Source organism: Xenia sp. Carnegie-2017, unplaced genomic scaffold (genome assembly GCF_021976095.1).
Source record: "Xenia sp. Carnegie-2017 unplaced genomic scaffold, XeniaSp_v1 HiC_scaffold_40, whole genome shotgun sequence".
Classification (NCBI taxonomy): domain Eukaryota; kingdom Metazoa; phylum Cnidaria; class Anthozoa; order Malacalcyonacea; family Xeniidae; genus Xenia; species Xenia sp. Carnegie-2017.
Genome location: NW_025813505.1, coordinates 1 through 140,000, shown reverse-complemented (window position 1 = coordinate 140,000; position 140,000 = coordinate 1). Strand labels below are relative to the sequence as shown.

Below are 140,000 nucleotides of genomic sequence, written 5' to 3'. Positions count from 1 at the left end.
TACAACAAAAAAATGGATGAAATCTTATCCGACAACTCAAAGTTCGTGCGCTTAAGTCAAGACCCCGTCAAATTGACCCTACAACGTAAAAACCAGGTAAAGACTCTCCTGAAAAACTTGAAAGCATCTAAATCGATTGATCAAAGAACATATGACGAACTCTACCCAACAGGTTCACGAATAGGTATTGTCTATGGACTACCCAAAGTACATAAAACCGACATACCACTAATGCCTATCCTGTCATGTATAAATCATTACTCGTATAAGATAGCTAAATTTTTCATCCCCATTCTCACCCCAATCTCGTCCAATTCTTTCATGATCAAAGATTCCTTTTCTTTTATCCAGGAAATTTTATCCCAGAAAATCAAAACTGATAATGTTGTATTGGCCAGTTTTGACATCTCTTCACTCATTACTAACATCCCCGTTGATGAAACCATTGAAATAATTACTAACCATTTGTTTGCCCACCATAATTCTTTTCAAAGCCTCAGTCGCCCCAACTTTACTAATCTCTTAAACCTCGCAGTTAAGAATTGTCATTTTTTATTTAGCGGTAATCTATACCACCAAGTTGATGGCGTTGCCATTGGCAGCCCCTTGGTACCCTTGTTCGCTAACATAATCCTGTCATTCCATGAAGTAGCATGACTCAAAAATTGTCCCTCTCACTTTAAGCCCTTGCTTTATGGAAGATACGTTGATGATTGTTTTCTCCTTTTTCGTACTGCTGACCATGTGCAACCATTTCGTACCTATTTAAACCACAAACACCCCAATATTAAGTTTACGAGTGAAATCGAACAAAATGGAAAACTTCCATTTCTTGACATCCGTATTCATCGCTCTAATGGAAAGTTCTTCACGTTCATATACAGAAAACCTACGTTCACTGGTCTTTTTACTAATTCCCACAGCTTCATCCCACTAACATATAAACGCAGTTTAATATTATGTTTAGTTCATCGCTTCTTTAATATTTGCTCCACTTATGAAAACTTCAAAAGTGAAATCGAAAAAGCACGAAAATTATTTATTTCCAATTCATTTTCCTGTCACGTTTTTAATCACTGTGTAAAAATGTTTCTTGACAAAGTCTTTCAACCCAAACCACCTGTTTATACCGTACCCAAGAAAATACTGTATTTCGGCCTTCCATTTACTGGTCTACACTCATCCCAAATCCGCACACAAATCAATCGCCTTTGTCGTGCCGCTTTCCCAAACTGAGAAATAAGATTCTTCTTTCCATCCACCAAACGCCTCTCCAGCCTGTTTCCTTTCAAGGACAAAGTGCCCAAAACTCTGAAATCGAATGTTGTCTATTCTTTTAAGTTTCGATGCTGCTCCGCATCGTACGTGGGTCAAACCACCCGCCACCTACACACTCGAATTTCAGAGCATTTGGGCATCACCCCTTTCACTGCTAAACCTTCTAAACATCTTTGTTATTCCTTCATACTATCACATCTTAAATCCACAGGACACACCCCCACCTTCGAGGGTTTTAAAATACTTTCTTCATGCTCAAACTCACAAGAACTTCTTATTCACGAAAGCCTCTTAATCAACAAAATGAAACCATCTCTTAACGTTCAAGGAAACTCCATTGTCCTTCAGTTGCTTTAATCTAACTTCGTCCGTCCTCATGTCTGTATACTTTGTGATTGTTTGTGTTTTGTTTGTTTTTTTTTGTTTCTTTCGCGTTTCTACTTATCCCACGTCATACCATCTTATCCAATATTTACTAACACGTTTTCATCCCACCATGTAATTTAATATTATGTAAATAGCTATTATATATATCCCTCTATACTTGTAATTCAATATTGTCTGATGATGTCTTGAGAGTCAAGACGAAACGTTACACTTTAAATAAATATTTCTTTCTATGCTTTAAATGGCTCTTTTAAAAGCACTTTGCTGGGTTTTGATATTTATATTTAAAGTTCGCTTTCCGCCCGGTATATCCCTGGTCACAATTCTGATTTAAAAATGAAGAAACTCAAAATTAGTATGTCCCTTTTTGAGATGTATATAATTGAACATTGCATATCGTTTTAGCACTTGAAAATTTAGTGCTCTAAAAATTACTATTTGTTACACACCATGCCTACTTTATAATATGTCAGGTATTCCTTTGAATAATAAATATCAAACAACGGTGCATGTTTTATGTTTGTATAAATTTGCATTGGTAATAACAAGAAATAAAATGTCTACTAGATTGATTTATGTGAAGCTAATGTAAATGCCGTGACAATACCAAGAAAAATTATACCTTCAGATTCTCCATTCGCTTTTACTTTACCTATGGAAACTGCAATGTAAAAAAATATCAATCTGGCTGTAACATATCAGGTGCAAGACTAGAACGTTAAGGGTAGGGGGAGGGGAGGAACTGAATATTCATATATTCCATTAAAAAAATTTCACATTTAATTTCATATATGAAATGGGAATTTCATATATTAAATAGACAGGAGGGTTGTTCCAGGTGGGTATATCCATTTTCTAATGTAAGCCATTGTCAACAGTCTGTCAGTGCTGTACGTAATACATTTTGCCGAGTCCCAGTTAATGTTGTGCGTTGTCTGTCGGTGATGTTCGGCAATGTGATTAGTTTTGTCTTGTTTCTTTGTACCTCGTTTGTGTTCAGTAAGTCTTATGTTTAAGTTCCTGCCAGTTTCCCAATATAGGAGGCGTTGCAGTTCGAGCAGTCTATTTTGTAAACTGCACCTTTTCGTTCGTTGGGTTGTTCTTTGTCCTTGATGTTCGTTAGTACTTGTCGTAACGTTGTGATTGGTTTATGTGCGACACGTATGTTGTATGGTCGTAAAATATGCGAGATAGTCTAAGACGTACATTTGATGTAAGTTATTGTTGCTGGTGTCGTTGAATTGTTGGTTTCGTTCGGTTTATTGTGATTGTAAGTGTTGCGTTTGGTAAAGTCAGAGTTATAGTTGTTTTGATCAAAAACACGTTTGAAATTATTAAGCAATAATAAAAAAGAAACTTCGTCGTTCTTTATAATAGCTTTTTTATACTCGTTAACAAACCAAATCAGTAAAGCCGAGATAAATATATAAATATTCACCACTCCCCCCTACTGAACGTTGTAATTTCGTCCCTAAAACTAATGGATGCATTACTACATCAACTGCGATTTAAGGATCTATATAGTTAGTCATTTAAGGTGCAAGAGGTCCTTTTTCAAAAAAGGTCGATTTTTTGTTTAATACAGTTTCTTTCATCTTGTTTTGAACATAATGCACTAAATCAAATAATTTGCATATACATTATCAGAGAACACGCATGCCGTCTTCAAATTTGATAAAATTAACTAATGTTGGTGGTCATAGCTCCAGCCTCGCATTCAACCTTTTTGTCTTATTTAGCCATCTTTTTTAACACTCGTGAATGAAAGTCCAGCGAGGGCACTTTTTACTCAAGATTTCTTTGAAGGAGAATAAAGTTTTAGAACTACTGAAGTGCAAGAATAAGGATTCAGTCAGTAAGTTCAAGTGGAACTTCAGTGGTTTGTTAAAATTATTAAGCCAAAACGACAACTTAGTAAGTTTTAGTTGAGTCTTTAAAGAGAAACAAACTGCTAGCTGTAGAAACCACCAGGATGGCAGATATTCAATACACGATTGTTCTCTAATTGATAACCAAAATACCTTTTTCGTGAAGGGGATAACGGATTTGATAAAATCATGTGAAAAATATTTTCATACCATTCTTTTTCACAGATAAACTAAGGCAACTTCCTCCTTTATTACTGTTGTAGGACCACAATCGGTGTTTGCCTTCTTCAAAAATTACATACTCAGGTTTTTCAGGTTGAGACATAGCTGAAAAAAACTGAAAATTTTTGTAAACTTTTATTTTTTTATTTATATTTTTGTAAAATGTTTAAGAACAAAGTTTGCATTGTGTGTGGCAGACATATTTGAAATCTTGATTGTTATACCTTGCAAATAATTCAAAGTACAACAATATATCATCGAATATTTGATATATCATCGAAAATTGAACAATAACAAGGTTGTCGTTTCACGCAAGTGTATTATAAACTTTAACCGGGACATGCGTGAAATTATATGCTTGATTTTACAGAAGTAAATTTTTGATATTTTGCGATATAGAACTAGCTTTGTTACTTGAGATGATAGTTTAATACCTTTTTTAGAACGGTCATGAATCAAATCGTAGGGATTTTTATCGTGAACGCGAAAAAATAAGATTTTAAAAATATACGCATCGACACGGTCGCTGATCTTTTGCCTTGGCGCACATAAGCAGTGAAATTTGAAGGGCTATTGCGGACAAAAAAATAAAAATCATGCTCTGAAATTTGGTGACAAACTAAATAACATGTTGATTAAAAACGGACATTTTAAAAATATTAAGTCCCATCGCTGGCAAGATGAATTTGTTTAGAAACTACTTGTCTCAGCTCCATATTCAAGTCGAATGTAAAGCCAGCTCCATATTTGTGAATGTGGAGGCACGAATGTGGAGCTGACTGGCTCGTCGTAGGAGGAATAAGCGTCTAGTTTGCCGTATTTTTTGTCTGTTTCATACTTCATCGTATTGTATGTACAGGAAATGAGTGGGTGTGTGGGTGTAAATTGCGTATTATCATTGTGGTTAGTCTAAATGTTCTTAATTCCCTTTTTTTTTGAGGTTGTGAATAAGTCGTTTGTAAGGTGCCTATAATTGTTGTGATCCAACTTTTGAATGTAAGCCGTTGTCTGCAGTAAGCGCTGTGGTAATGCATTTTGCCGAGTCACCGTCAATGTTGTGTTTTGTCATTCGGTGATGTTCGGTAATGTTATTGGTTTTATCTTGTTTCTCTGTTACTTGTTTGTGTTCTGTAAGTCTTATCATCAAGTTCCTGTCTGTCTCCCTGATGTAGGAGGTGTGATAGTCGGGGCAGATTATCTTGTGTACTGCACCTTGTCAAAAGTTTATTATCGTTCGTTTGGTTGTTCCTTGTCCTTGACGTTTGTTAGTGCTTGTCGCAACGTTGTAATTTGTTTATGAGAGACACGTGAGATAGTCTCAGATGTATCTTTGATATAAGGTATTGCTGTTATTGTCGTTGAGTTGTTTGTTTCGCTGGGATCATTGTCTTTCTAAATATAATTCATATAAAATGATATTTGTAATAGCAAAGCAACGAAAAAAAAGTGTAACAATAAAACAAACGTGCAAACAGTCGTAGAATATTAAAAGAGTCTGTCATTATAATCTTGGCTCGTCTTTGTTTCCATGAAAAGATACAAAAAAATTTCGCTGCTATTGAATCTTTCCTCAATTTTATGTATGAATGTGTCAAATCATCAGCTTAAGTTCATCATTCATAGAATGATTACCATGAGGTTGGAATTTGGTATTCTTGAAAAACATAGGAATCTAATCTTACCTTTCTTACTTTCAACAACAGTGACAGATCTAGAGTACGTCAAAATAAATTACTGAAGCATATTTTGGCATATAATATGAAGCATACCCGAATAAAAGATTCATGTTTTACTCAATACTTGAGAAAGAAACAAGAAATTTTATTTGAAAAGTAATATTTCGAATTTGTTACAAATTCATCATCAGACAATATTTACAAGCTAACAAATGCACATATAAGTAGAGCGTACTCTAAATCTGTCACTGTTGTTGACAGTATGGAAAGATAAGATTAGATTCCTTATGTTATTTTAAGAATATCGAATTCGAACTTCATGGTAATCATTCTATGAATGAATTTTGATGAACTTAAACTGATGATGTGAACACACCCACTCATTTCCTGTACATACAATACGATGAAGTATGAACCAGACCAAAAATACGGCAAACCAGACTCTGAAAATGATCACTGCTAAGGGCTAAGGTTATCAAAACACCAACAGACCTTCTCAGGACTCTACTAATCAGGACTATCTACATCTACGCGCTTGAAATTTTATATAACAATAACTCATGATCAATCGAATATGACTTTTTTCAAATGACATTCGTATTTTTGTGGATATCGGTTAATAACATTTGAAACAGGACTAAAGTTATCAAAATTAACCAACAAATTTCAGTTTTTCTCATTCCTGATTTTCCCATCCCTGCATCCATTTCCACATTCCTTTTTTACAGATAGCCGAAAGAATTTTTGTCAATTTTGATGCTCCGTTGAGCATCGAAACTTTGCATATCACCACCTCAAAAGGCCGTTTGACTTCACATGCAAACACTTTATACTTGCCGAATGTCGTCACAATATTTTCAGCATGTCTTCAAAATGCAACAGTAATTATACTATAATAACAAAAGCATGTACATGTTGAATGTACAAATAACTTGGATAAAACAATGATCATCGTTCAACTTAATTCATTATAAAAACATGAACTTCAATTTATCGAAAATTATTTAGATGATACATGACATGAATATCAAATTAGCTTTGAACTGAAGCATGGTTGAGCCAAAGAGTATTGTTAGGTGCTCGTACATGTAGATCGTTCACGTTAATAAAGTATTGAAAGACGGTTAATTGGTGTTAGGGCCGTCTGACGCAGCAGAGGTCTCGTTCTGAAGATGAGACAGTTCTCGACAATTGACGGCTGACCCTTTCTCTTGTCGATACGTTTTGTGTTCAATCTCAAAGCATGTACACAATACTTGTCATTATTTCGATTGACCAAAGTTTGTTGATAAATTCTTTTGAAATTTCGTAAAACACCCTTCGTAAAATAACCTCTTAATCAGTTACGTAGACAGCCAGCAAATTTCATAGAAGTGCTGTGTAAAATCTTGAGGTCATTTTGCGCAAATTATTTACTACTTAGTTCAAGCAAAAATTTGACAATTCAAATCACGCTTACGTACCTCTAAAAACAAAACGTACCAAAAAGTTCCGTGTTACAATCAGTGATTCCACAGGAAATCGTACTTGCCAGTCTTGCTTACGAATTACAAATAATCACCTACGAAATTGATAACGTGATGCATACACGCATGTCATAAAACACAAATCGTTAAGTTGAACTTCCGCAAGATGATGACATCGATGAAAGACAATGTGTCTTTATAATGGGCTTGGTAGAGGCGTCAAAAAGTCTGTATTATCACTTTTATCGGACGCCGACAAAAATATTTCGTATTGTTTGTTTTATAATATTATACAACAAAAATCTCGTCAGTTGATGAAAAGTATATTTATAATAGTAATGACTTTTATCAAATAACAAAATTTTGCCATTATGTTTTCATTGCATTATATCAAATAATAAACATCACACCACTGGGTAATTTCAAATAACCAAATTTCTCGACGTGATTTCTAATTTGATAATTTCAAATAACCAACATTACTTTTAGACACTTTGTAAGCCAAGTTACATCACAACTGTATGAGCACCGCTACCCCTAAATAGTTGCATGACATTCCAAATAACTTGATAAAACATTGATTATCGAGCAATTTCAACGTCAATCATAAACTACAACTTATCGAAAATTCATTTGATTATACTTAAAAGAATACAAAAATATAAAAAAAGTTTTCTGCTTCATATTGTAGATATATTTTCTAGTTGATAAATCCGGCATGATATATTAGATCATGACAGCGATAATCTTTTTACAAGCTAACAGATGCACATATAAGTAGAGCGTACTCTAAATCTGCCACTGTTGTTGACAGTAAGAAAAGGTAAGATTAGATTCCTTATGTTTTTTTTTTAAAAAACCAAGTTGCAACCTTAATGTAATCATTCTATGAATGAATTTTGATGAACTTAAGCTGATGATGTGAAACATTCGTGCATAAAATTGAGAAAAGATTCAATCGCAGCGAAATTTTGTATTGTTTCATGGAAACAAGGCCAAGCCAAGATTATAATGACAGACTCTTTTATTCTACGACTGTTTGCAAGTTTGTTTTATTGTTACTTATTTTTTTCATTGTTTAGCTATTACAAATATCATTTTATATGAATTATATTTAGAAAGACAATGATCACAGGGAAACGAACAACTCAAAGACAACAACAGCAATAACTTATATCAAAGGTACGTCTGAGACTATCTCGCGTATCTTACGTCCATACAACACACGTGTCTCTCTTAAACCAATTACAACGCTACGACAAGCACTAACAAAATTCAAGGACAAAGAACAACCAAACCAACGATAATAAACTTTTGGCAAGGTGCAGTTTAGCTCCGACTGCCATACCTCCTATATCGGGGAGACAGACAGGAACTTCGTCAAAAGACTTCCTGAACACAAACGACTAACAAAGAAACAAGATAAAAACAATAACATTGCCGAACATCACCGAATGACAAAACACAACATTGACAGTGACTCACGGCAGCAAATGACCACACTACAGACAACGGCCTACATTCAAAAGTTGGATCACAACATTAACAACTTACCTCAATTCAAAAGGAACTATTCGCATTTGTTTCATAGCTAATCACAATAACAATACGCAATCGACACCAACACACAATTTCTCTACACATACAATACGATGAAGTATAAACCAGACCAAAATACGGCAAACCAGACTCTGAAATGGACCATTTCTGAGGGCTAAGGTTGTCAAACACAACAGTCCTTCTTCAGGACTCTACACCAGGCCATTCATCCACGCATTCTTTAAAATAGATAAGCAATAACTGATTAATCGAATATGACTTTTCAAACGACATTCGTATTTCAGGATATTGGTTGATAACATGAAAAGGACTAAAGTTATCAAAACTTCAGTTTTCTCATTCCTGATTTTCATCCCTGCATTCCATTTGCCCATTCTTTACAGATAGCCGAAAGATTTTGTTAATTTTGATGCTCAGTTGAGCATCGAAACTTTGCATATCACCACTCAAAGGGCCGTTTTGACTTCACATGCAAACACTTTATACTTGCCGAATGTCATCACAATATTTTCAGCATGTCTTCAAAATGCAACAGTAATTATAATAATAAAGCATGTACATGTTGAATGTACAAATAACTTGATAAAACAATGATCATTGTTAGATGCCTCGTACATGTAGATCATTCACGTTAAAATATTGAAAGATGGTTAATTGCTGTGAGGGCTGTCTGACGCGGCAGAGGTCTCGTTCTGAAGATGAGACGGATTCGTCAATTGGCTAACCCTTTCGTCGCTAAGTTTTGTGTTCAAATTCAAAGAATGTACACAATACTTGTCATTATTTCGATTGACCAAAGTTCGTTAATAAATTATTTGGAAATTTCGTAAAACACCCTTCGTAAAATAACCTTCATTGTCGATTTCAGTGCCAACTTTCAAATGGCGGATGCCAAGTTACTTCATGTTGCCAACTACATTTTCATTATGGAATAGATATGAACTTGTCAACTTGAGCCGACAAGTTGTGTACTTGAGTACGAAGTTGTGAACTTGAGTACTGAAATTGTGTTCTGAGTACTGAAGTTGTGAATGCGAAGTGCCGGGTGAAACACGAAAAGTCTTTGTCTTTGACATTTGGCAATGATCCGTTCAGTGCAAGCGAAAAGCTTTACCAATAGAAGTAAGAAATGAAATACTTGAAAGGCGGTTAAATAACGAGCGTTTGAGAAACATTTCGAAACAACTATACCTACCGTATAAGACTCATATCAAATATAATAGATCTATGGGTAGACACTGGTTCTATTGCACCGCCAGAGCGAACGGATGTTCGAAACGCGCACAGATGACGTTATTGCATTGACTGAAAAATTAATAAACCATCTATTTAGGCAACACCTAGAAAATAACAAAGTTTGTGCTTCCAGCAAACATACGTAGAAGGTCATCCATTAGTAGAATTTTGAAAATGATCTTGCCATTTTACAAGATAATAAGTCAAATTCTCGACGAATAAGCCGGAACGTTATGAAGAAGTTAGAAGTTACGTAGCAAATATTTCATTGATTGATTGCAACCGTATGCATTTGTTTGATGAGTCGCCGGTAGCTACGAGTGGCAACAGACGTCGAGGGCACATGCAGGGTACCACTGCACAACGATATTTCTTAGTGCCATTTACTGTAAATTTATTACATAATGTAAACGGCGTATCGCATTATAACACTCTTAGAGGGCCGTCAAACGGGTTAGAATTGCAAAGCTTCGCTTACTGAACGATTCATTGCCAAATGTTTAAAGGGCCAAAGATCTTCGCGTTTGCTAGTACTTCGCAACCCTAGTTCACAACTTCAGTACTCAAGCACACAGCTTGTCAACTCAAGTTACTTAGAAAGTAACTCGGCAACCGCCATTTGAAAGTTAACTGAAATCGACAATAATCAGTTAGGTAGACAGCCAGCAAATTTCATAGAATGCTGTGTAAAATTTTGAGGTCAGCAAATTATTTACTACCAGTTCAAGAAAAATTGACAATTAAATCACGCTTACGTACCTTCTAAAACAAACGTACCAAAAGTTCCGCGTTACAATCAGTGATTCCACTGAAATCGTACTTGCCAGTCAGCTTACGAATTACAAATAATCACCTAACATACATTCATGTCATTAAAACACAAATTCGTTGCCTGTAAGATGACAGACATCGATGAAAGACAATGTTCATATTGAGGCTTGGTAGAGGCGTCAAAAGTTTGTATTATCACTTTATTGACGCCGACAAAGATATTTCGTATTGTTTGTTTTATAGTATTATACAACAAAAACTCGTCAGTTATGGAACGTATATTTATATGACTAAAGACTTTATCAAATAACAAAATTTTGCCGACATGCTTTTATTGCATTATAACAAATAATAAACATCATACAACTGGGTAATTTAAATAACCTTTTCGACGTGATTTATTTGATAATTTCAAATAACCAACATTACTTTTAGACACTTTAAGGCCGTCACACAACTGTATGAGCACTGCCACCCTAAATAGTTGCATGACATTCCAAATAACTTGATAAAACATTGATTATCGAACAATTTCAACGTGAAATATAAACTACAACTGATCAAAATTTCATTTGACAATATTTCAAAAGAATACAAAATGTAAACAAAGTTTTCGCTTCATATTATAGATATATTTTCTCTATGATATTATATCATGACAGCGATAATCTTTTAAAGATAACAGATGCACATATAAGTAGAGGGTACTCTAAACTGTAAGAGTTGTAAGGTAAGATTAGATTCCTTATGTTTTGTTTAAAAACCAAATTGCAACCTTATGGTAATCATTCTATGAATGAGTTTTTGATGAACTTAAACTGATCATGAAACATTCGTCCATAAAATTGAGAAAAGATTCAATCGCAGCGAAATCTTTGTATTGTTTCATGGAAACAAGGCAGAGCCAAGATTATAATGACAGACTTTATTCTACGACTGTTTGCACTCCCTTTGCTTGTTACTATTTTTATTGCTTTGTTACAAATATCATTTTATATGAATTATATTTAGAAAGACATGATCCCAGGGGAAACGAACAACTCAAGACAATAACACAATAACTATATCAAAGGCAGTTCGAGACATCTCGCGTATCTACGTCCATAAAAACACAAATCTCTTTCTTAAACCAATTACAACGCTACAAGCACTCAACAGACGTCAGGACAAAACAACCAAACGAACGATAATAAACTTTGGCAAGGTAGTTTAGCCTGACTGCCACACCTCCTATATTGGGGAGACAGACAGAACCGAAGATTCTGAACACAAACGATAACAAGAAACAAGATAAAACCAATAACATTGGCGAACATCACGATGACAAAACACAACATTGAATATGTCAACGCATTACAGACCATCGACTACAGACAACGACTTCACGCTCAAAGATGATCACAGCAAGTACCCACAAACGACTTCTTCAACCAAAATGGGAACTATTCGCTACTAGACTAAAGCTGACCACAATGATACGCAATTGACAACACACCACTAATTTCTCGTACAATACGATAAAGTATGAACCAGACAAACAGCGGCAAACTCGACGTTTACTTCCTGACCACTGCTCAGGGCTAAGAATTACAAACACCAACAGACCTATCAGGACTCTACTAACCGGGGTCATTTACATGTACGCACTTGAAATGTTACATACAATAACATATGACATCAACATTATGACTTTTTTCAAATGACATTCGTACTTTTGTATTGGTTGATAACATTTGAAACAGGACTCAGTTATCAAAATTAACAAAACCGAGTGTCTTTCCGTTTTACACTCAGTTTTCATTCCTGATTTTCCCATCTCTGCATTCCATTTCATTCATTCCTTTTACAGAAAGCCGAGAGTTTTTGTTAATTTTGATGCTATGCTGAAGTATCGATCACCACTCAAAAGTCGTTTGACGTCACATGCAAACACTTTATATACTGCCGAATGTCGTCACAATATTTCAGATGTTCAAAATGCAACATTAATTGCGTTTTTTATAACAAAGCATGTAGATGTTGAATGTACAATAACTTGGATAAACAATGATCATTGTTGATGCTCGTACATGTAGATCATCCACGTTAATAAAATATTGAGAAAGACGGTTAATTGGTGGGCTGCCTGACGCAGAGAGGTCTCGTTTTAAAGATCAGCGGCGTAGGCGGTCCTACCATCGCCCGGCGTGAGTAGAATGCAAACAAATATATTCTATTTGGACATAAGATATACATCACGAACAATTTCTAATATTATGTTTTATTCGTTCATATTTACGCTTTATTAGGTGGTTCGTAATCGTAATACAGCAAAATCTCAACATTTGTTATGTAACCTAAAGCAAATGCCGCACATGTTTCCAGCGCATTCTTCACGCATTCAGCCCATCTTGAGGGCGGAACATACCATATAACTCTATATAAGAAGTTTGAATTTGGTTGGCTGGGCTGATGACGTATACTGATCGCTGTTTTATAGTCGAACTCCGCCATTTTAAATTGGCGGAGGTTGTAATTATTCGACCTTTATCATGAGTACAGCGATTAGTGATTATCAAATTATGTCATTGTCGGTAGCTAATTTTTCCATTGTTTTTACTTCAAATCGTTATTTTGTATTTGTGTATGACACAATGGTTTCAAGTGCGATCGTGATTTGCTCAACTGATGTTGATTTAGTAATTAGTTTATTGTTAAACCGTTTCTTGCCGTCTGTCGAACAGAATGTTATCGTTCATAACGGCCTACCCTGATTTAACTATCTAAGTGGTAAGAGAAAGAGATTGGTGCGAAGGATGGCCGTGCGGCGGCAGTTCTGCAGAGAAAAGCTTTTGCTTGGCCATAATGTTCAACTCCTTCAAAGCATCGCTCGTGACTAAGAATGGCTACAACGATATGCGGAGTATTATTCACGATGCCAAGAAGCTATGAAAAATCTAAATCGCAGACTGCATTTAAGACACGGAAAACGTATGGAGCTGATGAACGAATCGATTGTCTTATGTCCTCGCTAGAAGAAATGAGATTCAGCGTCACAATGAGGAGGTAAGACAAAATCGAGAAATTTTAAAAACTGTTACAGACGCCGTGCTGTATTTGTCAAAGAAGAGCCGTTATTTAGGAGTCAATGAGTCCGAAGGTAGCTTGAAGAAAGGTATTATAGAGAGTTGTCGAATGTTTTGCTGTTTGATTCTGATTTGAGCGTCGACTGCACAGTAGACTAGCAGAATCTGGATATAGTTGTGACAGAAGATTACTGGAGTCTCCCCAGAAATTCAAAATGGTCTTATCACGTCTTGATTCAATTATTGAAAGAACAGAAAGGAAATAAATGATTGCAAATTTATGATATTCGTAGGTTGATGAAGCATGATGTCTCCACCAAAGAGCAGCCAAGCTGTTATTGCTCGGTTTGACAAAGCAAGTGAAATTATGAGTAGATTTGTGGATGTAGCATGGTCGTCACAAAGCCGTCAAAGATGTCCTGGTGAGTATTCTAATATAAAGAAAACTGGTTTTCAATAAGAGCATCCTTTTCGCTCATTTTGTTCATTGTGCAGCTCATAGATTGAACCTGTTCTGCTGTGTCAGCCTCAATCAATTTTCTCCTGTTAAAATCTTTATTAATATAGCTACATTCAGCACATTTACAAGCAATGCCCCAAAAGCTTTTCTCACATCTAACACCTGAGTTTCTTCCCCCGGTGAAACAAGATGATTATCGCTCTCCAGATTAATCAATGTATTGCACAGCAAAAACTTTCAGATATTTTTGAGGGGGTATTGAACAACAGCCGGGTGGGATGACAGTCATTGGCAAAATAAGTGGTTTACTGCACCTGATAGCTTCGTTTTCTAGTGCTGTGTTTTACAGATTTTAGAACAGTCCACAATTTTGTATTGCATTCTTTTAAAATAGGGAAACCCATTTTAACTATGCATATGCAAGATTGACAATTTCAAGAAAGTTTGCCGTCACGCAGATCAAGCTCACCGAGTTGTACAAACTGCACCAGAAAACGTAGGCCCACCAGCAACCAGAGCAGATAGTAGATACAATTACAAACAGCTTTATTTTGAGATTATTGATTCCATTAAAGGCATGTTAAGTGAACGATTCCAAGATATTAATCAGTTCAAGTTTTAGACCTGCAAATCCTAACTATTTACTACATGGAAGCATAGTTCCACAGGAGAAGATCAATCTTCAAAGATAAGTATAGTCGTTCTTGACATCCAAACTGGAGAGTCAACTTCCTTCATTTACAACGCGACTTTCACAAAGAGTGCAGTAATGGGTTCTTAAATACATCTTAAAATTTAATCTCCAGTCGAGTCGGTCGTGGTAAATTTGCCGTATTGAATGGTGCGTTGGCAGTGGCAAGTCAGTAGAGAGGTCGTTTCTTGTTAAAAAGGGTAAAAAGCTATTTAAGAAATAGAATGGTCAGGTCGGCTTAGCTCTGTGTAGAATATCTATTCACAAAGATATCATTGAAAGAGAATCAGGGTGTTGCATAACGAGGTGGTTGAAAATTTGTAGAAAACCCAGGAGGCTGGCCTTCTTTAAAACGATGATATAGTATGTGTTTTGATATGTTCGTATAATGGTATGGTACTTCATTGAAAAATTAGCATAACTTTAGTTAATAAAGCCATCTCGTTCATCGCCCCAATCAAATAAGTTTAAACTCAACAAGTAGAATGCTAAGAAAATCTCTTCATGCACTTTAGAAGTGTCGTATACCATTATTTTTGTGCTAATACAAATTTTCTCGTTTATGCAGGGGCGATGAGTAAATTATGTTTTAGAGGCAATTGTCTCTGCGTAACGTTTTCTGAGCCACTTTGTTAACTAGTTGCAGTTTCAACGATTGCCATTTAAGAATGCAGCTAACAAAAATGGGTTTTATAAATTATTGCACAACAAATACCTCCCTCGAAATCGCAGGAAATGCTGTTTCAAGGCTCTGATTTCATGCTTTGCTGGAGCATGCCCCTGGCCCCTGGGGTGCGCCTGCCGAGATGGATTGGGGGAGTGACTATTTTCCTAGCTACGCCACTGTTAAAGATAAGACGGTTCTCGACGACACTGACGGCCGACCTTTCGTCGAGTATTGGGCTCACCAAAGCATGTTCACAATACTTGTCATTATTTCGATTGACCAAAGTTTGCCGATAAATTTTGAAATTTCGTAAAACACTTCGTAAAATAACCTTAATCAGTTACGTAGACAGCCAGCAAATTCATAGAAGTGTGCGTAAAATCTTTGAGGTCAGCGCAAATTATTTACTACCTAGTTCAAAAAAATTGACACCAATCACGCTTACGTACCTCTAAAAACGTACCAAAGTTTGCAGCCACAGCGATTCCATTAGAAATCGTACTTGCCAGTCTTGCTACGAATTACAATAATACCTACGAAATTGATAACGATGCATACACGCATGTCATAAAACACAAATCGTTAAGTTGAACTTCCGCAAGATGACAGGACATCGATGAAAGACAAATGCTTATAATGGGCTTGGTAGAGGCGTCAAAAGTCGTATTATCATTTTATCGACGCCGACATTTCGTATTGTTTGTTCTAATATTATACAACAAAATCTCGTCAGTTGATGGAACGTATATCTATATGACTAATGACTTTATCAAATATCAAAATTTTGCCATTATGTTTTCATTGCATATCAATAATAAACATCACACCACTGGGTGATTTCAAATAACCAACATAATTTTGCACATTGTGCCAGACAAGTTACATGTTTGTAAATGTAGATCGTCCAGTTTGGTATAGTCCAGAAGCGACTGTTTTTGTTGTTGCTGACCGACGTTTCCGCTGTAGTCATCTTCAGAGTCAAATGCAAACGTCAGGTTAGCCGCATTTGTTATCTGTTCTACGTCCTTGCAGCGGTGGTTGATAGATAGATGATAGATAGATAGATAGAGATGATTTTATTTCTAAAACTGGCAGCCATATTGCTGAAATACGTTTAAGATTACATATATACACATTAAATTAACCAAATTACATCTTCAATGAGTTATCAGTTATAAAACTATTTCTAAAACGTTTGGTATTAAAATTAGTATTAAATGAAGATTGAGTCTAAGTTCCATAGTTGAACGTTCTAAACGAGGAGGCAAAGTCATGAAGCTTTTAGGAATCGCTATCTTCGAAACAACGCTGTTCAGCGTTTATACCAAGAGCATACTCCAAGACAGGTCTAATACGCCTTGTGTAGCAAGCAATTCTCGACTCGATATTCGTGCTGTTCTAGTTGAATAAGAAAATAGTAGGCGTTTACGGCACTCTTAATTATTTCATTTACGGGATGTTCCACTTAAGTTACCATTGGCAACATTCCCAAAAGCGTGTTGGACAATATCCAGTGTAATGTTATTGATAGTAATTGGTTGAAGGTCATTGGTATAGATCCAAAAGAAACGCATCTTCACATTTGGTTTCATTTAACTGGAATTTATCACACGAGATGCTCGTTAATGTGTCCATTTGGTTTTGTAAGTTGTTTGATCTTTCATCAACAACAGTGGTATCGTCCACGAATTTCACATTTCATTATTTGGTAACCTGAGATCATCATTATCAAAATATGAGGTCTCTTTCTATGCCCTGAGGAACACCTGCACGACCCACTCTGAAAAGCAATCGAATTTCAGCTTTACTTTGTTTCCGGAAGAGAGGAATCCATAATCCAGTAGAACCCATTTCGGTATATCGAATGAACGTAGTTTTTCAACCAATAATACACCAATCAGATCAAAATTCAATAACACACACGAAACGCCCCGTTACCATCAGCCGTTTATTCCACGACTGTAACAAGTAAAGTTGCGTTTGAATTTGAATTTCATACTGATTAGAGTCTATCTTTTGCTACAGCTGGTTTGACATAATTTTCACAAAACTCCTCGGCTATTTCGATACAATCGCGTAAGTGATATAGGCCTAAGTGTTTAACATCATCTCAGGTTTCGCTTTGAATCGGTATAATATTTGCTTTTCTATAATTCTGTAATCGGGCTCTTTAAAGGAGCCGTTTATAATAGGTCGTTACATTACAAATCAGCATTCTTTTAGAACCCCAGCGTCTGGCCAGTTGCTTTCTTTAAGAGTTGACAACACATCTCGAAAGCAGTAAACTCACAGGCAACAACCGGAAATCATCAATCTCATTATCAAAGCATATGTTGGAGCAGCCGTAATCTTCATGGGTGTTAGAAAGGATTCGTTGATCATGTTTTCAAGTTGCTCAGGAAAATGATAAGAGGGTGTTAGTGACATCAATATTGCGTGTTGACATCATATCTTCTCCAGTAAGAAACCAACGGTGAAATAATACTACGACTTTCCACCAACTTCAGTAGATGAACACGATTTTAAATGTTCTACTTTGTTTGGCAAAAACGTTTCAGACAAGATTTTCGCGTAACTTGGTTTCTTAATTTCTTGAAAGAGTTAAGGTTTTGTGCAAAAGCTTTTCCCTTCGGCGGATCAGTTGTTTTAGATTTGGTAATCCAACGAGGCTCATTATTGATCATCACCTTCTTTTTGTAGAAATCACAAAGTTAATGATGAATCAACATTTTCATTTTGTCGTCACTATTTTCATTTTGTCGTTACTACTTTCCTACCCACTGTTCGACATTAACTTTTCTAACATTTACCAAAGGCCGAACGTTTCGATGGTCGCAAATCCCTTGACACACTACTTTCGTCCCAGAGTTTTCAGATATTTTTAATGGTTGCATTTACGGTTACATGATCGGAGAGTCCAAAGGGAGGACGTTTAATTGAGAATCGTAAATTTTTCAAATTGGTTAAAATCTGTGGCACATTATTGCCACGAGTAGGAAATTTCATTCGACGCAATTGGAAACTATTCTTTAACAGACGAACGTTCATTTGTTAAAATCGCCCGAGATAATATCCCACAATTTGAAAATTTTGTTTCAAGTGTTAGTAGTGATTCAAAAGATATTGATCATAGACTCATCATCGCCCGCGGGTACAAATTACATAAAATAATATTGACACCTCTGGTAAGCGGTCAGTCTTAGATTAATCATAATGTTCTCGAACTCATTAAAAGGTTGCAGGATGCTAAAGTTAATTGTACTCGAATATAGACGCAAACACCACCATGAACGTTCACGTTCATCACGTCCACCAAATTATATTCGGGTAGTGAAACAATGTTATCATCAATATGACTTTGCAAATAAGTTACACGATATAAAATATCCACAGTTGAATCGGCAATGTACGCATGTAATTCATCGATTTTGGGGCCACGACATTAGACAACATTATGGATGGTACAAATCATCCACGATTTAAAGGATACCTGGAATAATACAATTGCTTTTGTTATGACCAGACGGTCTCGCAACGAAACGTTATAATGATCGCTTGGATTAAGAGACGATCTGCCAGTGTAGGTATTGTTCGAACGAACTCAAGCGATTGTGTGATAGGCAAAAACATTCCACGTACTATCTTCTTTCTTTAAAATGTCTTAACTATAAATTGATCGTGTTGGTGTTGACGTCGCTTTTCACGTAGCACAGGTATTTTCTCCAGATTTTTGTTGTTCCTCCTGAATTCTTCGTCGTACGAATTCCATTGGTAATTCGTTGATGAGACGACGATGGAGATGCCAAGAAGTCAACCGAGATTCTGCAAAGGTTGCTGATGGAAAGCTATTGGTGATAAGGGTTGTCGCCGACGATGCCGAAATGGTTTGTTTATGGCTTCGCGCGAATGTACCGCTTCGTTATCTATCACCGCGTGATTTAAGTCTTTATTCTTCAGAATTGTTGTTCTGACATTCGTTGATGCTCGGTATTCTGAGAGACAAGCTCGTTGCCGTGATTTCATTTTTGCACTTGTTGGTTTTGAGTGTTAATCGTTCGCTGACTTTCAGCTTTGATAATTACTCTACTTACATTGATATTCGTAATTGGGACTCGCTGATTTAAGCATTTATTACTATGGAAATCTTTCGATATTTGCTTTGTTGCTTTCGTCGATACCGAATAAGTTTATCAATTTGAACTTGAGTCGCTTCAGCAGCCTGACTGCTGCAGAGATTTTACTGAGTCCTCACCTACGCTTGTCTCGAGATTAGCAGGTTTTGCATTACAAATTAGTATACATTGTTTTGCGATGCAGTCGTTTCGTCATTTTAAAGGAATTTAGGTTTAATAGTTGGGTATGTGACAAAACAAGCACTTCACTTCCATCTGTTGCGTGACTTTAGATTCAAATTTTCTTTGTCAATTTGCATATATCTTGCTTGTTCTAAGCATGACTGCCTTTGTTCTGAAATTTTGCTCATTTTAAAATTTGAAATTTTGAAATTTTCTGTTGTCAATTTGCATATATCTTGCTTGTTTCTAAGTATGACTGCCTTGTTCTGAAATTTTCGCCATTTTAAACACTAATTCAATTTGATTTTAAACTCATCAAAATTTTAGAATTTTAAAATTTTGTTATTTTGAAATTTTTCGCAATTTTATATATCTGTTTGTTTCTGGTATGACTGCCTTAGGTTCACCACCATTTTACCGTTACTCACCTGATTTTTAAACTCATCAAACTTGTCCTTCGAGCCCGACAGGAGTTGCGCTGATAAGAGTTTCCGTTAAATCGTCCTTATTTGTTCGTGACGAAAGTTTTGAAAGGAACTATCAAAGTCCCGTAACTCCTCGATTGTCGACTGGTCAAAAGCCGATACAGGTGTTTCATGCTCAGATTTAGAAAGTTCGTGTTTCACAGCCACGTAGCGTTTGCTCAGAAGATTCATGCTTATTTTCAATATCGGTGTTCTTATCTGTACTCTCAGACAAGTTAGCACTGAGACTGCAGACGCTTATCAACAAATTCCTAAATGATTCTCCGTCCTTTCCATTAAAGACATTGTATTTTAGCTGCCCAAGTACAAGTTATAATCAAATCTAGATCGCTGCTAACAAACGTTTTGATTTACCCGGCTGATTTCCAATGCCCACCAATCCGACGGTGTTTTCGACAAATTTCAAAGATGTCAGGTTGTTCACTTTAATCGTTGACCATCAAACATCAGGCTTCTTCTTTAATTCAATCGCATGTATAGTTATATCTCGTGCGATCCGGCCATTTCGAGAGATTCCATTTGAACTTTACCACGCCATATTGAGATAGACTTCGACTCTGAAGATGACTATCGTTAAGGTTGTCGAAACGTCAGTCAACAATAACAAAACAGTCCTTCAGGACTATACCAACCTGACGATCTACATTTACAAACACGTAACGGTCAAACCATTTTCATTTCATTACGATCATTTGGCGACAGGAACAACTTGCTAATGACTACATACGTTTTGAAGCAACGTCAGAGACGCGTCAACAACTCTGGTTCAACCATCGCCGCGATGTAAGAACCAGATAACAAATACGGCTAACCTGACGTTTACCATTTGACTGCAAGATCAGCGCTTGTCGAAACGTCAGTCAACAACAACAAAACAGTCCTTCTCAGGACTATACCATTCTGACGATCTACATTTACAAACATTTAACGATACCGGGTTCAAACAATTATAATACATAGAATTGAAAATACGAATTACTTCATCGAAATTTATTCTCACAGAACTGTTTCAGTATGGCAGTTGTTTAACTTGCCACACTCGTCAGCAGAATAAATATAGCACTATAGCATAACGGAACTTATACACAAAGATGAATACCGCGTTTAGTGATATAGTATTACATTAATGACGTTAGTAAGCGTTTATTACGATGGCGGCATGCGGAAATGAGTTTGTTTCGTGTTTGAGCGAGCTGAGTTCTCGTGGAAGATGATGAAGAATTTCTCCGAGAGGCATAAATTAGCGTTTGTTTTGTTTGAGTAAGGTTGTGATTTCTTTACAATTTTCCAGTTGATGGTATATGGTGTGTTAGAGTCTTTAGTTTCATATGTGTTTGCTGAGTTCTGTGGAGTGTTGTTTTGATTTATTTCGAATGCTGGCGTGGTTCAAGTAGCGTGTTTTGCAAGCGTTCTCCGTTGTGACCGATGTAGGTTTCGTGTTTGGTTAATGTGTTGTGACCGTGGCTTGGTAGACTACCTTTGGTTGGCATTCTTTAGCGGGCATTCCTTTTCTTCCGGCAGCTGTATTTTCGTCTGTGGTGGCGTTTTCATCGCTTCTTGTTAAAACGGTCTTGCTGTGCAGAAATATTGTCTCGATGTTTGGCATGCAACTGTAACTTAGCTTAAGCGCGCTGAAGATTTTGGTGAGTGGATGGTTTTTGAAAGGACCTGAACTTTGTCTTCCGCCGATGTCGGGACATTGAGTATGGTTGGTTGTACCAGGTGATGTTTCTATTTCTGTTTCTGTTTTGTGACTTTCGTGGCTTGTGGGTTGTATTGCACCTGTAAGTGCCGCTTTCGTTAGTTTGGTGTTTGAGTCGATGATTGCCTGTTGGATGAGAGCCGCTGGTTGATGGTTTCCGGGATTCGCGTAGATAGATGGGGGTGGTTGAAGTGAATGTTTGGCGTATTGAGAATGCTTCCAGGTTTGTTGGCTGGCTTAAAGGAGGCGATCGTAATCAAAGGTGATGCCAAGGAAGTTCACGGATTTCTTATTTGCTTCAATGTTTAATTTCAGATGGTTTCACTGAATATTCGGCACAGCATTTCTTGATTTTTCAATCGTCTTGAGGGGAGCATTGAATGCGTCGAGACCATCGTCGCGATATAAGCCATGTTGTTTCTGTAGTCGTAGGAAGTTGTGCGAGTAGAAATGAGCCCACGAATTGGCATGTTTGCTCCGTCAAAGCTACCATTGTTACGTCGAAATTTGAGCTGCTGCCTTTCTTTGCGCCATGCTTCAGATCTGTTGAATATAAGGGAATTCTTAGCTTGTATGATTATGCGCTTGTCTCTTCTGACTTTTCAATTATACCGCTCTGCCGTATATTGAGCACTCTATCCGCGTGATTTGTTTGCGATAATTCTATCACAAAACCTACTATATAACATATATATATATATATATGCTACCTATATAGGTTTGAGCGCTCTGGGTGACTCTACTAATACAATCCATACAATGTAAACTGTATGTCCTGTGTCCTAAGCAGAGTCACCATTGCACTTTGGGTGATAGCCGGAGGCACATTGTTTATACACACTTGTATATTACGCGCTGCACTTTGCGCAGTTTGAGCGCTTTCGGATTGCGTAGAGAGTCTCAAAGAGACGTTCACCGCATTCGCTTTATGCATTGTCACTATGTTTGAGCGTCTGCGACTCTCAATACAATCCATACAATGTAAATGCAGCTGTCCCATGCAGGAGTCACCATTGCACTTTGTAATAGCCAGGGCACATTGTTTATACACTTTGTATATTGCTCGCTGCACTTGCGCAGTTGGAGCGCTCGGATTGCAGAGAGTCTCACAAGAGACGTTCACCGCATTCGCTTTATGCATTGCTCACCCATAGGCTTGAGCGCCTGGTGACTCTACAATACAATCCATGCAATGTAAAACCGTAATGTCCCAGTCCCAAGCAGGAGCCACTCTGCACTTTGGTGATAGCCGGGAGGCACATTGTTTATACACTTTGTATATATATATATATATATATATATATGTATACACATATTAATACATTGTAGGAAAGACTTAGGCACGATGATAATATTTTATTTTCGACTATTATCGACTGCGCATGTTGAACATGACAGCATATCGGAACGTTTATTTAAAATGTTCTTTTTACGTTCCTTTCAGATAAGTGCCTTCAGCAGCATTTGTTCTTTGTTTTGTCGAGGATGAAGCGTCCCATTTAGTCCAAGCGTTTGTTCTTTCGTTCACGTATTTAGCCCTGCCGCTGCGGTATTAATGTTCGTATTTAATGTGGTTTCGATATCGCACGCAGTAACAACCACGTAACATTTGTCAGTTAAACAAGTTTCAGAATACGTTGATTCGGTTGTCGCTAAATGTTTTCGCAGTCACATTCTCTGGCGGGTTGCTTCCGGTTGCGCTGTGCTAAAATAGTTCAGCTGCGTTCGGACGCAAAGCCGCCGCAGCCATTACGCGTATTGTCGTTCTCGGGAGAATCTGGTTGCGGATGCCTGTCGATTGCCGGGAAGTCAATGGCGATGAGTTTACGTTTTGCCGCGGCGGTGTATCGCGACGTTGATGCTTTCGCAGCGTGAGCCTGATGTTCGATGGAAGCGAGTGCATGCGTTTGTAGCGTTTACGTGATGGCAGTTGTCAGACGAGGATTGGTGCCGCCGACGTGTAATATGCAGTGATGGTATGGTGGAGTCTGTGAATGATCCTGTTGCATAACGTTGAGTGAAGTTTGTGTTCATGGTTTGTTGCCGTGATTTTTGCCTAAGCTTCAAACAGGTGAGAGGGTTTTCATCGTTCTGAGTCTTCAGATTTATGATCGTAGCAGCCATCGCACGGCATAGCCGACGTTAGCTCGTATGCTGCTGTTGGTCGAGTAAGAATAGGTAAAAGTCAGAACTTCCATCATGCTGCCATGGTTACATAAAAATTGCGTTTGGACATGATTTGTTTTTGAAAGAAGTGATTTTCTGCGCCTTATAATGGCGGTCTTTCGCCATTATAAAACACACCAATATAAAACACGCAAGAAAACCACTCTTTCCACCAAACAAATCATGGTCCAAACGCAACGCTACCAACACGTTTGATGCAACCATGGGCAGCCATGATGGAGCGGAAGTCTGCGAGCTTGTACGGCTATTCTTACTGACCAACTACAGCAGCGGTAACGGAAGCAACGTCGGCTTATACCGTGACGATGGCCTTGCAGTCATAAATACGAAATCTGGAAGACTCTGCGACAAAGAAAGAAAACCCTCTACACCTATTTGACGAGCTTGACTAAAATCACAGCGATGACAAACCATGAACGCACAAACTTCCTTGACGTAACATTTGACCTTAGCAACGACACCTACAAACCTTATAGAAAACCCAACGACGAGCCCCTCTACATTCACAGATCTTCCAACCACCCACCATCAGTATTACGCCAATTACCCACATCCATCAACAACCGAATTAACACACTCTCATCTGACAAAGACACCTTCGAAAATGCTGCACCAATTTACAACCAAGCTCTTAAACAAAGCAACTTCACCACCCAACTCACCTTTAATCCATCAAACATCAATGTAAACACCACGCACAACAGAAAACGTAACGTCACTTGGTTTAACCCACCATACAGCAAAAACGTAAAAACTCACATCGCCCATGACTTCCTACAACTTATCGACAAACATTTCCCACCAAATACATATATACTTCCAAGATATTCAACCGACAATAATAATACGCGTAAGCTACAGCTGCGGCGAAAACATGAAAACTTTCATAACCAGACACAACAAGACTATTTTAAAAAGACTTAACCCAGACACAACCCAGAACAAGAACAACCCACCAAAGAAATGTAACTGCAGACAGAAACATCTATGCCCGACAAATGGCAATTGCCTGAAACCCAACGTAATTTACAAAGCCGACGTGACAACGACTGACAACAACGAAACAAAAACTTACATAGGTGTTACTGCATGCGCTTTTAAGACACGATATCGAAACCACATTAAATCAATTACGAACATTAAATACCGCAACGAGACAGAACTTTCTAAATACACGTGGACACTGAAAGAAAACAAACGTAACTACAACATTAAATGGGACTTCATCAAACAACTTCCACCTCCGAACAAAAACCAAAGAACCTGCCGTATTTGCCTTGAAGAAAGGCTACTTATCCTGAAAGGACGTAAAAAGAACATTTTAAATAAACGTTTCGATATGTTTAGTGCATGCCGTCATGTAACTTAACACCTTTTAGTCGATGTATATAGTCAGCAAATAAAATATTATCTGTCAGTTGCCTGAAGATCGCCCTACGGCGTGAAACTCTGAGTAGCGACAGCAAACAATTGTCCATTTTATTTTAGTTCATTCTATATATATATATATATATATTATATTCATATTTATCCTGACAAACCTGTTTCTGTGATATATTATCCCCGAAGAGTGAGAAACAATGAAACAGGTTTGTCGGGATGAAATTGTAGTTTTTGTGTATTTTCTCTAATCAATATTTACGCCTGCTCTTGCTGATCGAGGACTGTACTTACGGAGATTCAAATAAACAAAACTTCCATATATATATATATATATATATATTATTATGGATAATATTCCCGATAAAAGAGCGCCCATATTCTATATATAGAAGAGCGTAGATAAATGAACTAAATAATAAAATGGATAATTGAGTTACACGTTACCAGAGTTGCCGTGGTGAACTTCAGGCAACTGATGATAATATTTTATTTGCCGACTATATACATCGATAAAAGCGTGTTAAGTCAGGCATGACGGATGCACTAAACATATCGAAACGTTTATTTTAAAATGTTTTACGTTCTTTCAGGAAGCAGCTTCAAGCAGCTGGCAGGTTTTTCGTTTCGGAGGCGGAAGTTGTTTGTGAACCATTTCATCGTTGTGTACGTTTGTTCAGTGCACGTGTATTTAGTGTTGCGCGCATTTAATCGCAATTTACGTGGTTTCGATATCGCGCTTAGCGCATGCAGTAACACCATGTAAGTTTTGCTCGTTGTTGTCGTCGTTGCCAGTCGGCTTGTAAATTACGTTGTTTTTCAGGTACTGTTGTCGGGCATAGATGCTGTTCGCAGTTACATTTTCGGTTGTTTTGCCTGGGTTGCGTTGTCTCTAAAAATAAATTGGTGTTCGCATGAAAGTTTCATGTTTTGGCAGCCGCAGCTACGCGTATGCCGCCCGGAGAGCAGATTTGCGGAATGCCGTCGATAAGTTGCAGGAGTCACGGGCGATGAGTTTCATTTTGCCGCGCGGGCTGACGTTACGCCTCTGTTGCGCGGCGTTTACTGATGCCGATGGATTAAAGGTGAAGCTGGCGGTTTCAAAGCCGTTGTTGGTGCAGCATTTTCGAAGCGTGTTCGTGACGAAAGCAGCGCCACCGGTTGCCGATGGAGTAGCGTAATACGATGGTGGCGTACGGGATTCGCATGTTGGTCGCCGTTTTCTAAGGTACGCCATAATGCCGCGTTCGATGGTTTGTCCAGCGATTTAGTCCGCCGTCAAATAGAGGTTTCTTCGCAGAGTCTTCCAGATCGTACATGACGCAGCATCGTCGGTATCGATGCGCAGTTGCTGTTGTTGGTCGAGAAGAATAGCCAGAAGTTCAACTTCCGCTTCATGGTGATATCAACGTAGTTGAAGGTTGCGTTTGGGACAGACTCTGGTGAAAAGAAGCGATTTTCTGCGTGTTTTATATGGTGTGTTTTATAAATGGCAGAAAAAGACCACACCATTACAAACACGCAAGAAAACTACTCATGTCCAAACGCAACCACCAACACGTTTGATGTAACCATGGGCAGCTATGATGGAGCGGAAGTTTGCGAGTTTGTACGGCTATTCTACTCGACCAACTACAGCAGCGGTAATGGAAGCAACGTCGGTTTATACCGTGACGATGGCCTTGCAGTCATAAATACGAAATCTGGAAGACTCTGCGACAAAGAAAGAAAACCCTCTCACCCCATTTGACGAGCTTGGACTAAAATCACAGCGATGACAAACCATGAACGCACAAACTTCCTTTGACGTAACATTTGACCTTAGCAACGACACCTACAAACCTTATAGAAAACCCAACGACGAGCCCTCTACATTCACAGATCTTCCAACCACCCACCATCAGTATTACGCCAATTACCTACATCCATCAACAACCGAATTCAACACACTCTCATCTGACAAAGACACCTCTGAAAATGCCGCACCAATTTACAACCAAGCTCTTAAACAAAGCAACTTCACCACCCAACCTCACCTTTAATCCATCAAACATCAATGTAAACACCACGTACAACAGAAAACGTAACGTCACTTGATTTAACCCACCATACAGCAAAAACGTAAAACACACATCGCCCATGACTTCCCTAACAACTTATCGACAAACATTTCCCACCAAATACTATACTTCCAAGATATTCAACTGACACACAATACGCGTAAGCTAGCAGCTGCGGCGAAACATGAAAACTTTCTAACCAGACACAACAAGACTATTTTAAAAAGACTTAACCCAGACACAACCCAGAACAAGAACAACCCACCAAAGAAATGTAACTGCAGACAGAAACATCTATGCCCGACAAATGGCAATTGCCTGAAATCCAACGTAATTTACAAAGCCGACGTGACAACGACTGACAACAACGAAACAAAAACTTACATAGGTGTTACTTGCGCTTTAAGACACGATATCGAAACCACATTAAATCAATTACGAACATTAAATACCGCAACGAGACAGAACCTTCTAAATACACGTGGACACTGAAAGAAAACAAACGTAACTACAACATTAAATGGGACTTCATCAAACAACTTCCACCTCCGAACAAAACCAAAGAACCTGCTGTCTTTGCCTTGAAGAAAGGCTACTTATCCTGAAAGGACGTAAAAAACATTTTAAATAAACGTTCCGATATGTTTAGTGCATGCCGTCATGTAACTCTAACACCTTTAGTCGATGTATATAGTCAGCAAATAAAATATTATCTGTCAGTTGCCTGAAGATCGCCCCTACGGCGTGAAACTCTGAGTAGCGACAGCAAACAATTGTCCATTTTATTTTATTTTAGTTCTATTATTATATATATATATATATATATATATATATATATATATACAGTGTATAAACAATGTGCCCTCCTGGAATACCAACAGCAATGGTGACTCACCGTAATAATGGTGGACGTATGGTTACACATTGCATGGATTGCAGTAGAGTCACCAGAACCTATATAGGTGAGCAATGCATAAAGCGAATGCGGTGAACGTCTTTTGTGAGACTCTACGCATCCGAGAGCGCTCAAACTGCGCGCGCAGCGAGCGTATATACAAAGTGTATAAACAATGTGCCCTCCTGGCTATCACCAAAGTGCAATGGTGACTCCTGCACTTGGGATGGGGACGTACGGTTACACATTGTATGGATTGTATTGTAGAGTCACCAGAGCGCTCAAACCTATATAGGTGAGCAATGCATATATATATATATATATATTATATAATGGGATTTTGTGATAGAAACTATCGCAAACAAAATCGCACGGATAGAGTGCTCAATGCCACGGCAGAGCGGTATAATTGAAAAAGTCACAGAGAAAGACAAGCGCATAATCATACAAGCTAAGAATTCCCTTATATTCAACAGATCTGAAGCATGGCGCAAGAAAGGCAGCAGCTCAAATTTCGACGTAACAATGAGTAGCTTTGACGGAGCGAAAACATGCCAATTCGTAGGCTCATTTCTACTCGCACAACTTCCTACAGACTACAGAAACAACATTGGCTTATATCGCGACGATGGTCTCGACGCATTCAATGCTCCCCTCAAGACGATTGAAAAAATCAAGAAAGTACTGTGCCGAATATTCAATGAAACCATCTGAAATTAAACATTGAAGCAAATAAGAAATCCGTGAACTTCCTTGGCATCACCTTTGATTTACGATCCGCCTCCTTTAAGCCATACAACAAACCTGGAAACATTCCTCAATACATAAACATTCACTTCAACCACCCCCCATCTATCCTACGCAGAATCCCGGAAACCATCAACCAGCGGCTCTCATCCAACAAACAATCATTCGACTCAAGCATACACCCATACCTAGAACACTAACAAAAGCGGCTTTAACTACAAATTGCAATACAACCCACAAGCCACACGAAAGTCACAAAACAGAAACAGAAATAGAAACATCACCTGGTACAACCAACTATACAACTCAATGTCCACACCGACATCGGAGACAAGTTCCTTAGTATAATCAACAGGTCCTTTCCAAAACCATCCACTCACCAAAATCTTCAACACGCTTAAGCTAAGTTACAGCATGCCAAACATCGAGACAATAATTTCTACACACAACAAGACCGTTTTAACCAAAGAAGAAACGATGAAAAACGCCACCACAGACAGAAAATGCAACTGCCGGAAGAAAGAGGAATGCCCACTAAAAGGAGAATGCCAAACCAAAGGGGTAGTCTACCAAGCCACAGTCACCAACACATTAACCAAACACAGAGAAACCTACATCGGTCTAACGGAGAACACTTTTAAAACACGCTACTTGAACCACCCAGCTCATTCCGAAATAAATCAAAACAACACTCCACAGAACTCAGCAAACACATATGGAAACTAAAAGACTTAACACACCATATACCATCAACTGGAAAATTGTAAAGAAATCACAACCTTACTCAAACAAAACAAACGCTGTAATTTATGCCTCTCGGAGAAATTCTTCATCATCTTCCACCCAGAACTCAGCTCGCTCAATAAACGAAACAAACTCATTTCCGCATGCCGCCATCGTAATAAACACTTACTAACGTCATTAATGTAATACTATATCACCTAAACACTTAATTATTCATCTTTGTGTATAAGTTCCGTTGTGCTATAGTGCTATATTTATTCTGCTGACGAGTGTGGCAAGTTAAACAACTGCCATACGAAACAGTTCTGTAGGGAATAAATTTCGATGAAGTAATTCGTGGTTTATTTTATTTTCAATTCTATGTATTATAAATTGTTTGAACCCGGAGTATCGTTAAATGTTTGTAAATGTAGATCGTCCAGAATGGTATAGTCCTGAGAAGGACTGTTTTTGTTGTTGTTGACTGACGTTTCGACAACCTTAGCGGTAGTCATCTTTAGAGTCAAATGAGGAGTAAACGTCAGGTTAGCCGTATTTGTTATCTGGTTCTTACATCCTTGCAGCGGTGGTTGAACCAGAGTTGTTGGCGTACGCGTCTGACGTTGCTTGCAAAACGTATGTAGTCATTAGCAAGTTGTTCCCTCTGTCGCCCAAATGATCGTAATGAAGTAAATGGTTTGAACCCGGGAGTACCGTTACATGTTTGTAAATGTAGATCGTCCAGGTTGGTATAGTCCTGAGAAGGACTGTTTTTGTTATTGTTGACTGACGTTTCGACAACCTTAACGATAGTCATCTTCAGAGTCAGAAGTCTAATCTCAATATGGCGGCGGTAGAAGTTCAAATGGAATCTCTCGAAATAAGCCGGATCGCACGAGATATAACAGATATACATGCGATTGAATTAATAAAAGAAGAAGCCCTTTTGATGTTTGATGGTCAACGATTAAAGTGAACAGGTGACCTGACATCTTTGCGAAATTTTGTCGAAAACACCGTCGGATTGGTGGGCATTTGGAAATCAGCCGGAGGTAAATCAAAAACGTTTGTTAGCAGCGATCTAGATTTGATTATAACTTGGTACTTGGGCAAGCTAAGTACAATGTCTTTTAATGGAAAGGACGGAGAATCATTTAGAATTTGTTGATAAGCGTCTTGCAGTCCTCAAGTGCTAACTTGTCTGAAGTACAAGATAAGATTAACACCGATATTGAAAATAAGCATGAATCTTCTGAGCAAACTATACGTGAAAGCTGTGAAACACGGGGCGAACTTTCTAAATCTGAAACGCAAAATTTGCCTGTATCGGCTTTTGACCAGTCGACAATCGAGGAGTTACAGGACTTTATTGATAGTTCCTTTCAAAAACTTTCGTCACGAACAAATAAGGACGATTTAACGGAAACTCTTATCAGCGCAACTCCTTGTCGAACCGGAGACGCTGTAACATCCTCAGAGGACAAGTTTGATGAGTTTAAAAATCAAATTGAATTAACGGTGTTTAAAATGGTGGCAAAATTTCAGAACAAAGGCAGTCATACTTAGAAACAAGCAAGATATATACAAATTGCAAAAGAAAAATTTCAAAATGTAAAAATTTTAAAATTCTAAAATTTTGATGAGTTTAAAAATCAAATTGAATTAACGGTGTTTAAAATGGCGGCAAAATTTCAGAACAAAGGCAGTCATACTTAGAAACAAGCAAGATATATGCAAATTGACAACAGAAAAATTTCAAAATTTCAAAATTTTAAAATGGTGGCAAAATTTCAGAACAAAGGCAGTCATACTTAGAAACAAGCAAGATATATGCAAATTGACAAAAGAAAATTTGAATCTAAAGTCACGCTTAACAAAGATGGAAGTGAAGTGCTTGTTTTGTCACATGCCACGCCAACTATTAAACCTAAAATTCCTTTAAATGACGAAACGACTGCATCGCAAAACAATGTGCCCTTAATTTGTAATGCAAAACCTGCTAATCTCGAGACAAGCGTAGGTGTGCAGGACTCAGTAAAATCCTCTGCAGCAGGTCAAGGCTGCAAGAGTAGAAGAACGACTCAAGTTCAAATTGATAAACAGCTTATTCAGTATCGACGAAAGCAACAAAGCAAATATCAGAAAGATTTCCATAGTAATAAATGCTTAAATCAACTTGAGTCCCAATTACATGAATATCAATGTAAGTAGCGGAGTAATTATCAAAGCTGTAAAGTCAGCGAAACGATTAACACTCAAAACCAACAAGTGCAAAGAAATGAAATTCCTAGCAACGAGCTTGTCTCTCAGAATACCGAGCATCAACGAAAATGTCAGAGCAACTTTAATTCTGAAGTAGATAAAGACTTAAAAATCACACGAAGTGATAGAGTAACGAAGCGAGTACATTCCACCGCAACAGGCCATAAACAAACCCATTTTCGGCATCGTCAGTCGTTCCAACGACGCCCTTATCACCAATACTTCCATCAACAAGCTCCTTTGCAGAATCCTCAGTTGACTTCTTGGCATCTCCAGCATCGTCATTCTCATCAACAGAAATTACCAATGGAATTCAGCCTGACGAAAGAATTCAGAGAGGAACAACAAAAGTCTTGGAGAAAATACCTGTGCACGTAGAAAAGCGACAGCCAACAACACCAACACGATCAATTTATAGTTAAAGACATTTTTAAAGAAAAGAAGATAGTACATTAGAGTGTTTTTTGCCTATCACACAATCGCTTGAGTTCGTTCGAACAATACCTACACTAGTAAGATCGTCTCTTAATCCAAGCGATCATTATAACTTACGTTCCCGTTGCAGACCGTCTGGTCATAACAAAAGCAATTGTATTATTATTCCAAGAGTATCCTTTAAACGTCGTGGATGACCAAATGTATTTGTACCATCCATAATGTTGTCTAATATCATGTCGCTGGCCCCCAAAATCGATGAATTACATGCGTACATTGCCAGTTCAACTGTGGATATTTTATGCATCGTGGTAACTTGGTTGCAAAGTCATATTGATGATAACATTGTTTCACTACCCAGATATAATTTAATTAGACGTGATAGACGTGAACGAATTCATGGTGGTGTTTGCGTCTATATTCGAAATACAATTAACTTTAGCATCCTGCAAGACCTTTTAACAAATGAGTTCGAAGCATTATGATTAGATCTAAGACTGACCCGCTTACCAAGAGGTGTGTCCAATATTATTTTATGTAATTTGTACCACCCACCGGGCGCGAATGATGAGTCTATGATCAATTATCTTTTTGAATCACTACTAACACTTGAAACAAAATTTTCAAATTGTGGGATAATTATCTCGGGCGATTTTAACAAATTGAACGTTCGTCTGTTAAAGAATAGTTTCCAATTGCGTCAGATCGTAAATTTCCCTACTCGTGGCAATAGTAACCTGGATTTGATTTTAACCAATTTGAAAAAATTTTACGATTCTCCAATTAAACGTCCTCTCTTTGGACTCTCCGATCATGTAGCCGTAAAAGTGCAACCATTAAAAATATCTGAAAACTCTGGGACGAAAGTAGTGGTAATGTCAAGGGATTTGCGACCATCCAAACGTTCGGCCTTTGGTAAATATTTAGAAGAGGTTAATGTCGAACAGTGGGTAGGAGGAAATAGTGACAACAAAATGAAAAATAGTGACGACAAAATGAAAATGTTAGAGCTCATCATTAACTTTGGTCTTGATTTCCTACTCCCCACAAAAAAGAAGGTGATGATCAATAATGAGCCTCGTTGGATTACCAAATCGCTAAAACAACTGATCCGCCGAAGGGAAAAAGCTTTTGCACAAAAGACCTTAACTCTTTCAAGAAATTAAGAAACCAAGTTACGCGAGAAAGAAAATCTTGTCTGAAACGTTTTACCAAAACAAAGTAGAACATTTAAAATCGTGTTCATCTGCAAGTTGGTGGAAGGAAATCAAAAAGTTATGTGGTATTTCACCGTTGGTTTCTTACTAGGAAGATATGATGTCAACCTTGCAAAATATTGATAATGCACTAACACCCTCTTATCATTTTCCTGAGCAACTTGAAAACATGATCAACGAATCCTTTCTAACACCCATGAAAGATTTTAACCCACTGCTCCAACACTTATGCTTTGATAATGAGATTGATGATTTCCCGAGGTTGTTGCCTGTAACTGAGTTTACTGCTTTCAAGATGTTGTCAACTCTTAACGCAAGGAAAGCAACTGGCCCAGACGGTATTCCCTTCTGGGTTCTAAAAGAGAATGCTGATTTATTGGCCGCTCCCGTGGCAGATATTATAAACAGCTCCTTTAAAGAGGCCCGATTACAAGAATTATAGAAAAAAGCAAATATTATACCGATTCCAAAGCAGAAACCTGTAAGAGATGTTAATAAACACTTAAGGCCTATATCACTTACTGCGATTGTATCAAAAGTAGCCGAGGAGTTTTTTGTGGAAAATTATGTCAAACCAGCTGTACTTAAAAAGATAGACTCTAATCAGTATGGGGAAATTCCAAATTCAAGCACAACTATAGCTTTACTTAGTATGTTACAGTCGTGGAATAAAGCAGCTGATGGTAACGGGGCGGCCGTTCGTGTGCTGTTATTGGATTTTGATCTGATTGGTCATAACTTATTGGTTGAAAAACTACGTTCATTCGATATACCGAAATGGGTTCTACACTGGATTATGGATTTCCTCTCTTCCAGGAAACAAAAAGTAAAGCTGAAATTCGATTGCTTTTCAGAGTGGGAACTCGTGCCTGCAGGTGTTCCTCAGGGCACAAAATTGGGGCCTCGGCTATTTTTGATAATGATTAACGATCTCAGGTTACCAAATAATGAAATGTGGAAATTCGTGGACGATACCACTGTTAGTGAAGTAATTGAGAAAGATCAAACAAGTAACTTACAAAACCAAATGGACACATTAGCGAACAGCATCTCGTGTGATAAATTCCAGTTAAATGAAACCAAATGTAAAGAGATGCGAATTTCTTTTGGATCTAATACCAATGACCTTCAACCAATTACTATCAATAACATTACACTGGATATTGTCCAACACGCGAAAGTTTTGGGAATGTTTATAGCCAGTAACCTTAAGTGGAACATCCACGTAAATGAAATAATTAAGAAATGCCGTAAACGCCTCTATTTTCTTATTCAACTAGAACGAGCAAATATCGAAGTCAAGGAATTGCTCCAATTTTACAAAACGTGTATAAGACCTGTCTTGGAGTATGCTCTTGGAGTATGCAACGCTGAACAGCGTTGTTTCAGAAGATGGCAGCAGATTCCTCACATAAGCTTCATGACCTTTTGCCTCCTCGTTTAGAACGTTCAACTATGGAACTTAGGACTCAATCTTCATTTAATACTAATTTTAATACCAAACGTTTTAGAAATAGTTTTATAACTGATAACTCATTGAAGATGTAATTTAGTTAATTTATTTATGTATGTATTATATGTAATCTTAAACGTATTTCAGCAATATGGCTGCCAGTTTTAAGAAATAAATCATCTCTCTATCTATCTATCTATCTATCTATCTATCAACCACCGCTGCAAGGACGTAAGAACTAGATAACAAATACGGCTAACCTGACGTTTACTCCTCATTTGACTCTGAAGATGACTACAGCTAAGGTTGTCAAAACGTCAGTCAACAACAACAAAAACAGTCCTTCTCAGGACTATACCAAACTGGACGATCTACATTTACAAACATGTAACTTGTCTAACAATGTGTGCAAAAGTTATGTTGGTTATTTGAAATCACCCAGTGGTGTGATGTTTATTATTTGATATAATGCAATGAAAACATAATGGCAAAATTTTGATATTTGATAAAAGTCATTAGTCATATAGATATACGTTCCATCAACTGACGAGATTTTTGTTGTATAATATTATAGAACAAACAATACGAAATATTTTTGTCGGCGTCCGATAAAAGTGATAATACAGACTTTTTGACGCCTCTACCAAGCCCATTATAAAGACACATTGTCTTTCATCGATGTCCTGTCATCTTGCGGAAGTTCAACTTAACGATTTGTGTTTTTATGACATGCGTGTATGCATCACGTTATCAATTTCGTAGGTGATTATTTGTAATTCGTAAGCAAGACTGGCAAGTACGATTTCCTGTGGAATCACTGATTGTAACACGAAACTTTTTGGTACGTTTTGTTTTTAGAGGTACGTAAGCGTGATTTGAATTGTCCAATTTTTGCTTGAACTAGGTAGTAAATAATTTGCGCAAAATGACCTCAAGATTTTACACAGCACTTCTATGAAATTTGCTGGCTGTCTACGTAACTGATTAAGAGGTTATTTTACGAAGGGTGTTTTACGAAATTTCAAAAGAATTTATCAACAAACTTTGGTCAATCGAAATAATGACAAGTATTGTGAACATGCTTTGAATTTGAGCCCAATACTTATCGACAAGAGAAAGGGTCAGCCGTCAATTGTCGAGAACCGTCTTATCTTTAACAGTGGCGTAGCTAGGAAAAATAGTCACTCCCACCAATCCATCTCGAGCCGGAGGCGCGACCCCACTAGGGGGGTAGGGGGGCATGCTCCCCCGTAAAATTTTGAAATCCAGAGCCTTGGAAACAGCATTTCCTGCGATTTCGAGGGCGAATTATTTGTTGTACAATAATTTATAAAAACCCATTTTTGTTAGCTGCATTCTTAATGTGGCAATCGTTGAAACTGCAACTAGTTAAAAAGGTACTAAAGGTGGCTCAGAGAAACGTTACGCAGGAGACAATTGCCTCCTAAAACATAATTTACTCATCACTGCCCCTGCATAAACAGAAGAAATTTGTATTAGCACAAAAAATAATATAGTATACGACACTTCTAAAGTGCATAGAGAGAGATTTTTCTTAGCATTCTACTTGTTAGTTTAAACTTATTTAGATTGGGGCAAGTAGACAGGGATGGCTTTATTCTTTAAAGTTATGCTTAATTTTCTCAATGAAGTACCATGTATTATACGAACAAATATCAAAACACATACTATACTCATCATTTATAAAGAAAGGCCAGCCTCCTGGGTTTTCTACAAATTTTCAACCACCTCGTTATGCAACACCCTGATTCCTCTTTCTTTTCAATGATATCTTTGTGAATAGATATTCTACACAAAGAGCTAAGCCGACCTTGACCCATTCTATTTCTTAAATAGCTTTTACCCTTTTAAGCAAGAAAACGACCTCTCTACTGAAGCACTTGCCACTGCCAACACACCATTCAATTTTAACAAATTTACCACTTGACCTAAACTCGACTGGAGATTAAATTTTAAGATGTATTTAAGAACCTCATTACTGCACTCTTTGTGAAAGTCCTTGTCGTTGTAAATGAAGGAAAGTTGACTCTCCAAAGTTTGGATGTCAAAAAGACGACTATACTTATCTTTGAGAAGATTGATCTTCTCCTGTGGAACTATGCCCTTCCATGTAGTAAATAGTTTAGGATTTACAAGGTCTAAAAACTTGAACTGATTAATATCTTGGAATCGTTCACTTAACATGCCTTTAATGGAATCAATAATCTCAAAATAAAGCTGTTTGTAATTGTATCTACTATCTGCTCTGGTTGCTGGTGGGCCTACGTTTTCTAGTGCAGTTTGGTACAACTCGGTGAAAGCTTGATCTGTGCGAAGTGACACAATAAACTGCTTGAAATTGTCAATCTTGCTTATGCCATAGTTAAAATGGGTTTCCCTATTTTAAAGAATGCAATACAAAATTGTGGACTGTTCTAAAATCCTGTAAAAAACACACACTAGAAAACAAAAGAGAAAGCTATCAAGATAATGCAGTAAGCCACTTATTTTACTTAATGACTCATCATCCCACCCAGCTGGTTGTTCAAGTACCCCCTCAAAAATATCTAAAAGTTTTTCATAGTTTTTGTGCAATACATTGATTAATCTAGAGCGATAATACCATCTTGTTTCACCAGGGGCAAGAAACTCAAGGTTGTTAGATGTGAGAAAAGCTTTTCTTTTTGGGGCATTGCTTGTAAATGTGCTGAATGTAGCTATATTAATAAAAAAAGATTTTAACAGGAGAAATTGATGAGGCTGACTGGCATAGGACCAGGTTCAATCTATGAGCTGCACAATGAACAAAATGAGCAAAAGGATGCTCTTGTTGAAAACCAGTTTTTCTTTTATATTAGAATACTCACCAAGTTTATCTTTGACAACTTGTGATATTGCTGTGGCATTTCTGTTCATACTTACATCCACAAATCCTAATTGCCTCTCCATAATTTCACTTGCTTTGTCAAACCGAGCAATAACACTTAGCTGCTCTTTGGTGGAGACATCAGATGCTTCATCAACCTGAATACTCATAAATTTGCAATCATTTATTTCCTTTCTGATTTCATCTTCAATAATTGAATCAAGACAGCTGATAAGACCATTTTGAATTTCTGGGGAGACTCCAGTAAATCTTCTGTCACCAACTATATCAGATTCTGCTAGTCTACTGTGCAGTCGACGCTCAAATACAGAATCAAACTTAGCAAAACATTCGAGCAACTCTCTATAATTACCTTTCTTCAAGCTACCTTCGGACTCATTGTGACCTCTAAATGGCAACTCTTGCTTTGACAAATACAGCACGGCCTCAGTAACAGTTTTTAAAATTTCTCGATTTTGTCTTACCTCCTCATTGTGACGCTGAATCTCATTTCTTCTAGCGAGGGACATAAGACAATCAATTCGTTCACTAGCTCCATACGTTTTCCATGTCTTAAATGCAGTCAAATGCGATTTAGATTTTTCATGCTTCTTAGCATCAGACATAATACTCCGCATATCGTTGTAGCCATTCTTAGTCCACGATGGCGATGCTTTTGGGGAAAACATTAGACATGGCCAACAAAACACTTTCTGCAAGGTTGTACTGCCACACAGCCAGTCCTTCGCCTCATACCAATCTCTCTGAAATGCTCTTCCCTTATTTTGGATAGTTAAATCAGGAGTAGGCCGTTCATGAACGATAACATTCTGTTCGACAGACGATCGAGCAGAGAACGGTTTAGCTAATAAGCTAATTACTAAATCAACATCAGTTGAGCAAATCGCAGTCGCACTTGAAGCCATTGTGTCATACACAAATACAAAATAGCAATTTGAGAGTAAAAACAATGGAAAATTAATACCGACAATGACACATAATTTGATAATCACTAATCGCTGTACTCGTATTAAAAGGTCGAATAATTACAACCTCCGCCAATTTAAAATAGCGGGAGTTCGACTATAAAAACAGCAGATTTGAGCATGCGTCAAGTCCCTTAGCCAACCAGAATTCAAAACTTCTTATATAGAATTATATTGTATGTTCCGCCCTCTGAAGATGGGCTGAATACGTGGAGAATCGCGCGAGTATGCAATGTGCGAGAAAAGGCGGTTGCTAGGTTACATAACAAATGTTGAGATTTTGCTGTATTACGATTACGAACCACCTAATAAAAGCGTAAATATGAACGAATAAAACATAATATTAGAAATTGTTCGTGAAATAATGTATATCTTATGTCCAAATAGAATATTTATTATTTTTTGGGAAATTTCTACTCCCGCCGGGCGGGAGTAGCGGGACCGCTAGCTACGCCACTGATCTTTAAAACGAGACCTCTGCTGCGTCAGGCAGCCCACACACCAATTAACCGTCTTTCTCAATATTTTATTAACGTGGATGATCTACATGTACGAGCATCTAACAATGATCATTGTTTTATCCAAGTTAATTGTACATTCAACATCTACATGCTTTTGTTATAAAAGTATAATTAATGTTGCATTTTGAGGACATGCTGAAAATATTGTGACGACATTCGGCAAGTATAAAGTGTTTGCATGTGACGTCAAACGGCCTTTTGAGGTGGTGATTTGCAAAGTATCGATGCCCAGCAGAGCATCAAAATTAACAAAAACTCTTTCGGCTTTCTGTAAAAAAGGAATGGGGAATGGGGAAATGGAATGCAGAGATGGGAAAATCAGGAATGAGAAAAACTGAAATTTGTAAAACCGGAAAGACACTCAGGTTTGTTAATTTTGATAACTTTAGTCCTGTTTCAAATGTTATCAACCAATATCCACAAAAGTACGAATGTCATTTGAAAAAAGTCATAATCGATTGATCATGTGTTATTGCTATGTAATATTTCAAGTGCGTACATGTAAATGACATCGGTTAGTAGAGTCCTGATAAGGTCTGTTGGTGTATTGTAATTCTTAGCCCTGAGCAGTGGTCATTTTCAGAGTCAAGTGAGGAGTAAACGTCTGGTTTGCCGTATTTTTGTCTGGTTCATACTTTATCGTATTGTATGTACAGGAAATTAGTGGGTGTGTGGTTGTCAATTGCGTATTGTCATTGTGGTCAGCTTTAGTCTAAATGCGAATAGTTCCCATTTTTTTGAGATTGGGAAGAAGTCGTTTGTAAGGTGCTGGTAATTGTTGTGATCCATCTTTTGAGCGTAAGTCGTTGTCTGTAGTCAGTGGTGTAGTAATGCGTTGACAGTGGTCAATGTTGTGTTTTGTCATTCGGTGATGTTCGGCAATGTTATTATTTTTATCTTGTTTCTTTGTTAGTCGTTTGTGTTCAGGAAGTCTTGTGATCAAATTCCTGTCTGTCTCCCCAATATAGGAGGTGTGGCAGTCGGAGCTAAACTGCACCTTGCCAGAAGTTTATTATCGTTCGTTTGGTTGTTCTTTGTCCTTGACGTTTGTTAGTGCTTGTCGTAACGTTGTAATTGGTTTAAGAGAGACACGTGTGTGTATGGACGTAAGATACGCGAGATAGTCTCAGACGTACCTTTGATATAAGTTATTGCTGTTGTTGTCTTTGAGTTGTTCGTTTCTGGGATCATTGTCTTTCTAAATATAATTCATATAAAATGATATTTGTAGTAGCAAAGCAATAAAAAAAATAAGTAACAATAAAACAAAAGTGCAAACAGTCGTAGAATAAGAGTCTGTCATTATAATCTTGGCTCTGCCTTGTTTCCATGAAACAATACAAAATTTCGCTGCGATTGAATCTTTTCTCAATTTTATGGACGAATGTTTCACATGATCAGTTTAAGTTCATCAAAACTCATTCATAGAATGATTACCATAAGATTGCAATTTGGTTTTTTTTAAAAAAAAACATAAGGAATCTAATCTTACCTTACAACTCTTACGGATTTAGAGTACGCTCTACTTATATGTGCATCTGTTAGCTTGTAAAAAGATTATCGCTGTCATGATATAAAATATCATAGAAAATATATCTATAATATGAAGCAGAAAACTTTGTTTACATTTTGTATTCTTTTAAGTATTGTCAAATGAAATTTTGATCAGTTGTAGTTTATATTTCACGTTGAAATTGTTCGATAATCAATGTTTTATCAAGTTATTTGGAATGTCATGCAACTATTTAGGGGCAGCGGTGCTCATACAGTTGTGACGTAACTTGGCTTACAACGTGTGTAAAAGTTATGTTGGTTATTTGAAATTATCAAATAAGAAATCACGTCGAGAAATTTGGTTATTTGAAATTACCCAGTTGTATGATGTTTATTATTTGTTATAATGCAATAAAAGCATGTCGGCAAAATTTTGTTATTTGATAAAAGTCTTTAGTCATATAAATATACGTTCCATAAACTGACGAGATTTTTGTTGTATAATACTATAAAACAAACAATACGAAATATCTTTGTCGGCGTCCGATAAAAGTGATAATACAGACTTTTTGACGCCTCTACCAAGCCTCAATATAAAGACACATTGTCTTTCATCGATGTCCTGTCATCTTACGGAAGTTGAATGTAAAGATTTGTGTTTTAATGACATGAATGTATGTTAGGTGATTATTTGTAATTCGTAAGCTAGACTGGCAAGTACGATTTCCAGTGGAATCACTGATTGTAACACGGAACTTTTTGGTACGTTTTGTTTTTAGAGGTACGTAAGCGTGATTTGAATTGTCCAATTTTTGCTTGAACTAGGTAGTAAATAATTTGCGCAAAATGACCTCAAAGATTTTACACAGCGATTCTATGAAATTTGCTGGCTGTCTACCTAACTGATTATTGTCGATTTCAGTTAACTTTTCAAATGGCGGTTGCCAAGTTACTTTCTAAGTAACTTGAGTTGACAAGCTGTGTACTTGAGTACTGACGTTGTGAACTAAAGTTGCGAAGTACTATCAAACGCGAAAGGTCTTTGTACCCTTTAAACATTTGGCAATGAATCCGTTCAGTAAGCAAGGAAAAGCTTTAGCAATTCTAATCCGTTTGACGGCCCTCTAAGAGTGTTATAATGCGATACGCCGTTTACATTATGTAATAAATTTACAGTAAATGTGGCACTAGAAGAGTATCGTTGTATTTTAAATGCAGGAGTACCCTGCATACTGTGCCCTCGACGTCTGTTGCCACTCGTAGCAACTACCGGCGACTCATCAAACAAATGCATACGGTTGCAATCAATCAATGAAATATTTGCTACGTAAGCTTCTAACTTCTTCATAACGTCCGGCCGTTCGGTCTCTCGAGGAATTTGACTTATTATCTTGTAAGAGTAACCAAGATCATTTTCAAAATTCTACTAATGGATGACCTTCTACGTATGTTTGCTGGAAGGCAAACTTTGTTATTTTCTAGGTGTTGCCTAAATAGATGGTTTATTAATTTTTATTCAGTGTATGCAATAACGTCATCTGTACGCGCGGTTCGAACATCACGTTCGCTCTGGCGAGGTGCAATAGAACCAGTGTCTACCCATAGATCTATTATATTTGATATAGTCTTATACGGTAGGTATAGTTGTTTCGAAATGTTTCTCAAACGCTCGTTATTTAACCACCTTTCAAGTATTTCATTTCTTACTTCTATTGGTAAAGCTTTTCCTTGCTTACTGAACGGATTCATTGCCAAATGTCTACAGGGTACAAAGACCTTTCGTGTTTTCCTGTACTTCGCAACTTTAGTTCACAACTTCAGTACTCAAGAACACAATTTCAGTACTCAAGTTCACAACTTCAGTACTCAAGTACACAACTTGTCAACTCAAGTTGACAAGTTCATATCGAATATTCCATAATTGAAAATGTAGTTGGCAACATTAGAAAGTAACTTGGCATCCGCCATTTGAAAAGTTAACTGAAATCGACAATAAGAGGTTATTTTACGAAGGGTGTTTTACGAAATTTCCAAATAATTTATTAACAAACTTTGGTCAATCGAAATAATGACAAGTATTGTGTACATTCTTTGAATTTGAACACAAAACTTAGCGACAAAAGAAAGGGTTAGCCGTCAATTGACGAAATCCGTCTCATCTTCAGAACGAGACCTCTGCCGCGTCAGACAGCCCTCACAGCAATTAACCATCTTTCAATATTTTATTAACGTGAATGATCTACATGTACGAGCATCTAACAATGATCATTGTTTTATCCAAGTTATTTGTACATTCAACATGTACATGCTTTTGTTATTATAGTATAATTACTGTTGCATTTTGAAGACATGCTGAAAATATTGTGATGACATTCGGCAAGTATAAAGTGTTTGCATGTGAAGTCAAAACGGCTCTTTGAGGTGGTGATATGCAAAGTTTCGATGCTCAACTGAGCATCAAAATTAACAAAAATTCTTTCGGCTATCTGTAAAAAAGGAATGGGCAAATGGAATGCAGGGATGGGAAAATCAGGAATGAGAAAAACTGAAGTTTTGATAACTTTAGTCCTCTTTCAAATGTTATCAACCAATATCCACAAAAATACGAATGTCGTTTGAAAAAAGTCATATTCGATTAATCATGAGTTATTGCTATCTAAAATTTTAAGTGCGTAGATGTAGATGGCCCTGGTTAGTAGAGTCCTGAGAAGGACTGTTGGTGTTTTGACAACCTTAGCCCTCAGAAGTGGTCAATTTCAGAGTCTGGTTTGCCGTATTTTTGGTCTGGTTTATACTTCATCGTATTGTATGTGTAGGAAATGAGTGAGTGTGTGGGTGTCAATTGCGTATTGTTATTGTGATTAGCTATAGTCCAAATGCGAATAGTTCCTTTTTTTGAGATTGGGAATAAGTCGTTAATTGTTGTGATCCACCTTTCGAATGTAAGCCGTTGTCTGTAGTCAGTGGTGTAGTAATGCATTTTGCCGAGTCACTGTCAATGTTGTGTTTTGTCATTCGGTGATGTTCGGCAATGTTATTATTTTATCTTGTTTCTTTGTTAGTCGTTTGTGTTCAGGAAGTCTTTGACGAAGTTCCTGTCTGTCTCCCCGATATAGGAGGTATGGCAGTCGGAGTTAAACTGCACATTGCCGAAAGTTTATTATCGTTCGTTTGGTTGTTCTTTGTCCTTGAATTTTGTTAGTGCTTGTCGTAACGTTGTAATTGGTTTAAGAGAGACACGTGTGTTGTATGGACGTAAGATACGCGAGATAGTCTCAGACGTACCTTTGATATAAGGTATTGCTGTTGTTGTCTTTAAGTTTTTCGTTTCCCTGGGATCATTGTCTTTCTAAATATAATTCATATAAAATGATATTTGTAATAGCAAAGCAATGAAAAAAAAGTGTAACAATGAAGCAAACATGCAAACAGTCGTAGAATATTAAAAGAGTCTGTCATTATAATCTTGGCTCGTCTTTGTATCCATGAAAAGATACAAAATTTCGCTGCGATTGAATCTTTCCTCCATTTTATGTACGAATGTTTTACATCATCAGTTGAAGTTCATCAAAATTGATTCATTGAATGATTTCCATGAGGTTGGAATTTGGTTGTTTAAAAAAAATAAGGAATCTAACCTTACCTTTACCTTTCCTTACTGTCAACAACATTCCTTACTGGCTACAATATTACACAATATTTAAGCAGTTAAGCCGTATATCCGCTATTGTGACAGTGCTCGTGTGACGAAAATATGATATTGGTGTGGATTTAAGGCGTCAATAACAAAATATTTAAATGTATGGTTCGAATGGTATTGACAAATGTATAAAACGAAAAATATAATTTATGGAAGAACCTAATGCACAGTTTACACAAATTTCCAGTTTTTCAGCTATGGGTGATTCCATAGTTTGTATTTTTGGACAAGGTAAACACCGATTGTGGTCCTACAACAGTAATGAAGGAGGAAGTTGCCTTAGTTTATCTGTGGAAAAGAATGGTATGAAAATATTTTTATCATTATTTTATCAAATCCGTTATCCCCCTCCCGAAAAAGGTATTTTGGTTATCAGGTAGAGGACATTCGTGTATTGAATAACTGCCCTCCTGGTAGTTTCTACCGCTAGCAGTTTGTTTCTTTTAAAATCTTGACGAAAACTTACTAAGTAGTCGTTTTGTCTTAATATTTTTAACAAACCACTGAACTTCCTCTTGAACTTACTGAGTGAATCGTTATTCTTGCACTTCAATAGTTCTAAACTTTATTCTCCTTCAAAGAAATTATGAGTGAAAAGTGCCCCGCTTGACTTTCATTCACGAATGTTAAAAAGATGGCTAAATAAGACTAAAATGTTGAATGCGAGGCTGGAGCTCTGACAACCACCATTGGTTAATTTTATCAAATTTGAAAACAGCATGCGTGCTTTCTGATAATGTATATGCCAAATATAAAACAACTATAACTCTGACTTTATCAAACGCAACATTTACAAGCACAATAAAACGAACGAAACAAACAACTCAAAAACACCAGCAACGGTATCTTATATCAGAGGTACGTCTGAGACTATCTCGCGTAACTTACGACCATACAACATACGTGTCCCACATAAACTAATCACAACGCTACGACAAGTACTTACGAACATCAAGGACGAGAACAACTTAACGAACGACAAGGTGCAGTTTACAAAATAAACTGTTCCGACTGTCATGCCTCCTATATCGGGGAAACTGGCAGGAACTTAAACATACGACTTACTGAACACAAACGAGCAACAACGAAACAAGACAAAACTAATCACATTGCCGAACATCACCAACTGACAACACACAACATTAACTGGGACTCGGCAAAATGCATTACCTACAGCACTGACAAACTATAGACGACGGCTTACATTAGAAAGTTGATATGCCCACTTGGAATAACCCCTGTCTATTTCATATTGAAATTCCTGTTTCATATATGAAATTAAATGTGAAATTTTATACTGGAATATATGAGTATTTACTACCCTCCCCACCCTTAACGTTCTTGTTTTGCACTTGATATGTTTCTGCCTGATTGATATTTTTTGCATTGCAGTTTCCATAGGTAAAGTAAAAGCGAATGGAGAATCTGAAGGTATATTTTTTCTTGGTATTGTCACGGCATTTACATTAATTTCACATAAATCAATCTAGTAGACTTTTTTTTCATGTTATTACCAATGCAAATTTTTACAAACATAAAACATGCCCCGTTGATTGATAATTATTATTCAAAGGAATACCTGACTTATTATAAAATAGGCATGGTGTGTAACAAATAGTAATTTTAAGAGCACCAAATTTTCAAGTGCTAAAAAATTAGGTCATGTTCAATTGTATAAATCTCAAAAAAGGACTAATGAATTTTGAGATTGCCAATTTTTAACTCGTTTTTTCCTTGTTTTATTTTTGTTATTGACGGTACTCGCGGGTTCAAGCGATTTACTTTATTGGAAAGTTTGTGGTGAATTTTCATTTATTTTTGAATCATCAGAGAAACTCAAATTTCCTAGGAAGAAATGGCACCAAAACTTTTTTTAACATGAAAAATTATAGAATTTATAAACTTATTAATGATCTTGTAATAAAAGGTATGCAATGATTTTTCCCAACCAGAAAATGCTGTTAATAAAGCATATACATCTTTGAAGCCTTGGGAAAAGTAATTAGTAAATTGCAAACAGTATAAAAACATTTGCACGATAAATTTACATGTGTTTATTTGCTTAAAAATGCACACGATCCATACAAGCCAATTAGTATTATTATACTCTCTATGTAAACAATGTCGGTTGTGATTGGTCAATTAATTGCAAATCATTCTCGATATCTGTAATTATGACGTCATATCAACAAATAACAGTTTGTACAATTAGTGACGCCAGTAAAAGCCGGTTAAGAAAAAGTCAAATAGTAACGAGGTTTGACACAGTTTCTAAAAACGATATGTTAAAGTATATGGTGCAGTTTGTATGTGGTTCGAATTTCCTGTGTTAAGCTTCAATAATGCTTTGTTGCAATAACGATTTTGTTCGGACTGCATTTATGAATGCGAAAAAAAGATTTCTCATCAGCTTAACTTCAGATGTTGGAAAATTTCATAACTTGGGCTGTTATCATTAACGTGCAATAGTTTATTGCTATGTGATACATGCAATTTGCTATCTTATCATTAAGCTGATACTCTGGATTCGTGCTGTAGCAATTTAATGTACAATCTTTTTTCTTAGCTGAAGCATTGATAACTTTTGCAAAAGCTTAGGATAAGCACGAGGCAGATTTTTACAACCTGCTGTTTGCAAAAAATGAAGAGACGTACTGTTTAGATGAAAAGAATGGCAAAATTTTTGCAGTGAAAAAGGTATAATATTCAATTTTTGCTTTTTATAAATACTTCAAATATTGAAAATTTTTGTTAGAAACTCTGCAAAAATAGGAATGAGAATTAAAATTGCAGTTCTGTAAAGAAAAGTCCTGTGCATAATTAAGCTGTTTGAAATAAAATGCTACCTGTATATTGTACAACGCAGTGATTATTATTTGTGCATGGAGTCATGGACAGACATCATAAACCATAATCCGTTATGCGTAAAAGTACATTTATTGAAAATTAGATTTTGATTCTTCAGTTGTAGATTACTCAATGCATTTTAGCAGAGCTAAATATAAATCATATTTATATAATATAAATAATACAATTTGTATAACTATACACTCTCCTGAGTGCTTAAGTTTTATTTGAGCATTGGGTGGGTTACTAACTAGAAGAATACGTCTTATTAAGACGCTCTTTAAACAATTCCGAGAGTGCTTAAGCTATACGAACGCACTTAGAGCATATTATACATACTTAGAATACAATATGATTATAACACTTCCGTAAACGTGTATTTGATATTATATGATTATATGGTAAACAAGAACTTATAGCATGGTTTGTGTTTTGCATTGAATCTTATATGTGTGGAGGGCTTGTTGCAAGGAGAGCAACAGTCGTCCCTCTAAGTTTTGAACAAAATAGTTGGCAAAATTCATGCAAAGGAATGGGTAGCTTGAAGACTTTAATAGAAGTGTATAAAGAAATTTCAAGTCTTACCAAAAAACCTCTCAAATTTTAAGTCTCTATTCGCATATGAATGAAATGAGATTTTTAAAATACTGAAAGTCCTTCTTAAGACAAATTTATCTCGTCACAGTTATGCAGCTTTGGAAGGTATCTCTTTTGAATGACCCAAATGTTTAAAGTGAAAGAGGAAAATAGACTTTTGTGGTAATGAAAACACTTTTGTTCAGATGATATCAATATCGTAAGAAGTGACTTTCACATTTAAATATTTATATTGTAAATAAAATTGTCTTAAAATTTTCGGATAGTCAGAAGAATAAACGAGATCATTTAGGAAATTAAAGCAGCATTGTTCCAGGATGCGACTGGATGAGGCTGAGTTTTGTTCGAGTTTCTACGTCAAATTGAAATATTTTAGAAAGCTGACATTGAACAAAAATTATGGAATGCTTTCGTTGTTGGTTTGCAAAAAAATTTTTGTTTATTATATGTTTTATATTAAGTCCACTAGAAGCATTTACTCGTACTGACAGCTTGGACAGACTTTGATGGAAAACTCAAATTATGACTCTAATAATTATATCTTGTAGTTTCCAATACAAAGGTATTAACTACGTTTGGTTTATTTGCTCTTGATTAAAGTGGAATCCTTAAATTTCAACTAGTACATGCAGTTAAATACAAAATATTTATTTGTTTCAAATCATTTTCAAAAGAAAGCAGTAGGTCACAACAGAATATATGAATATACACCATCACCCACCCCCACGCCACCCCCTAACGTGTCAGAATCAGGAAACCAAATAAAGTTAATTGAGAAAATTCTTTGGACTTTCAAAGGTGTAGTCGTAAAAGGAAGGAATATAATAGCTATGACTTAAAAAAATTTGATAAAAATGGTAAAAAGAATTGACACTGCTTTTAATTTTTAGAGCTCGAGCTCGTTTTATCTATCTCCGAAAGAATTAAGGACGCCAAATGATGGTTTCTTTGTGCTACAAAAGTATAAAGACCAAAAAGAAGGTGGACCTGATATGCTCTTATACAGTAATGGCAAGGGTAAGTTGTCATTACAACCTTGGAATGTCGAAAGAACTAGTCCTGCAGATGATTTGGTCCTTGGAGCCGATCCTGGTTTTATGTTCCGCTCTGTAAAAGTTTTGGGACAATAAATAAATCATTCATCATTACAATGGAAAAGTATAAATTTTAAGACTTGAATTTTGTATTAAGGTAGCAAGTTTTTATATGGTGTGATTTTACATGACTTCGAAGCAGCATTTGTTCGCTTAATTGAAATATATGAATATCAAAAAATGTTTCCAAATTCGTTACATGACGTTTTTATATGCTGTTAATATATTTTTGTTTCTAGCAGTAGTTTTGTTGCTATAAGCGTATCATAATGTTATCATGACGCAAATTTTAGATGGCTAAAATTAATGAAAGAAATAGAGTTATTGAAAGAGAAGCAGATATTGCAGTTTGTGATGTTTGCGTTTTTTTATGCGAGAAAAAGCGACAAACTTGCTAATTGTACGGTCATAAAATGACCATATTGTGAGATATTGCATTCTTTTGAGCATAGCAATAAAACTGTCGTAGCTAAGTTAGTTTCCGTTTAACATTTCTTTGTTTTAAGTATGTTTTGTAGTTCTTTTTTGTTGCAACGCGTGAGAACTTGAAACGCAATGAACGAGTGAGTACTGCTAATGACATAAAAGGAAAGCCTGACTTATGCTTTGTTGGAATTGCCGTTAGTACTAGGAGCTACTATCGCTAGGTAATTGGTGCCTCTCGCACCGTTTAGTCAGAAAGTGCTATTTGCAATCATTTATCATCTCTTATAAGCGACACATTACCAAATGGACAAAAGCACAGTAATTTTTAAAACATACTATTGATATGATGAGTAACAAACTGCAATATCTAGTATATTTTGTCACTTAATTCAGACAAAGTAATTGTATCAATTTTATTTTCAAATTCTCATATAACTAAGTCAATTTATAAAAGTAACAGCAAGAAATAACACTGTATGTATCTATAATATGCAAATATTAAATTAGGAATAATTGGACGAACACTTTTCCAAAGTTTATTTCACAAAATTTGCATGCTAAAGGCAAGCTGTAGTGAAGCAATTGCTTCATTTAAATTATTGATCTTTACATGTATATGTTGAAGTTGACATGAAAGTTAGAACTCAGCCAATAACCAATTAAATCATGCTAACTGGAGCTTAAAGGATATTTTCTGTATTTTGTTCAATTTGTTGCCAACCAGCACAAGATTAACACACCATTAACAGCAACAATTATATGGTGTCATATATGTATCTCTTAGTCTCCCAGTGTTTGTGTGTAACTATATTATTTGATTTTATCTGGATTCATGTTACTCAGCTGTTTTCAGCAAGGAATCACTTTTATACACATGCAAACTTGATGGGTACATTCCATGTAACGGTCATTATATATGGTACATTGGCATCTATTTACATACATTATACATACAGTGATCATGAGCATGGAATTGATTTGTTGTATAGGACTGACTATACATTACCTTAAACAAAGGAGAATGGGACCTGTTGGTCCATGTCTTTCGCAAACTGTAATGTTGTTCCTTAAAATATGAAAATGTACTGCTATATAAGTGTCGCGCCTACTGAAAGCCGACGGCAAGCTCGAGCGAGCATATATAAAAATGTCCGCTTCCGGTGCTTTACTTGCGACGATTATAGAGACGTCCTCGCACATTTAACATAAAATTCATTGCTATTTTGAATGAAAACCGTTTTTATTAGATAAATACTATATCGTCATTTGTCGTCCAAACGCTTTGTGAAGAGTAAAATCGTCCTTCACGGATAAATCGAACGAAATTTTATTCTGTAAATGAAAAGAGTCAACAGAGTGATGATCAAATGAGTTTATCATGTAAAAGCAAAACTTCGCTGTTAGTTCATTAGTTAAGTTGTCCTGGTAAAATTAACGGATTAGAATCCCTTTCTTGGCCATCACATTACACATACGTACATATTTTGACGAAAATCATTTGAGATGCTCAAATGGGTATACTACATGAAACATTTCTTGCCTGTAAAGTCACTATTGAGAGCTTTTAGTAATTTATTGTCTAAAATTACATGAAGATATGATCTTCAACTTTGCTGGACAATTTAAGCAATTGCCTCATGAACCTGAAAATTCAGGTGACTCAACGGGATTCGAACCCATGACCTCTGCGGTGCCGGTGCTGTGCTCTGACCAGGTCCATGAGACAATTGCTTAAATTGTCCAGCAAAGTGCGAAGATCAATTGTTCATTTAATTTCAAACACCGCAATGCATAAAAACATTCTTCATAATTTATTGTCTACTTGTAATAACACATTAAATGTACTCTTGTCCACCGTGCGGTCAATAAAATATTCGTGTCATTAAAAGTTCTTATAATAACATGAAAGCACAGTGCATTTCTAACCGAGTGAATCGCCTTGATGCAAATCATCAACCGTTGAAAAGCCATATTATTGCTATTATTTTAAAATGTACTTTTGTCTATCATGTGTGATGCAGTCAATGAGTTATTCGTGCCATTAAAACAGCCGATAATAACATGAAAGTATATTGCTTTTCGAACTCAGTTAATCATCTTGAAGCAAATCAGCAGTCGTTAAAAAAACATACAACAGCTAGTGCTGATATTCTTCAAAAATTTTCTTTCTGTTCGTTACAAATGTTTATTAACATAAAAAACATGCTTGCGCAACTTAACATTTTTATTATCCACTCCCCCACATTAAAATAATCTTCTAGTTTGTGGCGTCCCGGGAAAATTTTAACAGGCACACGAGATCAAGATTTCGTGTGTCTGTTAAAATCGAGACTTTAACAATATAAAGGTCGTGTAAAAAGACTGGGTCGAGTGAATTACTGTCAAAATAGTAGCTGCCTCACTGACGCTCGGCAGCAACAAATGCATGTAAATAATTAACACTAACAGATGGCGTAGAAATACTCCAGTGATTTATTGTACTAGTGGATTGTAAAATAAAAGTTTCAAAACGAAGAGTGTTAGTGAACCAGCTGAGGAGCGGATTCCTCGATATATATGGCCTTTCTTCACAATAAATCAAAAATTTGAAATTTTTCACGTGGAAGTTCTTGCAACAAATCAAACGTTTGCCAAAGAAATTAATTTAGTTTTATTTTCACAAATATATGAACTTTTAGTCAATTTGATGCAAGTAAAAAAATAAATTAATGAATAATCTGTCTTGATTTTAAAAAAACAGCTAAATTAAAATGAATTGTGACCAGGGATATACCAGGCGGAAAGCAAACTTTAAATATAAATATCAAAACCCAGCAAACCCAGTGGGCTTTGATATTTATATTTAAATAATAATGAATCCTGCTTTAGGCAAAATAAATTGTAACTGCTAATTTTAAATTCAAAACAACTTTATAGCTGACAAAGTCATTGGTTATAAATTTCTAAAGAATAGATATTAACTAATCGATTCGTTGAAATAATTTATTTTGCTTATAGCTAAATCTGCACTGGTGGTTTGTGCTAATGTTTTTTTATTCACCTTGGATTGTTGACAAACTGCACAAATTATAATCATTTCATTATTATAAATAAATTCATGTCTGATTATCGAGTTTGATTGACAGTAGTTTGACACGCAATATTCATTTTTGATCAAAAAAGATTTTAGTCTATAAGGTCTATATAAAGTAACCGCGTGCTAACCTGAGCGACAGCTGAATTTTAAAATATCTTTGACTATATCTACTAACCTGGTATAAAATTAATGTGGATCGCGAGGACCTAGCAAAGAAGTTAGTTTTATGTATTTACTTTGGTATATTCCGAAAGAGAACACATATATCTGATCCTACACCTATATCATTATTCAGTAGAACAAATAAAAATTATTCATACACAATATATACGATTTAGTTTCTCGCCTAATGATTGGACTGGTAAACTGAGAATTCATACCTTCTGCATTTTACATGATAAGCACTCGACAAAAAACTTAAGTTACTAAGAATAACGTGATTCCTAATTTTGAACAAGCTGCATGTTAGGATATGTATCTTGGCCCAAACCTGATTGCTTAAAATCCAAATATGTCTTGTTCCTTATGAAAAACTGGTGGAATTAAATATTAAAGCAATAAGGGAATAATTTTTACTGGTGAAGTAAATACGTATTTAAAAAACTCTCAAATAAAATGAAATGTGCAAAAGAAAAAGGGAAAGAAAAAATTATTGTATAAGAGGATCAATAAAAATCAAACAAAAGAGTAGTGTATATTTAAAGACAATGATGAATGAAAATAGAAAAATAGATAATTTGTATTTAATTAATTCCATTATTTATCATTACAATTTGAAAAAATAGACTATGTCTATCAAATCCATTTTTTTAAAAAAAATATCATTACAATTTGAACGATGAAAATTAAGGTTTTTATCAAATATTAAACATGAATTTTTGAATGTTAGATGATCACGTGTTATTAAACTACTCGTTTCGCTATTTTTACATTTTAGAACTATTAAAAATATAAAATCATCCAACACTATATTATAATATTTATATTACAACATGTGACGTGCATAATCAATATATATTTCATTTTCTATAAGAAATCTATAAATTACTTCTTCATTTCCATTAATTAAGTTAATTATATTAATTGTATTGAAAAATTCTTTACATGATTTATAAATTGGTAAATCACTAATATATTGTAAAACATCTATATATATTATTACATTCTAAACCTAAATGAAATATATCTTTTTTTACAACATGAAAATCATGCAAATAAATTTTAAAATGATCATATAAAATAACATTCCTTTTTTTGAAAGTAAAATAACTATATCTACAACAAAAATTTTCATTAAATAATAATAACTTTTTATGTTGCATATAAATTTTAACCACCCAATAGTTTGAAATTAAATAACTATGTTCAGTGTTTTCATAATGCCAACAACGTATAAGCCCCAATGTCCCATATAATTTTTCAATAAAATCTAATTTTTTTTATGTTCAACATTTGAGTAAGAATAAAAAAATTGAATGTTCTAAATCTTTGGCAGTTGGCTTAATTTTCATCAATTTCATTTGCATGGAGTTAAAAATTAAAATCATGTCCACCAATATGTCCAACACGACAAAAATATAACCATTTTGTCCTATTACGGAACATGATTTTTGATATAAGGTTTTTCCATCACATAACTTCAAAAAAATTACTAGAAAAAATAAAAAATATATTATTAATTTATTTTTATTCGTTTCATAGGTTTTTATCATTTATTCTTTTTCGTTTCTTGCCTTTCTTTTTATTTAAATCAGTTATGTCATTATCATATTCGTCTTCAGTATCATCATCACCATCGTTTTTAAATGAGTATACAATTTGTCCAGTAATCCATCGGCATTTAATGAAGTACGATCCATTTTTCTAATTTTCAATTTTTTTAAAAGATTTTTGTCTTTAATTCGATAATAATCTTTTCTTTGCGCTCTCAGATTGCGTAGAGAGTCTCATAAAGAGACGTTCACCGCTTTCGCTTTATGCAAAGCTCACCTTTATAGATTTGAGCGCTCTGATGACTCTACAATACAATCCATACAATGTGTAACCGTACGTCCTGTGTCCCAAGTTCAGGAGTCACCATTTTACTATGGTGATAGCCGGGAGGGCACATTGTTATACACTTTGTATATATATATATATATATTTGAAAATTGGTAACCCAGGCATATTATGATAATGATAAGGATTCTCTCGATTTTTATTTTTTTTTTTATCCTTATCATTATATAATATATATATATATATTATATAATGATAAGGATAAAAAGCGCTTTCGCTTTATGCAAAGCTCACCTTTATAGGTTTGAGCGCTCTGGTGACTCTACAATACAATCCATACAATGTGTAACCGTACGTCCTGTGTCCCAAGTGCAGGAGTCACCATTTTACAATGGTGATAGCCGGGAGGGCACATTGTTATACACTTTGTATATATATATATATATATATATATTATTATGGATAATATTCCTGGATAAAAGAGCGCTCAATATTCTATATATTAGAAGAGCGTAAGATAAAATGAACTAAAATAAAATGGACAATTGTTTGCTGTCGCTACTGGAGTTTCACGCCGTAGGGCGATCTTCAGGCAACTGACAGATTATATATTATTTGCTGACTATATACATCGACTAAAAGGTGTTAAGTTACATGACGGCATGCACTAAACATATCGGAACGTTTATTTAAAATGTTCTTTTACGTCCTTTCAGGATAAGTAGCCTTTCTTCAAGGCAAAGACGGCAGGTTCTTTGGTTTTGTTCGGAGGTCGAAGTTGTTTGATGAAGTCCCATTGAACGTTGTAGTTACGTTTGTTTTCTTTCAGTGTCCACGTGTATTTAGAAAGTTCTGTCTCGTTCCGGTATTTAATGTTCGTAATTGATTTAATGTGGTTTCGATATCGTGTCTTAAAAGCGCATGCAGTAACACCTATGTAAGTTTTGTTTCGTTGTTGTCAGTCGTTGTCACGTCGGCTTTGTAAATCACGTTGGGTTTCAGGCAATTGCCATTTGTCGGGCATAGATGTTTCTGTCTGCAGTTACATTTCTTTGGTGGGTTGTTCTTGTTCTGTTGTGTCTGGGTTAAGTCTTTTAAAATAGTCTTGTTGTGTCTGGTTATGAAAGTTTTCATGTTTTCGCCGCAGCTGTAGCTTACGCGTATTGTGTGTCGGTTGAATATCTTGGAGAGTATAGTATTTGGTGGGAAATGTTTGTCGATAAGTTGTAGGAAGTCATGGGCGATGTGTGTTTTTACGTTTTTGCTGTATGGTGGGTTAAACCAAGTGACGTTACGTTTTCTGTTGTGCGTGGTGTTTACATTGATGTTTGATGGATTAAAGGTGAGTTGGGTGGTGAAGTTGCTTTGTTTAAGAGCTTGGTTGTAAATTGGTGCGGCATTTTCGAAGGTGTCTTTGTCAGATGAGAGTGTGTTAATTCGGTTGTTGATGGATGTGGGTAATTGGCGTAATACTGATGGTGGGTGGTTGGAAGATCTGTGAATGTAGAGGGGCTCGTCGTTGGGTTTTCTATAAGGTTTGTAGGTGTCGTTGCTAAGGTCAAATGTTACGTCAAGGAAGTTTGTGCGTTCATGGTTTGTCATCGCTGTGATTTTTAGTCCAAGTTTGCGAGCTTGTAGGGCTATTCTTACTCGACCAACTACAGCAACGGTACGGAAACAACGTCGGCTTATACCGTGACGATGGTCTTGCAGTCATAAATACGAAATCTTGAAGACTCTTCGACAAAGAAAGAAAAACCCTCTCACACCTATTTGACGAGCTTGGACTAAAAATCACAGCGATGACAAACCATGAACGCACAAACTTCCTTGACGTAACATTTGACCTTAGCAACGACACCTACAAACCTTATAGAAAACCCAACGACGAGCCCCTCTACATTCACAGATCTTCCAACCACCCACCATCAGTATTACGCCAATTACCCACATCCATCAACAACCGAATTAACACACTCTCATCTGACAAAGACACCTTCGAAAATGCCGCACCAATTTACAACCAAGCTCTTAAACAAAGCAACTTCACCACCCAACTCACCTTTAATCCATCAAACATCAATGTAAACACCACGCACAACAGAAAACGTAACGTCACTTGGTTTAACCCACCATACAGCAAAAACGTAAAAACACACATCGCCCATGACTTCCTACAACTTATCGACAAACATTTCCCACCAAATACTATACTCTCCAAGATATTCAACCGACACACAATACGCGTAAGCTACAGCTGCGGCGAAAACATGAAAACTTTCATAACCAGACACAACAAGACTATTTTAAAAAGACTTAACCCAGACACAACACAGAACAAGAACAACCCACCAAAGAAATGTAACTGCAGACAGAAACATCTATGCCCGACAAATGGCAATTGCCTGAAACCCAACGTGATTTACAAAGCCGACGTGACAACGACTGACAACAACGAAACAAAAACTTACATAGGTGTTACTGCATGCGCTTTTAAGACACGATATCGAAACCACATTAAATCAATTACGAACATTAAATACCGGAACGAGACAGAACTTTCTAAATACACGTGGACACTGAAAGAAAACAAACGTAACTACAACGTTCAATGGGACTTCATCAAACAACTTCGACCTCCGAACAAAAACCAAAGAACCTGCCGTCTTTGCCTTGAAGAAAGGCTACTTATCCTGAAAGGACGTAAAAAGAACATTTTAAATAAACGTTCCGATATGTTTAGTGCATGCCGTCATGTAACTTAACACCTTTTAGTCGATGTATATAGTCAGCAAATAATATATAATCTGTCAGTTGCCTGAAGATCGCCCTACGGCGTGAAACTCCGAGTAGCGACAGCAAACAATTGTCCATTTTATTTTAGTTCATTTTATATATATATATATATATATAGCATATTTATCCCGACAAACCTGTTTCGTGATAATATATTATCCCCTGAAGAGTGAGAAATCACGAAACAGGCTTGTCGGGATGAAATTGTAGTTTTGTGTATTTTCTCATCAATATTTACGCTCTGCTCTTAAGCATCGAGGACTGTATTTACGGAGATTCAAATAAACAAAACTTCCTATATATATATATATATATATATATATTATATAATGGGATTTTGTGATAGAAACTATCGCAAACAAAATCGCACGGATAGAGTGCTCAATGCCACGGCAGAGCGGTATAATTGAAAAAGTCACAGAGAAAGACAAGCGCATAATCATACAAGCTAAGAATTCCCTTATATTCAACAGATCTGAAGCATGGCGCAAGAAAGGCAGCAGCTCAAATTTCGACGTAACAATGAGTAGCTTTGACGGAGCGAAAACATGCCAATTCGTAGGCTCATTTCTACTCGCACAACTTCCTACAGACTACAGAAACAACATTGGCTTATAACGCGACGATGGTCTCGACGCATTCAATGCTCCCCTCAAGACGATTGAAAAAATCAAGAAAGTACTGTGCCGAATATTCAATGAAAACCATCTGAAATTAAACATTGAAGCAAATAAGAAATCCGTGAACTTCCTTGGCATCACCTTTGATTTACGATCCGCCTCCTTTAAGCCATACAACAAACCTGGAAACATTCCTCAATACATAAACATTCACTTCAACCACCCCCCATCTATCCTACGCAGAATCCCGGAAACCATCAACCAGCGGCTCTCATCTAACAAACAATCATTCGACTCAAGCATACACCCATACCTAGAAGCACTAACAAAAAGTGGCTTTAACTACAAATTGCAATACAACCCACAAGCCACACGAAAGTCACAAAACAGAAACAGAAATAGAAACATCACCTGGTACAACCAACCATACAACTCCAATGTCCACACCGACATCGGAGACAAGTTCCTTAGTATAATCAACAGGTCCTTTCCAAAAAACCATCCACTCACCAAAATCTTCAACACGCTTAAGCTAAGTTACAGTTGCATGCCAAACATCGATACAATAATTTCTACACACAACAAGACCGTTTTAACCAAAGAAGAAACGATGAAAAACGCCACCACAGACAGAAAATGCAACTGCCGGAAGAAAGAGGAATGCCCACTAAAAGGAGAATGCCAAACCAAAGGGGTAGTCTACCAAGCCACAGTCACCAACACATTAACCAAACACAGAGAAACCTACATCGGTCTAACGGAGAACACTTTTAAAACACGCTACTTGAACCACACCAGCTCATTCCGAAATAAATCAAAACAACACTCCACAGAACTCAGCAAACACATATGGAAACTAAAGACTCTAACACACCATACACCATCAACTGGAAAATTGTAAAGAAATCACAACCTTACTCAAACAAAACAAACGCTGTAATTTATGCCTCTCGGAGAAATTCTTCATCATCTTCCACCCAGAACTCAGCTCGCTCAATAAACGAAACAAACTCATTTCCGCATGCCGCCATCGTAATAAACACTTACTAACGTCATTAATGTAATACTATATCACCTAAACACTTAATTATTCATCTTTGTGTATAAGTTCCGTTGTGCTATAGTGCTATATTTATTCTGCTGACGAGTGTGGCAAGTTAAACAACTGCCATACGAAACAGTTCTGTAGGGAATAAATTTCGATGAAGTAATTCGTGGTTTATTTTATTTTCAATTCTATGTATTATAAATTGTTTGAACCCGGGAGTATCGTTAAATGTTTGTAAATGTAGATCGTCCAGAATGGTATAGTCCTGAGAAGGACTGTTTTTGTTGTTGTTGACTGACGTTTCGACAACCTTAGCGGTAGTCATCTTTAGAGTCAAATGAGGAGTAAACGTCAGGTTAGCCGTATTTGTTATCTGGTTCTTACATCCTTGCAGCGGTGGTTGAACCAGAGTTGTTGGCGTACGCGTCTGACGTTGCTTGCAAAACGTATGTAGTCATTAGCAAGTTGTTCCCTCTGTCGCCCAAATGATCGTAATGAAGTAAATGGTTTGAACCCGGGAGTACCGTTACATGTTTGTAAATGTAGATCGTCCAGGTTGGTATAGTCCTGAGAAGGACTGTTTTTGTTATTGTTGACTGACGTTTCGACAACCTTAACGATAGTCATCTTCAGAGTCAGAAGTCTAATCTCAATATGGCGGCGGTAGAAGTTCAAATGGAATCTCTCGAAATAAGCCGGATCGTACGAGATATAACAGATATACATGCGATTGAATTAATAAAAGAAGAAGCCCTTTTGATGTTTGATGGTCAACGATTAAAGTGAACAGGTGACCTGACATCTTTGCGAAATTTTGTCGAAAACACCGTCGGATTGGTGGGCATTTGGAAATCAGCCGGAGGTAAATCAAAAACGTTTGTTAGCAGCGATCTAGATTTGATTATAACTTGGTACTTGGGCAAGCTAAGTACAATGTCTTTTAATGGAAAGGACGGAGAATCATTTAGGAATTTGTTGATAAGCGTCTTGCAGTCCTCAAGTGCTAACTTGTCTGAAGTACAAGATAAGATTAACACCGATATTGAAAATAAGCATGAATCTTCTGAGCAAACTATACGTGAAAGCTGTGAAACACGGGGCGAACTTTCTAAATCTGAAACGCAAAATTTGCCTGTATCGGCTTTTGACCAGTCGACAATCGAGGAGTTACAGGACTTTATTGATAGTTCCTTTCAAAAACTTTCGTCACGAACAAATAAGGACGATTTAACGGAAACTCTTATCAGCGCAACTCCTTGTCGAGCCGGAGACGCTGTAACATCCTCAGAGGACAAGTTTGATGAGTTTAAAAATCAAATTGAATTAACGGTGTTTAAAATGGTGGCAAAATTTCAGAACAAAGGCAGTCATACTTAGAAACAAGCAAGATATATGCAAATTGACAACAGAAAAATTTCAAAATTTCAAAATTTTAAAATGGTGGCAAAATTTCAGAACAAAGGCAGTCATACTTAGAAACAAGCAAGATATATGCAAATTGACAAAAGAAAATTTGAATCTAAAGTCACGCTTAACAAAGATGGAAGTGAAGTGCTTGTTTTGTCACATGCCACGCCAACTATTAAACCTAAAATTCCTTTAAATGACGAAACGACTGCATCGCAAAACAATGTGCCCTTAATTTGTAATGCAAAACCTGCTAATCTCGAGACAAGCGTAGGCGTGCAGGACTCAGTAAAATCCCAGCAGGTCAAGGCTGCAAGAGTAGAAGAACGACTCAAGTTCAAATTGATAAACAGCTTATTCAGTATCGACGAAAGCAACAAAGCAAATATCAGAAAGATTTCCATAGTAATAAATGCTTAAATCAACTTGAGTCCCAATTACATGAATATCAATGTAAGTAGCGGAGTAATTATCAAAGCTGTAAAGTCAGCGAAACGATTAACACTCAAAACCAACAAGTGCAAAGAAATGAAATTCCTAGCAACGAGCTTGTCTCTCAGAATACCGAGCATCAACGAAAATGTCAGAGCAACTTTAATTCTGAAGTAGATAAAGACTTAAAAATCACACGAAGTGATAGAGTAACGAAGCGAGTACATTCCACCGCAACAGGCCATAAACAAACCCATTTTCGGCATCGTCAGTCGTTCCAACGACGCCCTTATCACCAATACTTCCATCAACAAGCTCCTTTGCAGAATCCTCAGTTGACTTCTTGGCATCTCCAGCATCGTCATTCTCATCAACAGAAATTACCAATGGAATTCAGCCTGACGAAAGAATTCAGAGAGGAACAACAAAAGTCTTGGAGAAAATACCTGTGCTACGTAGAAAAAGCGACAGCCAACAACACCAACACGATCAATTTATAGTTAAAGACATTTTTAAAGAAAAAGAAGATAGTACATTAGAGTGTTTTTTGCCTATCACACAATCGCTTGAGTTCGTTCGAACAATACCTACACTAGTAAGATCGTCTCTTAATCCAAGCGATCATTATAACTTACGTTCCCGTTGCAGACCGTCTGGTCATAACAAAAGCAATTGTATTATTATTCCAAGAGTATCCTTTAAACGTCGTGGATGACCAAATGTATTTGTACCATCCATAATGTTGTCTAATATCATGTCGCTGGCCCCCAAAATCGATGAATTACATGCGTACATTGCCAGTTCAACTGTGGATATTTTATGCATCGTGGTAACTTGGTTGCAAAGTCATATTGATGATAACATTGTTTCACTACCCAGATATAATTTAATTAGACGTGATAGACGTGAACGAATTCATGGTGGTGTTTGCGTCTATATTCGAAATACAATTAACTTTAGCATCCTGCAAGACCTTTTAACAAATGAGTTCGAAGCATTATGATTAGATCTAAGACTGACCCGCTTACCAAGAGGTGTGTCCAATATTATTTTATGTAATTTGTACCACCCACCGGGCGCGAATGATGAGTCTATGATCAATTATCTTTTTGAATCACTACTAACACTTGAAACAAAATTTTCAAATTGTGGGATAATTATCTCGGGCGATTTTAACAAATTGAACGTTCGTCTGTTAAAGAATAGTTTCCAATTGCGTCAGATCGTAAATTTCCCTACTCGTGGCAATAGTAACCTGGATTTGATTTTAACCAATTTGAAAAAATTTTACGATTCTCCAATTAAACGTCCTCCCTTTGGACTCTCCGATCATGTAGCCGTAAAAGTGCAACCATTAAAAATATCTGAAAACTCTGGGACTAAAGTAGTGGTAATGTCAAGGGATTTGCGACCATCGAAACGTTCGGCCTTTGGTAAATATTTAGAAGAAGTTAATGTCGAACAGTGGGTAGGAAGAAATAGTAACGACAAAATGAGAAATAGTGACGACAAAATGAAAATGTTAGAGCTCATCATTAACTTTGGTCTTGATTTCCTACTCCCCACAAAAAAGAAGGTGATGATCAATAATGAGCCTCGTTGGATTACCAAATCGCTAAAACAACTGATCCGCCGAAGGGAAAAAGCTTTTGCACAAAAAGACCTTAACTCTTTCAAGAAATTAAGAAACCAAGTTACGCGAGAAAGAAAATCTTGTCTGAAACGTTTTTACCAAAACAAAGTAGAACATTTAAAATCGTGTTCATCTGCAAGTTGGTGGAAGGAAATCAAAAAGTTATGTGGTATTTCACCGTTGGTTTCTTACTAGGAAGATATGATGTCAACCTTGCAAAATATTGATAATGCACTAACACCCTCTTATCATTTTTCTGAGCAACTTGAAAACATGATCAACGAATCCTTTCTAACACCCATGAAAGATTTTAATCCACTGCTCCAACACTTATGCTTTGATAATGAGATTGATGATTTCCCGAGGTTGTTGCCTGTAACTGAGTTTACTGCTTTCAAGATGTTGTCAACTCTTAACGCAAGGAAAGCAACTGGCCCAGACGGTATTCCCTTCTGGGTTCTAAAAGAGAATGCTGATTTATTGGCCGCTCCCGTGGCAGATATTATAAACAGCTCCTTTAAAGAGGCCCAATTACAAGAATTATAGAAAAAAGCAAATATTCTACCGATTCCAAAGCAGAAACCTGTAAGAGATGTTAATAAACACTTAAGGCCTATATCACTTACTGCGATTGTATCAAAAGTAGCCGAGGAGTTTTTTGTGGAAAATTATGTCAAACCAGCTGTACTTAAAAAGATAGACTCTAATCAGTATGGGGAAATTCCAAATTCAAGCACAACTATAGCTTTACTTAGTATGTTACAGTCGTGGAATAAAGCAGCTGATGGTAACGGGGCGGCCGTTCGTGTGCTGTTATTGGATTTCAAGAAAGCTTTTGATCTGATTGGTCATAACTTATTGGTTGAAAAACTACGCTCATTCGATATACCGAAATGGGTTCTACACTGGATTATGGATTTCCTCTCTTCCAGGAAACAAAAAGTAAAGCTGAAATTCGATTGCTTTTCAGAGTGGGAACTCGTGCCTGCAGGTGTTCCTCAGGGCACAAAATTGGGGCCTCGGCTATTTTTGATAATAATTAACGATCTCAGGTTACCAAATAATGAAATGTGGAAATTCGTGAACGATACCACTGTTAGTGAAGTAATTGAGAAAGATCAAACAAGTAACTTACAAAACCAAATGGACACATTAGCGAACAGCATCTCGTGTGATAAATTCCAGTTAAATGAAACCAAATGTAAAGAGATGCGAATTTCTTTTGGATCTAATACCAATGACCTTCAACCAATTACTATCAATAACATTACACTGGATATTGTCCAACACGCGAAAGTTTTGGGAATGTTCATAGCCAGTAACCTTAAGTGGAACATAAATGAAATAATTTAGAAATAATTAAGAAACCCACGTAAATGAAATAATTAAGAAATGCCGTAAACGCCTCTATTATCTTATTCAACTAGAACGAGCAAATATCGAAGTCAAGGAATTGCTCCAATTTTACAAAACGTGTATAAGACCTGTCTTGGAGTATGCTCTTGGAGTATGCAACGCTGAACAGCGTTGTTTCAGAAGATAGCAGCAGATTCCTCCCATAAGCTTCATGACCTTTTGCCTCCTCGTTTAGAACGTTCAACTATGGAACTTAGGACTCAATCTTCATTTAATACTAATTTTAACACCAAACGTTTTAGAAATAGTTTTATAACTGATAACTCATTGAAGATGTAATTTAGTTAATTTATTTATGTATGTATTATATGTAATCTTAAACGTATTTCAGCAATATGGCTGCCAGTTTTAAGAAATAAATCATCTCTCTATCTATCTATCTATCTATCTATCTATCAACCACCGCTGCAAGGACGTAAGAACCAGATAACAAATACGGCTAACCTGACGTTTACTCCTCATTTGACTCTGAAGATGACTACCGCTAAGGTTGTCGAAATGTCAGTCAACAACAACAAAAACAGTCTTTCTCAGGAGTATACCAAACTGGACGATCTACATTTACAAACTTGTAACGATACTCCCGGTTTCAAACCATTTACTTTACTATGATCATTTAAACGACAGAGCGAACAATTGCTAACGACTACATACGTTTTGCAAGCAACGTCAGACGCATACGCCAACAACTCTGGTTCAATCACCGCTGCAAGGACGTAAGAACCAGATAACAAATACGGTAACCTGACGTTCACTCTTCATTTGACTCTGAAGATGACTACCGCTAAGGTTGTCAAAACGTCAGTCAACAACAACAAAAACAGTCCTTCTCAGGACTATACCAAACTGGACGATCTACATTTACAAACATGTAACTTGTCTAACAATGTGTGCAAAAGTTATGTTGGTTATTTGAAATCACCCAGTGGTGTGATGTTTATTATTTGATATAATGCAATGAAAACATAATGGCAAAATTTTGATATTTGATAAAAGTCATTAGTCATATAGATATACATTCCATCAACTGACGAGATTTTTGTTGTATAATATTATAGAATAAACAATACGAAATATTTTTGTCGGCGTCCGATAAAAGTGATAATACAGACTTTTTGACGCCTCTACCAAGCCCATTATAAAGACACATTGTCTTTCATCGATGTCCTGTCATCTTGCGGAAGTTCAACTTAACGATTTGTGTTTTTATAACATGCGTATATGCATACGTTATCAATTTCGTAGGTGATTATTTGTAATTCGTAAGCAAGACTGGCAAGTACGATTTCCTGTGGAATCACTGATTGTAACACGAAACTTTTTGGTACGTTTTGTTTTTAGAGGTACGTAAGCGTGATTTGAATTGTCCAATTTTTGCTTGAACTAGGTAGTAAATAATTTGCGCAAAATGACCTCAAGATTTTACACAGCACTTCTATGAAATTTGCTGGCTGTCAACGTAACTGATTAAGAGGTTATTTTACGAAGGGTGTTTTACGAAATTTCAAAAGAATTTATCAACAAACTTTGGTCAATCGAAATAATGACAAGTATTGTGAACATGCTTTGAATTTGAACCCAATACTTATCGACAAGAGAAAGGGTCAGCCGTCAACTGTCGAGAACCGTCTTATCTTTAACAGTGGCGTAGCTAGGAAAAATAGTCCCTCCCACCAATCCATCTCGCGCCGGAGGCGCGACCCCACTAGGGGGTTCCGGGGGCATGCTCCCCCGTAAAATTTTGAAATCCAGAGCCTTGGAAACAGCATTTCCTGCGATTTCGAGGGCGAATTATTTGTTGTACAATAATTTATAAAAACCCATTTATGTTGGCTGCACTCTTAATGTGGCAATCGTTGAAACTGCAACTAGTTAAAAAGGTACTAAAGGTGGCTCAGAGAAACGTTACGCAGGAGACAATTGTCCCCTAAAACATAATTTACTCATCACTGCCCCTGCATAAACAGAAGAAATTTGTATTAGCACAAAAAATAATATAGTATACGACACTTCTAAAGTGCATAGAGAGAGATTTTTCTTAGCATTCTACTTGTTAGTTTAAACTTGTTTAGATTGGGGCAAGTAGACAGGGATGGCTTTATTCTTTAAAGTTATGCTAAATTTTCTCAATGAAGTACCATGTATTATACGAACAAATATCAAAACACATACTATACTCATCATTTATAAAGAAAGGCCAGCCTCCTGGGTTATTCTACAAATTTTTCAACCACCTCGTTATGCAACACCCCTGATTACTCTTTCTTTTCAATGATATCTTTGTGGATAGATATTCTACACAAAGAGCTAAGCCAACCTTGACCCATTCTATTTCTTAAATAGCTTTTTACCCTTTTTAAGCAAGAAAACGACCTCTCTACTGAAACACTTGCCACTGCCAACACACCATTCAATTTTAACAAATTTACCACTTGACCTAAACTCGACTGGAGATTAAATTTGAAGATGTATTTAAGAACCTCATTACTGCACTCTTTGTGAAAGTCCTTGTCGTTGTAAATGAAGGAAAGTTGACTCTCCAAAGTTTGGATGTCAAAAAGACGACTATACTTATCTTTGAGTTTTGATGAACTTAAACTGATGAACTTAAACTGATAACAGCCCTCACAGCAATTAACCATCTTTCAATATTTTATTAACGTGAATGATCTACACATACGAGCATCTAACAATGATCATTGTTTTATCCAAGTTATTTGTACATTCAACATCTACATGCTTTTGTTATATAAGTATAATTAATGTTGCATTTTGAGGACATGCTGAAAATATTGTGACGACATTCGGCAAGTATAAAGTGTTTGCATGTGACGTCAAACGGCCTTTTGAGGTGGTGATTTGCAAAGTTTCGATGCCCAGCAGAGCATCAAAATTAACAAAAACTCTTTCGGCTTTCTGTAAAAAAGGAATGGGGAATGGGGAAATGGAATGCAGAGATGGGAAAATCAGGAATGAGAAAAACTGAAATTTGTAAAACCGGAAAGACACTCAGGTTTGTTAATTTTGATAACTTTAGTCCTGTTTCAAATGTTATCAACCAATATCCACAAAAGTACGAATGTCATTTGAAAAAAGTCATAATTGATTGATCATGTGTTATTGCTATGTAACATTTCAAGTGCGTACATGTAAATGACCCCGGTTAGTAGAGTCCTGATAAGGTCTGTTGGTGTTTTGTAATTCTTAGCCCTGAGCAGTGGTCATTTTCAGAGTCAAGTGAGGAGTAAACGTCTGGTTTGCCGTATTTTTGTCTGGTTCATACTTTATCGTATTGTATGTACAGGAAATTAGTGGGTGTGTGGTTGTCAATTGCGTATTGTCATTGTGGTCAGCTTTAGTCTAAATGCGAATAGTTCCCATTTTTTTGAGATTGGGAAGAAGTCGTTTGTAAGGTGCTGGTAATTGTTGTGATCCATCTTTTGAGCGTAAGTCGTTGTCTGTAGTCAGTGGTGTAGTAATGCATTGACAGTGGTCAATGTTGTGTTTTGTCATTCGGTGATGTTCGGCAATGTTATTATTTTTATCTTGTTTCTTTGTTAGTCGTTTGTGTTCAGGAAGTCTTGTGATCAAATTCCTGTCTGTCTCCCCAATATAGGAGGTGTGGCAGTCGGAGCTAAACTGCACCTTGCCAGAAGTTTATTATCGTTCGTTTGGTTGTTCTTTGTCCTTGACGTTTGTTAGTGCTTGTCGTAACGTTGTAATTGGTTTAAGAGAGACACGTGTGTTGTATGGACGTAAGATACGCGAGATAGTCTCAGACGTACCTTTGATATAAGTTATTGCTGTTGTTGTCTTTGAGTTGTTCGTTTCCCTGGGATCATTGTCTTTCTAAATATAATTCATATAAAATGATATTTGTAGTAGCAAAGCAATAAAAAAAAATAAGTAACAATAAAACAAAAGTGCAAACAGTCGTAGAATAAGAGTCTGTCATTATAATCTTGGCTCTGCCTTGTTTCCATGAAACAATACAAAATTTCGCTGCGATTGAATCTTTTCTCAATTTTATGGACGAATGTTTCACATGATCAGTTTAAGTTCATCAAAACTCATTCATAGAATGATTACCATAAGGTTGCAATTTGGTTTTTTTTAAAAAAAAACATAAGGAATCTAATCTTACCTTACAACTCTTACGGATTTAGAGTACGCTCTACTTATATGTGCATCTGTTAGCTTGTAAAAAGATTATCGCTGTCATGATATAAAATATCATAGAAAATATATCTATAATATGAAGCAGAAAACTTTGTTTACATTTTGTATTCTTTTAAGTATTGTCAAATGAAATTTTGATCAGTTGTAGTTTATATTTCACGTTGAAATATCAGCGGTGCTCATACAGTTGTGACGTAACTTGGTTTACAACGTGTGTAAAAGTTATGTTGGTTATTTGAAATTATCAAATAAGAAATCACGTCGAGAAATTTGGTTATTTGAAATTACCCAGTTGTATGATGTTCATTATTTGTTATAATGCAATAAAAGCATGTCGGCAAAATTTTGTTATTTGATAAAAGTCTTTAGTCACATAAATATACGTTCCATAAACTGACGAGATTTTTGTTGTATAATACTATAAAACAAACAATACGAAATATCTTTGTCGGCGTCCGATAAAAGTGATAATACAGACTTTTTGACGCCTCTACCAAGCCTCAATATAAAGACACATTGTCTTTCATCGATGTCCTGTCATCTTACGGAAGTTGAATGTAAAGATTTGTGTTTTAATGACATGAATGTATGTTAGGTGATTATTTGTAATTCGTAAGCTAGACTGGCAAGTACGATTTCCAGTGGAATCACTGATTGTAACACGGAACTTTTTTGGTACGTTTTGTTTTTAGAGGTACGTAAGCGTGATTTGAATTGTCCAATTTTTTGCTTGAACTAGGTAGTAAATAATTTGCGCAAAATGACCTCAAAGATTTTACACAGCGATTCTATGAAATTTGCTGGCTGTCTACCTAACTGATTATTGTCGATTTCAGTTAACTTTTCAAATGGCGGTTGCCAAGTTACTTTCTAAGTAACTTGAGTTGACAAGCTGTGTACTTGAGTACTGACGTTGTGAACTAAAGTTGCGAAGTACTATCAAACGCGAAAGGTCTTTGTACCCTTTAAACATTTGGCAATGAATCCGTTCAGTAAGCAAGGAAAAGCTTTAGCAATTCTAATCCGTTTGACGGCCCTCTAAGAGTGTTATAATGCGATACGCCGTTTACATTATGTAATAAATTTACAGTAAATGTGGCACTAGAAGAGTATCGTTGTATTTTAAATGCAGGAGTACCCTGCATACTGTGCCCTCGACGTCTGTTGCCACTCGTAGCAACTACCGGCGACTCATCAAACAAATGCATACGGTTGCAATCAATCAATGAAATATTTGCTACGTAAGCTTCTAACTTCTTCATAACGTCCGGCCGTTCGGTCTCTCGAGGAATTTGACTTATTATCTTGTAAGAGTAACCAAGATCATTTTTCAAAATTCTACTAATGGATGACCTTCTACGTATGTTTGCTGGAAGGCAAACTTTGTTATTTTCTAGGTGTTGCCTAAATAGATGGTTTATTAATTTTTATTCAGTGTATGCAATAACGTCATCTGTACGCGCGTTCGAACATCACGTTCGCTCTGGCGAGGTGCAATAGAACCAGTGTCTACCCATAGATCTATTATATTTGATATAGTCTTATACGGTAGGTATAGTTGTTTCGAAATGTTTCTCAAACGCTCGTTATTTAACCACCTTTCAAGTATTTCATTTCTTACTTCTATTGGTAAAGCTTTTCCTTGCTTACTGAACGGATTCATTGCCAAATGTCTACAGGGTACAAAGACCTTTCGTGTTTTCCTGTACTTCGCAACTTTAGTTCACAACTTCAGTACTCAAGAACACAATTTCAGTACTCAAGTTCACAACTTCAGTACTCATACACAACTTGTCAACTCAAGTTGACAAGTTCATATCGAATATTCCATAATTGAAAATGTAGTTGGCAACATTAGAAAGTAACTTGGCATCCGCCATTTGAAAAGTTAACTGAAATCGACAATAAGAGGTTATTTTACGAAGGGTGTTTTACGAAATTTCCAAATAATTTATTAACAAACTTTGGTCAATCGAAATAATGACAAGTATTGTGTACATTCTTTGAATTTGAACACAAAACTTAGCGACAAAAGAAAGGGTTAGCCGTCAATTGACGAAATCCGTCTCATCTTCAGAACGAGACCTCTGCCGCGTCAGACAGCCCTCACAGCAATTAACCATCTTTCAATATTTTATTAACGTGAATGATCTACATGTACGAGCATCTAACAATGATCATTGTTTTATCCAAGTTATTTGTACATTCAACATGTACATGCTTTTGTTATTATAGTATAATTACTGTTGCATTTTGAAGACATGCTGAAAATATTGTGATGACATTCGGCAAGTATAAAGTGTTTGCATGTGAAGTCAAAACGGCTCTTTGAGGTGGTGATATGCAAAGTTTCGATGCTCAACTGAGCATCAAAATTAACAAAAATTCTTTCGGCTATCTGTAAAAAAGGAATGGGCAAATGGAATGCAGGGATGGGAAAATCAGGAATGAGAAAAACTGAAGTTTTGATAACTTTAGTCCTCTTTCAAATGTTATCAACCAATATCCACAAAAATACGAATGTCGTTTGAAAAAAGTCATATTCGATTAATCATGAGTTATTGCTATCTAAAATTTTAAGTGCGTAGATGTAGATGGCCCTGGTTAGTAGAGTCCTGAGAAGGACTGTTGGTGTTTTGACAACCTTAGCCCTCAGAAGTGGTCAATTTCAGAGTCTGGTTTGCCGTATTTTTGGTCTGGTTTATACTTCATCGTATTGTATGTGTAGGAAATGAGTGAGTGTGTGGGTGTCAATTGCGTATTGTTATTGTGATTAGCTATAGTCCAAATGCGAATAGTTCCTTTTTTTGAGATTGGGAATAAGTCGTTAATTGTTGTGATCCACCTTTCGAATGTAAGCCGTTGTCTGTAGTCAGTGGTGTAGTAATGCATTTTGCCGAGTCACTGTCAATGTTGTGTTTTGTCATTCGGTGATGTTCGGCAATGTTATTATTTTTATCTTGTTTCTTTGTTAGTCGTTTGTGTTCAGGAAGTCTTTTGACGAAGTTCCTGTCTGTCTCCCCGATATAGGAGGTATGGCAGTCGGAGCTAAACTGCACATTGCCGAAAGTTTATTATCGTTCGTTTGGTTGTTCTTTGTCCTTGAATTTTGTTAGTGCTTGTCGTAACGTTGTAATTGGTTTAAGAGAGACACGTGTGTTGTATGGACGTAAGATACGCGAGATAGTCTCAGACGTACCTTTGATATAAGGTATTGCTGTTGTTGTCTTTAAGTTTTTCGTTTCCCTGGGATCATTGTCTTTCTAAATATAATTCATATAAAATGATATTTGTAATAGCAAAGCAATGAAAAAAAAGTGTAACAATGAAGCAAACATGCAAACAGTCGTAGAATATTAAAAGAGTCTGTCATTATAATCTTGGCTCGTCTTTGTATCCATGAAAAGATACAAAATTTCGCTGCGATTGAATCTTTCCTCCATTTTATGTACGAATGTTTTACATCATCAGTTGAAGTTCATCAAAATTGATTCATTGAATGATTTCCATGAGGTTGGAATTTGGTTGTTTAAAAAAAATAAGGAATCTAACCTTACCTTTAACCTTTCCTTACTGTCAACAACATTCCTTACTGGCTACAATATTACACAATATTTAAGCAGTTAAGCCGTATATCCGCTATTGTGACAGTGCTCGTGTGACGAAAATACGATATTGGTGTGGATTTAAGGCGTCAATAACAAAATATTTAAATGTATGGTTCGAATGGTATTGACAAATGTATAAAACGAAAAAATATAATTTATGGAAGAACCTAATGCACAGTTTACACAAATTTCCAGTTTTTTCAGCTATGGGTGATTCCATGCAGGGTGTATTTTTTGGACAAGGTAAACACCGATTGTGGTCCTACAACAGTAATGAAGGAGGAAGTAGCCTTAGTTTATATGTGGAAAAGAATGGTATGAAAATATTTTTATCATTATTTTATCAAATCCGTTATCCCCCTCCCGAAAAAGGTATTTTGGTTATCAGGTAAGTAGTTATCGTGCAGCTTTGTCACACTTTTGTCACAGAGCTCTTATCCGTGCCAGTTAGTTTCCAGTCCCCATGAAGTTGATCGGTGCGCGCGCATGTCAACCGGAAATAGGGTTTAATAAACATGGCATGGCATTGGGTGGCGTGAAAATCGGAAATACGACAAAGCTGGAAGTTGCATGCTATTGACAAAGTAACATTAGATCCGTTTCCTTTTCACAATCGAAGGTAAAAACGGTAGAAAGCGAGGTAATTGCATTTTATAGTTTATACTTTATCGAAAGGTTTACATTCTATCTCTTGAAACAAATGGAATTGAATGTAGACATTGATCTGGCATTAAGAATGAACAAATTGCTTTTGGAGTCGGAAAAGAATGAAATAACTGTACGTCAAAGTTTGTTAGAAAATAAACTTTTAGACTGCTATGCTGAAGAAATTGCTGCAATGATAAACGCTGAAGTAAATAAGAACTGCAATGGATGCATGATCCATCACCCCTCTCAGCGTGAGCATGACTGTCTCATGATGGAGCATGACGAGCGTATGTTGTTGCATTTTGATGATGCCTTGGAAAATGTGTCCGAAGAGATTGTGATCAAAGATTTTATGAAAAGCATTGAAGATGTCAAGCCACCCGTTAATGGACTTGAGATACTAAAATACACTTGTAACGACTGGCGTAAAATATTTGTTTCGGATAAAAAGAACAAACTTGAAACACGAGTCGTTAAGCTTTTGTAAATATATATTTTTATTTATTCTTGTTCAATTTGTAAGGTCAAACCATTACACATAGTTCTAAAAGAAATATAAGAAACATGTATGAATTTACTGCTTACATGTTAGCACTTCTGTATACATATACGTAAGTGATGTAATATTATATAGAAAAAAACATTTTACGACAACTACAAACGAATTAAAACTTACTCGATAAGGTCTTTTATTAGACGATCCGTCTCTGAATCCGTAATTCTATAAGAACAAAAAAAGTTAAATGACTTTAATTGTAATGAATTAATTTTACCTTGAAAAAAATCTTTATAGATGTACATACCCACAAACGAGACATTCAAACTGAATGTTCGTCTTGTTAAACATATTTTCGATCACCGCGGCAAGGTGGCTTACATGCCCACACGAAGGCTTAACAATGTAATCTTCACAGTGATCACATTTTTCTAAAAAAAAAAATCGACGTCTCTGTTAAAGTTAATACAAGCACCCTAAGGAACAGAAAAAAGACAAACGGTACTTACTGAAAGTATAAAACGACGCTTGTGGTGATGCCATTCTGACTTTGCGATTTGTGTGTCTTGATTTTTTGCAGAGTTTTTATCGTCTTAGCACATACAAAACACTTAGTATTTCAAGTGGTTGAAGTACACAGTGCATGCGCTTGAGATGTGACCTTCGTTGCCATCACGCAAGTGTAAATTAAAAATTACCATTGAATAGTATGACCTTGAATAATGAGGCGTGGGTAAGATTTGTGCAGTATCCTACTGAGGGGGAATGATGCAGTAAATGATAAGGACCCCACGAAAGATGCCTGACAATGCGAATAAAGGAGCGGCATGAACATAAGTCAATATTAAGGGAAATGAAAAGAGCTTTTAGTAAATGATAAGGACCCCACGAAAGATGCCTGACAATGTGAATAAAGTATCGTTTTGAACGCGAGTCAATATTGAAGAGAAATTAAAAAGAAAAATCATGTTGTGAAGATAATATCCTACGGTGTGGACATTATCATACATAGGAAAGTTATGCAGTTAATTGATAATGTGACCCTCTGGAAAGAAAGATATCAAACAATGTACCAAAAAGGGTTACCGATTTGAACAAGCGTGAGTCTTACACGTGAATGTGGTTCTATTCAATTCTTCACTCACAGTATGAATGAGACCTATTCTTCTTTAAAGAAAATCATGCGTTGGTAAATGATTATTCATGTGAAGGCCAACACTTTAAAAAAGGTGGAAAATGTTCTTGTTGCACACACAACTTGAACAGTGCTTCATAAACGTGTTAAATCTGTGTTAGGAGAGCAAATAATTTGAACATCATGGTTTCCATTGAGAAATATCCATGTTTCTGTGGTGCAGGCCTCGAGAGAATCGTGTCTAAGACGAATGAACGTGCGTATGTTAAATGTAAAGGTGAAGGATGCACATTGTTCTGCCACGAAGAAAGGTACCATAATATAATGGATGCCTACGAAACGAAAGTCGCGAAAGAATTCAAACCAAACAAGTTCCCCCTGTGCCAATGCGGTTATCCAGGTAGTCTCATGGTCTCCCAATCGAGCAATAATCCTGAAAGGCCCTATTTTCGTTGTCAATCTATCGTCGACGGAGAAAAATGTAGCTTCTTCCATTGGGGCGACCTGACTATGAATAGCAAGATCATTATGAAAAAAAGGAAGGTCGAACTGAATGACCGTAAGAGGAAAGAGCCTAAAGAAAAGGAACCTAAAACGGTCGCCGTTAAGAAACAGAAAAAAAGGACCAACCCATTCCAGGACGATGAATAAACACGAAACGTTAAGCAATAACAACAATGCATGCACGAAAGGTTGATCACTGTATCTAACTATAAAAAATTCACGCAATAAATTTTTTTAATGTATCGCTGTGAGTGTTTGTTCATTACACACACACAATACCTTCCTGAACAGCTGAATATGCTGCCTGTTTGTAAGTATTCAATTACTCTGTAGGAGTTCAATGAACATATACTATAAAATGAAGCATGATTTCACAAATTGCCATTACTGCATGAAAATCATCGCCAGATGATCATGGGAGAAAAAGAGTATCTAGAGCGTTTACGTGTTCGAGCCATCAGAAAAAATGTAAAGACAAAACGTTTGCTGAAAAAAGTTCAGAAAGAAATCTCTAAAGATAAAACAGATATTTCAAAAGTGTTAAAATGGGTAAAAAAATCAACGAAGTTGTTGCAGCAAAGTGTTGAACTTGTGGAAGAAAGAAACAACATAAAAAATCAAACTAAAAATGATGAAAAATCTGTTAACTTTGTGCTTGAAAAAGTTTCGGAACGATATGTTCGTAAATTTGGCGCAAAGTCATGTATATTCCGTGCTAAGTTAGACGATCTATCCGTTCGCGATAAGCAAATAAAAGTCAAAGACATAATGACTGAGCTCGATGGCTTGTTTGACGACGCCATTCGTCAGGTAAGAGTGAAAAAAAGCGCTGTGTGACACAAAGCATCTTTTTAATTTTTATGTTAATGTTCCTAGGTAAAAGAACAGTGTGATTTTAGAACACCATTGGAAGATCGGCTTCGTGTAATGATTAGATCGGATGCTTTGAAAACACCAATCAGCACTAAGCTTCTTCCTGCCGCTGAAATTAACTCTAACAAAATTTTGGGTGAAATTACAAAAACTTTGCAGAGTAATGAGCAGATTCCTTTGGACAACTCGTTTATCATCGACCTTATTGGTGTAAAAGCGCCTGTTGGGAGTGGTAAGGCCCTCAAAGTCTTAGATTACTCTAAAGACAGTACTTTAAAAAAATCGATTGTAACTATCAAGAATAATGATAACCTATGCTGCGCTCGGGCTTTAGTTGTAGCCATAGGGATGGCTGACCACCATCCTAAATTAAAACAAATGAAGATGGGTAGACCTATACAAAAAAAATTAGCCTTAAAGCTGCATAAACGTGCCAATATTTTGCCGGGTAAATGCGGATTGAGGGAAATTTCAAAGTTTCAAGGTGTTCTTTCAGACTATCAAATTATTGTAATAGACTTTGATGCACGAAACACTTCAATATATGAGGGGCCTAGAAGAGTAAAAAAGCTAATGCTATACAAACACGGAGATCATTTCAATGTTATCAATCCGGTAAAGCTCCCAGCTTTTTTCGGTAAAAGATTTTACTGTGAACAGTGTTCAAGCTTTGTAAGCAGCTATATTGATCACCCATGTTTTGATGTCTGCAGCACATGTTTACGCAAAGGATGTGCATTAATTGAATCGGAACAGCATGAATGCCCTGACTGTTATAAGACCTGCCGATCAAATGCATGTTACAACCTACATAAAAAACAACGTAGATTAAAAGGACTTGATCTTCCCTCAAAATGTGACAGCACGTATAAATGTCGTACATGCAGTGTCATTGTCAACAGAAATAGACAAGACGAACACAAGTGCGGTGAATTTAAGTGTCATATCTGCAAACAGTTGGTTGTTAGTGGGCATTTATGTTTTATTCAACCCGAACCAGCAAAAAAGCCAAATGTTAAACTCCTTTTCTACGATTTTGAAACAGATTTTACAAGCGGTGAGCACGTTGTGAATTTTGCAGTTTTACAGTATGCTTCAGGTGACGAACGTGTTTTCAAAGGATACAATGCATTAAATGATTTTTGTGAGTTTCTGTTTTCAAGAGGGCATATAGGCTATACAGCAATTGCCCATAATGCCAAAGGATTTGACGCTGTTATCATTCAAAAATGGCTCATACAATATCGACCGACATCTGATATGCATGTCATTCATTCGGGTCAGAAAGTAATGCAACTAATTTTAAAAGATTATCAGATGACGCTAATCGACTCGTTAAACTTCCTGTGTATGCCTCTTTCCGATTTGCCTAAAACGTTTGGGTTAGATCTGTCGATGTATTCGAAAGGCGATTTCCCTTTTAAATTTAACACACGAGAAAATCAGAAATACGTTGGACCTATTCCGGCTCTTGAATATTATAGCCCCGACACAAAGTCAAAACGTAAAAGAGATGAGCTAATTGCATGGCATCAGAATTTAATTGATGAGGGATACGTTTTCGACTTTCAAAAAGAAATGTACAAATACTGTTCTCAAGATGTAACTATTTTGCGTTTGTGTTGTATGGAATTCAGAAAGTTGTTTTTGGTCGAAACACGTGTAGACCCATTTTGTTATTGTACAATTGCGTCTTCGGTCATGGCAGTGTTTCGTTCAAACTATTTAAAAGAAAAAACCATCGGCATTGTACCTAAGAATTTTTATCGTGATAGCAATAAACCGTATTCAAACAGTGCCATTGAGTGGCTGGAGTTTGTTTCCTTTCAAACAAAAAGTAATATCAAACACGCTCTTCATAATGGGGGGGAGAAAGTTATTTATGACTCGTTGTTAAACAAACATTATTATGTCGATGGATTTTGTGAAGACACAAACACCGTGTATGAGTTCTACGGAAAAGTTTATCACGGCTGCCCTTTATGCCTGGATTTGAAGAGTGAAAATCCTTACCGTGCAGGTACAACGCTAAGAGAAGCATATAACCGAACCATTGAGCGTGAAAAAAGATTAACGGAGTTAGGATATAAAGTAAAAACCATATGGGAGCATGATTTCAAGCAACTCAGACAAACTCCTCAAATGCAACATTTTTTAAACACACATGAATTTATAACAGACCTTTACCCTGCCGATAGCTTTTTTGGTGGAAGAGTTGAGGGTTTCAGACTGTTTCGTAAGGCCGAAGAAAATGAGAAAATCTTTTATAACGATTTTACAAGTCTTTATCCATTCGTTATGAAAAATCGCCGTTATCCTATAGGTCACCCTACAATTATTCGCAAAAATTTTGAAGATCTTTCAAATTACTTCGGTTTGATTAAGTGCCGCGTTTTGGCACCGGCAGGCTTGTATCATCCTGTGCTCCCGATGAAAGTTAATGGTAAATTAATGTTTCCATTGTGTAAGCGATGTGCTGTAAATTCCTCGGCGGAATGTCATCATTCCGAAAACCAGCGTTCATTTTGCGGGACGTTTACGACCATTGAAATGAACAAGGCAATCGAAAAAGGCTACAAAATTTTGGAGGTGCATGAAATTTGGCATTTTGAAGAAACATCGGACAGTTTATTTAGTGAATATGTAAATTTCTTTTTGCGGTTGAAACAAGAAGCTTCGGGCTTTCCGGATTGGGTAAACTCAGACGCAGACCGGGCAAAATATATCGACGACTATCTAAAGCACGAGGGAATTCTATTGCGTAAGGAAAAAATTGTGAAAAATCCAGGGTTAAGAGCGCTAGCAAAACTTTGTTTAAACTCGCTTTGGGGTAAATTTGCACAACGTAATGATATGTTAATTACGGAGTTTATTCACGATCCGCTTGTATTTTACAAACGACTAAATAGTGCAGACACTGAAATTCACGACATGCAATTACTGAATGACGATTTAGTCGAAGTTGTATATAAGCGTGATTGGGAGTTTCAGAAAGAAAATAAAACAACAAATATTTTTATAGGTATTTTTACAACTGCATGGGCACGTTTGGAGCTCTACAGTTTGTTAGATTTACTAGGACAAAATTTGCTCTATGCAGACACAGACAGCTGCGTGTATGTTGCAAAGCCTGATTCTCCAAAGCCTCCTTTAGGAGACTATTTAGGAGATTTGACCGATGAAATTGGTGAAGGCGAGCACATTACTGAATTTGTCTGTGGGGGTCCTAAGAATTATGCTTTTACAGTTAGTAATGGTGAACAACACTGTAAAATAAGAGGCTTTACATTGAATTTTAAAAATAGCTTGCTTTTAAACTTCGACACGTTAAAAGATATGATTTATAATTATGTTGAAAAACCGTCAACTGTACAAATAGAAGAAAGTAAAATAGTCAGGGAGAAATGGTCGCATAAACTTGTAAATAAAAATCAAAGTAAGAAATATCAAGTTGTCTTTGACAAACGTATAATAATAGACGGAGGTGCCAACACTATTCCCTACGGCTATAATTGGTTTCAGTCAGCGGAAATTTCCAACAGTTTACCTCAGATCGCACGCGAAGTCATGGCTAATGATATTTTATTCACATCCGTGCATCCAACTGCGCTAGAAAATTACAAAGAATGTATGACAGGTCAAGGTGAATGCAGCGAGTCGATTGATTTAATGGAAACCAACTCTGAAGACGAAGAAAGCTTTTCCGAAAGACAATCCGATGTTGAGTTTCTTGACGACATTGATCACTCCGACAGTGAACTTTCGTTTTACAGACAGATTGATAATCAAGTATAGAGTCGAGACAGGTAAATTAATAAAGTGACATGCATATAATCAAACAGCGTTGAATAGTTAAACAGTTTCGAATCAATGACATGTAAACTAACAAACAAATATACATATTTTTAGACTGAGGTTGTTTGACACATTTCTACACTGGACAAGGCTAACGATGATTGAACACGATACGCAGTCATTTCTATGTGGTCGGTATGTACAGACGGGAAACAGCGACGACAATTGCGAGCCATGCAATACATCAACGTTATACAGACAAATATGGAAACTATCGTAGAAGGAACCAACACATAAAAGTTGACAGTTGTTTCTTTCGCTGGTGGAACTAAATACATGAACGATGAAGGCGATACCATTGATTCTGACAGTGACGGTGATAACGATAAAGACGAAGACGTCAGCTGCGAATGAAACGGTGATGATGCTGATGGTGATAGTGAGGGTAACAGTGGTAATAACGACAACAGAGGCGATGACTTTGAAGTTGAGAATGATATCGTTGAATGTGGAGGTGTTGACGACGTTGACGGCGACAGCAGTAAAGATGTAGACAATAACAACAGCGACGGTGATGAGGTTGAAATGGAGGTTGACATGTTAAAAAAATCCGTGAGTGGCGAACATAAAACTTTTGGCGGGACGACGGAACGTGAGATGAGTTACATGAGGTGGACATAATCAACGACGATGGTAGAAGAGAAAAACTGACTGATGACTGAGGTAGACGATTGCTTGTGGTTGACGTATACGAAGAAAGTTGTGTCACAGGCGAAAATGAGTTCACAGACAACAAATATAAATCTTTCTTTCGGGCTGGACACGGATCAAACAACACATTTAACATTGAGAAATTGGCAGGACATGACAGAGGGTTTTCACGTAAATCAATGTACATAAGTCTTGGGTACGCACGAATAACATCCAGTTCATTCACAACTTTAATGTTGTTTCGTCTCAACGACAAAATCCGTATTCGTACATCTTTTACCGTTCCGACAGGAACATGCTCGAGATCCATGTTAGAACAATCTAACATATGATATCGCTTCACATAACTGCATTTTTCACCATGGTTTGCACACGCAGCCATAAGGAAAAAACATACAGGCAGCAAGGAATTCATTATGGAAAATTAGAAAAGTTACAAACAACTCTTGTGAACTATGAATGTTGCGAACTATGAATGCAGTTACAAAATGAATGAACGATTAAAAGACATGCCTTTGCTTGTGAGGTTTTAAAGTAAACCCTCAAGTGATTTTTAAAATTTTCTGTCATAAATATCTGCTAAAGTATGTTGTGTTCATATGTAATCAAAAGAGATTTTTGTTGTCTGAATGATGTAAATAATTAGAAAAATATTTAATAAAAATTGTTCATTGTCCAATGTATTCTTATTGTGTGCACTTTGTTCACTATTCTACAAATACCTCCCATTCAAGCTAGTCGAATCATACCGTCTTTCTTTGAATATGTCAAAATGCTTACTAGCGCGAGTGGTTATAAAAGTGAAAGCAGAGCATGTTTGCTTTTATTTGCGAGACAATGGACGTACGTTTTAGAACACCTGCCAACTTTTATGTGTGTGGTCAAAGTCAGTCGGGCAAAAGCTATTTGGTTAGGTCGATGCTTTATAATTTAAATGAACTTTTTTATCCCGTTCCGAATAAGATTATTTACTGTTATGGCGAACGGCAAAGTGAATTTGGTGAAATGGAATCGAAAATTCCAAACATTTGCTTCGTCGAAGGATTCCCTGACAACTTATTTGATATTCTGGAAGGTTGTCAAAACTCTTTAGTGGTCGTTGACGATTTGATGTCAGAATGTTCTAGCGATCAACGAATGTCCGATTTATTTACCCGTGGGTCACATCACCGTGGCGTCTCTGTCATGTATCTAACACAAAATTTATTTCCGCCTGGTAAACAATCCCGAACAATCAGCTTAAATCCCCACTACATGATCATTTTTAAAAACCCCAGAGATTCGCTAGGTATCGCAACATTGGCACGCCAAATGTACCCAAAGAAAACGAATTACCTTTTGGAGTCATTTCAAGACGCCACATGCCGCCCTTACGGTTATCTTTTGCTCGATTTGCATCAACTCACATCTGACAATATGCGTGTCAGAACAAATATCTTGCCCGGTGAAAAGCAGATTGTCTATGTACATAAGTGATAAGCATCGACATCAACAGTCATTTAAGCACCATGTCTAAACGAATTAGGAGCAATCTTCCATACCTACAAGTACTTGCAAAATCTAAGCCGAAAATTCGAAAGGTTATCATCGAACATGGACCATCTGATGTCATGTTGTGTATTTGTGAATGCGCAGTTAATGTGTTAAAAGGAACTGTACCGATATCTGCGAGTCAAAAACGACGCTTGTTGAGGTATAAGAAACATCTCAGAGCCTTAGCGAACAAGAGAATTTCAAGAGCTAAAAGAAAAACTTTTAAATCAAAAAGGAGGAAATCTACTGAGCGCCTTCCTACCACCGGTTTTGAACGTTCTAGGGAGTTTGCTGAAATAATGAAGCATGCCAAGCGAATGATTTTAGTACCTGAAGACGTTTATAATAAATATGAACAAAAGCAAAAATTTGAAGTTTCGCCAATTACGATGAACATGATGCAAAAAGATACTCAACTCTCACACATCCTTCACCAAGACGGTTTAAGTGACGATCAAAGGCAAAAACTTTTCAACACAAACTTTGAGCAATTCCTTAATTTGAAGAAACAAAAAGATATTCAGATACCCACAGTACGCGTGATGGATACAACCGACGGGGAAGAAAGAAACACGGTAATAAACAACGAAGTGCGTACATTAGCTGACTCCGTCATTGTACAAAGTGTGCCGAAGACGATGCGTGAACGCGCAACAGCAATACTGCAGCGTCTCAAAACAAAACCAGATATAATAACTTGGGATGATTCAGGACAAGTCAAACTTGACGGTGTTATTATTCCTCAATCAAATATATCAGACCTCATTAGCGACGCCGTAAGAGGGAGAAAGAATTTCAATCCTACAGGTTCTAGAGAATTCTTTCGCGTTTTATCAAAAATAAACATTCCTCGTGATTTGGTTCGGAACGATGTAAGATGGGAAGAAGCTCAAATGGAAACTTCGCCCGATGAAGAAGACGGAATAGCCTACCACAGAGGCTCAAGAACGAAAATGACAACACCTAAAGCCACCCCTACACTAAAGAAAACTCGCTTACGTTGGATAGACTATTAAAATTTGACATGTAAAGATTTGTTTTGTTTAAATAAATAGAGCAGTTGATATCAATTTCCTGACTGTTATCATTAGAATATGCAAATAGAAAACACAGGCAATTAGCTTACACAAAGAAATTTTATTGATAATAAACGGCTCAAGCTTTTACAACAAATTTTATACTTGACTGAATGCTATCGTTTAGGGTTACACTAGTTTCTATATGAAAATGTCTGCTAACGAAACTTGATACCTTGTTATCGTTCTCAACAGTATTACCATCAAACATGTTTACAATCTTATTCATGCTATATCCTCGCACTCTATGGCTGAGGTAAAATATACAATATTGTCCACATACATCCGTCCAGATACTTTGCAATTGACGTTTATTAAACCCCCAATCATAATGTTTCAAATAATCTCTAAAGAACTTATGATATCGCCCTGGTGGTTGTCCATAGCTATCGAAGAATTCGGCTTTTCTTCTGAAGGAAAGTAAAAGGCAACCCAATGGGTCCCCGGTTTTCCGCTTACATCCGTGTTTGCGATAAATCCTTTGGGTAGCTTTCGATTTCTTTAGGCAAACGGTCGGCTGGAAAAACACCGAGAAATTTTTTCCTGTTACCGGATCGGATTTCAAAGCGGTCCATATTTGTGAGGTGTTCATTTATCCAATGTAGTCATAAACGACATTTCTCTCCATCGATTTGTATTATATTTTCAAACTCTCCATAGCACACAAGGCTAACTGCATGAGTTGGCGGTGTCGAGAATTGTAAGTCAATGGCCAGGTTTCCTTTTGCACCGTGTTAAAATGTTCGGATGCACTGCACATATCGGGGTAAAGTCCGCGCCGAACAGGGCAAAACCGTTTGGGAAATCTTCACGCGTAATGCCATTGCCTGTGTCGTAATACATTTTCCCAGTGCCTGAAAACTGCGATAGAAATGCTTCTATAAATCTTGGATTCGCGCCAAAGGACAAATTGATTGGTTTAAATGGTACAGATTCACCATTTATTGAAATGCCTAACGATGAAATGTTGAAATGTTGGAAATTGAATGGGTTCTTTTATAAGCTCCGTTGAATGACGCACTTTCAACAAGACCGAAAACAAACGATTTAGGCACTAAACCATTGAAAAGGTTATCTTTTTGCAGCGAAGGGTTTCCAGAAGGAATAATAAAACTTTTACAGTCCACACGTCTTACGGGTAAATGGCTGGACCTTTTTCAGGGCAACTTCGTGAGCCAGAGATATACTAGGATTCACTTTGACTTTACGAACTTTAAGGTATGCATCTATCAGTTTCACTCTAAAGGCTGCACCGTCCACCGATGACATTAAGACAAATTCGTCACTGGTACGGTTCATGACCACTTTCAAATCAACATAGCTAAGTAAGTAACGTTCACCAAAGAAAACATCGCAAAAGATAGGACCTGCCATATCAACAATTTTACTTCCCATGATAAACTTATTTCTTGTCTTCAAACCCCTGTTTGGACTTGCGTGAGCAGGATCTGCATTATCCATCTGACCTGCAGTATCTTTGTAAAATAACGCAGCGGTGAGCTGGGATTGTTTGGCTGACGGACCATAATTTAAAAGTGTTCCGAGATATGCACGATATGGATATGTTCCTGTTGCTTGTGTAACTAACTTTCCTTTTAGAAACACGTCAACTTGCTTGAACAAACTGTGCAAGAAATTGTTTACAGGTCCAACTTTAGTGTCATCATCGATATCCCCACCATCGGCTTTTGTTACTTTCGCTCTAGCTACCAATATTGTCTTAGACATGTCAACATAATCTTCAGTGCCGGGCGCTAAAATGTAATTGGTCCATTTTCAGATACGCTGGACACAGGTTGATGATCAATCCAATGCCCTTTTCTAAACTGACTTGTGTTGGTGGGACAGAAAATAAATCAAGTTCGGTTTTGTACATTCTGCAGATTTTGGATGAACGAAATCCATATTTAGCCGAAAATGTCCTCTGCTTCTTTAGCTGCTTTACGTCTCTTGGCTGAACTGTGAATGGCAATGGAAGTCGTCGCCTTTCTCTTTTTAGCTGGTTTTCTTGACCGTTTCTTTGAAGACTTTCCTCTTCCTGTTTGAGCAAACTGCTGCATTCTGTTTACAGCCATTTTCCCCACATCTTTAGCAGCCTGATTTACTCGCGATTTTGCAGACTCTTTCACACTTTTCCCGAGATAACATCGCCTAAAACGTTTGCTCCTGTGTTAAGAGCAATTTTACCCAGAGCTTTTGCACCGCTTTTTGCCAGAGGTATTACAGCTCTAGCTAAACTGCGAAATAAGCCACCAAGACCATAACCCACTTGCCCATATCCTCTTTGCCAAGGTGCTCCTTTAAACACTGGTGATGAACCGTATCCTCGTTGTTGGTTGAGATAATATTGAACATAACGATTTGTTAGAGTCATATTTCTTATGTAAAATAAGACGAAGCTTGCTTTCTGAAATGAAGTGTCACTATCGACTTCCCTCGTTCAAATGCGATGGGGTTTCCTAACTCGTCCCTTAAGAGAATTTCGATGTCCTCAAAAGATTTTGTTTGCACAGGTATGTATTGATATTAGTGAATGTTCTTGAAACAATGTCTCCATATTTTCCTTGAATGGTAACTGCCTTTAGTAATTTTACATTGACGTCTCCAACAACTTGCGGTTGTACAATGTTGCAATATACATACATCATGACGGATCCGTGCAAATCAGAAGCATAAGGGCTTTCGGTTGTTTTTAAAATCTCTACGTCTTTTCCGCCAAAACCGAGTAAGACCGACATTCGTTGATTAAATGATATTTTGTAACCCTGTCTTACATGCACTTTAATTTTTTCTGTTCGGGGTCAAAGCTCAATTTGATATTGTCTTTTACTTTGTCAAGAGTCTCATTAACTGATTTTACTAGGTCGAAGGCTTTTCATACAGGCCATAGTCGACAAATACCGGAGTAGGTAGACCTGTTTTGTGAGTTACATATATATGTGTATCCAAACCTTTTTTCAACGTGTACCATGTATGAGGATATGTAATTGAATACAATCCTACTTCCCAATTACCATTTAAATTCACAACGTGAGGTAGTTTTACGCGATAACCTGAAATCTTATTCTCAGGAAATACAGAGAGAGATGCATTACTAGGTAATGTCAGATAGAAGTGTGTCCCGCTCATCTTTAAGGTATAATGTGAAATGAAAAAATCATGAAAACGGTTACGTTTTATATATGTATTTCCGATGCTGGTACCCATGAATTAAATTTGTTAGGGTAGCCAGACCACTTTACAAAATATTGTACATTGCCCCCTCTACCACGTTTCTTAAGTATTTTTTCAATCTCATAAACATCGTCTTTCTTGATGACTTTTTGAAGTTCTTTTTCATAAAATGTTCCTTGAAGTTCGTCCCCTTCATGATCTTTCAGTCTGTATACAGGAGGATTGCGCGGTATTTTTTGACTTACAGTGAAAATTTCTTTTGAAAAATTCGGTAAATACCCCTTCTCAAACCTTCGTTTTATTTTACTTATTCGTACTTGGTCACCTATATCAAACTTATATTTTACATGCGTAGGTTTATTTAATTTGCTATCACCATATAAATTTTGCCGAATTCTATCTTCATTTTCACTTGTAACGTTGATCGGTTTTTCCTTAATGCTGCGATGCATGCTATGATTATAAGAATACAGTAGATCAGGAAGCATGTCAATGTATCTCATTGTTTTGTTTGCTGTGAAGTAGCGCCACATTTTAGTTTTCAGTGTACGTATCAAACGTTCAACGATGGATGCCTTCGTCTCGTTAAATGTATTAAACAAGGTAACGTTTTCTTCTGCCAAAAGTTTCTTAAAGTCTCGATTAAAAAACTCCGAGCCTTGATCCGTTTGAATGTGTGTCGGTTTACGTCCTGATGACAAAATCTTTTAAAAGCTTCTACCAACGACGATCCTGTTTTCTTTTTAATGGAACAGCCCATGCATATTTGGAAAAACATCAATACAGATAAGAAGATAGCGATAACCATCATTATACTTTTGCAAAGATTGCATGTCTGCAAGATCCAATTGCCACTGGTCGTCAATACCACTCACTACGACACGATTTCTTTCAAACTTTCTTCGAATAGGTTTATGCAAAGAGTATGCGTCTTGTTGCATGAGCCATTCTTTAATTCTTTCACGACTAATGTCATATATTCCTTCTGCCTTTACATCGCGGTACAAACGTTCAACACCTCCGTAGCTTCCAGGGCGTTTTGGATTGAAGTATACACCGGCTAAGTACCGGTCAACGTTACTCATGACAATGTTCTCGTGATAATAATTTTGCAATTAGATGTCAATTTCTTTTAACTACTCATTATCGATGGGTTCAATGTTTTCAGTTACAGGCAGTGTTTCTTCTATCGCATTATCTGTTGGAAGTTTAATTGCGGCGGGTCCATATATTTTAACAGTTTTACTTGTGTATCCTGCTTGCAAATGACCCTCAAGATTGAGATCGTTGCGTCCGAAACTTATACCCAAGCGAAACATTTTCTGACGATTATGATTTTTATCCCTTTTTGCATTTCTATTTTCACGTTTGCTGCTACCGATCCCCATTTTCACAATGACATGGTCATAAAACAACTGAAGACAAAATGCAATAACATTGAAATTTATATTTTATTTTTTTGTCAAAGCAATTACACATAGTTGATCTGTATTTCAGTTTACAACTACAATCAGCATAGTCAAAGAGATGTTGATAAAAGGAGGACGTTTTGTCTCCGTGTACATTAACATTAGTTCTACCCAAGTAACACTAAACAGTTTGTCAAAATATGTCTTGTGAGAGTTCGAAGGTCCACTGTACTTTAGAAACTTAAAGGCTTCACATATTCCATTCCAGACATGTTCGCGATTGATTGTTTCGACTGCACGAGCTGCAAAATTGAACCACCGATCTTCCTCAGCCATCATTTCTAAAACGTTTTGATACTCCGTCCAAGGGTCTGCTTTACTTTCATCCTTTTCAGCTCTTCGTAGCTCTTGAATCTTTTTACTTATAAAATCGACGAAAATCAAATTGATAAGATCGCTGTGACTAACTTCTTCAAACTCAACAGTGTCTGCATATATCTGATTAAACATGTGTGCCATATTTTTTGTTTTTTTTCAAAACGTCCAAAAGCAATGCAACAATAAACAACGCAAATAACATTTTTTAAGACGATAGTTCGACTATATAGTTTGAAGAATGAATACACAATGACATAGATCCGGTTTATTAACCAATAAAACATAAGGCGGATCTAATGTTGCTTTGTCAATAGCATGCAACTTCCAGCTTTGTCGTATTTCCGATTTTCACGCCAACCAATGCCATGCCATGTTTATTAAACCCTATTTCCGGTTGACATGCGCGCGCACCGATCAACTTCATGGGGACTGGAAACTAACTGGCACGGATAAGAGCTCTGTGACAAAAGTGTGACAAAGCTGCACGATAACTACTCAGGTAGAGGACATTCGTGTATTGAATAACTGCCATCCTGGTAGTTTCTACCGCTAGCAGTTTGTTTCTTTTAAAATCTTGACGAAAACTTACTAAGTAGTCGTTTTGTCTTAATATTTTTAACAAACCACTGAACTTCCTCTTGAACTTACTGAGTGAATCGTTATTCTTGCACTTCAATAGTTCTAAAACTTTATTCTCCTTCAAAGAAATCATGAGTGAAAAGTGCCCCCGCTTGACTTTCATTCACGAATGTTAAAAAAGATGGCCAAATAAGACTAAAATGTTGAATGCGAGGCTGGAGATCTGACAACCACCATTGGTTAATTTTATCAAATTTGAAAACAGCATGCGTGCTTTCTGATAATGTATATGCCAAATATAAAACAACTATAACTCTGACTTTATCAAACGCAACATTTACAAGCACAATAAAACGAACGAAACAAACAACTCAAAAACACCAGCAACGGTATCTTATATCAGAGGTACGTCTGAGACTATCTCGCGTAATTTACGACCATACAACATACGTGTCTCACATAAACTAATCACAACGCTACGACAAGTACTTACGAACATCAAGGACGAGAACAACTTAACGAACGACAAGGTGCAGTTTACAAAATAAACTGTTCCGACTGTCATGCCTCCTATATCGGGGAAACTGGCAGGAACTTAAACATACGACTTACTGAACACAAACGAGCAACAACGAAACAAGACAAAACTAATCACATTGCCGAACATCACCGACTGACAACACACAACATTAACTGGGACTCGGCAAAATGCATTACCTACAGCACTGACAAACTATAGACGACGGCTTACATTAGAAAGTTGATATGCCCACTTCGAATAACCCCCCTGTCTATTTCATATTGAAATTCCTGTTTCATATATGAAATTAAATGTGAAATTTTTATACTGGAATATATGAGTATTTACTACCCCTCCCCACCCTTAACATTCTTGTTTTGCACTTGATATGTTTCTGCCTGATTGATATTTTTTGCATTGCAGTTTCCATAGGTAAAGTAAAAGCGAATGGAGAATCTGAAGGTATATTTTTTCTTGGTATTGTCACGGCATTTACATTAATTTCACATAAATCAATCTAGTAGACTTTTTTTTCATGTTATTACCAATGCAAATTTTACAAACATAAAACATGCACCGTTGATTGATAATTATTATTCAAAGGAATAGCTGACTTATTATAAAATAGGCATGGTGTGTAACAAATAGTAATTTTAAGAGCACCAAATTTTCAAGTGCTAAAAAATTAGGTCATGTTCAATTGTATAAATCTCAAAAAAGGACTAATGAATTTTGAGATTGCCAATTTTTAGCTCGTTTCTTCCTTGTTTTATTTTTGTTATTGACGGTACTCGCGGGTTCAAGCGATTTACTTTATTGGAAAGTTTGTGGTGAATTTTCATTTATTTTTGAATCATCAGAGAAACTCAAATTTCCTAGGAAGAAATGGCACCAAAACTTTTTTTAACATGAAAACTTATAGAATTTATAAACTTATTAATGATCTTGTAATAAAAGGTATGCAATGATTTTTCCCAACCAGAAAATGCTGTTAATAAAGCATATACATCTTTGAAGCCTTGGGAAAAAGTAATTAGTAAATTGCAAACAGTATAAAAAACATTTGCACGATAAATTTACATGTGTTTATTTGCTTAAAAAATGCACACGGTCCATACAAGCCAATTAGTATTATTATACTCGCTATGTAAACAATGTCGGTTGTGATTGGTCAATTAATTGCAAATCATTCTCGATATCTGTAATTATGACGTCATATCAACAAATAACAGTTTGTACAATTAGTGACGCCAGTAAAAGCCGGTTAAGAAAAAGTCAAATAGTAACGAGGTTTGACATAGTTTCTAAAATCGATATGTTAAAGTATATGGTGCAGCTTGCATGTGGTTCGAATTTCCTGTGTTAAGCTTCAATAATGCTTTGTTGCAATAATGATTTTGTTCGGACTGCATTTATGAATGCTAAAAAAAGATTTCTCATCAGCTTAACTTCAGATGTTGGAAAATTTCATAACTTGGGCTGTTATCATTAACGTGCAATAATTTATTGCTATGTGATACATGCAATTTGCTATCTTATCATTAAGCTGATACTCTGGATTCGTGCTGTAGCAATTTAATGTACAATCTTTTTTCTTAGCTGAAGCATTGATAACTTTTGCAAAAGCTCAGGATAAGCACGAGGCAGATTTTTACAACCTGCTGTTTGCAAAAAATGAAGAGACGTACTGTTTAGATGAAAAGAATGGCAAAATTTTTGCAGTGAAAAAGGTATAATATTCAATTTTTGCTTTTTATAAATACTTCAAATATTGAAAAATTTTTAGTTAGAAACTCTGCAAAAATAGGAATGAGAATTAAAAATTGCAGTTCTGTAAAGAAAAAGTCCTGTGCATTATTAAGCTGTTTGAAATAAAATGTTACCTGTATATTGTACAACGCAGTGATTATTATTTGTGCATGCAGTCATGGACAGACATCATAAACCATAATCCGTTATGCGTAAAAAGTACATTTATTGAAAATTAGATTTTGATTCTTCAGTTGTAGATTACTCAATGCATTTTAGCAGAGCTAAATATAAATCATATTTATATAATATAAATAATACAATTTGTATAACTATACACTCTCCCGAGTGCTTAAGTTTTAAATTTGAGCATTGGGTGGGTTACTAACTAGAAGAGTACGTATTATTAACACTCTCTTTAAACAATTCCGAGAGTGCTTAAGCTATATGAACGCACTTAGAGCATATTATACATACTTAGAATACAATATGATTATAACACTTCCGTAAACGTGTATTTGATATTATATGATTATATGGTAAACAAGAACTTATAGCATGGTTTGTGTTTTGCATTGAATCTTATATGTGTGGAGGGCTTGTTGCAAGGAGAGCAACAGTCGTTCCTCTAAGTTTTGAACAAAATAGTTGGCAAAATTCATGCAAAGGAATGGGTAGCTTGAAGACTTTAATAGAAGTGTATAAAGAAATTTCACGTCTTACCAAAAAAACCTCTCAAATTTTAAGTCTCTCCTTCGCATATGAATGAAATGAGATTTTTTTAAAATACTGAAAGTCCTTCTTAAGACAAATTTATCTCGTCACAGTTATGCAGCTTTGGAAGGTATCTCTTTTTGAATGACCTAAATGTTTAAAGTGAAAGAGGAAAATAGACGTTTTGTGGTAATGAAAACACTTTTTGCTCAGATGATATCAATATCGTAAGAAGTGACTTTTACACTTAAATATTTATATTGTAAATAAAATTGTCTTAAAATTTTGGGATAGTCAGAAGAATAAACGAGATCATTTAGGAAATTAAAGCAGCATTGTTCCAGGATGCGACTGGATGAGGCTGAGTTTTGTTCGAGTTTCTACGTCAAATTGAAATATTTTAGAAAGCTGACATTGAACAAAAATTATGGAATGCTTTCGTTGTTGGTTTGCAAAAAATTTTTTGTTTATTATATGTTTTATATTAAGTCCACTAGAAGCATTTACTCGTACTGACAGCTTGGACAGACTTTGATGGAAAACTCAAATTATGACTCTAATAATTATATCTTGTAGTTTCCAATACAAAGGTATTAACTACGTTTGGTTTATTTGCTCCTGATTAAAGTGGAATCCTTAAATTTCAACTAGTACATGCAGTTAAATACAAAATATTTATTTGTTTCAAATCATTTTCAAAAGAAAGCAGTAGGTCACAACAGAATATATGAATATACACCATCACCCACCCCCACGCCACCCCCTAATGTGTCAGAATCAGGAAACCAAATAAAGTTAATTGAGAAAATTCTTTGGACTTTCAAAGGTGTAGTCGTAAAAGGAAGGAAAATTATAGCTATGACTTAAAAAAATTTGATAAAAATGGTAAAAAGAATTGACACTGCTTTTAATTTTTAGAGCTCAAGCTCGTTTTATCTATCTCCGAAAGAATTAAGGACGCCAAATGATGGTTTCTTTGTGCTACAAAAGTATAAAGATCCAAAAGAAGGTGGACCTGATCTGTACTTATACAGTAATGGCAAGGGGAAGTTGTCATTACAACCTTGGAATGTCAAAGGAACTAGTCCTGCAGATGATTTGGTCCTTGGAGCCGATCCTGGTTTTATGTTCCGCGCTGTAAAAGTTTTGGGACAATAAATAAATCATTCATCATTACAATGGAAAAGTATAAATTTGACTTGAATTTTGTATTAAGGTAGCAAGTTTTTATATGGTGTGATTTTACATGACTTCGAAGCAGCATTTGTTTGCTTAATTTAAATATATGAATAACAAAAAATGTTTCCAAATTCGTCTCATGAGTTAGGCTGTTAATATGTTCTTGATTCTAGCAGTAGTTTTGTTGCTATAAGCTTATCATAATGTTATCATGACGCAAATTTAAGATGGCTAAAATTAATGAAAGAAATACAGTCATTGAAAGAGAAGCAGATATTGCAAATTGTGATGTTTGCATTTTTTTTTGCGAGAAAAAGTGACAAAATTTTAACTATACAATCATCAAAATACTAACTTGGGAATTGTAGTACACAGTTTAAAACAAGAACAACTTAGCCTTTGCTAAAATTGATCAGTTGATTTAAAAAATAAGCACAAAAGTGACAAAACAATTATAAAAGTAGTTCCTATATATATAAATGCTACAAATTGAGACATTACAGAAGCCTCCAACGACTACTTTGAAGCAACAGAATGTGCATGTCATATGGTTAAACATGATAGTTAAACTGATAAAAACACATAATGACATAACTGATGTTATGTATTAAAGTATCAAGTTTAAAGAATTCATGTTGATTTTTACGATTTTGTTTGACCGATAGTCATCTCAGTCACAAATAGTAAACATTGCTTAAAAAAATACCGTTGACATTACATACCACTGTAATACAAAAATCACTTCAGCTTAAAATGATATAAATAACGAATTGCATCGTTCATATGAATCATAACTCTAACTTGAGTACTAATGTGACCATTGTAATCAGTGTTGTGGCACTTCTTAGTTCTTTGCCCAACCACAGAATAGATACATTTCTTATTCTGTGACCCAACTTTCAAACTTTTAATTCCATAAATGTATTTAAAGGAAGGTTTATTAACCATAAAAATAATGTGCTGATGTCTACGACCATACCACAAGGAAAGCACCGGTTCTCGTCTGATCACCGAAGTTAAAGTGGTATTATGACGAAAATTTTGCCTCTCGTTTTTTTTTCATAGATTAATAGCGTATGTAAAAAAATCTCTTCTGGCGAAATTTTAGCGCAATGTATTTCATGCTGCTCGAGTTACGTAGCGATAAATCTTGAACTTTAAGAGCCGCCATTAAAATGCTCCATATTTGAATTTTCAAGAAGGAAGGTGCTTGTGACGTCATAGTCTTAACTCGCGGCTGTTTACAATATAACACTATATACAAATAGAGATTCAAAAGGTTGTATAACTCAATTTTTTTAACATGCCTTCAACACGCTGTGTCGTGCAAGATTGCAGTAATAAGTCTGATAGAAGTACAAGCATTTCATTACAAAAAAGCCCAAACGACGAGTCTTTGAGAAGATTTTGGGTTAAATTTGTTCAGACGAAGCGCGCAAACTTTAATCCGAGTTCGCGCGAAATTCAATTTATGATTTGTTCGAATCACTTCTCGGATGATGGTTTTGAGCGTTTATTCCATTTGGGTGGTATGAATAGACGGCTCAAACCTGGTGCCGTACCTTCTATTTGGAAGAAATCACAAACACCAACAACGTCAAGAGAGCGGCATCAGGTTAGCACAATTTGCAATTATTATATACTTACACATATTTCAGATGATAAATTTTCACAATTTGAGAGAACCAATAATACATCCAGGCAAACTTTCAATATATAATATACATTTATACTAAGGTTTTAAAGGAAATACAAAATGAAGTGTCTGTATCATGCGATGACCATTGGTCTTTAAACCTAACGAAGCTGCTTGAAGAACAAATTCGTTCAGGCAAACTTTGTTAAAGCCAGGGTGATCCAAAATGCATTTCCTTTCATCGATTTCGAACTGATACATTTTACCACGGCATTGCTCTATTTCCAAGCAGCAACAGCACTCTTGAGGGTTGACAACAAGATCCAACGAACAATGGCCACATTCACACTTTTAATATTGGCCCAATTGTATGTTTCCATAAAGTTATCATAGCTAACGGCAGACGATTCAGATCAAAGTAACACACTAAGAATGACATCTTACCATGAAGTAACATCAACACGAGCATCAAAACGATCTTGCAGCATGTCTTCAACCCGCCGTTCTTCTGCAACTGTAGCTTCGTACTCAGCTAGGGCGAAGCAAGCGGTTCAATATTATCGACAAATGGCAAAATTTCCGAATTAGATTCGTTCGAATTTGCCGTCACAAATTCTGATAAAGATATCGATGCGTTTGTCTCGATCGAAGACTCAGAGAGCGAGCTAGATCTCAATGAATTTGACATTTTTTGCTCTATTTATGTATTACTTAGTATACTTTCCAATGTGCGCTTTCTTGCCGTGTTAAGACTATGACGTCACAGACCTTCGCTGATTGCAAATATTAAAAATGGCCGATTTTAATGGCGGACATGAAAATTAGACATTTCAAATGTTCACAACTCCCTCGTTATATTATTATTTTTGCTTACATTTTACGAAAGCAATAATTGACATGTGTTTAAACTATTGAATGCTAAAATCGATTATTTTTTTACGTTAAGTTTTCGTCATAGAACCAGTTTAAGCCTTGTCGGGCGAAGTTAGTACTTGGATGGGTGACCGCTTCGGAATACTTTGTGTCGTAGACTTTTAAATATCGTTTTTATTTTCGGCACGTGACGAACTGTTCAATAGGTCACTAAATAATTACTTTTTCTTTATTATTTACAAATTATAAGGCGCTGAAGCTAGAAAAAATGCTATATTGCATAAATTCTTGCCCAGTGCAAATGTTCATGCTAAGTGCAAACATATGCACAAGATACTCAAGGGAAGATCCAGATTACGTCTAGTACGTCGCATCACATAACTGAAAAATCCAGAAATTTAATAATTGTTTTTCAATGATCATTACAAATTACAGTTTGTTAAGTCAAAATAGTTTATAGAATTTCTCACAAAATCAACATAGATGAAGTATTCAAAACTCTAGTAATGTCATACGATTAGCGAATTCAAAACTCTTACATAGAGCAAGTTCGTAGTTGCTTGCAAGTTTTGACTAAGTTAAAGGCTTGGGTAAGGTTAGGGTTAGAGTTAGGGTTAGGGTTAGGATAAGGTTAGGCTTGGGGTAAGGTTAGGGTTAAGGTTAGGGTTGGGATAAGGGTTACTCTAACGTACGTCTAACCATTTTGGCTAACCATAGTTGACCATACTTAACCACAACTTTGGCTAATCATTGTGGTTAGCCTTACTGCTTCGCTACACTTTGCTACAGTGAAAAAGTTTCTGTCTATCTGTTGTAATCTTAGATGCTAGCTGGATATACGAGCGATGACGAAATATACCGTTTTATCCGTTTGTCGCTTGTTGGAGAATTATTGTAAGTTGTTTAATTTACTTCCATTTTTTTATTTTATTCGACATTCCTTCAATGAAAATGAACAAAGTCACGTGTATAGCATAGATTTAAAATAATTATACTTTTTCTTTGTGTGAGCTGCGATGTGTCTGTCCTTGTACAAAGGTCAACCAGAACTACAGAAGTTATTTGTAATTAGCACAGAGTCTTGGGTGGCATAATCATAAGAAAATGTTGTTATTTTTAGAAATATTAGCCAAAGACATTAATTTTTGAATTGACTTGTATATTTGTCTTTAATTTGCTTTTGAATATTGCACGAAATACAAGTGTGATTTATTTGTGTGGATTGCCAATTTACAATTTTACATCAAGTGAATTATGATATATTTCAATCAATAAGCAGTAAATACGATAGACTTGCGATCACTGAAGTACTATAATTCAAGTTTCATATATGTAATCTTCTCCATCAAATTTTTTATTTGTTTTCTTTGTAAAAACTTTTAAACGTCGCGAGAAATCTAAATAAATAAAATATTGCTTGGACATATAACTAAACAATATTTTCAAATGTTGAACAGGTTTGACATAAATATATAGTTTTATTGGAATCATGATCATTTAATCTCATTCATTTAGTGTTTATTTACTTCACAGGCTACCCACATGTACGCATGCGTACCTATTATTACCAAAATTCAGTGCAGTTTAGTGTGGAAATCCTGCAAAACAAAATCGCTTCATGCGTTTTTTAATTCGAATTACTTTTAAAAAATGATATTATAAAGAGATTATCGCTGTCATGATCTAATATATCATGCCGGATTTATCAACTAGAAAATATATCTATCATATGAAGCAGAAAACTTTGTTTACATTTTTGTAATCTTTTAAGTATAATCAAATGAAATTTTGATTAGTTGTAGTTAATATTTCACGTTGAAATTGTTCGATAATCAATGTTTTATCAAGTTATTTGGAATGTCATGCAACTATTTAGGGGTAGCGGTGCTCATACAGTTGTGAAGTAACTTGGCTTACAAAGTGTCTAAAAGTTATGTTGGTTATTTGAAATTATCAAATAAGAAATCCCGTCGAGAAATTTGGTTATTTGAAATTACCCAGTTGTATGATGTTTATTATTTGATATAATGCAATGAAAACATGTTGGCAAAATTTTGTTATTTGATAAAAGTCATTACTATTATAAATATACTTTTCATAAACTGACGAGATTTTAGTTGTATAATATTATAAAACAAACAATTCGAAACATTCTTGTCGGCGTCCGATAAAAGTGATAAACAGACGTTTTGATGCCTCTACCAAGCCCCATTATAAAGACACATTGTCTTTCATCGATGTCCTGTCATCTTGCGGAAGTTGAACGTAAAGATTTGTGTTTTAATGACATGAATGTATGTTAGGTGATTATTTGTAATCCGTAAGCAAGACTGGCAAGTACGATTTCCAGTGTAATCACTGATTGTAACACGGAACTTTTTGGTACGTTTTGTTTTTAGATGTACGTAAGCATGATTTGAATTGTCCAATTTTTGCTTGAACTAGGTAGTAACTAGTTTGCGCAAAATGATCTCAAAGATTTTACACAGCGATTCTATGAAATTTGCTGGCTGTCTACGTAACTGATTAAGAGGTTATTTTACGAAGGGTGTTTTACGAAATTTCAAAATAGTTGATCAACAAACTTTGGTCAATCGAAATAATGACAAGGTATTGTGTACATGCTTTGAATTTGAACACAAAACTTAGCGACAAGGGAAAGGGTCAGCCGTCAATTGTCGAGAACTGTCTCATCTTCAGAACGAAACCTCTGCTGTGTCAGACAGCCCTAACACCAATTAACCGTCTTTCAATACTTTATTAACGTGGACGATCTTCATGTACGAGCATCTAACAATACTCTGGCTCAACCATGCATTCAGTTCAAAGCTAATTTGATATTCATGTCATGTATCATCTAAATAAATTTTCGATAAATTGAAGTTCATGTTTTTATAATGAATTAAGTTGAACGATGATCATTGTTTTATCCAAGTTATTTGTACATTCAACATGTACACATGCTTTTGTTATTATAGTATAATTACTATTGCATTTTGAAGACATGCTGAAAATATTGTCATGACATTCGGCAAGTATAAAGTTTTTGCATGTGAAGTGAAACGGCCTTTTGAGGTGGTGATATGCAAAGTTTCGATGCTCAACGGAGCATCAAAATTGACAAAAATTCTTTTGGCTATCTGTAAAAAAGGAATGGGGAAATAGAATACAGGATGGGAAATTCAGGATTGAGAAAAACTGAAATTTGTTTGTTAATTTTGATAACTTTAGTCCTGTTTCAAATGTTATCAACCGATATCCACAAAAATACGAATGTCATTTGAAAAAAGTCATATTCGATTGATCATGAGTTATTGCTATCTAAAATTTCAAGTGCGTAGATGTAGATGGCCCTGGTTAGTAGAGTCCTGAGAAGGACTATTGGTGTTTTGATAACCTTAGCCCTTAGCAGTGGTCATTTTCAGAGTCTGGTTTGCCGTATTTTTGGTCTGGTTTATACTTCATCGTATAGTATGTATAGGAAATGATTGAGTGTGTGGGTGTCAATTGCGTATTGTTATTGTGGTTAACTATAGTCCAAATGCGAATAGTTTCCTTTTTTTGAGGTTGGGAATAAGTCGTTTGTAAGGTGCCGGAAATTGTTGTGATCCAACTTTTTAATGTAAGCCGTTGTCTGTAGTCAGGATCGTGACTAAAACACCACACGAGTACATACGAGTACATACGAGTACATACGAGTAACATACGAGTACATACGAGTGACATACGAGTACATACGAGTAACATACGAGTACATACGAGTAACATACGAGTACATACGAGTGACATACGACTATTTTCTGGTCAGCAAATGAGAAACAACACAATTTCTTCAATACATTGCTATTTGCGTTTATTTTTCCTTGTATTTGTGTGGACTTTGGGGCAACCATTTGATAGATTTAAATGCTGAAAAGGTATTTTACTTTCATACTACATTCATTTGTATGTTTTAGTTGAACTTGTTATAGATATTTTGTCGATGCAATTTGCCAGTATTTGAGCGCTTTTTGACACATGTAAACGTTTTACGTAAATGTTGATATTCAAGAAATAGCGTAAGATTTATTGTTTATAGCTATAGTTTTAATTCAGTTTAAATATGGTAATATTTTTTAGAAAACAAAGTTGATTTTCATCGTTGATTTTATTTTAAAAAGTGTAGGAAGTAAAAATTGCAAAACAAATCGGAGTGAGTATTTACAATGGCAAAACAGTTAACTATACTTAGCCATTCGGTGAAATTCGTGCATTTTGGATCCTTATCTATGAAGTAAATGGTTTGAACCCGGGAGTATCGTTACATGTTTGTAAATGTAGATCGTCCAGGTTGGTATAGTCCTGAGAAGGACTGTTTTTGTTGTTGTTGACTGACGTTTCGACAACCTTAGCGGTAGTCATCTTCAGAGTCAAAATGAATGTATAATCGCTTTCATAAATATGTATTTCCTAGGTGAAAGTGTGTCAAAAAGCGCTCAAATACTGGCAAATCGCATCGACAAAATATCTATAACAAATTCAACTAAAACATACAAATGAATGTAGTATGAAAGTAAAATACCTTTTCAGCATTTAAATCCATCAAATGGTTGCCCCAAAGTCCACACAAATACAAGGAAAAATAAACGCAAATAGCAATGTATTGAAGAAATTGTGTTTCTCATTTGTTGACCAGAAAATAGTCGTATGTCACTCGTATGTACTCGTATGTTACTCGTATGTACTTGTATGTTACTCGTATGTATTCGTATGTACTCGTATGTTACTCGTATGTACTCGTATGTACTCGTATGTACTCGTGTGGTGTTTTAGTCACGATCCTGTAGTCAGTGCTGTAGTAATGCATTTTGTCGAGTCACTGTCAATGTTGTGTTTTGTCAGTCGGTGATGTTCGGCAATGTTATTGGTTTTGTCTTGTTTCTTTGTTACTTGTTTGTGTTCATTAAGTCTATTGATCAAGTTCCTGCCTGTCTCCCCGATATAGGAGGTGTGGCAGTCGGAGCAGTTTATCTTGTTAAGCCCGGTTTCCATATGATCGTTTCTGTCGTAAGGATCGTCTTTGTCGCTTGCAATTTGTAGAAGCGACAGAGACGATCATATGGAAACGCTCAACTCAAACGACAAAAGTGATCCTTACGTTATAAACGATCCTTGCGTATCGATCGTTTGAGATAGACTAGAGTTCTATCCTGGCGACAGAAACGACCGGAAACACCTTTTACGCGCTTGCATTTTTTTAATTGAAACCGGTGTAAAACGATCGTTACGCCAGAAGCGACTTGATATATCCCATGATACATCCGTAATTCCATGAGCGAGATTACGTATTCAAAGATGGCGGCAAACAACTTTAATTCTACGTCTTCATTTATGGAAGAAGTACAGAAGTATGATTGTTTATATGACAAATTTTCGAAATATTAAAACCCAAAAACGATGTTTTCTTTTTTGCTTTCGCTCTCTCCTTCTTCTCAGCACACGCAAAAGAAAATAACACGCTACAAGTCTTCAAATTAGATACGATGCATACGATTAATGGAAACCAGTTCATCGCAATAATCGCTTCTGTCGTTTGATCACCGCAGGGGACTTTTTTCAACAGACAGAAACGACTCTAGCAACAGAAACGATCATATGGAAACCAGGCATAAAGTGCACCTTTTTAAATGTTTATTATCGTTCGTTTGGTTGTTCTTTGTCCTTGACGTTTGTTAGTGCTTGTCGTAACGTTGTAGTTTGTTTATGAGAGACACGCGAGATAGTCTCAGCCGTACCTTTGATATAAGGTATTGCTTTATTGTCGTTGAGTTATATGTGCCACGGCGCTCCCCAGCTACGCCTCTGAATATACGTTCCATAAACTGACGAGATTTTTGTTGTACAATATTATAAAAGAAACAATACGAAATATTTTTGTCGGCGTCAGATAAAAGTGATAATACAGACGTTTTGACGCCTCGACCAAACCCTATTATACAGACACACATTGTCTTTCATCGATGTCCTGTCGTCTTCCGGAAGTTGAACGTAAAGATTCGTTTCGTTGTTCTTTGTCCTTGACGTTTTTTAGTTCTTGTCGTAACGTTGTAATTTCGTTATGAGAGACACGTATTTTGTATGGTTGTAAGACATAGTCTCAGACGTACCTTTGATATAAGGTATTGCTGCTGTTGTCGTTGAGTTGTTTGTTTCGCTGTGATCAATGTCTTTCTAGGTATAATTCACTTAAAACGACATTTGTAATAGCAAAGCAATGGAAAAAAGTGAAACAATAAAACAAACATGCAAACAGTCCTAGAATATTAAAAGAGTCTGTCATTATAATCTTGGCTCGTCTTTGTTTCTATGAAAACATACAAAATTCACTGCGATTGAATCTTTCCGCAATTTTATGTACGAATGTTTTACATCATCAGTTTAAGTTCATCAAAATTGATTCATAGAATGATTATCTTAAGGTTGGAGTTTGGTTCTTTAAAAAACACAAGGAATCTAATCTTACCTTTCCTTACTGTCAACAACATTCCTTACTGGCTACAATATTCCACAATATTTAAGCAGTTAAGCCGTATGTCCGCTATTGTGACAGTGCTCGTGTGACGGAAATATGATATTGGTGTGGATTTAAGGCGTCAATAACAAAATATTTAAATGTATGGTTCGAACGGAATTGACAAATGTATAAAACGAAAAAATATAATTTATGGAAGAACCTAATGCACAGTTTACACAAATTTCCAGTTTTTTCAGCTATGTGTGATCCTAGTTTAATAATTTTTGGAGAAGGTAAACACCGATTGTGGTCCTACAACAGTAATGAAGGAGGAAGTTGCCTTATTTTATCCGTGGAAAAGAATGGTATGAAAATATTTTTATCATTATTTTATCAAATCCGTTATCCCCCTCGATATTGGTTACAAGTTAGAGGACATTCGTGTATTGAATAATTGCCATCCTGGCAGTTTCTACAGCTAGCAGTTTGTTTGTCTTTAAAATCTTGACGAAAACTTACTAAGTTGTCGTTTTGGCTTAATATTTTTAACAAACCACTGAATTTCCTCTTGAACTTACTGAGTGAATCGTTATTCTTGCACTTCAGTAGTTCTAAACCTTTATTGTCCTTCAAAGAAATTATGAGTGAAAAGTGCCACCGCTGAACTTTCATTCACGAGTGTTAAAAAAGATGGCTAAATAAGACTAAAACTTTGAATGCGAGGCTGGAGCTCTGACAACCACAATTGGTTAATTTTATCAAATTTGAAAACAGCATGTGTGCTTTCTGATTATGTATATGCAAAATATAAAACAACTATAACTCTGACTTTATCAAACGCAACACTTACAAGCACAATAAAACGAAAGAAACCAACAACACAATAACACCAGCAACGGTAACTTATATCAGAGGTACGTCTGAGACTATCTCGCGTATTTAACGACCATACAACATACCTGTCGCACATAAACCAATCACAACGCTACGACAAGTACTTACGAACATCAAGGACAAAGAACAACTCAACGAACGACAAGGTGCAGTTTACAAAATAAACTGCTCACACTGCCACGCCTCCTATATCGGGGAAACTGGCAGGAACTTAAACATAAGACTTACTGAACACAAACGAGGTACAAAGAAACAAGACAAAACTATTCACATTGCCGAGCATCATCAACTGACAACGCACAACATTAACTGGTACTCGGCAAAATGCATTACTTACAGCACTGACAGACTATAGACAACGGCTTACATTAGAAAGTTGATACACCCACTTGGAACAACCCCCCTGTCTATTTTATATATGAAATTCCTGTTTCATATATGAAATTAAATTTGAAATTATTTTATTGGAATATATGAGTATTCGGTACTCCCACCCTCTCCCTCCCCTTAACGTTTTAGTTTTGAACCTGACATGTTTCAGCCAGATTGACATTTTTTGCATTGCAGTTTCCATAGGTAAAGTAAAAGCGAATGGAAAATCTGAAGGTATAATCTTTACTTGGTATTGTCACGGCATTTACATTAATTTCACATAAATCAATCTAGTAGACACTTTTTCATGTTATTACCAATGCAAATTTGTACAAACAAAAAACATGCACCGTTGATTGATATTTATCATTCAAAAGAATACCTGACATATTATAAAATAGGCATGGTGTGTAACAAATAGTAATTTTAAGAGCACCAAATTTTCAAGTGCTAAAAAATTAGGTCATGTTCAATTGTATAAATCTCAAAAGTGGACTTTTGAGATTGATGAATTTTGATGTTGCTAATTTTTAAGTCGTTTTTGTTGTTTTTTTTTTTTGTTATTGACGGTACTTGCGGGTTCAAGCGATTTACTTTATTGTAAAGTTTGTGGTAAATTTTTATTATATTTTTGAATCATCAGAGAAATTCAAATTTCCTATGAAGAAATGACACCAAAATTTTTTTAACATGAAAAAGTTTAGAATTTACTAACTTATTAATGATCTCGTAATAAGAGGTATGCAATGATTTTTCCCAACCAGAGAATGCTGCTAATAAAGCATATACATCTTTGGAGCCTTGGGAAAAGTAATTATTAAATTGCAAACAGTATGAAAAATATTTGCACGATAAATTTATATGTGTTTATTTGCTTACGAAGTGCACACGATAAATACAAGCCAATTAGTATTATTATACTTACTATGTAAACAATGTCGGTTGTGATTGGTCAACTAACTGCAAATCATTCTCGATATCTGTAGTTATGACGTCATATCTACAAATTACAGTTTGTACAGTTAGTGACGACAGTAAAAGCCGGTTAAGAAAAAGTCAAATAGTAACGAGGTTTGACATAGTTTCTAAAAACGATATGTTAAAGTATATGGTGCATGCAGCTTGCATGTGGTTCGAATTTGTTTCGTTAAGCTTCAATAATGCTATGTTGCAATAATGATTTTCATCGGACAGCATTTATGAATGCGAAGAAAAGATTTCTCATCAGCTTAACTTCAGATTTTGGAAATTTTCATAACTTGGGCTGTTATCATTAACGTGCAATAATTTATTGCTATGTGATACATGCAATTTACTATCTTATCATTAAGCTGATACTCTGGATTCGTGCTGTAGCAATTTAATGTACAATCTTTTTTCTTAGCTGAAGCACGGATAAAGTTTGCAAAATTTCCGGATATACACGAGGCAGATTTTTTCAACCTGCTGTTTGCAAAAAATGAAGAGACGTACTGTTTAGATGAAGAGGGTGGCAAAATTTTTGCAGTGAAAAAGGTATAATATTCAATTTTTGCTTTTTATAAATACTTCAAATATTGCAAAATTTTTGGTTAGAAACTGTGCAAAAATAGGAATGAGAATTTAAAATTGCAGTTCTGTGAAGAGAAAGTCCTGTGCATAATTAAGCTGTTTGAAATAAAATGCTAACTGTATATTGTACAACGCAGTGATTATTAATTTGTGCATGGAGTCATGGACAGACTTCATAATCCGTTATGCGTAAAAAATATAATTAATGAAGCTTAGATTTTGATACTTCAGAGCTAAATATAAATCATATTTATTTAATATAAATAATACAATTTGTATAACTATACACTTCTCCCGAGTGCTTAAGTTTTTACTTGTGAGCATTGGGTGGGTTACTAACTGGAAGAATACGTCTTATTAAGACGCTCTTTAAACATTTCCAAGATTGCTTAAGCTATACGAACTGAGAGCATATTATACATACTTAGAATATAATATTATTATAACACTTCCGTAAACATGTATTTGATATTATATGGTAAAGAAGAACTTATAGCATGGTTTGTGTTTTGCATTGGAATCTTATATGTGTGGAGGGCTCGTTGCAAGGAGAGCAACAGTACGTTCCTGTAAGTTTTGAACAAAATACTTGGCAAAGTTCATGCAAAGGAATGGGTAGTTTGAAGGCCTAAATAGAATTATATAAAGAAATTTCAAGTCTTACTGAAAAAAACCTTTGAAATGTTAAGTCTCTATTTCGCATATGAATGAAATGAGATTTTTTTAAATTACTGAAAGTCTGTTCTTAAGACAAAATTATCTCGTCACAGTTATGCAGCTTTGAAAGGTATCTCTTTTTTTGAATGACCCAAATGTTAAATGTGAAAGAGGAAAATAGACTTACTGTGGTAATGAAAACACTTTTTGTTTAGATTATATCAATATCGTAAGAAGTGACTATCACATTTAAATATTTATATTGTATAAATTTGTCTTAAAATTTTGGGATAGTCAGAAGAATAAACGAGATCATTTAGGAAGTTAAAGCAGCATTTGTTCTAGGATGCAACTGGACGAGCCTGAGTTTTGTACGAGGTTCTACATCAAATTGAAATATTTTAGAACGCTGAAATTGAACAAAAATTATGGAATGCTTGCGTTGTTGGTTTGCAAAAAAATTTTTGTTTATTATATGTTTTATATTAAGTCCACTAGAAGCATTTACTCGTACTGACAGTTTAGACAAACTGGGATGGAAAACATAAATTATGACTTTAATAATTATATCTTGTAGTTTCTAATGCAAAGGTATTTACTACGTTTGGTTGTTTTGCTCATGATTAAAGAGGAATCTTTAAATTTCAACCAGTACATGCAGTTAACTATAAAATATTTATTTGTTAACGAAAAAAGTAAATGCGGAGAAACGCGAAGAAGGAACAATCGGTAAAAAGACACGTTTTACTTCTCAATATCGTATGAAGTTTTGAGGTCTACCGCTTTCTAACCCCTTTGCCCCCTTTGGGGTCATATCCCCCTTTTCTCATATGCATTCATAAGATTAAATTTTTGTTAACTCTTGGTTTGTTTTGCTACATTAAATTGACATAATAAAAAAACATAATTATAGCCGCATTGTGATCAGAGGTGTAACTAGAACTTTAATTGGTGGGGGTGTTTATTCATATATTCAGTTGTCCCTACTGATTTCTTTTGAAATTCAAATCACTTTCAAAAGAAATCAGTAGGGCACAACGGAATATATGAAAATGCACCAACTAACGTTCTAGTTACTCCTCTGATTGTGATGCACATCTTAACTCAAAAAATTATAGAATTTCGCTTTAAATGTTTTGTCCCAACGTGTCTTAAATCGAAAACATATCGAAACCGATCGAAAAAGGTTGGAAGTTGTTTTTAGTTTGCTATTTAATGCACTGTGTGACAAATGTTTCAGAACAAAAAAAACCCAAATAAAGTCAATTTAGAAAAGTCTCCGGACTTTCAAAGGTGTAGTTGTAAAAGGAAGAAAAATTATAGCTATGACTTAAAAAAATCGATAAAAACGGTAAAAAGAATTGACACTGCATTTAATTTTTAGAGCTCAAGCTCGTTTTATCTATCTCCGAAAGAATTAAGGACGCCAAATGATGGTTTCTTTGTGCTACAAAAGTATAAAGATCCAAAAGAAGGTGGACCTGATCTGTACTTATACAGTAATGGCAAGGGGAAGTTGTCATTACAACCTTGGAATGTCAAAGGAACTAGTCCTGCAGATGATTTGGTCCTTGGAGCCGATCCTGGTTTTATGTTCCGCGCTGTAAAAGTTTTGGAATAATAAATAAATCATTCATCATTACAATGGAACAGTATAAATTTTAAGACTTGAATTTTGTATTAAGGTAGCAAGTTTTTATAGGGTGTGATTATACATGACTTCGAAGCAGCATTTGTTTGCTTAATTGAAATATATGAATATCAAAAAATGTTTCCAAATTCGTCTCATGAGTTACGCTGTTAATATGTTCTTGATTCTAGCAGTAGTTTTGTTGCTATAAGCTTATCATAATGCTATCATGACGCAAATTTAAGATGGCTAAAATTAATGAAAGAAACAGAGTTATTGAAAGAGAAGCAGATATTGCAGTTTGTGATGTTTGCGTTTTTTTTTGCGAGAAAAAGCGACAAACTTGCTAATTGTACGGTCATAAAATGACTATATTGTGAGATATTGCATTCTTTTGAGCATAGCAATAAAACTGTCGTAGCTAAGTTAGTTTCCGTTTAACATTTCTTTGTTTTAAGTATGTTTTGTAGTTTTTTTTTGTTGCAACGCGTGAGAACTTGAAACGCAATGAACGAGTGAGTACTGCAAATGACATAAAAGGAAAGCCTGACTTATGCTTTGTTGGAATTGCCGTTAGTACTAGGAGCTACTATCGCTAGGTAATTGGTGCCTCTCGCACCGTTTAGTCAGAAAGTGCTATTTGCAATCATTTATCATCTGTTATAAGCGACACATTACCAAATGGACAAAAGCACAGTAATTTTTAAAACATACTATTGATATGATGAGTAACAAACTGCAATATCTAGTATATTTTGTCACTTAATTCAGACAAAGTAATTGTATCAATTAAATTTTCAAATTCTCATATAACTAAGTCAATTTATAAAAGTAACAGCAAGAAATAACACTGTATGTATCTATAATATGCAAATATTAAATTAGGAATAATTGGACGAACACTTTTCCAAAGTTTATTTCACAAAATTTGCATGCTAAAGGCAAGCTGTAGTGAAGCAATTGCTTCATTTAAATTATTGATCTTTACATGTATATGTTGAAGTTGACATGAAAGTTAGAACTCAGCCAATAACCAATTAAATCATGCTAACTGGAGCTTAAAGGATATTTTCTGTATTTTGTTCAATTTGTTGCCAACCAGCACAAGATTAACACACCATTAACAGCAACAATTATATGGTGTCATATATGTATCTCTTAGTCTCCCAGTGTTTGTGTGTAACTATATTATTTGATTTTATCTGGATTCATGTTACTCAGCTGTTTTCAGCAAGGAATCACTTTTATACACATGCAAACTTGATGGGTACATTCCATGTAACGGTCATTATATATGGTACATTGGCATTTATTTACATACATTATACATACAGTGATCATGAGCATGGAATTGATTTGTTGTATAGGACTGACTATACATTACCTTAAACAAAGGAGAATGGGACCTGTTGGTCCATGTCTTTCGCAAACTGTAATGTTGTTCCTTAAAATATGAAAATGTACTGCTATATAAGTGTCACGCACTCTGAAAGCCGACAGCAAGCTCGAGCGAGCATATATAAAAATGTCCGCTTCCGGTGCTTTACTTGCGACGATTATAGAGACGTCCTCGCACATTTAACATAAAATTCATTGCTATTTTGAATGAAAACCGTTTTTATTAGATAAATACTATATCGTCATTTGTCGTCCAAACGCTTTGTGAAGAGTAAAATCGTCCTTCACGGATAAATCGAACGAAATTTTATTCTGTAAATGAAAAGAGTCAACAGAGTGATGATCAAATGAGTTTATCATGTAAAAGCAAAACTTCGCTGTTAGTTCATTAGTTAAGTTGTCCTGGTAAAATTAACGGATTAGAATCCCTTTCTTGGCCATCACATTACACATACGTACATATTTTGACGAAAATCATTTGAGATGCTCAAATGGGTATACTACATGAAACATTTCTTGCCTGTAAAGTCACTATTGAGAGCTTTTAGTAATTTATTGTCTAAAATTACATGAAGATATGATCTTCAACTTTGCTGGACAATTTAAGCAATTGCCTCATGAACCTGAAAAATTCAGGTGACTCAACGGGATTCGAACCCATGACCTCTGCGGTGCCGGTGCTGTGCTCTGACCAGGTCCATGAGACAATTGCTTAAATTGTCCAGCAAAGTGCGAAGATCAATTGTTCATTTAATTTCAAACACCGCAATGCATAAAAACATTCTTCATAATTTATTGTCTACTTGTAATAACACATTAAATGTACTCTTGTCCACCGTGCGGTCAATAAAATATTCGTGTCATTAAAAGTTCTTATAATAACATGAAAGCACAGTGCATTTCTAACCGAGTGAATCGCCTTGATGCAAATCATCAACCGTTGAAAAAGCCATATTATTGCTATTATTTTAAAATGTACTTTTGTCTATCATGTGTGATGCAGTCAATGAGTTATTCGTGCCATTAAAACAGCCGATAATAACATGAAAGTATATTGCTTTTCGAACTCAGTTAATCATCTTGAAGCAAATCAGCAGTCGTTAAAAAAACATACAACAGCTAGTGCTGATATTCTTCAAAAATTTTCTTTCTGTTCGTTACAAATGTTTATTAACATAAAAAACATGCTTACGCAACTTAACATTTTATTATCCACTCCCCCACATTAAAATAATCTTCTAGTTTGTGGCGTCCCGGGAAAATTTTAACAGGCACACGAGATCAAGATTTCGTGTGTCTGTTAAAATCGAGACTTTAACAATATAAAGGTCGTGTAAAAAGACTGGGTCGAGTGAATTACTGTCAAAAATAGTGTGCTGCCTCACTGACGCTCGGCAGCAACAAATGCATGTAAATAATTAACACTAACAGATGGCGTAGAAATACTCCAGTGATTCATTTTACTTGTGGATTGTAAAATAAAAGTTTCAAAACGAAGAGTGTTAGTGAACCAGCTGAGGAGCGGATTCCTCGATATATATGACCTTTCTTCACAATAAATCAAAAATTTGAAATTTTTCACGTGGAAGTTCTTGCAACAAATCAAACGTTTGCCAAAGAAATTAATTTAGTTTTATTTTCACAAATATATGAACTTTTAGTCAATTTGATGCAAGTAAAAAAATAAATTAATGAATAATCTGTCTTGATTTTAAAAAAACAGCTAAATTAAAATGAATTGTGACCAGGGATATACCCGGCGGAAAGCAAACTTTAAATATAAATATCAAAACCCAGCAAACCCAGTGGGCTTTGATATTTATATTTAAATAATAATGAATCCTGCTTTAGGCAAAATAAATTGTAACTGCTAATTTTAAATTCAAAACAACTTTATAGCTGACAAAGTCATTGGTTATAAATTTCTAAAGAATAGATATTAACTAATCGATTCGTTGAAATAATTTATTTTGCTTATAGCTAAATCTGCACTGGTGGTTTGTGCTAATGTTTTTTTATTCACCTTGGATTGTTGACAAACTGCACAAATTATAATCATTTCATTATTATAAATAAATTCATGTCTGATTATCGAGTTTGATTGACAGTACTTTGACACGCAATATTCATTTTTGATCAAAAAGATTTTAGTCTATAAGGTCTATATAAAGTAACCGCGTGCTAACCTGAGCGACAGCTGAATTTTAAAATATCTTTGACTATATCTACTAACCTGGTATAAAATTAATGTGGATCGCGAGGACCTAGCAAAGTTAGTTTTATGTATTTACTTTGGTATATTCCGAAAGAGAACACATATATCTGATCCTACACCTATATCATTATTCAGTAGAACAAATAAAAATTATTCATACACAATATATACGATTTAGTTTCTCGCCTAATGATTGGACTGGTAAACTGAGAATTCATACCTTCTGCATTTTACATGATAAGCACTCGACAAAAAACTTAAGTTACTAAGAATAACGTGATTCCTAATTTTGAACAAGCTGCATGTTAGGATATGTATCTTGGCCCAAACCTGATTGCTTAAAATCCAAATATGTCTTGTTCCTTATGAAAACTGGTGGAATTAAATATTAAAGCAATAAGGGAATAATTTTTACTGGTGAAGTAAATACGTATTTAAAAAACTCTCAAATAAAATGAAATGTGCAAAAGAAAAAGGGAAAGAAAAAATTATTGTATAAGAGGATCAATAAAAATCAAACAAAAGAGTAGTGTATATTTAAAGACAATGATGAATGAAAATAGAAAAAATAGATAATTTGTATTTAATTAATTCCATTATTTATCATTACAATTTGAAAAAATAGACTGTGTCTATCAAATCCATTTTTAAAAAATATCATTACAATTTGAACGATGAAAATTAAGGTTTTTATCAAATATTAAACATGAATTTTTGAATGTTAGATGATCACGTGTTATTAAACTACTCGTTTCGCTATTTTTACATTTTAGAACTATTAAAAATATAAAATCATCCAACACTATATTATAATATTTATATTACAACATGTGACGTGCATAATCAATATATATTTCATTTTCTATAAGAAATCTATAAATTACTTCTTCATTTCCATTAATTAAGTTAATTATATTAATTGTATTGAAAAATTCTTTACATGATTTATAAATTGGTAAATCACTAATATATTGTAAAACATCTATATATATTATTACATTCTAAACCTAAATGAAATATATCCTTTTTTTACAACATGAGAATCATGCAAATAAATTTTAAAATGATCATATAAAATAATATTCCTTTTTTTGAAAGTAAAATAACTATATCTACAACAAAAATTTTCATTAAATAATAATAACTTTTTATGTTGCATATAAATTTTAACCACCCAATAGTTTGAAATTAAATAACTATGTTCAGTGTTTTCATAATGCCAACAACGTATAAGCCCCAATGTCCCATATAATTTTTCAATAAAATCTAATTTTTTTATGTTCAACATTTGAGTAAGAATAAAAAAATTGAATGTTCTAAATCTTTGGCAGTTGGCTTAATTTTCATCAATTTCATTTGCATGGAGTTAAAAATTAAAATCATGTCCACCAATATGTCCAACACGACAAAAATATAACCATTTTGTCCTATTACGGAACATGATTTTTGATATAAGATTTTCCATCACATAACTTCAAAAATTACTAGAAAAAATAAAAATATATTATTAATTTATTTTTATTCGTTTCATAGGTTTTATCATTTATTCTTTTCGTTTCTTGCCTTTCTTTTATTTAAATCAGTTATGTCATTATCATATTCGTCTTCAGTATCATCATCACCATCGTTTTTAAATGAGTATACAATTTGTCCAGTAATCCATCGGCATTTAATGAAGTACGATCCATTTTTCTAATTTTCAATTTTTTTAAAAGATTTTTGTCTTTAATTCGATAATAATCTTTTCTTTGCGCTCTCAGATTGCGTAGAGAGTCTCATAAAGAGACGTTCACCGCTTTCGCTTTATGCAAAGCTCACCTTTATAGGTTTGAGCGCTCTAGTGACTCTACAATACAATCCATACAATGTGTAACCGTACGTCCTGTGTCCCAAGTTCAGGAGTCACCATTTTACTATGGTGATAGCCGGGAGGGCACATTGTTATACACTTTGTATATATATATATATATATTTGAAAATTGGTAACCCAGGCATATTATGATAATGATAAGGATTCTCTGGATTTTTATTTTTACTTTTTATCCTTATCATTATATAATATATATATATATATATATTATATAATGATAAGGATAAAAGCTTGCTCACTTTATGCAAAGCTCACCTTTATAGGTTTGAGCGCTCTGGTGACTCTATTACAATCCATACAATGTGTAACCGTACGTCCTGTGTCCCAAGTGCAGGAGTCACCATTTTACAATGGTGATAGCCGGGAGGGCACATTGTTATACACTTTGTATATATATATATATATATATATATATATATTATTATGGATAATATTCCTGGATAAAAGAGCGCTCAATATTCTATATATTAGAAGAGCGTAAGATAAAATGAACTAAAATAAAATGGACAATTGTTTGCTGTCGCTACTCGGAGTTTCACGCCGTAGGGCGATCTTCAGGCAACTGACAGATTATATATTATTTGCTGACTATATACATCGACTAAAAGGTGTTAAGTTACATGACGGCATGCACTAAACATATCGGAACGTTTATTTAAAATGTTCTTTTTACGTCCTTTCAGGATAAGTAGCCTTTCTTCAAGGCAAAGACGGCAGGTTCTTTGGTTTTTGTTCGGAGGTCGAAGTTGTTTGATGAAGTCCCATTTAACGTTGTAGTTACGTTTGTTTTCTTTCAGTGTCCACGTGTATTTAGAAAGTTCTGTCTCGTTGCGGTATTTAATGTTCGTAATTGATTTAATGTGGTTTCGATATCGTGTCTTAAAAGCGCATGCAGTAACACCTATGTAAGTTTTGTTTCGTTGTTGTCAGTCGTTGTCACGTCGGCTTTGTAAATCACGTTGGGTTTCAGGCAATTGCCATTTGTCGGGCATAGATGTTTCTGTCTGCAGTTACATTTCTTTGGTGGGTTGTTCTTGTTCTGGGTTGTGTCTGGGTTAAGTCTTTTAAAATAGTCTTGTTGTGTCTGGTTATGAAAGTTTTCATGTTTTCGCCGCAGCTGTAGCTTACGCGTATTGTGTGTCGGTTGAATATCTTGGAGTATAGTATTTGGTGGGAAATGTTTGTCGATAAGTTGTAGGAAGTCATGGGCGATGTGTGTTTTTACGTTTTTGCTGTATGGTGGGTTAAACCAAGTGACGTTACGTTTTCTGTTGCACGTGGTGTTTACATTGATGTTTGATGGATTAAAGGTGAGTTGGGTGGTGAAGTTGCTTTGTTTAAGAGCTTGGTTGTAAATTGGTGCGGCATTTTCGAAGGTGTCTTTGCCAGATGAGAGTGTGTTAATTCGGTTGTTGATGGATGTGGGTAGTTGGCGTAATACTGATGGTGGGTGGTTGGACGATCTGTGAATGTAGAGGGCTCGTCGTTGGGTTTTCTATATGGTTTGTAGGTGTCGTTGCTAAGGTCAAATGTTACGTCAAGGAAGTTTGTGCGTTCATGGTTTGTCATCGCTGTGATTTTTAGTCCAAGCTTGCGAGCTTGTGAGGGGTTATTCTTACTCGACCAACTACAGCAACGGTACGGAAACAACGTCGGCTTATACCGTGACGATGGCCTTGCAGTCATAAATACGAAATCTGGAGACTCTGCACGACAAAGAAACCCTCACACCTATTTGACGAGCTTGGACTAAAATCACAGCGATGACAAACCATGAACGCACAAACTTCCTTGACGTAACATTTGACCTTAGCAACGACACCTACAAACGATATAGAAAACCCAACGACGAGCCCCTCTACATTCACAGATCGTCCAACCACCCACCATCAGTATTACGCCAACTACCCACATCCATCAACAACCGAATTAACACACTCATCTGGCAAAGACACCTTCGAAAATGCCGCACAATTTACAACCAAGCTCTTAAACAAAACAACTTCACCACCCAACTCACCTTTAATCCATCAAACATCAATGTAAACACCACGTACAACAGAAAACGTAACGTCACTTGGTTTAACCCACCATACAGCAAAACGTAAAACACACATCGCCCATGACTTCCACAACTTATCGACAAACATTTCCCACCAAATACTATACTCTCCAAGATATTCAACCGACACACAATACGCGTAAGCTACAGCTGCGGCGAAAACATGAAAACTTTCATAACCAGACACAACAAGACTATTTTAAAAGACTTAACAGACACAACCCAGAACAAGAACAACCCACAAAGAAATGTAACTGCAGACAGAAACATCTATGCCCGACAAATGGCAATTGCCTGAAACCCAACGTGATTTACAAAGCCGACGTGACAACGACTGACAACAACGAAACAAAAACTTACATAGGTGTTACTGCATGCGCTTTTAAGACACGATATCGAAACCACATTAAATCAATTACGAACATTAAATACCGCAACGAGACAGAACTTTCTAAATACACGTGGACACTGAAAGAAAACAAACGTAACTACAACGTTAAATGGGACTTCATCAAACAACTTCGACCTCCGAACAAAAACCAAAGAACCTGCCGTCTTTGCCTTGAAGAAAGGCTACTTATCCTGAAAGGACGTAAAAAGAACATTTTAAATAAACGTTCCGATATGTTTAGTGCATGCCGTCATGTAACTTAACACCTTTTAGTCGATGTATATAGTCAGCAAATAATATATAATCTGTCAGTTGCCTGAAGATCGCCCTACGGCGTGAAACTCCAAGTAGCGACAGCAAACAATTGTCCATTTTATTTTAGTTCATTTTATCTTACGCTCTTCTAATATATAGAATATTGAGCGCTCTTTTATCCAGGAATATTATCCATAATAATATATATATATATATATATATATATATATATATATATATATATATACAAAATGTATAACAATGTGCCCTCCAGCTATCACCATTGTAAAATGGTGACTCCTGCTGGGACACAGGACGTACAGTTACACATTGTATGGATTGTATTGTAGAGTCACCAGAGCGCTCAAACCTATAAAGGTGAGCTTTGCATAAAAGCGAAAGCGCTTTTATCCTTATCATTATATAATATATATATATATATATTATATAATGATAAGAGATAAAAAATAAAATAAAAAATCCAGAATCCTTATCATTATCATAATATGCCTGGGTTACCAATTTTCAAATATATATATATATATACAAAGTGTATAACAATGTGCCCTCCGGCTATCACCATAGTAAAATGGTGACTCCTGAACTTAGGACACAGGACGTACAGTTACACATTGTATGGATTGTATTGTAGAGTCACTAGAGCGCTCAAACCTATAAAGGTGAGCTTTGCATAAAGCGAAAGCGGTGAACGTCTCTTTATGAGACTCTCTACGCAATCTGAGAGCGCAAAGAAAAGATTATTATCGAATTAAAGACAAAAATCTTTTAAAAATTGAAAATTAGAAAAATGGATCGTACTTCATTAAATGCCGATGGATTACTGGACAAATTGTATACTCATTTAAAAACGATGGTGATGATGATACTGAAGACAGAATATGATAATGACATAACTGATTTAAATAAAAAGGCAAAGAAACGAAAAAGAATAAATGATAAAACCTATGGAAACGAATAAAAATAAATTAATAATATATTTTTTATTTTTTTTTCTAGTAATTTTTGAAGATATGTGATGGAAAAACCTTATATCAAAATCATGTTCCGTAATAGGACAAAATGGTTATATTTTTGTCGTGTTGGACATATTGGTGGACATGATTTTAATTTTAACTCCATGCAAATGAAATTGATGAAAATTAAGCCAACTGCCAATTTAGAACATTCAATTTTTTATTCTTACTCAAATGTTGAACATAAAAAATTAGATTTTATTGAAAAATTATATGGGACATTGGGGCTTATACGTTGTTGGCATTATGAAAACACTGAACATAGTTATTTAATTTCAAACTATTGGTGGTTAAAATTTATATGCCATAAAAGTTATTATTATTTAATGAAAATTTTTGTTGTAGATATAGTTATTTTACTTTCAAAAAAGGAATATTATTTTATATGATCATTTTAAAATTTATTTGCATGATTCATGTTGTAAAAAGGATATATTTCATTTAGGTTTAGAATGTAATAATATATATAGATGTTTTACAATATATGATTTACCAATTTATAAATCATGTAAGAAATTTTCAATACAATTAATATAATTAACTTAATTAATGTAAATGAAGAAGTAATTTATAGATTTCTTATAGAAAATGAAATATATATTGATTATGCACGTCACATGTTGTAATATAAATATTATAATATAGTGTTGGATGATTTTATATTTTTAATAGTTCTAAAATGTAAAAATAGCGAAACTAGTTTAATAACACGTGATCATCTAACATTCAAAATTCATGTTTAATAGTAAAACCTTAATTTTCATCGTTCAAATTGTAATGATATTTTTTAAAAAATGGTTTGATAGACATAGTCTATTTTCAAATTGTAATGATTTGGAAAATACAAATTATCTATTTTTTATTTTCATTCATCATTGTCTTTAAATATACACTACTCTTTGTTTGATTTTTGATTGATCCTCTTATACAACTTTTTCTTTTGCTTTTCATTTTATTGAGGAGTTTTTAAATACGTATTTACTTCACCAGTAAAATTATTCCCTATTGCAATATTTAATTCCACCATTTTCATGAACAAGACATATTTGGTTTTAAGCAAGGGGTTTGAACATGTAACTGGTTGATTAGGAATCACGTTATTCTAACTTAAGTTTTTGTCGAGTGCTTATCATGTAAAAATGCAGAAGGTATTCTCAGTTTACCAGTCAATCATTAGGCGAGAAACTAAATCGTATATATGTGTAATTAATTTTATTTGTTCTACTGAATAATGATATGGTGGGATCAGATATATATTCTCTTTCGGAATATACCAAAGTAAATACATAAAACTAACTTCTTTGCTGGTCCTCTGCGATCACATATACCAGGACCAGAATTGTAGTCAAGAGATATTTTAATTCAGCTGTCGCTCAGGTGAGTCGCTTTACTTTATATAGACCTTATAGACTAAAATCTTTTGATCAAAATGAATATTGCGTGTCAAACTACTGTCAATCAAACTCGATAATCAGACATGAATTTATTTATAATAATGAAATGATTATTTGTGCGGTTGTCAACAATCCAAGGTGAATAAAAAACATTAGCACAAACCACCAGTGCAGATTTAGCTATAAGCAAAATAAAATTATTTCAACGAATCGATTAGTTAATATCTATTCTTTAGAAATTTATAACCAAACTTTGTCAGCTATAAAGTTGTTTTGAATTTAAAATTAGCAGTTACAATTTATTTTGCCTAAAGCAGGATTCATTATTATTTAAATATAAATATCAAAGCCCACTGGGTTTGCTGGGTTTTGATATTTATATTTAAAAGCTTTCATATCCCTGGTCACAATTCATTTTAATTTAGCTGTTTTTAAAATCAAGACAGATTATTCATTAATTTATACTTGCATCAAATTGACTAAAAGTTCATATATTTGTGAAAATAAAACTAAATTAATTTCTTTGTAAACGTTTGATTTGTTGCAAGAACTTCCACGTGAAAATTTCAAATTTTGATTTATTGTGAAGAAAGGTCATATATATATCGAGGAATCCGCTCCTTTCACTAACACTCTTCGTTTTGAAACTTTTATTTTACAATCCACAAGTAAAATGAATCACTGGAGTATTTCTACGCCATCTGTTAGTGTTAATTATTTACATGCATTTGTTGCTGCCGAGGCGTCAGTGACTGACACGACAGTATTCACTCGACCCAGTCTTTTACGACCTATATTGTTAAAGTCTCGATTTTAACAGAACACGAAATCTTGATCTCGTGTGCCTGTTAAGATTTCCAGGCATACTGAAGACTATTTTTATTGTGGGAGGTGGATAATAAAATGTTAAGTTGCGTAAGCATGTTTTTATGTTAAAAACATTTGTAACGAACAGAAAGAAATTTTTGAAGAATATCAGCACTAGCTGTTGTATGTTTTTAACTGCTGATTTGCTTCAAGATGATTAACTGAGTTCGAAAAGCAATATACTTTCATTATCGTGTTTAATCACTTTTAACTCATTGACTGCATCACATGATAGACAAAGTACATTTTAAAATAACCAATAATATAACTTTGACGATTGCATCAAGGCGATTCACTCATTAATGCACTGTGCTTTCATGTTGTTATTATAAGAACTTTTAATGACACGAATATTTTATTGACCGCACGTGGACAAAATTACATTTAATGTGTTATTACAAGTAGACAATAAATTATGAAGAATGTTTTATGCATTGCGGTGTTTGAAATTAAATGAACAATTGATCTTCGCACTTTGCTGGACAATTTAAGCAATTGTCTCATGGGGACCTGGTCAGAAACAGCACCGGCACCGCAAGGTCATGGGTTCGAATCCGTTGAGTCACCTGAATTTTCGAGTTCATGAACAACAATTGTCAGCAAAGTGAATCATATCTTCATGTAATTTTGAACAATAAATTACTAAAGCTCTCAATAATGACTTTACAGGCGAAAATGTTTCATGTAGTATACCATTTGAGCATCTCAAATGATTTTCGTCAAAATATGTACGTATGTGTAATGTGATGGCCGAAAGGGATTCTAATCCGTTAATTTTACCGGACAACAACTAATGAACTAACAGCAAGTTTTGCTTTTACATGATAAACTCATTTGATCATCACTCTGTTTCTTTTCATTTACAGAATAAAATTTCGATTTCGATTTAGTGAAGGACGATTTACTCTTCACAAAGCGTTTGGACGACAAATGACGATATAGTATTTATCTAATAAAAACGGTTTTCATTCAAAATAGCAATGAATTTTATGTTAAATGTGCGAGGACGTCTCTATAATCGTCGCAAAAAGCACCGGAAGCGGACATTTTATATTATGCCGAGCTGTCGGCTTTCGAGTGCGTGACTTATATAGCAGTACATTTTCATATTTTAAGGAACAACATTACAGTTTGCGAAAGTGGACCAACAGGTCCCATTCTCCTTTGTTTAGGTAATGTATAGTCAGTCCTATACAACAAATCAATTCCATGCTCATGATCACTGTATGTATATGTATGTAAATAGATGCCAATGTACCTATATAATGACCGTTACATGGAATGTACCCATCAAGTTTGCATGTGTATAAAAGTGATTCCTTGCTGACAGCTGAGGCATGAATCCAGATAAAATCAAATAATATAGTTACACAAACACTGGGAGACTAAGAGATACATATATGACACCATATAATTGTTGCTGTTAATGGTGTGTTAATCTTTGCTGGTTGGCAACAAATTGAACAAAATACAGAAAATATCTTTAAGCTCCAGTTAGCATGATTTAATTGGTTATTGGCTGAGTTCTAACTTTCATGTCAACTCAACTATACATGTAAAGATCAATAATTTAAATGAAACAATTGCTTCACTACAGCAACTTTAGCATGCAAATTTTGTGAAATAAACTTTGGAAAGTGTTCATCCAATTATTCTAATTTAATATTTGCATATTATAGATACATACAGTGTTATTTCTTGCTGTTACTTTTATAAATTGACTTAGTTATATGAGAATTTGAAAATAAAATTGATACAATTACTTTGTCTGAATTAGTGACTATACTAGATATTTGCAGTTTGTTACATCATATCAATAGTATGTTTAAAATTACTGTGCTTTTGTCCATTTGTGTGTGTCGCTTATAACAGATGATAAATGATTGCAAATAGCACTTTCTGACTAAGTGAGGGCACTGTTACCTAGCGATAAGCTCCTAATACTAACGGCAATTCCAACAAAGCATAGTCAGGCTTTCCTTTTTGTCATTTGCAGTACTCACTCGTTCATTGCGTTTCAAGTTCTCACGCGTTAACAACCTGAAACGCTACTTAAAACAAAAAATGTTAAACGAAACTAACTTAGCTACGACAGTTTTATTGCTATGCTCAAAAGAATGTATCTCACAATATAGTCATTTTATGACCGTACAATTAGTTGTGCTTTTCTCGCAAAAAAACGCAAACATCTACAATATCTGCTTCTCTTTCAATAACTCTGTTTCTTTCATTAATTTTAGCCATCTTAAATTTGCGTCATGATAGCATTATGATAAACTTATAGCAACAAAACTACTGCTAGAATCAAGAACATATTAACAGCGTAACTCATGTTGAATTTGGAAACATTTTTGATATTCATATATTTCAATTAAACAAACAAATGCTGCTTCGAAGTCATGTATAATCACACCTATAAACTTGCTACCTTAATACAAAATTCAAGTCTTAAAATTTTTGTTCCATTGTAATGATGAATGATTTATTTATTGTTCCAAAACTTTACAGCGCGGATAAAACCAGGATCTCAGGACCAAATCATCTGCAGGACTAGTTCCTTTGACATTCAAGGTTGTGACAACTTCCCCTTGCCATTACTGTATAAGTACAGATCAGGTCCACCTTTTTTGGATCTTTATACTTTTGTAGCACAAAGAAACCATCATTTGGCGTCCTTAATTCTTTCGGAGATAGCGAGCTGAGCTCTAAAAATTAAATGCAGTGTCATTCTTTTTACCGTTTTATCATTTTTTAAGTCATAGCTAAATTTTTCTTCCTTTTACAACTACACCTTTGAAAGTCGGAGACTTTTCTAAATTGACTTTATTTGGGTTTTGTTTGAAACATTTGTCACGGTGGGTTAAATAACAAACTAGCTTCAACCTTTTCGATCATTCGATATGTTTTCGATTTTGACGTTGGGACAAAACATTTAAAGCGAAATTCTATAATTTTGAGTTAAGATGTTGCATCACAATCAGAGGAGTAACTAGAACGTTAGTTGGGGGTGCATTTTCATATATTCCGTTGTGCCCTACTGATTTCTTTTGAAAGTGATTTGAATTTCAAAGAGAATAGTGTATGAAATAAACATACACATTAAAGTTCTGTTACCTCTGATCTGTCTACTATATAATATGTTTTTATTATGTCAATTTAATGTAAAAACAAACAAGAGTTAACAAAAATTTAATCATGATGCATGCATGAGAAAGGATATGACGAAGAGGCCAAAATGATAGACCTCAAAACTTCATACGATATTGAAGTAAAACGTGTCTTTACCGATTGTTCCTTCTTCGCGTTTCTCCGCATTTACTTTTTCGTTAACAAATAAATATTTATAGTTAACTGCATCTACTGGTTGAAATTTAAAATTCCTCTTTAATCATGGCAAAACAACCAAACGTAGTAAATACCTTTGCATTTACAAGATATAATTATTAAAGTCATAATTATGTTTTCCATCCCAGTTTGTCAAACTGTAAAGTAAGTGCTTCTAGTGGACTTAATATAAAACATATAATAAACAAAAATTTTAAACCAACAACGCAAGCATTCCATAATTTTTGTTCAATTTCAGCGTTCTAAAATATTTCAATTTGATGTAGAACCTCATTGAAACTCAGGCTCGTCAGTTGCATCCTAGAACAAATGCTGCTTTAACTTCCTAAATGATCTCGTTTATTCTTCTGACTATCCCAAAATTTTAAGACAAATTTATACAATATAAATATTTAAATGTGATGACAGATGTTATAATCTAAACAAAAGTGTTTTCATTACCACAGTAAGTCTATTTTCCTCTTTCACATTTAACATTTGGGTCATTCAAAAAGATACCTTTCAGCTGCATAACTGTGACGAGATAATTTTGTGTCTAGAACAGACTTTCAGTAATTTAAAAAGTTTCATTTCATTCATGCGAAATAGAGACTTAACATTTCAAGGTTTTTCAGTAAGACTTGTTTCTTTATATAATTCTATTTAGCCTTCAAACCCATTCCTTTGCATGAATTTGCCAAGTATCGTTCAAACTTACAGAACGTGCTGTTGCTCTCCCGCAGCAAGCCCTCCACACATATGAATTTCAACAAACACAAACCATGCTATAAGTTGCTTACACCATATAATATCAAACATGTTTACGGTAGTCCTGTATTATACTACAAGTATGTTAAGTGCTATACTCAGTCGTATAGCTTAAGCAATCTTGAAGAGCGTCTTAAACTGTATTCTTCCAGTTAGTGCCAACAATGCTCAGTAAAAACTTGGCACTCGAGAGAATGTTGTTAAATTGTATTATTTATATTAAATAAATGATTTATATTTAGCTCTGGTATCGAGCTCTGGCTTCATTAATATGTTTTTGCGCATAACGGATTTAGTTGTCCATGACTCCATACAAATAATAATCGCTGCGTTGTACTACGGTTAGCAACATTATTTCAAACAGCAATTATGCAGGAACTTCTTCTGAACTGCTTTTAAATTCTCATTCCTATTTTAAGTTCTGCAAAATTTTTGCAATATTTGGTATTTATAAAAAGCAAAATGAATATTATACCTTTTCACCGTACGCCTCTTCATCTAATGGTACGTTCTTCATTTTTTGCAAACAGCAGGTTGAAAAATCTGCCTCATCATAATCGAGAAATTTTGCTATCCGTGGCACAAACAGAAAAAGATTGCATTGTTGCAATCGAGTATCGGCTTATGATAAGATAGTAAATTGCATGTATCGCATGGCAATAAATTATTACGCGTTAATGACAGCCCAAGTTATATTTCCAACCTGAAGTTAAGCATGATAAATCTTTCTTCGTTAATAAATGCATCCGATAATCGTTATTGCAACATAGCGTTAGCTTGAGCAGAAATTCGAACCACATGGCTGCATTATATGCAACATATCGTTAGAAACTTTATGTCAAACCTCGTTACTATTTTCTTAACCGGCTTTTACTGTCGTCACTAACTTTGTACAAACTGCTAACGAATATGTTTGATCTACAGATATCGAGAATGATTTGCAGTTGAGCCAATCACAACCGACATTGTTTACATAGTAATGTAATAATACTAATTGGCTTTGTGACATCGTGTGTGCACTAATAAATGAAACAACGCATATAAATTTATCGTTATACAAATTTTTCATACTGTTTACTGAACAATTACCAAAAGGCTCTCAATGTATATGTGCAGCATTCTCAAGCGTGCATACCTCTTATTACGAGATCATTAATGGTAGTAAATTCAAACTTTCATGTTAAAAAATTTTGGTGTCATTTCTCATGGAAATTTGAATTTCTGATTTCAAAAATTTAATAAAAACACACACAATAAAGTAAATCGCTTGAACCCGCAGTACCGATCAATAACAAAAAACAAAAACGACAAAAATTAGCAATATCAAAGTTCATTGTCTCAAAGTCCGCTTTGAAGCTTCTGATACATGACCTAATTTTTGCATGAAGGTGGTGCTCTTAAAATTACTGATTTGTTACACGTACTGATACACTGTATGTCGAGTATTCTTTTGAATGATAAATATCAATCAGCGGTACATGTTTTAGTTTGTACAAATTTGCATTGGTAATAACATGAAAAAGTGTCTACTAGATTGAGTGATGTAAATTAATAAATAAATTATACCTTCAGAATTTTCCATTCGCTTTTACTTTACCTATGGATAGCAACTTTGCAAAAATGTCAATCTGGCAACATGTCGGGTTCAAAACAAAACGTTAAAGGAGAGGGAGTACCGAATACTCATATTCCAATAAAATATTTCAGAATTAATTTCATATATGAAACGAGAATTTCATATATGAAATAGACAGGGGATTGTTCCAGTGGTATCAACAATAAGCCGTTGTCTATAGTCTGTCAGTATGGCTAATGCATTTTGCCGGTACCAGTTAATGTTGACAATGGTTCCATTGTCAGTTGATGATAATTGACAATGAATAGATTGCTCTTGTTCTTTGTACCTCGTTTGTGTTCAGTAAGTCTTATGTTATTCCTGCAGTTTCCCGATAGGAGGCGTGGCATTGGGACAGTTTATTTTGTAAACTTTGCACACTCGTTCGTTGAGTGTTCTTTGTCCTTGATGTTCGTAAGTACTTGTAACGTTGTGATTGGTTTATGTGACAGTATGTTGTATGGTCGTTAAATTCACGCGAATAGTCTCGACGTACCTGATATAAGTTACCGTTGCTGGTGTTATTGTGTTGTTGGTTTCTTTGTTTTTGTAACTTGTAAGTGTTGCGTTTGATAAAGTCAGAGTTATGTTGCATATTCATATACATAGAAAGCACGTGCTGTTTTCAGATTTGATAAAATTAACCAATGATTTGTCAAACTCCAGCCTCGCATTCAAATTTTAGTCTTATTTAGCCATCTTTGCATCGTGAATGGCTCAGCGGTGGCACTTTCACTCATAATTTCTTTGAAGGACAATAAAGGTTTAGAACTACTGAAGGTAACGATTCACTCGGTTGAGGAAATTCAGTGGTTTGTTAAAATTGTTAAGCCAAAACGACAACTTAGTAAGTTTTCGTCAAGATTTTAAAGAAGCAAACTCGCCAGCTGTGAAACTGCCAGGATGGCGTATTCAATACACGAATGTCCTCTAACTGGCAACGTATCGAGAGGATAACGGATTTGATAAAATAATGATAAAATATTTTCATACCATTCTTTCCACAGATAAAATAAGGCAACTTCCTCCTTCATTACTGTTGTGGACCACAATCGTGTTTACCTTCGAAAATTATTAAACTAGGATCACTGAAAAACTGGAATTAACTGTGCATGGGGGCTTCTCCTCCAAATTACATTTTCGTTTTCCATTTGTCAATTCCATTCGACCATACATTAAATATTTTGTTATTGACTTGCCAAATCCACACCAATATCATATTTCGTCCACGGCACTGTCACAATAGCGGACCTGGCTTCTGCGAAATATTGTGAATAATGTAGCCAGTAAGGAATGTTGACAGTGAAAGGAAGAATTTCACCTGTGTTTTTAAAGAACCAAAGTTCAACAGCGGATAATCATTCTATGAATCATTTTGATGAACAAACTGATGATGTAAAACATTCGTACATGAAATTGCGGAAAGATTCAATCGCGAAATTTTGTATGTTTTCATAGAAAAGACAACCAAGATTATATGACAGACTCTTTTAATATTCTAGACTGACTGCACGTTTGTTATTGTTGCACTTTTTTCTTTTGCTATTACAAATATATTTTAATAATTATATTTAGAAGACGTCACGCAGCTGAAACAACTCAACTTGGCAACAACAGCTTACTGCTTATATCAAAGGTACGTCTGAACTATGTCTTACAACCATACAAAATACGTGTCCCTCATAACCAAATACAACGTTACGACAGAACAACAAACGTCAGCAACGAAACGTTAGAAGTCTACGTTCGGCTCCTGAAGACGACTGGGATCGATGAAAGACGGCTATTATTAATAGAGGGTTTTGTTAGGGCGTCAAGACGTCTGTATTATCGCATCGGACGCCAGCAAAATTTCGTATTTTTCTTTTATAATGTTGTGACAAAAATCTCGTCGGTTTATGGAACTGTATTCAGAGGCGTAACTGGGGCTTTCGTAACGTATAACTCAACGACAATAACAAACGGACTTATATCAAGGTACGTATCTCATAAACAAACTACAACGCGACCACGACAACATGGCTGTCGGGAACAAAGGTAACCAAACGAACGATAAACTTGTTGTTTCAGGTGCAGTTTAAAGAAAACTGCTTCGACTGCCACACCTCTATGTCGAGGAGACAGACGGAACGATCATAAAGACTTACTGAGGACGAACAAGTAACAAGAAACAAGACAAAACCAACCAACATTGCGGAACATCACCGACTGACAAAACACAACATTGGCGGTGAGTCGGCAAATTACGTACTACAGCACTGACTACAGACAGCGGCTTTACATTAAAAGTTGGATCACAACAATTTTCGGCACCTTGAAGCGACTTATTCCCAACCTCAAAAGGCTATTGGCATTTGGGACTATAGCTAACCACAATAACAATACGCAATTGTCACCCACACGCATCACTCATTTCCTACACATACAATACGATGAAGTATAAACCAGACCAAAATACGGCAAACCAGACTCTGAAAATGACCACTGCTAAAGGGCTAAGGTTGTCAAAACAACAACAGTCCTTCTCAGGACTCTACTAACCAGGGCCATCTACATCTACGCACTTGAAATTTTAGATAGCAATAACTCTTGATCAATAGAATTCGACTTTCAAATATTATTCCTTCATGTCATTGATATTTATTGCTGGGACAGAGATTGTCAAAATTAACTGAAGCAAATTTCAGTTTTTCTCATTCCTGTTACCACCATCCTACATCCATTTTCCCCGTTCGCTTTACGAATAACCATGCATTTGATAAAACCGTTTTACTGCATGCAAGCACTTTATGCGCGAATCGACATCAACATGTCTTCAAAATATGATATTCAACTGTTCTGCTCATAATAACAATGTGCATGTTGAATAATACAAAATAACTTGATAAAACAATGATCATCGTTCAACAATCATATAAAAATATGTGGTTAATTTATCGGCATTATTTATATCAATATGAATGCTCAGTGGCTTTGAACAATCAAGTTATGTCAGTAGCTTTGGTTGAATGCATGGTTCGAGCCAGGGGTGCTCGACACGTATGAATCGTCCGTTAATTCAAAGTATGAAAGTGGTATGATGGTGGCCGTATGCGACAGGTCTCGTTCTGGTCGAACATTCTCGACATTGACAGACGACTTTCTCTTGTCGATACGTTTGTGTTCATCTCAAAGCGTGGCACAATACGTCGTGGGTATAAATAACACCCTTTAAAATAACCTCTTAATCTGATACGTAGACAGCCGACAATTTCATAAGTCGCTGATAATAAATTTCGAATCATTTTGCTGAAGTAGTTACTACCTATTCAACAAAAATGGATCATTCAAATCGCTTACGACCCTAAAAACAACGTGCAAATTTCCGTGTTCAATCGTGATTCCACTGAAATCGTACTTACCAGTCTAACACAATTACAAATAATCGTCCCATTCATGTCATTAAACACAAATCTCATTCTTCCGTAGAGATGACAGGACATCGATGAACAATATGACTGTATAATGGGGCTTGACAAACGTCAAAAGCGTCTGTATTATCGCACATCGGACGCTCAGAATATTTCGTATTGTTTGCTTTATAATATTATACAACAAAAATCTCGTCAGTTTTGGAACGTATATTCAGAGGCTGGGGGTTACAAATAACTCGGCGACAATAAGCAATACCTTTATATCAAAGGAATACGTCTGAGACTATCTCGCGTCTCTCTCGATAAACAAATTACAACGTTACGACAAGCACTAACAAAGCGGGGACAAAGAACAACCAAACTTGAACGATAATAAACATTTGAAAAGATGCAGTTTACAAGATAAACTGCTCCGACTTCTCCCACACCTCTATATCGGGGAGACAGGCAGGAACTTGATTATAAGACTTACTGAACACAAACAAGTAACAAAGAAGAATAAAACCAATAACATTGCCGAACATCTTACTGACAAACAGTGTTGCCAGATGGGCGGTTTCCCGCCAATGGGCTGGTTTATAAACCTGTTTGCGAAATTTTGGGGTTGCGGGTTTGCGAGTTTTTGGGCTGGGAATAACTTTTTGCGCGATTTTTTGGGCTGGAAAAAATTTTGATGATCTAGCTTCCACGTGTTTTTGTTTTTGTAGTGGTAAACAGCAACTGCGCTAATATTGTAGTGACGTACATAACGTGCGTATATTATTCATCTCGATTATGTATTAGCAATACAGGAAATAGCCAACCTACACCTCAAACGCTACTTAAACTTACGCTACTTGCATTACGTAAAACTACTCAAATTTCAAGTACATTATCCGCCTTGTAATAACTGCACCTTACGATATACGATATACGATATCAATGTGTAGTTTGGTTTAAATTAAATATTTTCAACAGACTTGGTGTAGTTTTTACTTGTTTTGATGCAAATTTGGGCTATTTCTTGCAAAATATAATTGGGCTATTTTTGGGCTACTTTTAAAGGTAGCTTGGGCGGGTTTGCAGGCTACCTATCTCGCAACACTGCTGACAAAACACAATGACGGTGACTCGGCAAAATGCATTACTACAGCACTGACTACAGATAACAGCTTACATTAAAAAGTTGGATCACAACAATTACCGGCACCTTACAAACGACTTATTCCCAATCTCAAAAAAAGGAAACTATTCCCATTACATAGCTAACCACAATAACAATACGCAATTGACACCCACACACTCACTCATTTCCTATACATACAATACGATGAAGTATAAACCAGACCAAAAATACGGCAAACCAGACTCTGAAAATGACCACTGCTAAGGGCTAAGGTTGTCAAAACACCAACAGTCCTTCTCAGGACTCTACTAACCAGGGCCATCTACATCTACGCACTTGAAATTTTAGATAGCAATAACTCATGATCAATAGAATATGACTTTTTTCAAATGACATTCGTATTTTTGTGGATATCGGTTGATAACATTTGAAACAGGACTAAAGTTATCAAAATTAACAAACAAATTTCAGTTTTCTCATTCCTGATTTTCCCATCCTGCATCCATTTCCCATTCCTTTTTACAGATAGCCGAAAAATTTTTGTCAATTTTGATGCTCCGTTGAGCATCGAAACTTTACATATCACCACCTCAAAAGGCCGTTTTACTTCACATGCAAACACTTTATACTTGCCGAATGTCATCACAATATTTTCAGCATGTCTTCAAAATGCAATAGTAATTATACTATAATAACAAAGCATGTACATGTTGAATGTACAAATAACGGATAAAACAATGATCATCGTTCAACTTAATTCATTATAAAAATATGTACTTCAATTTATCGAAAATTTATTTATATCAAATATGAATATCAAATTAGCTTTGAACATCAAATTATATGAATATCAAATTAGCTTTGAACTGAATGCATGGTTGAGCCAAAGAGTATTGTTAGGTGCTCGTACATGTAGATCGTCCACGTTAATAAAGTATTGAAAGACGGTTAATTGGTGTTAGGGCTGTCTGACACAGCAGAGGTCTCGTTCTGAAGATGAGACATTTCTCGACAATTGACGGCTGACCCTTTCTCTTGTCGATACGTTTTGTGTTCAATCTCAAAGCATGTACACAATACTTGTCATTATTTCGATTGACCAAAGTTTGTTGATAAACTATTTTGAAATTTCGTAAAACACCCTTTGTAAAATAACCTCTTAATCTGTTACGTAGACAGCCAGTAAATTTCATAGAATCGCTGTGTAAAATCTTTCAGATCATTTTGCGCAAATTAGTTACTACCTAGTTCAAGCAAAAATGGATCATTCAAATCACGCTTACGTACCTCTAAAACAAAACGTACCAAAAATTTCCGTGTTACAATCAGTGATTCCACTGGAAATCGTACTTGCCAGTCTTGCTTACGAATTACAAATAATCACCTAGCATACATTCATGTCATTAAAACACAAATCTTTACGTTCTTCCGTAGGATAACAGGACATCGATGAAAGACAATGTGGCTGTATAATGGGGCTTGGTAGAGGCGTCAAAACGTCTGTATTATCACTTTTATCGGACGCCGACAAGAATATTTCGTATTGTTTCTTTTATAATATTATACAACAAAAATCTCGTCAGTTTATGGAACGTATATTCAGAACAGCTAGGGGGTTAAATAACTCAACGACAATAAAGCAATACCTTATATCAAAGGTACGTCTGAGACTATCTCGCGTCTCTCTCATAAACAAATACAACGTTACGACAAGCACTAACAAACGTCAGGACAAAGAACAACCAAACGAACGATAATAAACATTTGACAAGATGCGTTTACAAGATAAACTGCTCCGACTACCTCTATCTGGGAGACAGGCAGGAACGATTATAAGACTTACTGAACACAAACAAGTAACAAAGAAACAAGACAAAACCAATAACATTGCCGATCATCACTTACTGACAAACAGTGTTGCCAGATGGTGGTTTTCCCGCGAATGGGCTGGTTTATAAGCCTGTTTGCGGGAAATTTTGGGAGGTTGCGGGTTTGCGAGTTTTTGGGCTGGGAATAACTTTTTGCGCGATTTTTTGGGCTGGAAAAAATTTTGATGATCTAGCTTCCACGTGTTTTTGTTTTTGTAGTGGTAAACAGCAACTGCGCTAATATTGTAGTGACGTACATAACGTGCGTATATTATTCATCTCGATTTATGTATTAGCAATGAAATAATAACCTACACTTACTCAAACGCTGCATAAACTTACACTTTACTTTATAATTACGTAAAACTACTCCAAATTTCAAGGTACATTATCCGCCTTGTAATAACTGCACCTTACGATATACGATATACGATATCAATGTGTAGTTTGGTTTAAATTAAATATTTTCGACTTGGTGTAGTTTTTACTTGTTTTGATGCAAATTTGGGCTATTTCTTGCAAAATATAATGGGCTATTTTGGGCTACTTTAAAGGTAGCTCGGGCGGTTTACAGGCTACCTATCTCGCAACACCACGCTGACAAAACCATTGACGGTGACTCGGCAAAATGCATTACTGCACTGACTACAGATAATATTTACATTAAAAGTTGGATCACAACAATTACCGGCACCTTACAAACGACTTATTCCCAATCTCAAAAGAAACTATTCGCATTATATAGCTAACCACAATAACAATACGCAATTGACACCCACACACTCTCATTTCCTATACATACTATACGATGAAGTATAAACCAGACCAAAATACAGCAAACCAGACTCTAGAAATGACCACTGCTAAGGGCTAAGGTTGTCAAAACACCAACAGTCCTTCTCAGGACTCTACTAACCAGGGCCATCTACATCTACACTTACTTGAAATTTTGAATAGCAACTCTTGATCAATGGAATATGACTTTTTCAAATGACATTCGTATTTTTGTGGATCGGTTGATAACATTTGAAACAGGACGAAAGTTATCAAAATTAACAAACAAATTTCAGTTTTCTGATTTTCATCCTGCATCCATTTCCCCATTCCTTTTTTTACAGATAGCCGAAAGAATTTTTGTCAATTTTGATGCTCCGTTGAGCATCGAAACTTTACATATCACCACCTCAAAAGGCCGTTTGACTTCACATGCAAACACTTTATATACTTGCCGAATGTCATCACAATATTTTCAGCATGTCTTCAAAATGCAATAGTAATTATACTATAATAACAAAAGCATGTACATGTTGAATAACTAAATAACGGATAAAACAATGATCATCGTTCAACTTAATTCATTATAAAAATGAACTTCAATTTATCGAAAATTTATTTATATCAAATATGAATATCAAATTAGCTTTGAACATCAAATTATATGAATATGGTGATTAGTTGGTTTGAGAATCAATGTGAAAAGACAGTTGGTATTTATGGTTCATGGTGGTTTACAAAACAGTTTGACATTACTTTCTGTCGATACGTTTTGTATTCAATCTCCATATTTACAATACTTGTCATTATTCGATTACCAAAGTTTGTTGATAAACTATTTTGAAATTTCGTAAAACACCCTTCGTAAAATAACCTCTTAATCTGTTGTGGAGCAGCCAGTAAATTTCATAGAATCGCTGTAAAATCTTTAAGATCATTTTGCGCAAATTATTTACACCTACTTCAAGCAAAAATTGGACAATTCAAATCACGCTTACATTACCTCTAAAATAAACGTACCAAAAGTTCCGATGTTTACAATCAGTGATTCCACTGGAAATCGTACTTGCAGTCTTGCTTACGAATTACAAATAATCACTTAACATACATTCAATGTCATTAAAACCAAATCGCTCAACTTCCGTAGGATGACAGGACATCGATGAAAAGGCAATGTGGCTGTATAATGGGGCTTGGTAGAAGCGTCAAAACGGATCGTGACTAAAACACCACGTACATACGGTATACGAGTACATACGAGTAACATACGGTACATACTGGTACATGCAGTAACATACAAATTTACATACAGAGCTTATACGAGTACATACAGGTGACATACGACTATTTTCTGGTCAACAAATGAGAAACAACACAATTTCTTCAATACATTGATATTTGCGTTTATTTTCCCTGGACTTTGGGGCAACCATTTGATTGATTTAAATGCTGAAAAGGTATTTTACTTTCATACTACATTCATTTTGTATGTTTTAGTTGAATTTGTTAGATATTTTGTCGATGCGATTTGCCAGTATTTGAGCGCTTTTTTGACACACTTTCACCTAGGAAATACATATTTATGAAAGCGATTATACATTCATTTTGACTCTGAAGATGACTACCGCTAAGGTTTGTCGAAACGTCAGTCAACAACAACAAAACAGTCAATACTCAGGACTATACCAACCTGGACGATCTACATTTACAAACATGTAACGATACTCCCGGGTTCAAACCATTTACTTTATAGATAAGGATCCAAAATGCACGAATTTCACCGAATGGCTAAGTATAGTTAACTGTTTTGCCATTGTAAATACTCACTCCGATTTGTTTTTTGCAATTTTTACTTCCACTTTTAAAATAAAATCAACGATGAAAATCAACTTGTTTTCTAAAAAAATATTACCATATTAAACTTAATTAAAACTATAGCTATAAACAATAAATCTTACGCTATTTCTTGAATATCAACATTTACGTAAAACGTTTACATATATAATGTACATTTATTTCATATAGCACGTTTTGAAAGCATTATTTATACGTTGTTTATTTAATCGCTTTCATAAATATGTATTTCCTAGTTGAAAGTGTGTCAAAAAGCTTTCAAATGCTGGCAGAAATTGCATCGACAAATATCTGTAACAAATTCAACTAAAACATACAAATGAATGTGTGTAGTAAAATACACCAGCATTAAATCCATCAAATGGTTACCCCAAAGTCCATAAATACAAGGAAAAATAAACATAAATATCAATCTATCAGAAGAAATTGTGTTGTTTCTCATTTTGTTGACCAAATAGTCACTATGTCACTCGTATCTACTCATTATGTTACTCTGTACTCGTATGTACTCGTATGTACTCGTATGTACTCGTATGTACTCGTGTGGTGTTTTAGTCACGATCGTCAAAACGTCTGTTTATCACTTTTATCGGACGCCGACAAGAATATTTCGTATTGTTTGTTTTATAATATTATACAACAAAAATCTCGTCAGTTTATGAAAAGTATATTTATAATAGTAATGACTTTTATCAAATAACAAAATTTTGCCAACATGTTTTCATTGCATTATATCAAATAATAAACATCATACAACTGGGTAATTTCAAATAACAAATTTCTCGACGGGATTTCTTATTTGATAATTTCAAATAACCAAAATAACTTTTAGACACTTTGTAAGCCAAGTTACTTCACAACTGTATGAGCACCGCTTCCCCTAAATAGTTGCATGACATTCCAAATAACTTGATAAAACATTGATTATCGAACAATTCAACGTGAAATATTAACTACAACTAATCAAAATTTCATTTGATTATACTTAAAAGATTACAAAAATGTAAACAAAGTTTTCTGCTTCATATTATACATATATTTTTTCTAGTTGATAAATCCGGCATGATATATTAGATCATGGCAGCGATAATCTTTTATAATATCATTTTTAAAGTAATTCAATTAAAAACGCATGAAGCGATTTTGTTTTGCAGGATTCCACACTAAACTGCACTGAATTTTGGTAATAATGATTTGCATGCGTACATGTGGGTAACCTGTGAAGTAAATAAACACTAAATGAATGAGATTAAATGATCATGAATCCAATAAAACTATATATTTATGTCAAACCTGTTCAACATTTGAAAATATTGTTTAGTTATATGTCCAAGCAATATTTTATTTATTTAGATTTCTCACTGACGTTTAAAAGTTTTTCAAAGAAAACAAATAAAAATTGATGGAAATTACATATATGAAACATGAATTATAGTACTTCAGTGATCGCAAGTCTATCGTATTTACTGCTTAGATTGAAATATATCATAATTCACTTGATGTAAAATTGTAAATTGGCAATCCACACAAATAAATCACACTTGTATTTCGTGCAATATTCAAAAGCAAATTAAAGACAAATATACAAGTCAATTCAAAAATTAATGTCTTTGGCTAATATTTCTAAAAATAACAACATTTTCTTATGATTATGCCACCCAAGACTCTGTGCTAATTACAAATAACTTCTGTAGTTCTGGTTGATCTTTGTAAAGGACAGACGCATCGCAGCTCACACAAAGAAAAAGTATAATTATTTTAAATCTATGCTATACACGTGACTTTGTTCATTTTCATTGAAGGAATGTCGAATAAAATAAAAAAATGGAAGTAAATTAAACAACTTACAATAATTCTACAACAAGCAACAAACGGATAAAACGGTATATTTCGTCATCGCTCGTATATCCAGTTAGCATCTAAGACTACAACAGACAGAAATTTTTCACTGTAGCAAAGTGTAGCGAAGAAGTAAGGCTAACCACAATGATTAGCCAAAGTTGTGGTTAAGTATGGTCAACTATGGTTAGCCAAGTGGTTAGACGTACGTTAGAGTAACCCTTATCCCACCTGACCTTAACCTAACCTTACCCCAAGCCTAACCTAGCCTAACCCTAACCTAACCTAACCCTAACCCTAACCTAACCTAGCCTAACCTAACCTAACCCTAACCTAACCTAACCTAACCTAACCCTAACCTAACCTAACCCTAACTCTACCTAACCTTACCAAACTTTAGTCAAAACTTGCAAGCAACTACGAACTTGCTCTATGTAAGAGTTTTGAATTCGCTAATCGTATGACATTACTAGAGTTTTGAATACTTCATCTATGTTGATTTTGTGAGAAATTCTATAAACTATTTTGACTTAACAAACTGTAATTTGTAATGATCATTGAAAAACAATTATTAAATTTCTGGATTTTTTAGTTATGTGATGCGACGTAGTAGACGTAATCTGGATCTTCCCTTGAGTATCTTATGCATATGTTTGCACTTAGCATGAACATTTGCATTGGGCAAGAATTTATGCAATATAGCATTTTTTCTAGCTTCAGCGCCTTATAATTTGTAAATAATAAAGAAAAAGTAATTATTTAGTGACCTATTGAACAGTTCGTCACGTGCCGAAAATAAAAACGATATTTAAAAGTCTACAACACAAAGTATTCCGAAGCGGTCACCCATCCAAGTACTAACTTCGCCCGACAAGGCTTAAACTGGTTCTATGACGAAAACTTAACATTAAAAAATAATCGATTTTAGCATTCAATAGTGTAAACACATGTCAATTATTGCTTTCGTAAAATGTAAGCAAAAATAATAATACAACGAGGGAGTTGTGAACATTTGAAATGTCTAATTTTCATGTCCGCCATTAAAATCGGCCATTTTGAATATTTGCAATCAGCGAAGGTCTGTGACGTCATAGTCTTAACACGGCAAGAAGCGCATTTTGGAAAGTATACTAAGTAGTACATAAATAGAGCAAAAAATGTCAAATTCATTGAGATCTAGCTCGCTCTCTGAGTCTTCGATCGAGACAAACGCATCGATTTCTTTATCGGAATTTGTGACGGCAAATTCGAACGAATCTAATTCGGTAATTTTGCCATTTGTCGATAATATTGAATCGCTTGCTTCGCCCTGGCTGAGTACGAAGCTACAGTCGCAGAAGAACGGCGGGTTGAAGACATGCTGCAAGATCGTTTTGATGCTCGTGTTGATGTTACTTCATGGTAAGATGTCATTCTTAGTGTGTTACTTTGATCTGAATCGTCTGCCGTTAGCTATGATAACTTTATAGAAACATACAATTTGGCCAATATTAAAGGTGTGAATGTGGCCATTGTTCGTTGGATCTTGTTGTCAACCCTCAAGAGTGCTGTTGCTGCTTGGAAATAGAGCAATGCCGTGGTAAAATGTATCAGTTCGAAATCGATGAAAGGAAATGCATTTTGGATCACCCTGGCTTTAACAAAGTTTGCCTGAACGAATTTGTTCTTCAAGCAGCTTCGTTAGGTTTAAAGACCAATGGTCATCGCATGATACAGACACTTCATTTTGTATTTCCTTTAAAACCTTAGTATAAATGTATATTATATATTGAAAGTTTGCCTGGATGTATTATTGGTTCTCTCAAATTGTGAAAATTTATCATCTGAAATATGTGTAAGTATATAATAATTGCAAATTGTGCTAACCTGATGCCGCTCTCTTGACGTTGTTGGTGTTTGTGATTTCTTCCAAATAGAAGGTACGGCACCAGGTTTGAGCCGTCTATCATACCACCCAAATGGAATAAACGCTCAAAACCATCATCCGAGAAGTGATTCGAACAAATCATAAATTGAATTTCGCGCGAACTCGGATTAAAGTTTGCGCTTCGTCTGAACAAATTTAACCCAAAATCTTCTCAAAGACTCGTCGTTTGGGCTTTTTGTAATGAAATGCTTGTACTTCTATCAGACTTATTACTGCAATCTTGCACGACACAGCGTGTTGAAGGCATGTTAAAAATTGAGTTATACAACCTTTTGAATCTCTATTTGTATATAGTGTTATATTGTAAACAGCCGCGAGTTAAGACTATGACGTCACAAGCACCTTCCTTCTTGAAAATTCAAATATGGAGCATTTTAATGGCGGCTCTTAAAGTTCAAGATTTATCGCTACGTAACTCGAGCAGCATGAAATACATTGCGCTAAAATTTCGCCAGAAGAGATTTTTACATACGCTATTAATCTATGAAAAAAAAACGAGAGGCAAAATTTTCGTCATAATACCACTTTAACTGCGGTGATCAGACAAGAACCGGTGCTTTCCTTGTGGTATGGTCGTAGACATCAGCACATTATTTTTATGGTTAATAAACCTTCCTTTAAATACATTTATGGAATTAAAAGTTTGAAAGTTGGGTCACAGAATAAGAAATGTATCTATTCTGTGGTTGGGCAAGAACTAAGAAGTGCCACAACACTGATTACAATGGTCACATTAGTACTCAAGTTAGAGTTATGATTCATATGAACGATGCAATTCATTATTTATATCATTTTAAGCTGAAGTGATTTTTGTATTACAGTGGTATGTAATGTCAACGGTATTTTTTAAGCAATGTTTACTATTTGTGACTGAGATGACTATCGGTCAAACAAAATCGTTAAAATCAACATGAATTGTTTAAACTTGATACTTTAATTTATAACATCAGTTATGTCATTATGTGTTTTTATCAGTTTAACTATCATGTTTACCCATATGACATGCATTCTGTTGCTTCAAAGTAGTCGTTAGAGGCTTCTGTAATGTCTCAATTTGTAGCATTTATTTAGGAGCTACTTTTGTTATTGTTTTGTCACTTTTGTGCTTATTTTTAAATCAACTGATCAATTTTAGCAAAGGCTAAGTTGTTCTTGTTTTTAAACTGTGTACTACAATTCCCAAGTTAGTATTTTGATGACCGTATAGTTAGAAATTTTGTCACTTTTCTCGCAAAAAAACATAAACATCACAATTTGCAATATCTGCTTCTCTTTCAATGACTGTATTTCTTTCATTAATTTTAGCCATCTTAAATTTGCGTCATGATAACATTATGATAAGCTTATAGCAACAAAACTACTGCTAGAATCAAAACATATTAACAGCGTAACTCATGAGACGAATTTGGAAACATTTTTTGTTACTCATATATTTAAATTAAGCGAACAAATGCTGCTTCGAAGTCATGTAAAATCACACCCTATAAAAACTTGATACCTTAATACAAAATTCAAGTCTTAAAATTTATACTGTTCCATTGTAATGATGAATGATTTATTTATTATTCCAAAACTTTTACAGCGCGGAACATAAAACCAGGATCGGCTCCAAGGACCAAATCATCTGCAGGACTAGTTCCTTTGACATTCCAAGGTTGTAATGACAACTTACCCTTGCCATTACTGTATAAGAGCATATCAGGTCCACCTTCTTTTTGATCTTTATACTTTTGTAGCACAAAGAAACCATCATTTGGCGTCCTTAATTCTTTCGGAGATAGATAAAACGAGCTTGAGCTCTAAAAATTAAAAGCAGTGTCAATTCTTTTTACCATTTTATCAAATTTTTTAAGTCATAGCTATAATTTTCCTTCCTTTTACGACTACACCTTTGAAAGTCCAAAGAATTTTCTCAATTAACTTTATTTTGTTTCCTGATTGTGACACATTAGGGGAGGGGGGGTGGGTTAGTGATCGTGTATATTGAAATATTCTGTTGTGACCTACTGCTTTCTTTTGAAAGTGATTTGAAACAAATAAATATTTTATAGTTAACTGCATGTACTAGTTGAAATTTAAGGATTCCACTTTAATCAGGAGCAAATCAACCAAACGTAGTAAATACCTTTGTATTGGAAACTACAAGATATAATGATTAGAGTCATAATTTGTGTTTTCCATCAAAGTCTGTCCAAGCTGTCAGTACGAGTAAATGCTTCTAGTGGACTTAATATAAAACATATAATAAACAAAAATTTTTTTGCAAACCAACAACGAAAGCATTCCATAATTTTTGTTCAATGTCAGCTTTCTAAAATATTTCAATTTGACGTAGAAACTCGAACAAAACTCAGCCTCATCCAGTCGCATCCTGGAACAATGCTGCTTTAATTTCTTAAATGATCTCGTTTATTCTTCTGAAAATACCCAAAATTTTAAGACAATTTTATTTACAATATAAATATTTAAATGTAAAAGTCACTTCTTACGATATTGAGATCATCTGAACAAAAAGTGTTTTCATTACCACAGGAAGTCTATTTTCCTCTTTCACTTAAAACATTTTGGTCATTCAAAAAGAGATAACTTCAAAGCTGCATAACTGTGACGAGATAAATTTGTCTTGAGAAGGACTTTCAGTATTTTAAAAAATCTCATTTCATTCATATGCGAGGAGAGACTTAAAATTTGAGAGGTTTTTGGTAAGACTTGAAATTTCTTTATACACTTCTATTAAAGTCTTCAAGCTACCCATTCCTTTGCATGAATTTTGCCAACTATTTTGTTCAAAACTTAGAGGAACGGACTGTTGCTCTCCTTGCAACAAGCCCTCCACACATATAAGATTGAATGCAAAACACAAACCATGCTATAAGTTCTTGTTTACCATATAATATCAATTACACGTTTACGGAGTGTTATAATCATATTATATTCTAAGTATGTATAATATGCTTTAAGTGCGTTCGTATAGCTTAAACTCTCGGTTGTTTAAAGAGCGTCTTAATAAGACGTATTCTTCTAGTTAGTAACCCACAATGCTCAAAAGTAAAAACTTAAGCACTCGGGAGAAGTGTATAGTTATACAAATTGTATTATTTATATTATATAAATATGATTTATATTTAGCTCTGCTAACATGTATTGAGTAATCTACAACTGAAGTATCAAAATCTAAGCTTCAATAATTATATTTTTTACGCATAACGGATTATGGTTATGAAGTCTGTCCATGACTCCATGCACAAATTAATAATCACTGCGTTGTACAATATACAGGTAGCATTTTATTTCAAACAGCTTAATTATGCACAGGACTTTCTCTTCACAGAACTGCAATTTTAATTCTCATTCCTATTTTCAGAGTTTCTAACCAAAATTTTGCAATATTTGAAGTATTTATAAAAGCAAAAATGGAATATTATACCTTTTCACAGCAAAATTTTGCCATCCTTTTCATCTAAACAGTACGTCTCTTCATTTTTGCAAACAGCAGGTTGTAAAAATCTGCCTCGT

The 140,000-nt window shown here is 35.3% G+C and overlaps 2 protein-coding genes and 3 long non-coding RNA genes across 10 annotated transcripts; 3 read left to right on the top strand and 2 right to left on the bottom strand.

The window, feature by feature from the left end:
* Window positions 1-1,709: 1,709 nt before the first annotated feature.
* Window positions 1,710-7,020, bottom strand: LOC124456005. Its single transcript, XR_006952060.1, has 3 exons — window positions 6,895-7,020; window positions 3,744-3,870; window positions 1,710-2,326 (listed from the first exon to the last, which is right to left on the bottom strand). It is a non-coding gene; the product is annotated as an uncharacterized LOC124456005 (long non-coding RNA).
* A 29,012-nt stretch (window positions 7,021-36,032) lies between these two features.
* LOC124456009 lies at window positions 36,033-106,660 on the top strand. Of its 5 annotated transcripts, XM_047006552.1 has the most exons (8): window positions 36,033-36,048; window positions 41,739-41,836; window positions 65,391-65,488; window positions 68,920-69,018; window positions 72,128-72,247; window positions 89,187-89,225; window positions 90,363-90,493; window positions 92,145-92,536. In XM_047006552.1, exons 5-8 carry the CDS (start codon window positions 72,139-72,141, stop codon window positions 92,382-92,384), a joined length of 519 nt encoding a protein of 172 aa, XP_046862508.1. In that variant the 5' UTR covers window positions 36,033-36,048; window positions 41,739-41,836; window positions 65,391-65,488; window positions 68,920-69,018; window positions 72,128-72,138; the 3' UTR covers window positions 92,385-92,536. The 5 variants fall into 5 exon arrangements, with proteins under 5 accessions (XP_046862508.1, XP_046862509.1, XP_046862510.1 ...); XM_047006553.1 differs by lacking the exon at window positions 68,920-69,018; XM_047006554.1 differs by lacking the exons at window positions 65,391-65,488; window positions 68,920-69,018.
* Window positions 72,916-73,691, bottom strand: LOC124456010. Its single transcript, XR_006952062.1, has 3 exons — window positions 73,586-73,691; window positions 73,384-73,507; window positions 72,916-73,301 (listed from the first exon to the last, which is right to left on the bottom strand). It is a non-coding gene; the product is annotated as an uncharacterized LOC124456010 (long non-coding RNA).
* On the top strand, window positions 73,728-80,777 carry LOC124456007. Of its 2 annotated transcripts, XM_047006551.1 has the most exons (3): window positions 73,728-75,525; window positions 75,592-79,394; window positions 79,498-80,777. In XM_047006551.1, the coding sequence occupies exons 1-2, from the start codon at window positions 75,124-75,126 to the stop codon at window positions 79,381-79,383; spliced, it is 4,194 nt and encodes a 1,397-aa protein (XP_046862507.1). In that variant the 5' UTR covers window positions 73,728-75,123; the 3' UTR covers window positions 79,384-79,394; window positions 79,498-80,777. The 2 variants fall into 2 exon arrangements, with proteins under 2 accessions (XP_046862507.1, XP_046862506.1); XM_047006550.1 differs by having other exon boundaries at window positions 75,592-80,777.
* A 22,182-nt stretch (window positions 106,661-128,842) lies between the features above and the next one.
* Window positions 128,843-129,599, top strand: LOC124456006. Its single transcript, XR_006952061.1, has 2 exons — window positions 128,843-128,931; window positions 129,552-129,599. It is a non-coding gene; the product is annotated as an uncharacterized LOC124456006 (long non-coding RNA).
* Window positions 129,600-140,000: the final 10,401 nt, after the last annotated feature.

Excerpts from the sequence above, each read along its gene's own strand:
- LOC124456009 (XM_047006554.1), top strand. The coding sequence starts at position 72,139 with ATGGGTGATTCCATGCAGGGTGTATTTTTTGGACAAGGTAAACACCGA. Across the intron at positions 72,248-89,186 it reads TTTATATGTGGAAAAGAATG|TTTCCATAGGTAAAGTAAAA; the intron begins GTATGAAAATAT and ends TTTGCATTGCAG. Across the intron at positions 89,226-90,362 it reads AGCGAATGGAGAATCTGAAG|CTGAAGCATTGATAACTTTT; the intron begins GTATATTTTTTC and ends CTTTTTTCTTAG.
- LOC124456007 (XM_047006551.1), top strand. The coding sequence starts at position 75,124 with ATGATCATGGGAGAAAAAGAGTATCTAGAGCGTTTACGTGTTCGAGCC. Across the intron at positions 75,526-75,591 it reads TTGACGACGCCATTCGTCAG|GTAAAAGAACAGTGTGATTT; the intron begins GTAAGAGTGAAA and ends TAATGTTCCTAG.